Below are 144,179 nucleotides of genomic sequence, written 5' to 3' on the forward strand. Positions count from 1 at the left end.
GACTTGTACTGGTTTTCAACTGGTAAGCAGTGCAACTTCAACTGGTACAAACTGGTACCAGTATGATTAAACTGGTATCAACTGGTACCAGTACATCTTCAACTGGTATCAACTGGTTTCAGTAAGAATTGCTTATTTTGTTACTGGAAATTTGGAGTTACCTTCTGATTTCAACTGGTACCAGTTGAAACCAGTTAAGACCAGTTAAAACCAGTAAAGACCAGTTAAAAATGCTTACTGGTTTCTACTGGTTTCTACTGGTTTTTCGACCTGGGAGACCATCGCTGGGCCTCCTCCACCTTGGGTTGTCTCGTAGACACAGTCATCTCGAAGGCTTTCCCCAGCTAACCGACGAACTCGCTGTCTTCCATCTCTACGGTCAAGGATGAAATGGCTCTCGTCCATGAGGATAACGTTTTGGCAATGTCCCAGTTGAAGCGTCCTGTGCTGCCTGTCCCAAAGGAGACGAGCTACCCTGTGACGAACCGTCAGGCGTGGACAGCTAACCAATCATCGTGCTCGGTAGCCATGATGTATCAGTCTAAGATTGACTGCTGATCTTCAGACGTTGACTCCATGTGTCCTCCACAGGAGTTGAAGACGACTTGCGGGTAACTTCCGGTTTCTGAGGCTAAGATTCAACAGTTGGCGATCATCTCTACTCGTTATCAGTCGTGGCAGTACATTTCCTCTCTAACGATAACGCTTAAGGATTTTAGAGACTGCACCCTGTGAAATCTCTAGATTTCTCCTATACGAGTCTGCTTGTAACCCTCATGCCTAAGCGCTATCACTCTCTCGCGCATTGCCGTCAGCAGTGGACCAGGTATAGTCTAGGGGGATTCTGTATCGACTTTTAATGCAAACAGTACAGGGAAATTGGAGAAAATAAAGAAGCAATATTTCAACTGCACAGGGCTTTATAGTCTGCACAAGGTAACTTCGTTACGTAATAACACATTCCTCATATTCAAATTTCACCTGAATAATGGGGTAACATTACGTAATCAATAACATACGAGCTTGTCTTCAGACAGCCTTTTAAATGCGAACAAATCGGTTGACTTTTATTCAAAACAAAATTATTCCACCTTTTTGTCCAACAGTGTATCTATATATATATATATATATATATATATATATATATATATATTAATCAGTAGTGTATATAATATATATATATATATATTAATCAGTAGTGTATATAATATATATATATATATATATATATATTAATCAGTGTTGTTGTTGTTGTTGTTGTTGTTGTTTTAAAGAACGAAAGGAGAGAGAGAGAAAATGGGGCCCTATTAAAATAATTTGCCCCAGACAGCACTTAACATAAAACAAACATTATAAATCTTATAGAGATATAAACAAGAATATCAAATATATACCAAGTCTCCACGAGGGAGCTCATATTGTCTCCACGAGGGAGCTCATATTATCTCCACAAAGGAGCTCATTAAGTCTCCACGAGGGAGCTCATATTGTCTCCATAAAGGAGCTTATTACGTCTCCACGAGGGAGCTCATATGATATTGATGAATACGTCATATTCTTCAAACAAACTCAAATAACTACACAATACACGCGCGCGTGTACCGCACACTAACTCATCCACGTGCACACACGTGGATGAGTATATCAGAAGTGTATATATATATATATGTATATATATATATATATATATATTAATCAGTAGTGTTTGTATTTTGTACAGACACACACACAAATTATTGTATATATAGATACATACATACTTACGTTATATCAATTCTAAAACATTTTGCTCCTGTCAGTGCTGATTCAATTTCATTAAAAACAAACATATAGAGCCATACAAACTTCAAGTGCACTCAAAACACGCAATCGTTCAAGACAAAAATGCAGCCTGTATTTCTCTGGGTTGATCCACTTATTTCAAAGCAGAGCAAAAAAGGATGCCAGTTTTGATAGCAGAATCTCTTTTTAATCGGAGTCATTTGTAAACAGCGATGAAGAAAAATATGTAAAAGCGCTCAAAAGCAAGACAGCACACATCAGTCTGTTATATTTAAAGGACTTCAGTGAGTGTAAAAAGAAATTAGCACCATTTTCCTGGAGATGAAAGTTTAGCCAAGTGACACATACTTTTGAAGCAAAAAAAAAAAAAAAATAAAAAAAATATGCCGCTTTAGAACAACCATGCACAGACTTAAGTCATGAAAGTAAAAGTACAAACATTTGGAATCACAATGCCACACAATGAGTGATATTGTGATAAATAAAGTCGAGATAAACTTTTTCAACAAAGACAAAAACAAGAACATGCAAATTATTCGATGGATTATGTCCCAGAAAATATCGTACTCTGATGATGATATAACTGATTCAAATAAAGATACAGTCCATCACATTATCCTTTAGCCACTGTCGTTTATAGCCAGAATAAATTCATATCTAAGTGAAGTAGCAAGTTATGTTCCTTTGAGTAATCATTTGAAATGATTCTTATTTCAAATTTCTTTTTGATTTCGAAATGAGCTTTTAGGAGAAAAATAACGCAAAACAAGAGGCAGGGTATTCATTGCAAAACAGATCTGTAACTGGTAAGAAATTATTGTCATAATATTCAGGGGGTTACACTACAAATTCATCTCTCCTACTTTCTATTCCTTTAATGAAATTCACACTCATTCGCATTTCACACCACTTTCTACCTAAGCTACGGTCACAAAGGTTCATACGAACGATGCGTTCGTACGAATGTCACTGTTCGTACGAATTTTGGAGTTCGTAGAGATTCGTAGATGGGGCACAGATTCTTATACGACCTTCTTAAGAATTTCGCACGAACGCTGTTTAATTCGCAAGAACAACTTAAGACCTTTTAAACGAAATGATTTATGGCCCTAGAATTCGTACGTTTTTCGTAAGAATGCCTCGAGTTACTCTTTCGTCAGACCTACGGCCATCTTACGATTTCTTTTTGTCGTAAGATGGTAGTACGTGCAACTCACGATACTCTCAAGTCATTTGTAGGAAGATTTACGATTTTTTGTATATTTTGTCGGGTTGTTAAAAAGACGCTGTCGTGTCTTGTCGAAAATTGTGTAACAGTTGAAAGTTTTATACTTCAAGATGGCAGTAGTGCCAAGGAGTCTACAACTGCAGCTGCATCTACAAGAAGAGGAAGAGGAGGTTGTTGCTCCAACTCTCCCCCTCTCGCTCCTTCCTCCTCATCTCCCTCTTTTCTTTTCTTCCCCTTCCCTCTTTTCCATTTGATTGCCTTCCCTTTTGGTCCCATATTTAACAAAAATGCTTTCTGGTCGAACATCTAGAACAAAGTGAGGATTTGAACTTCGCACGGTTAGCTTTATACCCCTAAAACTCAACAGTTGCACAAATTGTGTACCTACGCCTTACGAGTCCCTCACGAACGCCTTACAAACCTGAAGAGTTGTTCATAAGAACGCCGTACGAATCTCCGTTCGTAAGGCATTCTTACGAAAGACGTAAGAGCCCTCTATGAACGACTTTAGGCGTTCTTACAATCATCGTAAGAATTTAAGGCTTCTAGAATTGTCTCTCGACCCTGCAAAATCTTGCGTAGTTCTTACGATGTTCGCACGACGTTCGTACATCCGCCTTGCGAAGAGAGGGTTTCGTACGAAGTTAAAAAAAAAAATCTTGGACAAGACCATCGACCAGGCTACGAAACTTATGAACGGTCTTCGAACGGTCTACGAACACTGGTTTCGTACGGCCTTCCTAAGAAGATCTTACGAAGTTCGTACGGCGTTCGTAGCAGTTCGTAAATGCATATGTGACCGAGCCTTAACTCTGCATAATTAAGCAACCAAAAACAAACTGAGTAACATAAGTTGCCATAAAATCGGACGTAAATTCGATTTGACTCCGATAAATCTCTCATTGACCTGTCTCCCCTCAAATATATATATATATATATTATTTATTTATCAGAATGAAATCGAAAGGAGGAAACAGTTGGATATAAATAAAATAATGAAAGGTCATATGAAGAACCAGGATGTAGATGCTCAATTATGAAAGAAAAAAGTGATTTCCTTAACATATTATTCATATACAAATCAATGGGATAATCATTACGCCATGACCATGATGACTTTCCATGGTTGCCAGGCATATAACAAATTCATGAAAACAAGAGAGTCCTTACATTTTCATTACTTAGTTATTCCATATCGTATTGTAATGAAGCCACATTTTGCTTTTTGATTTCATTCGATGAAGAGTCAGCTACCACGCTTGGTTGGTGGCATTTCAGAGATATATTGTAACAGAATTCTGTTCATTGGAGGAAAAAGCGCTGGCATTCAATGTTTAAAATTCCTCCTTTTATTCGTAGAAATCTATCTGTGCTACACCCACACTGAATCCAACATTGCTTATATATGACACATTTCGATTATAGATCTATGGGTTCGGCTTAACACTCGATACTTCAAGCGAAAAGAGAAGTGCAGAAAGATGCGGGAAACAAAAAAAAAAATGGACTGTCGCTGTAGCCTGATTAAAGCCCACCTACTCCTCTCCATGTAAGGCAACGCCAACCCGACGATATCCAAGCGACTCAGGTCTAGCGCTCCTGCGCTTCGTTACCACGAGACCAAGAACAACGATCAAGGCGATAAAGATACCGACAGAACCGATAGTCGCGATCACCAGGTAATTAAACGATGAAGCCGATGTGTCTGTTAGGAAGGAAGAATGACGTAAGCAATCTAACGCGTTTTTGAAATCCACCTATACTTGTACAGAACAAGGTATCGTCATAAAAGACGGGGTAACACGTGCCACCATGTCATCAGGAAACGGATGTTTCAAACTGGAAATGGAGACAACACCTTTTATCCTGACCACATGATTATTTACAAATCCTAAAGCGTAATTCATACACCTTTCCTTTATTGGGCCACTAACATCAAAACGAGTCAACTTCGTTTTTTTTTTTTCTATTTGTTTTTTCAACAGGACAGCTCATATCCAAGAGAAAATCAATAAGATAGTTGTTGTAGACAAATATCATGAGTTACACCACGATACCAAACTATAGCTATCATGGTAAAGAGCAATGGCTTCGATTAATTACAAACACATACACATATTTATTTATTATCATCTTAACTATTTCAATTTTCTTTCAGCAGGGCAGCTCTTTTAGTTTGTTAACTGATCTTCCCAGGGGCCTGGTTGTACAGGTCATGAACAGCAATATAAAATTTACAATGAATATGAAACGAATCACCTTGAAGTACTCAAAGACCAAATATACAAAGAAACTACAAAAAAAGTCATTGTAATTACAACTTGGTAAGGCAATCATATATAGGCAAGTATTGCCATTCCACATGCACCCCCATTATAATTAATAATATCATTCAATACCCTCGGACTTCACCATCAATCCTTCGTTATCAACTTTAGTGCAAAAATCAGAGAACAGACTACACCTCGATTACGTCAAGGTGGGAGTGTGTGGCTTTTTAAATACAAACTTATTCTTTGTACCGAAAAAGTAAGGTGCTGGAAGCGTCGCTTGTTTATTGAACTATTACAGGTAAGTTAGAAGTTTCAATGTGGACTTTTCAATTTGAATATTTCAAATCTCACACTTCTTTCCATTTTTAAGATAATTCTCATATTCTTTTGGTTTGTTTGTTTGTTTGTTTGTTTTTTTGCCAGATTTGTGGTTCTCGATTTCCCATTGTATGGACATACCCGATTTCTCGCCCTCCATGTTAGCTACTGAGAGTGGTCCGAGCGAGACGGTGTGCGGGTTGGACTGGGAGCCTGTGGACTGGACGTCTCGTTTGGCCCTCGACACACATCCCTGGGAGCAGCGTGAGTTCCATTCACCATTGTCACACACGAGTATGTCGCAGTGAACATACACCTTGCGGAGAAGAAAAAGAACCTCACTATCAACACCAGCATAATCCTTGGATACTGTTTAAGATGTAGTAAAAGGAATGCACAGTCAATTATGTGCTTGTCATAGGCCTATGCCATATTTTAGTTATACATAAACTAATTTGGTCTAAAGCTATTGCTTTGGGAACCGGGTTCGAGTGAGGAGCAGTAGAACAATGTCGACTGCCGGACGCAACAGGTTAACAATGCTGCACTATTCATTTCACTTCAAGAATGGACGCGCGCACTCATAGCATAAACGTATACAATTTCCTTCGACAGGATACTATAGTGGTTAATCATTATTACTTGGACCTTAATCAGTGTATTTCGAGGCTACTATCCCTTCGAGCACTTGCTTTTGATAGTCTCGCCTTTTGCATTTAAACCTTAAATTGTATTTGTCTTATGAAGCAAGGTTTCATACTGAATACATCCATGAACATTTTATCATTTTGCTTATCATCTTATTACTTTGTCATTTACACCACAGTACTGTTCTTAGCGTCTAATTGTGATTAAAAAATGCAGAAAAGTATCTGTCAAACAAGCCAACAAAACAAAAATAATGATGACACATTTGTACTAAGCTAATGCCAGCTAAAGTGATCTCGGAAACTACACGCAGGGCACAGGGTGACGTACATAAAGAACAGAAGAAAATTCCGCGTAGTTGTTCCGAAATGAATTGTGCTGATATGCAAAAGTGTTAGAACCTTCAAAAAGATAGGCAAAGTTCAAAAAAATATTGTAGATCACGAAAGTGGAAAGGGAACTTACGTCGTGCTACGTTTCACCGATTAACAGTCAGCTTCTTCTGGCGTCCTTCCAGTGGAAGAATGGTCCTCATAATCATATGGCACCGGGCGATCCGAAAGATTCAGAGCCGTCGTTCATTCACTGAAAGCGCATCAGTGCTTGTAATTCCTGTACGACTCCACACATATATGGACCATTCTTCTACTGGAAGAACGTCAGAAGAAGCTGATTGTTAATCGGCGAAGCGTCGCATGATGTAAGTTCCCTTTCCGGTTTCGTGATTTTTACTAATTTTGAAGTTACACATCGACTGGATGAATGATGATCTAAGTTGTTACAAACCTGTTCGTAATCTCCGATAAATGCGAATGCATCAACCGTGAAACCTTTGAACAGCTGACCCAAGTTACGGAAGGTCACCGTCGTGTCTTCGGCACACCTAGAAAAAAAAAATGGGATAAAAATGGGATACAAATGACTCCAACGGCTTTCAATCTCTGCACGCTGCTTTCATGGTAAATTTGTCATGTGCTTAAGTGACAAGCTATGGCTTTGTTTATTTTTACTTATCAAAATACGTTACAATCCATGTTTCTCCCCTGTTTTCTCTTCTTTGCTTTCTTTTTCTGCATGTGCACAATGAATTATCAATGAGCAAAATTCAATGATCAAAATGGATGTGGCCGTAACATTAATGCATTTCGCTCCTCTCATATATGAACGAAAGAGCAATGCAAATGACTCATAGACAATGTCTTGACACAGACGAGAATAAAGTCGAGAGGTGGATTTTAACGAACTTTTAAAGAACTTTTTAACTTTCAAATTATTCTCCTCTGTCTCTGATACATGCTACTTTTTTCAGCTTTTCAGTAAGACTTCCGATGAGACTTACATACGAGCTTAATAAAAATATAAATTCATAATCATTCCTCATCCGTTTATCATAAATTTATTCTATAACGGCATCACATTGTTTCTCTAATATTTCCATGTTAACTTGTAAACTGTAAACTGCCTATATGAGCCCAAAAAGTACGGAACGCCATGCGTTTGCTCCATGGTGTCATTCGTTTCTAAACTGCAATATACACACCACGCACCAATCGTGGAAGTGATAAGCTTTGTATCTACAAGTGGCTTTCCCTATTAAAAATATGAACATAAACGAATTCATTAATGAATGACTTCGTTAAAGAGCCTTGAGTTTGTAAACTCCTACCCATTGTCGATGAGGGAGTATCTTATGGCGTCCAGTGGGTTCGGGGTTCGAGTAGCCCAGCAGGATTCTATGAAGAGTGTCAGATCGCTGTAGGCTACCAGCTTCACGCCGAAGTAGAGCTCTTGGCCTAACTCTACCAGGGCCGAATCAGCTGCCTCCCAGTTGAACGTCCAATTGGTGTAACGCTCCAAAGTGATGGTGAACTCACCGTATCCAAGCTGAAACCAATTACCATGGTGATAAGGAATTGTGATCAGGATGGTGAGGCGGGGTTTGAGGTTGAGTTAGAAGTACATGTAATCACTGTACTAGTACCAGCAGTGATATATCAAGAATTGAATTAGGCAACAGCAATTTTACGTGTATATTTATCTGTATCGTGTTCATCTTGTTTTACAAATGCTGCATTATCGACGAATATTGATGTTAATGTAACTAGCAATATTGATCCCCATAACAGTTCATGTAGTGATTTGTCATTATGATAATAGTCAAAACAATCAAATATGATATAACAAAGATAAAGATGATTGGATTTTTTTTGTCCTTTGTGGCTGACGTATTACCTGCTTTATTATGACGTAATCATCATGTGACTATAAAGATCTCAGATCATTTGCTAATATACATCTACATATATGCTCTGCATATTCACTCAAATGAATTATCCTCATAACAAAATTCGTCATAAAAAAACAGATAGTTTGAAAACACTGTTGGTGAAATGTTCGAAAGTTTGTGATACTCTGATGTCTGAATGAGATGAGGGGGAGTGGTTACACAAGTTCATTTTCATAACAAACGCTCTAATTGGTTACCTCTGATGCTGTAACGGAGTCTCTGATTGGATAGAAGATCTCGCTCAACGTCTCCTCACGCTCCAATTTGCATGTGACGTTGATTTGCAAAATATGTTCACGTGTAATGATCTGATTGGTTCCACTACGATCGCGGGGCGTGTAGTACGTAACTTTGTTGTAGAACTTGATGTAGTCTGCTTCTTGCTGCAAGCAAAATGATACAATTTGTCCACTAACTTTAATCAAGATATGTGGATTTAAACTCTGATTTGAGTTAAAGTAAATATCAAATCCCAGAAACTTTACCCTAAATTACTGGTACAGTAAGGGAGAGAAATCATCCAAATGTTGAGAAAGTAGACCCCACTGTCTTTCAAGTGACAGTCAATCATTTCGCGCAAACATGATCCACAAAGATCGTATTTTTGCGATGATTAATTGGATACATGCATTTGTTTCCATTTAGGACTGTGCATACTAGAAACCCACCAATATCGCTTGGGTCCATTTTCAGTATGTAGTAGACCTTAAAACACACTTCCGTTTAACAGTGGTAATTGGGATGGTGACAGCATGTTCTGCCGAAATTACCATTTACATTTTTTTAATCTTGACTCAAATTCCTATCCAGCTACTTTTTGTTGGTTTTGGGATATCAGGGTCACATTGTTACCCCCGTTATACCCACCTCCTGGATCGTTCCACATCGATCGTATCGAGTGGTGATGGCAACGTGATCGTAGTCGTGGTAGTAGCCAACGCAGTTGTCGTCAATGAAGTGGATGTCGCTGGGGCCGTCCTGACTATCAAGAAGCGATCTGTCAACATACAGCGTCATTGATGTGCTGCCACAGACGATATCATTGCCTAAGAAATAAAAGGTGGGAAATGCAGCAACATAAAATGCATCGATATCGATACTTGGTTGTTTGAATTACTCCATGTGATGATGACGATAAGGTGACATCATATCTACCCAGGGAAGCGATCATTAAATTTTCGTCAATTTTTAAAGCAAGCGAAGAAAATAGATGAATATATGTCTGAAAAATATTGAGAGTGTTTATAGCTGCTTATCAAATTGCATTATTTGTTTTTATTTATCAAATGTGACATTAATTTTGTACCTGAATGTTAAGTGAAAAAAAATTCTTTGTGTAAAAAAAAATCTGTCCAGCTAGGGAGCCATTTCGCTGATAGCTCTGCTTTCCTACAAAGCGTTGGTATCATTATCCATTTATTTTGCCTGTCACAATGGCCACCTTTATCCCCACCTGGGAAAAGAGGGAAGTGGTGTAATATAGGCAAAATACCCGGTACAAGACTGTCAACATAGAGAAAGATTCGACCCTAGGATATATTGTTAAAGATATCAAGGCCCCATCCACTAAACGACATCAGTGCCCCCCAATCGTGATGCCTTTTTATTTAGCAAAAATAATCTGTGCACAAGTGTAAAAAACTATATTGTCACTATGGCGCAGATTAACCTCAAAATACTATACTGTATTTGATCGTTTAGAATAAACAACATCCAATCGAAATAAACAAATAAATTAACATATATATATATATATATATATATATATATATGTATATATATTATATATATACACATATATATATATATGTATTATATATATATATATATATATATATATATATATATATATATATATATTATTGAATGAATGATTGAATATATAGAAAGATAAATAAACAAATATGGAAATCGCGTGCACTAATGGTTTTTAAGAACTCTGCCCTAGTTGTGTAGTGATTAGGATTAGATGTCATATGACTACACCTCACCTGGGGATCCAGTCACAGTGGTGATGGGGTCCACTTCTTGTGGAGTTGTGTCTGGAATTTTTAAAACAAAACATCATATACAACTAATCCCTTCCATGCTATTAAATGTAAGGAGAAAAAAAAAAGAATAAAATCTCATATAAAACAAACTAAAATTTCGCTTACATATTTCCACTAAGAGAACCAACCGATGTAAAATTGGTTTCTCCCTTCTTTCACGTATTACCATCGAAAGTGTTTGGAGAAATATGGTTTAGTTATCTCTTTCTTGATTATTTTCTATCTATATACAATTCATCCCCACCCCCCCCCCCCCATAAAGAAAAAAATATATATATAATGTAGGAGATAGCATACGTTGATATTTAAATGATGAAATCAACACATCTTGAGCAACATTTCAGTATTAGGATATCCTTTGTAGGAGATATAAAGGTACTGACACATACTTCATTTCTTGTCACAAGCGTTAAACCATGTGAGACGATAAAATGAGCAACATTTCTAAACATCGAAATGACATACAGTATGTACTTAAACATTCCTCATGATAAGAATAAACTGTGGGAGGAGAGGGGTAAAATAGCTATCTATATCACAATGACGTAGGCAAGTATAAACTCCTCAGCACAGAAACAAACTGTCGGAGCTGGTAAAATGGCCAAGATTTATATGCATCAAAATGACGTGTTATCCTATATTAAAGTAATTCCTCACCATCATAAGAATAACATCGTACTCCGGCATCTTCACCGTGCCAGCAGTTATGGTTTCCTATGCCATTGTGACGGCAGTCAAAGATACTGTCTTCATATCCATAACAAGCGACGTTATCGAGATAGATTGGACCAGTTCCCCCGCCAAACATGTGGATGGCTTCCGAGGCTCCGTCAAAGCCAAGACTGCGGCAGACAACCAGGGCGTCGTTATAGCCCCATCCATCATCGCAGACAGTGCCCCAAACTCCAGCATAGTAGACCTCCACTCGCCCGTGGCGAGAACTTGAACCGTTCACCAGCCTCACAGTGGCTCCTGGAAACATTATGTAGCACTCATTTTGATAACTTTAGAGTCGATTTTTTTTTCTCCCATTCCAACAGAAAGGAAGACAATTATCAATACAACTCGATTCAAATTCATTTTCAGAACGTAACAACATACTGTATACTTCACCACTTCTTTAAAACAAATAAAAATATACTCGATATATTGTGAAAGATGCATAGTCTATAACAATAGCAGGGCATTATAAAGCATCACTGCTATAACGAAACGTTGTAATTAATCACCAAGAACAATATAAGATGACTGAAATATAGAGGGACGCACTGAAAATACAATGCTTGTTACATTGTATATATGGGCCCCTCTGAAGAAGAAAATCACCACAAATGAGTTTTAAAGATGAAGAGACAAGACTGACGTGGAAACAAGAAAAAGGAAGAGGCAAATAAATACAACTTTTCTGTAGTGAGATATATCATACCTCTATGTAATCCGTCAATTGCCTGTGCTGCTTTCTAAACGTTTTAAGTTTTTTTTTTTTTTTTTTTTTTTTTTTGGTGTATCACCTTAACATACATATAGGCCTACATGATCTTGTGGTATAACCTGCCGAATTTCAGGTGGCGCCTTCATTTAAACGCTGCGACACATTAAGTGATAGCTTGCTCAGTTGAGCAGTTATTTGCCAATTTCGACTATAGACCCCCATGATGTTCCGCGATTGAACGTCGTACTCTGTCTATATTCAGTCCGCAAAATACACAGAAACGAAATTTCAAACCGAAAAACAACGTTAATTTATTTCTTTTAAACAAAAATAATTTCAAGAAAAGTGACTTTTTAGACAGAAATTTTTCGAAAGGGTACATAAGAAGAGAGAGTTTCAGATATTTTTCCTTGCTGTCCGTCTTCCTGTTTTGATCCAGACAAGAGGCACTGCCTATGCAGAACAATTGGAGCATTTCAGTGTCTGCATGCCTCTGCATGTCAAGCTATTATGATTGTCATCTTGACCATTATATACAGATTCCTATACTGTGCACATTATTCCTTGCTATCATTAAACATGTACAATCATAAATAATCCACAGTCAACATTAAACACAACACTGATAATAAGATTTCAAGGGAAATTGCAAAATTCTGAATACAAATTACCTTCAAAATAGACTTAAAAATAGCTATTTCGATTAGACATACATTTTCATTCATATTTTTTTTTGTTAAACTCATTGTTGATTTTGTTTTATTAACTTCAGCAGATTAAATACCTGGGTCTCCAATAGTGATAATGTCAGGGGTTGTGGGAAGCCTCTCCGTTGTAACTGGCATGCATGCAGGAACAATAAACGCAGGAACGATTTTAATCAAAACTTACTCATGATTGTGTTAGAATCCACTTGATATGAAGATGTTTTAACGAAGTATAATTCTCCGCATCAGATAACTGCACATTACATGTTCCTCCAGTACGCGGAAAACATCTTTGTTAGCGTAAGCCTTTTCATAAGTTGATTTCTTTTTTAAACTAGAGTAGTACAGCTTGTGTGTCTGGATAATCATTTGTAATTTCGTTCTGGTTCACTATACTAATCTCAGTCTATGCATAGGAATAAAAGCGATTTTAGTCTTGACTGCAAGTACAATCAAAGTAATAAGATCCTTTCGAGCAAGTGTTGCTGAATGACAACAGTGGAAGTTTTTTTTTTTTTATAAGCAGAATAATATCTCATATTTATAATGATATTCATAATTCTATGTGACCTCTCTACTTCAGAAACAGATATCTTCGCATACATTAAAATCACACCTTGTTCATTCAATATAGCAACAGAACATTAACAAAGAAAACGTTATTTCAGAAGTTCAAAATGTTGAGGAGCTGTTTAAACCCAGTGGATAAGACCCGGGACATTAAATTCCTTGTCCCATGTTTGAGGGTCCCCGGCTGCAGTGGTTTGTGGCCCAGGGTAAGAGACTATAAATATTATCTTCATTGTCTGGTCATGCGGTCCAGTGGTTTGGTTGCTTCCAAGTATTCATCGGCCATGTCATAAACTGTCATAATTCAACTCAAACAAGAATAAATCCAAGAATATACAGTCAAAAGACATAAACAAGTAACAGGAAAAATCTGTTAGTTTATGACAGAACTTTAAGGCAGAGATTCTTAGGTTTAACTCGCAAAATTTGGAAATCTTGACCAGATTTTAAGGGCAATTGATACAGAGACAAAGGGCTGAGCTGTGTATAAGGTTGATAGGCAATCAACTTGTGAGGCAACCTTGAGTATTAAGATGTAGCGTCAAAATGGAGACTAGTCAATATTTGATGAGGAAACACAATCATCGTAATTGCATAAAAACGATCATTAAGCATGCACAGGTACTCATGTCTGATGCATATTTAAAATCGTCTTTGTTTATTTGCGTCATCGATTTCATCTGCAACGATGTGGTTCATTTCAAAAGTCTCAATTGTCAATTTTGACTATCAGTTACTACGTATCTACTTCACTTCGAGATGAGAAAGAATGAGGAGGGTTATACATGTATTACATTTGAGCACTATGAGATAGTGTTATATACTTGTTCAAAAATTATTTCAAGTCTTACCGAACATGTTTGCATTAGCAGTCAGTTAGTCTACATATTGCTGTCAATAAATTAAACAAAACAATGGAGAAATCAGTCTTTAAGCTTTTCATGAGGGTAAGAAAGCTAGTGAGGTGAGGATAAGCATTAAAACGTGAAAGCAGAGTAACGTCGAAATAAAGAAGACTTAAAGATGATAGAAGTCTTATTTGTTTTGTATAATAGAAATATAAGAAAATAATAGGGAAAGAAGAATTACGAATGAATAATGATACCTTCCTCAGTTACGACAACCGTTGACATATCTTTTTTGATGAGAAAGCGAAGCCAGGAAGACCAGCACAAACAATGGAATAAACAGAAATATACGTCATCAGACATGTCGAAATGACAATCTCACCGATACTTGTCCGCTTAGGTTGGTAAATCCTGAGACTGATGATAAAAAAATCATTAAAAAAAAGTTTTCCACGAGCAACGTATATTGGGTTGAGGATTAGTTCCCATGCTTGAGAACGTCAAAACATGCAATGATGATACTGTACGGTTTTTTTTTTTATAACTGTCAGTTGCACGCCAATTACTGTTTTCAGATGATATATATATATATATATATATATATATATATATATATATATATTATATATATATATATATATATATATATATATATTTATATATATATCTTTCTCTATATGTATTACATGAATTCTAGAGAGCAAAAACAAATAAATAAATAAAAGACAGTAATAAGTTTCGAGCATCAAGAACATACAAACAGTTTTAAAAAGTACTGTTCACAGGCTGTAGATGTTTGCCTATTCGTTAATTTGAACTTCTTCATGGTCATGAGGGCCGTCCTGTTCGAATTTGAATTAATTTTGCATGTATGAATGTTGATCATTCAAATTCACTCGAAATTGAATGAACACAACCTTTTTTTAATCAAGGGCTTTTCTTAGAATATTGGGAGGGAAAGCCTATTATTTGAAAAGTTTGGAGACTCAATTCTAAGTTTGAATTGAATCTTTATTCAACATTACGATACTTCCCATCTTTGATAAGAAAGTTTTAATTGTTTGAAATACTACTCGAATAGGCAATCTTCTTTGGGATTTATTCTCATTTATTCAAATTCGTTATTCGTGTGAGAGACATTTCAAGGAGTCAAGCAAATTTAGATGAGGAGCATTATACTATTGAGGTTTGAACATTCCAATTCATTTATTCTCATTCAAGTTTCCTATTCTTTCGCAAAACATTTCTAGATGACTAACCAGAAGTTAAAAGAAAAAAAAAAACATTTTAAGGAAAGAACTTTCAAATTCACTTTGCGTAATTCGAATTTGTGTTCCGCGCAAGAAATTTTACAGTGTCATCGAAACTTAGACTAAAAGCAAACAATTTTAAATGAAACAATTTTCCCTCGTTCGAATTTATCATTCGTGGAAAAGAAAATTCAAACCATTCAACTTTAGCAAATGAGCATTCAAATTCAAATGCCCACTGCCATGGGCTCTCTTCTGTCATTTAAATTGTGAAAGGTCAATCATATGTAAAAAATTAATATATTAGATTTATTTAAAGTGCATCTCACCACAGTCACAGATAATACTAGTTTATAGGCCTTTACCACTCATTTTGCATCAGGCATCCTTCATTTTTTATATATTATATAATCAAGAGCACTGCACTAAACGTTGAACATGGCAGATCATCACACCGTGTGTCACCATGTATAATTTGCAAAGAAGATATCATAAGTTTAATTGAATTTCGTTCAGCCACTCCTGTGACAGACTATTACTTGGTGATTTGCTATGTTTCAAAGATTATAACTATGCGAAGATGATACGTTGAAAATGGTTAACACTGAGAATCATATAATTTGTTCAGTTTCACCAACCTTCTTGCACTGTAGAAACGGCATAATCACACACATCGTGATAGTCAGGACAGCAGTCCCCAAGTTCTACACAAACCCGGTCACAGAAGCAGTAGTATACATAGCAAGACCGGCTGGAATTCACACAGCAGCTCTCTTCACATGAACCCATCGCATTTGTGGCTAAAAGAATGGAAGACGCAATAGAGAAGTATCTAATCTCACTACTGACAAAGAAAAACAGACAAGATGGTATATACATACTGTTCATGTAAAATACTTATTCTATTGATTGTTATGCTATAATTATGATGTAATATAATACAATAATATCTACATGATATAATATGCCATTATATGCTATAAGATGATATAATATAATACATTATAATATAGGCCTACTATGATAGATCATATCTATCAGATCATACCATATTATATATCATGTCATAATCATCATCATAATCATAATCATCATCATCTTATAAATAAAACATATGTTTAAATACAAATTGCATCTTCCTACCTTGCCCCAAGCATTTCTGCGCTGCTAAGATCATGTTCAACTTGTTTATGTTTTGTCACCTTGAATAATGTCTTCAAATAATGACATCTTAAAGGTAGGGAATCCCATTTGCATGCCTTAAATGAAGAGTTGTATAAATACAAAGGTATGTTGAAGAGAGTATCATTTTAGAAACTCCCATACAGTATTGAAAGTGGAAGGAAACATTTAGTACATTTTTATTGACCGTTAGATTTTGAATTGAATTTTTTTTCGGGGCTCACCGTAAATTCCAGTACATTACTAGACTACCTTTGCAGACCCATGCACTGCATGTGTGTCCATCATGTATATTTTTATATTTTATGAAGAAAGTTCATCAAAACTTACAAACATTTCTATATACATTCTTGCCACACACTCTCTATATTATTACATCAGCTCTTATACTTTTAGATTTGTGTTTATGGATAAAAAAAAATACAGAAGACTGCAACAAAAAGGCTTAAGTGTGGCTGACACACAGAACTACTGAGTAGTTGAGTTTCGTGCATTATTCAAATTGAAGATGACTGTTGACTTCCAAATTTCTCAGCAGTGGACTAAACAAGTCCCCTGAGGTTCATATTTAATATTTTGCTGCATTTTGGGAGGTCTGTAAAAGGTATCCCCTACCTTTAAAAGAAAAACTACAAAATTACAAATTCCAACAAAGGATCGGAGATGGAAAAATTCTAACAGTAAAAATAGATTATTTTCGTTATGATAGTTGTAGTAGGATGAAAAATGATACAAAAAATGAATGAAATTACAAAAATAAAAAATAACAATATCAAGGAAAAGTATTTGTTCCTCCTCTATAACATTCTAAGATGTGATAACAATGAAAAATCAGTGACAATGACAAAAACAATGAAAAATGAATGATGGCGGATAAAAGCACAAAATTTGGAGAGATGATCCGTCAAGACCCACTCATTGATATAAGAATAGTGGCCCTCTGGATTTTTTTTTTTTTTTATTTCCATGGTCTGATATTAATGAGTAGGTGCTGAAGGATCATCTCTCCAAATTTGGTGGCTGGAGAATTTTTTATCCGCCCTGTAACTGTAATCCCAGAATCTAACGTAAAGCGACCTGACTATAAAGGGGACATACACACGACAAATATAACATACCTCCGAAAAATGGCGTTGTTGGTTCACTGGTCACTTCCGGCGTGGAATCTAGTGGCAATGACAAGTTGTTCTCAAATCATGATCTATTCCAAACATGAATAAACATTGCAGAATCTCATCACCCTTGCATGGCTGGAGAAATGAGAGAAAAATTGTCTTGAAGGCTACAATACAGAAGTATGATGAAATTACAATTACAAAAAAAAAACAACAACAACAACACAACCACATTATTATACCTACTATGGTATTTCAATGATATGAAAGTTGTGTCAATAGGGATAAAATGTAGAAGAGAAATGGGAAACGATTACCTAGCTTCACTATTGTTAAAGATGGAGAAACGTGCAGACTGCAGATATCTTAAAAAGAAAACTACTATAATGCCAATCCCTAAGATGGTCGGTGATGAAAAAAAAAAAAAAATCTAAAAGTAAAAGAAAATTACTCTGATTTGATCATTAAGAAGTAGGATGAAACACAAACTGAAAATATTTTGAGATACGGTATTATAATATTTCATGCATTACAGAAAAGTGCTTGTTCTTCCCCTATCGAGTAAACACTCATAAACACTGCAGTAATAACTTACTTGAAGTATTAGCGTAACTATGATACTTTTAGACAACAAAACATAAAAGAGACATAGATGTTTTCTTATTCTATCTTCCTGAATAAAAGCATGTAACTAATTGTGTTTACACGGGTACTTATGTTAAAGTCATTACGCTAGAAAATTCATACATTTTGGATCATTCCATTTGATAGATACCTTCGAAAGATGTTGTGGGTTCACTAGTCCATCCCACTGTGGTAAACAGATCAGTGAGTTCAATATTAGATGAGATAATGACAGAAACTTCTCAAACCATTTACTTTATCAAACATTACTGAATCTCCTCAACCTTGCATATAGACTTTAGAAATGAGAGAAAATTGGTCTTTAAGACTACAATAAAGATGTAATGCTGAAATTGCAATCATAATGTATGCTACTATGGCATTGCAATGATACGACAGATTTCTAGTCTCGAAGGCATTGTATATTTTGCAACTTTATTGTCCATGAATTCAGACGCTCGTCATTCGTTCATACCACTTAACCGTTACCCAGTAGGTTATATACTAACAACTTTTAAGCTAGTTAAAGGACCCGTCACACTACAGCGAATGCCCAACGAATGCCAAGCGAATGCCCAACGAATTCGAAAATGTGAAGACAGTTTGCATCCGTTGCTAATGCTAGAATACTTCGTAAAATGTTTGACGTTCTTGTATTCATTAGCTATTCGTAGGGATTCGCTGACTCATACGCTGGAGATTTTGGACATGTTTAAAAAAAAAAAAAATCGGCTCCAGCGTATCTCTGCGAATCCCTACGAATAGCTAATGAATACAAAGAACGCCAAGCATGTTACGAACTATTCTAGTATTACCAACGGATGTGAACATATCTTCAAATTTTCAGATTTGTTTGACATTCGTTGGGCATTCGTTGGGCATTCGCTGTAGTGTGACGGGGCCTTTAAGGTGGTAAAATGTTACCTCCTTAGTCTACTTCATAAGCTCAATTTCATTGCAAGCCATTGCCAACAGACTTCTTCTTTTCAAGACCAGGGAGGTACTACTAGCACCTTCGTGATGAGGCACAACGTGCCTGGTTGATACCGTTTGCTGACTATTTGTAGTCGCCTTAGCCGAACCGCGATGGGTCGGCAGTATTCGCAAGTTTTTGTTTTCTTTCGTCTTATTTTTTTTTAGTGTAAGCATGGGGGCGGGGGGTAGGGGGAGTGCTCTTTGGGATGAATGAATGAAAAGGTATATATTTTACTTGCATCAGTCATGACTCCCTCATACCAAGGAGATGGTCACCTCCATGCTCACACACATTACTTCCATTTAAATGTTGTTGTTTTTTTTTATTTTACTACAGGGGCGGCATGATTACATACAATAATTTTCAGCTAGACTCAGTGGGAATCGAAGCCGAGTCTGTTGACTGCGAGACAGACGCCCTACTATCCACTATGCCACATTGCTGCCCTATTGCCAAATGCGAACTGGCTTTGAGAAGGTAATGACGTCATCAGCTGTAATTTGCATAAGTGGTTGCGAAGTAGATCACTATCTCGTCAAAACACATCATGAAGCTCTGAAACTCCGTGACTTGAAAATATAGGTCAGACTTGGATGAAAACTTTATCAGCTTGTTCGTCTGAATTTATTCTATTCGTAAAAAGCCAATAGAACTTGAACATGGCGTTGAATTGTGCTTATGTTCTGGTAAGCTTTACGTTTTTCCACTAAACACACATACACACAAACAAACACAGAAGAGATAATGACAAATATTATTGCTTACTTCTTGCGTTAGAAATACAAATCCTATACATGATACAAACAACAAAGAATAACTTCATTCATAGTTAACCCGTTGAGGATGAGCCCCAAGTATACTCGAGCAAGTGTCTATAGGAAATGCGTGCTGTAGCAAAAGCAGCCCGTCCTCAACGGGTTAATATGCAAGCAGTTATTGTGACAGAGGACAGAAGAATATTTGGTAAAGCTTTGTGAAATGAAAGGATATGGGATTTTTGTTTCAACTCTCTTCTCAGACTCATTAATTAGATAGATCTTTTCCTCAAATTGAAATGATTCCAGAGATTAAAATAATGCTGTGAGTATGGACTCACTTGGAACGCACGAGAGCATGTCGGCTTCGGTAGGGTACCAGTAATAAGTTGACGAGGAGTAACAATAGCTGTAGGTCTGACCACCGTCTGATGTGTAACCAGGTGCACAGGAGAGTGAGACCATGGTCCATGCAGGATACGTCTGATTGTCAGGACTCAATATCACGTGATCACCGACAGAGGGACGAGAGCAGCCTGGTGGTTTTCAATTCAAATTTATTCAATTCAATTCAATTCAATTCAATTCAATTCAATTCAATTCAATTCAATTCTATTCTATTCTATTCTATTCCATTCCATTCCATTCAATTCCATTCCATTCAATTCCATCCCATTCCATTCTATTCTATTCAATTCATTTAAATTCAATCCAATTCAATTCAATTCTATTCTATTCTATTCTATTCTATTCTATTCTATTCTATTCTATTCTATTCATTTCAATTCGATTCAATTTACATATTACAATTTACATTTATTTCCATTTTGGCAACAAATAAAGTTGAAAATACGAAGTAAGTATTACAATAGAAAAAATGTCTTCCTAACATTTTTTCTAAACTTAGGAAGAAACTTAGGAACATTTGCAAACGAGGATGAGATATGCAAAATACAAAGCATACATTACACAAATTATTATTGTATCATTTTTTAAGAAAATCATTATGATAGGGTCATATGATAACATGTATTATGCAATTACGTAGAATAACACAGAATAGCAATGCACACTTTGCAATGTTGACAAAAGAGTAAGTATAACAGTGGAAACAATGGTCCACTAAAAAGCAAAGCTTGTAAAATGTGGATCACTTAACACGTAATATGTAACTAAATATCATCCATAATTAATTCATGTAAAATAGGTAGTAAAGACATCATCATTATAAACAGCTACCAGTGGTGACTATTCTAAAGTACAAGAAAATACAAATTAAGACAAAGCTAATAGTGGTACACACTACAGACACTAGGAATTGAGGGGTGTGTGGGAGGGCGAAAGAACGATGTTCATTAGGTGAGAAGAGATACCCCTCTGGTATCGCATGGTGTGCATACCAGTGAACTCTGTCTAATGCTAAATCAATCATTAAAAACAGATTTTGAAATTCTGCCTGATGTCATTTAACGTACTCTGCCACTCCCTCAGTCTTCAAATTGACTTTCACAAAGAGATTGGAGCAGTAAAAAACAGTACACTGGAGGTTGCAAGAGCATTTGGCATTGAAATTCCGAAGCTTCGTGTGTGACTACAAAACAATGATATCGCGATTTTGATTAGGTGATGGTGAACAAACTTAATGTTTCTTCTAAGGGAGGTCATATAAAAGGCAAGTTCTTGACACATTAAAAAAATCACATTACTTCCATTTCAAAATTCATGATTCTCAGGTTCTTACGCTGCGAGAGCTAATTGTCAAGGAAACTTGGTCAGTTTCCTTTATTTGCTTTCGAAAGACGGAAAATAATCGGAGGAAGATCCATAAGCACGTTTCTTGAAAGATTTAGAAAGAGGTGGAAAAATTCTTTTTTTTTTTCCCCTCTCTCGTTTCAATGTATGTGGCTGCAATAAAACGTCACTTTTTCTGAACACAGTCTTAGATTGTGAAATCCTGTTCCAAAACTCCATCCTCCAAATCTCTAATCTCAAATTTCAAGTATGCCCCTAAAATTTTGATGCAACTAATATACTGACAATCAGTTTCAATGGAAACAACTAGACGCAAGAATTTCATCAATTTGAATAGCATTTTGAGGTTGATCTTACTTTATTTATGAAAACACGAAGAAAGAAGATCTAGGTCATAAGTAGAAGGTTGGAAGAACTACCTACACGAAAACACCACAGGGCTAGGTATAAAAGTGTTAATGAAGATTCCACAATAGTGGCTAAAGGACTTAGGTGCTCACCTGTAGACGCCGCGGCCCCGATAAGTGCAAAGAGACATATCGAAAATGCCAGAAAGTCGTTCATGCTGGCAAGGCGAGACAGTCTTTCTTCCTTCAACGAAATGATGCCTTCCCTGCAGAAAGCAATATCTCAGCTTCTGCAGGTGGAAGTGACAGAATTATCATGAACAAAACCAAACTCATGTTCTATTTTAATGTACATTCGGACTGGAATAGGCCCTACTGATTGATTGATTGATTGATTGATTGATTGATTGATTGATTGATTGATTGATTGATTGATTGATTGATTGGTTGATTGGCAGGTTGACTGATTAATTGATCGATCGATCGATTGATTGATTGAATGATTGACTGATACACACAGAGAAAGAAAGAAGAAGCTTGAAGATAGAAAAGTAGGAGAGGAGAGAAAGAAGGAAGAAATGAGAGGAGGGAGACAAGAAGAGAAGAGATAGAGTGAGAGAAAGAAAAGGATAGAGAGAGACTGGAATGAAATATATGAATCATTTGAATGCAAGAACAGATAAATGCCATTTTAATTTTCTTCTAGGCTATGTCATTGTCAAAACAATAGAAAAATAATAACATCTTTTCACTGATACTGCATGGATTCGCTACATAACAGGAAACATTTTAAAGCCATCATACATATAAATTATCACAAAGATACTGTCAGCTATTTTCTCTGTTCTTCAGCGGATTGAATCTCAAATATAATAATTATGTATATTATCTTGATGAAAATGAAATCGGTCTTCGGTTGTTGTTGTTGTTTTTTCTTACATTTTAAACTCTTCTATGTAGAAGCCAGTCAATTTGCATCGGCCTTGCAAAGAAAATACAATGAGAATACCAACTGCCGAGCATTGCTGAGAGTAAGTCGAAGTCAGCGCAATGTTTTGGGCCATGAATAATTTAGTCGATATTGATAGATGAATTGCAAGTGTCTGTAATTACCAACAGCTTTCATTTCTGAACTACGCGTATGTTTGATAATGGTACAATACAAATAAGAAACCAAAAGAGAAGATTAAGAGAAGGGCTTGGAATGACAGACAGAGAATACCTTCGGTTTGATTGAGACGAGTGAAGTTTTTGTTCCTTCCTCCAAAGAATCCTCCTCTTGAATGCGACTTGGAAATGTTACCATTATCATTACCTTTCGGTCAAATCATCGATGCAGTACCTCGATTCGTTAAACATTAAAGTAGATAAGAACCATGGAACGTTTCACATTATTTTCCTAGAGAGGTACGACAATGAACTCACCATGATAATTATCGTCCCTCGACAGAAAAATGGCAGATGCAGCACAAGTTTGCCTTCTCACGTTTTATCATTATCACTTTGTTTACATAGTATTAGGGACAATAACCGGACACACGGTATCCGTGCTTTAGCAGACACACAAAACACCTCACCACGCAGTAAGAGATATATTATACATAGAACCATATGCCATGCTATAGATGAATGAATGGTTTGATAGCAAAGGAATCATTTTTAGTCTTCGGGGAATCTGTATAATGCCCAATAACAGCCAAGAATTTAATCCAATTGAAACCGAATTCTACACACACTATGGACATAAATTTTTTCTTGCCCACAAGTGTCAGCTCTAATCTCAATAATGTGTTATCAAACCGCAGATGTGACATGTAATGTGTATTCTACATACAACATTGTTAAGATTGTACCTGTCTTGACCTCATAATGAAATCGCTTTACACGTTTAGCAAGACAATGAGGATCCGCCGGAAACTTTCTTGGGGAATGATATATTGATTAGCTAGCTAGTACAGGACTAAAGTCACCTAGACAAAAATAAAGGTTGGTTGAAAATATAATATCGGTGATCAGGAGGTCGTAGGTTCGAATCCTGCTCGAGTATGTACGCCCATGATTTTTTATCATGGCTACTACTAAAACACTGATCAATTCAGTGCTTATTTACGTCGATGTAAGGCAATTTGTCAATCAGTTGCAATGAAAACATCTCGACGGAAGAATTTCATGAATTTGAATAATTACGCAGTGCCCGCTGCATGCTATAAGGATTAGAACCAACACTTGCTGTCGGGCGAAAGCTCGGTGGTCTCGTGGAGATGACGCCTGTCCGGTGATCAGGAGGTCGCACGTTCGAATCCTGCTCGAGTATGTACGCCCATGATTTTTTTATCATGGCTACTACTAAAACACTGATCAATTCAGTGCTTATTAATTACGTCGATATAGGGCAATTTGTCAATCAGTTGCAATATAATATCTGTTGTTACATCATTAGGTTGGTTGTGAATTGATGTTTTATTATAATTTTACAATAGTTAATAGTCCTGGTGAAAAGGAAAATATACCCTATAATAGACAATAACCCTCACAAATCTATATATTCATAGCATGCATACCATTGTGGAAATCGTAAATAATTTAAAAGCAAGCATATCATCAGTGATCACCTATATCATCACTCGCCATCGGCATGGTTTACTCATCCGTCAATTGCTAGTTCAGTTCAACAGATCTTCAAATATCAAGGTAAAATAAGTTTAATGTCCCTCTGTATTTTAGTTGAATGGTATCAACTATTCATCAGTGGACTGAATTGAACCACACTTAAATCTCATAAGTTCTTTTAAACCTAAGAGATCAGAGGTGTTGTCTAAAACTTAACTATTGATTTTACCTCTTATTTTCTTTTTAGAAAGGCAGAATATAGATTATGACCGTTAAATGTCGAAGCGCATTCCTTATACAAAGCGACTGAAACTCAAAATATGTCCGAGGCAAAGGCCAATTTCAGGTTTGTTTGCTAACAGGTCTATTTGGATACAGCACTGGGCATTTCTCCCCTCCCCCTCCCCCTCCCCCATGCCGAACAAGATAAGGATTAATAGGCAATTATGAGATTGATATTTGCATTTGTAATCATATGCAAATGATATGCAATCAAAGTAGAGAATCGCTCTAAGAAGATGGCCTAGATGATGTTTTTCTTGTTAGTTTTTCACATGCCTGAATAAACATTCATCATTATTATGCATCAAACTAGCTATTAAGTAGTCAAACTCCAAAAAGTTCCAGGAGATTTGTTAGAACTTGATATGAACTTCATGTTTTATTTCAAAAGCTCCAAAAGTCAAAACACTTTTCTTGCAAAAGGGCCTTTGTTCACACCTTATCTATTCTGTATCCTGATTGGTTTAGGGGAAGCCAGTATTACTCTTACTGACCAATCAGAAATCAGCCGTGTCATAGGCGATAGAGATGATGGTAGTGATGATGGTGGTGGTGATGATGATGATGATGGTAGTGATGATGGTGGTGGTGATGATGATGATGATGGTAGTGATGATGGTGATGATGATGATGATGATGATGGTAGTGATGATGGTGGTGATGATGATGATGATGATGGTAGTGATGATGAAGATAATTTCAAAGAATACAGATGATGGTATGATGGAAAAGGGAAACCGTATTTAGTATGTACTTGTTCAATACATGGTACTAGGTGTTACAAAAAACATTTCCCACTTTTGATCCTTAATAGATCAAAAACTATATATCAGACAACACTGGCATTGATATGAGCAACATGACCACCCCGGATCACGGCATGTCTTTGTGAATGGGGCTGGGGCTAAACTATCCCGGAACTTCCCGGATCATCGTGTAGATCCTTGAGGATCCGTGTTATATGTGACTGGGGCTGGAATGAATGGCTACTGAGGCTCAATTTTGATTGATTTTCCGCTGTTGCTATAACAGGTAAGGCTTCCAGTAACCACCTAAACAATTTGAGCAGATCAACTAACGAAGTGCCATGTGAGGTGGTTTTCGTGTTCATGATAAACCTTTTTAAAAACATGAATAGATATTACCCGTCAAGACTTTTCTTGTAAGAGGTCCTAAGAATAATTCATAAAAAACAACTATATTTACAAAAATGCAAGGCATCTAAAGGATTTTTTAAATTGTCATTTTTGTTACCTATAGGATGACTCTCAAACATATGCAGTAGAAGAACTTCCTTAAATTGAAACAGGGGAAAAGGTGAGATTTATAACTCGGATACCAGCCTTTTGCAAGAAACAAAACAATATTACTGATTCCGATCCTAAGCTTTGGAATGATTTGCAATTTGATGTTAAATCTGTCCCAATTTATCTGTATTCAAGCAGAAACTTATAATACACCTCCTTGCATACTATATTGATTAATGATAAGTGAGTTTAATTAATGGTCAATAAGTGTATTTTTATTGACAAATACAGTTACTACGTCAGTAGCTATATAATCCTATTTCACAACTCCCTCCATTTTTCTCCCTTCCCCACCTCTCACTTGTTTTGGTTTCTCATCTCAATCTTTCCTCCTGCAATATCATTTTCACTCACCTGCATGATATTTGTCTGTAATTTTGGGAGCTTGTTTGTTCTTTTCAAGGTCTCACGCAACATTTTATGTACACATAAATAACCTGCTTCAATTGTGTAATTAATATACATTGCAATACCACGAACATGTTCCCACGGCGTGTGTATGTAAATGCTGATTCATATATGTGAATGTTTGTGAAATAAATCGAAATTGAATTTGAATATGAAATATCGCATTGAAAATATTTTGCCATAAGGTAGTAAGAAAATATGAATCTTATATCATTTCATATACATTATACACTCATCTACCTTTGAACTTTAAATCTGTTAAGTCCCGTATTTCATCGTAATCCTAAATTCACAAATACGACAGATAGAGTGTATGTTTTAATCAAAGAATTTCACCATTATAGGACATAAACAGCTTAGCATTGATTGCTCAAAGGGTAGGCCTTAATTACAGCTAATCTTCAGTCTTAATTGGTGTAAGAACTAAATGAAACACAGTAGGCGAAATTTACTGCTGTTTTACATGTTTGCTCTTTATTCGATGTATTTTTACTTTCACACATTACATAATATAAATAGTTTTTGCATATCGATTAAATGTGCCTTTTACAAAGGACTATAATGATATGTACAGCATTGGTTCTCACACAGAGAACAGTTATTCACAATAACCTCATTCCAGGCTAAACATTATTCGATCCTCCTTTCTTTGTGACCTTAAGTTTCGTCACTTCTCTTGTTCTTAAAACATGTAATGCTTAATGTATTCACTTTTCTAATGACTCTCCCCACAATTTAAAATGCGTATTGTCATGAACACCTTGACTAATATAAACACGTGTCCTTAGGAATGCTTTCCACGTTCTTAAAACATGTTTTGGCGAGAGAGAAGAAAGTTACCATATTGGTCATTACATGAACAGGGAGTAAGAAAAGTTCGAATACAAATAAATGGCTCTCGCAGCCTGGTATTTAGACTATGAAAATTACTTGGCTTTGATATTTCATGTCGATAATCTCGGGTATAGAATTATAAAAAAAACTGACAATTTTCCAGGATGTAAGTATGTAGTGTAACCTGACCAGTATGAATAGACATTTACTAATATTTCGAAGTTTCTGCACGTATTCATTGCAAGAACACATAAGACTGTTTCTGACTTTCGTTACAAGTGATGCATTCACTTTAGTGTAATCTGCAATAGCTAGGTCAGGGTAAATCTAACAGCTCGTTTCACATTGCTGAAGAAGAAGCCATCTGTAAATTCACAACAGAGATAAATCATCCTCCCGTGAAACAATGTATTGTAATGATGGACTCTTGTGTAGAAATAACCAATGGCAACATGTTAATTATCATTTTGAGAAGTGGAAGGTTATTCCATGAAGTGGACCACAAACACAGCACGAATACCATGACCATGATGACAAAGAATTGGTGTCCATAAAGCTAACTTCCAAATCATCATCTTATGATTCTCTGCACGGAAAATTTAAAGAATAACTGAGAGATTTGAGTAGGCACTGATCGACTTTCATTCGTCTGTTTTGTTTTGCTTTTTTATTGAGTCAGTAGTAAATTGGCATAATTTGATGATTCGGGCTCCATTGAGCAACACAAAGTGTCTCAATTTCCCTGTACCATCCATCACCTCTCCTAACGGTGAGAGTTCTTTCACCTGTCGCACGGCGCAAACAATAAAACAGAATCTTCTCGCGATGATATGGCCGAGTTATCTTTCCCTTGGCACACATCCGCTATAGTCTGCTAGTTGGAAATCAAGCAGGGAAAAACCCAGTAAGATAATGAGTAAGAAGACATCCTGTTGTAATGGTAGTTGCATAACATTGTGACAGCACCACCTGTTGCAGAAGTCTGTTTGATAACTGACGTCATGTCTTGCTCGCATCATCGAGTTCAGGTTTACAAGTCACTACGTGCTATGCCACAAACAGCCAATAACATTGGCCAGTTTTCAAGCGTATTCAAATTTATTCCAGTGATATCCCCAGGACCTAGTAATGAGGTCTTCAAGTCGCATCTTCATATCAGATTCATTTCCAAATTTTGGAGCCTAGGTTGCATGCAATAATTGTTGCTATGTCGGGCAAATATCTGGCAAGCTATTAGTTGTCATGAGTAATATACACTTTATAAAGTCATTACTAGATTTGAGTATATTAGTCGTTAGTAATCCGGTCTGTACTGCTATTCCACTGAGAAGACGTGCAGAGTGACACGTACAAGAGATTTTACCTTTTGGTTTATTGAGGGAGGGACTAGGCGGGGAATGGAAGTGGGAGGTCTTCTGACTTCGTCAGAGAGTCGTTTGTTCTGCCTCTCCTTCTCTCCCTCCCTTTCCCCTCCTCTCTCTCTCTCTCTCTCTCTCTCTCTCTTTCTCTCTCTCTTTCTCTCTCTCTTCTGGCTGAAGAAATGGCAGTTCAAATGATTCTACTACCAACTTTACGATTCATTATCTTTAACCTTTTCCATTAACAATTTAATTGAATAATCGTTAAAAAAAATTATAAAGCATCTGAGATATATGAAGAAACAGTGGTGGTGATAACAACACAAATTGATTCTGTTGATAGGAATAATGGCAGTAATGGCACGATTGCGATGACGTGAATGGGGGGGGGGGGGGGGGCATCCGGAGCATGGTGAAGAAGATGTTACTCCTTTTAAATGATGGACATTTGTCACCATGAGCTAGGCTGACAGCGGCCCTCTAAAGTTTCCCTGGTCTTTGTCAGTCCCCTTCGTCAAGTCTTTCCCTGAAACTGTCATCGTGCATATCTATATAACACATTACAGCAAGCTTTAGATTTGCGACACGAACGCTTAGACGACGCAGTCTTTCCGGTTGGACAATGGAAACAGCTGTCTCGCGCAAATGCAAAACACCGCTTAACGCATAAATAGCGTCGTCTTTGCATTCCCGTTGCATATATAAAGCTCGTTATTATGTCGTTAAAACAAACCTAGAAATAATGCAGAAATTGACAAATTTAGGATGGATGTGAATAACATAGTAATCACTTTTCACACAATTAGAGTAGGAAAAAGACTAAACGTCATCAATCAAATAAACAGCGCTGTGGAAGATGAGTGCTTATTGATCGAGGGAAATATCTATGGCAATACTGATTGCATCGTTCTCCACCTGCAGTTTGATTCAAACATTAGTCTTTAACCTTAGTTCGTCCCTACCGTAAACGGTATCTAAAAGTATCAAATCTGACTTATAACATATATATATTCCTTTGTCGGCAGTTTTGGTACAAGGTAAGAGTCTCCATAAGATATGCATAGAAAAGTGTGTCTGTAGCATGTGTAAAACTCTTTCATATTCGAAAGGTAACGATAGGAAACGCGCTTATAGCCATCAAAATAGTGTCGATAGATAAACTATTTCATGGATTAAAAATTCACATAAATAGCAGTATGCAAGGTGTGTCAAGTCTCGTGCAGTGTGTGCCGTGTGCATGAATGTTTACTCGTAATGGATCCAGATAATTCCAGTTTGGAGCCAGCGATAACACATGCACATCACTTTGGCCGACAACATCGGCTGAGCTGTCTATCAAGAGAGCCAGGTTCAATCAACAAAGGTGTACGTGGCGGAGAAACCGACCGAGGAATAAACCGAGTCACTGAAGAAGGATATCCGTAACCGGTTTCCAAATGATACATAACCGAAGGGAGCATGTTGCCCACAGTATATGCTGCTGTAGTAACGTTGATCCATGTCCTTGACCTTGGTCGGATAACACAATGAGAGAAAAGGTTACTATTGGTAAGCATTTATGCATAAGCCTGTGTTCAATGAAAGAAAGTTTGGCAAACTGATTCAGTACTGGAAAACTCAGTCAGGAGAGTGTGAAGATACCAAAATAATGACTATGAAACTCTTAAAATTCAAGATTTACATGATTTCCAATAGGGAGACTCATGCGCAATTTAAGTTCCAATGACCTTCCAATAGCATTATCAAAAATGTTTGCTTAATACAATTTGTTGATAATTACGCAACGAGACAGTCTAATTCACTGCATTTACCTTTACAAAGTATGTTGTCTGCCTACAATCTTTTCACATTCACCGGGTCTAGACTCTAGAATTGATTAGACCCAAGTTTAAAAGAGTTATGTGGTCTGAATAGTTTTAAGAGACTATTCAGGAAAAATACAAACATTATGTTTGAAATTGTCAGTTCTCAAGCTCGGTCTCCTCTCCTCTCTCCATCTCTTCTTTCCCCTCAAATCCAACTTGTCTTGTCTACTCCCTTCATTAATGTTCATATCTTACTCTCTTTCTTCCGTTTTCTTCCTTGTCAGCAAAGCTTCAGCATCTGTTTTATCTAAACATTAGGTATATGCTTTTTATGTGTCAAATTTTTGGGGCCTAGTACTACAGTACTACTGCTACAGGTAATGCTTTTAATATCCTCTCCCCCACTTTTGTTCTTATTACAAATTTGTATTACAATTTGATGCTTAATTAATCGTTCTATTTTTTACGTCATGAAAAAACAACAACATTGTATTGTAATAATCATTATAATTATAGTTTGTTTATTTATTTTCCTGAACATAAAGTGGAAATACATTCAGTTCACATGTAATCAAACCAAAATAAGAAAATCAATGTGCAACATGTTCAAGTACTTATCCTGGATATTGTTCTGGGACATTGTACGTATAAATTGATAAATACATTATGTACATATACATACATACATACATACATACATACATACATACATTGTATGTTTGTTTCTATGTTCGTGTAAGTTGGCAACTGCATGACGTCTTAGAGAATTATTAACAAAAGAAATGAAGAAAAAAAAAACTAATTAAACTAATATGAGAGGGAAATGATTCGCACCCACCTGCACATGATCTCGCACGGTCGAACACGATATTGCATCATCCACGTGTAAATCGAATTCATCGAAATAGAGGTTTATCCTGTATAGGGGCGGGGCGATGATGTACCACACACACTCTTGGTTGGGTGGGTAATATGACGGGTAGTTTGGGCTTGTTACTACCCCTGATGGCTGTAGGAGTAACCGGTCACAACCTTGTGGGAAAAAAAATGGACACAGATTTTGCTCTTCTTTAAATATAACAACAATAATTATGTGAAAATCTAATCACGATGATCATTACAATCGAATCGCTGACAACAGAACTGAAATCACAAGGATGGTGACATTCATTGCGATAGAAGGAAAAGCAAAAAAGATTCCCCCCCCCCAAAAAAAGAACTTCTACTTCTCCAACTACTTCACAAGGATGGTGACATTCATTGCGATAGAAGGTCACTACTACTAATACTACTCCTATTACTACCGCTTCTACTGCTGCTGCTACGACTACGACTGTTACTACTACTACTATTATTTCTACTTCTACTACTTCTTTTTTTTTTTGTCTTTTTCTTGTTCTTCCGCTTCTGCTGCTGCTGTTACTACTACAAACTGATAATGATATTCATAAATCTAACAATTACTTCTATTTCTATCATGTATTACTGTAGATACTACTGACCGGAATAAGGCACCACGGACTGGATGAATTGATAGGACAGCGAGTAGCCCCTGTCCTCCCCGTTGGTCAGCAGGTCAAACTGGACAATGTTACTCGATGAGGTCCAGTTGAAGTTGGTAAAGAAGCTACATGCGCTGTACACGTTCTCGCCATCTTTAACACGGAATGAATCTCCTGCGTAGAGAACACAGCCATGCAATATCCAAAATCAGTGGATTGGTAGACCGGTTTTGAATAAATCTGATGTGCTCCAATACTATAAATCTTGCTCTAAATGTGGTATTCGGCATTACAGCAAATATTTTTATTTTTTTTTTTGTCAAATGGTGAACGCGACTTTCTTTTGACTTTGCGATTACACTAGGAAATATGTTTTGAGGACTTAATGAAATTAAACAGAAGCATTTCATTAAACTAAAGGATAAAGAAATTATATTTCTAACATAATTGTAATATCAAATTGGATTAGAAAACTCCCCACTGCACTTCCCATATCTATCATCAGTCGAAACAATAGTTTTACATTCTATAAATCTAATTCATTTGTAACGTCAATGACGTAATTAGGACCCACTTCATTCTTAAGCGGATATGGAGCGCATTGTCAAGCACACTGACCGTCAATATCTGGACACTGTGTTTATCTATTTGTATACTAGGTTATTATTTTCTGGAGTCACTCCACTGATTTCTCATCAGTAGTTAAACGGATCTCATTTGCGTCCCAGAATGTTTCTACTCTTCCTGTAGTTATGTGTGCTTGCTGCCCCCAAAAAGAACTTTTATCATCTTCAAAATGATGTTGTTTTCTTTTACAAAGACAATCAGCTAGGGTGTCAATATCTGACAAATTTGCTGCCAATGAGCACTTACCCAAGGGACAAATGACCTTAACGACTTTGAAAGTGACAGAAATCACGTGACCAAGCGGAGCCACAATGACGATGCTGGTTAGAGCGCCCCCTGTAGAGCCGACCCTGTCTATCGTACCTTCTGCCTCCGTCGTCAGGAAGTTACCATCTGCATTAGATACACAGAGTACACAGTGGTGGTGTGTGGGTAAGTGGGTTACAAAGTGGTGAAATGGACAGAGATTCGTGTAATATACGTATACACGTCTCATCGTCTCTGCCAGTGTACAAATACCAAGATTTTTTTTGTTGTTGCTTACACTAATCATATGTGTCATGCTTCTGCTCTGCACATTTTTATGACTTTTCCTCCTAATGTGGAACAATGTGAAATGTAGTGATTACTAAAATGTCGACAGCACTGGAACTATCATTAATACAATGCAGTACTAAAGAAGTGATTCGGTTGTGTTAACAACCAAATATTGGTTGGCTCTTTCAATTATGGATGACTCACAGCCGTGAATGTACAATAGCATATAATATAGCATTTACCTTTTCTTTCATCGATTTCATTGCTTTTTGAAAATTTAATTTCATTTATTATTTCTGCTGGTACAAACTAACAAATCACTTCGTAAAGACATGCGAATATCGTGAAAGATCAGATGTGAATGAATAGGCATGGTCATTGCTCAGTTAAATGAATATCATCAATAAAACCTTACTACAGCAGTGTAAAGTGTACTATGATTTTTAGTAAGGTAGCCATACCTGGAGCAAGAGTAGGACTCGCTTCAGATGACGGGGCATCCCCGCCAGTGAAGGGCGTGGTCGTCGGACCCGTAATTAGATGTGTGACGGCTGTTGTCGTGGCAACGCATTCGCACTCCTCCCAGGTGGCGGGCTTGGGTTCGGGGCACTGGGAGTCGTCCAGCTCGGTAAGGAAATCTTTCCCTGTGCGACATAGAACCAGGCGGGTTCGATTCATGCAGGGCTTACACTGCCGTGAGGGTGATTCAGGGGCAGGCAGATGGACAGAACAAAATGAGAATAATTATGAATGATAGATAGAAAGATAGATAGGTAGATAGATAGATATATAGATAGATATATAGATAGATAGATAGATAGATAGATAGATAGATAGATTGACAGATAGATAGATTGATAGTTAGATGGATAGATAGATAGATAGATGGATAGACAGATAAATAGATAGATGGATAGCTAGATAGCTAGATAGCCGGATAGATAAATAGATAGATAGATGGAGAGATAGATAGATAGATAGATGGATAGATAGATAAATAGATAGATGGATAGATAGATAGATGGATAGATAGATAGATGGATAAATGGATAGATAGATAGATAGATAGATGGATAGATAGATAAATGGATAGATAGACAGATAGATTAATTGCTTGATAGATAGATAAAGAGAGAGAAGAGGGAAAGAGGAGGGAATGAAGGAGGGAACATTGTAGATGTAATAAAGAATTATTTTCTTATAATTCTTATAATTTTTTATTCACTCAAAATTAATGAAACAAATGTGTTCCTTTTTGTTTCATCTTGCTGTGTTCCTCTCTTTCCCGCTCGCCTTTACAAGTCACTGTTTATCAGTAAATCCAAAGAGTGACTTATGTACACATTGCATCTTATTCTTCATTACACCTCGATTTCACTTCTTGTAATTGTTCAGTTTCATTCTCTCTTTCCCTCCTCTTTCTTCTTTCATTTTTCTTTCGCTCCTCAAGTTCTCTTTATAATGCTATTTCTTGTCTTCTTTTACTCTTCATCGCTTTCATCCTCCGTTTCAAGAACGTGATATTTTATAAAATAAAGGTTTGGCATTGCACTCTTACAGGAGACCATGCACTCAGCACCCATGTTCCAGGACATTCCGGTAGGCCTGTGCATGGTTCGGCAGCACTCGGCTTATCGTCGTCATTGCAGAAAACATCGCTGACCACCCGAACCCCGTCGATACCGAACTGCAGACACACAACGACACGTGTTCGCACTCCTTCGCCGCAGGTGGCGCTGCACGTACTATTCAAGTCGGCTAAAAACCACCTGTGAATCAAAAATAGCGTGCACTCCATGTAATATTCAAGATTTTAATGTTGTCAGGATGAGGCTCATAATCATAACTACTCAGGTCACTCCTTTAAAAAGCATTAATGCAAGATGTCAAGTTCACTAACGAAAATGTCATCAGACAGCCAGCATTTCTATGCCAAAAGTCCGTGAAATACCACTCAAGCAATACAACATCGTTAAATGTTCCTTTGCATGCGGTAACAAAACAACTGACCAACGGAACTGAATCCAAAACAACAGAAACATAATGGGTAAAAAGAGTACCGGTAATTATTCGTACATCTTGTTACTTATTAAACAAGGAATGTAAGATATTGGACATCACAAAATGTATGAAGAAAAATGGGGATAGGTTCAATCATTATTGGTTTTTATTCGTATTTTTACATTGATTATCATTATCACCGTCCCTATCATGATCATTACGGTTGTTGTTGTTGTTTACCTTGGAGGACAATTATCTAGTTCACAGCTCTCCACAAGAGGAACAGGACGACTCGCCAAATCACAAAGGCTGTCGTCAACGAACAGGACACTGATCACGTCTACGCATCGCACCACTTCCATTCGAGTCCCTGGTTAAGGACGAAGACAATGATTTCAAACAGCTTATCACATCCAAAATCATCCAACAAAGACTTCTGACCACTTCTTCTGTCATTGTACACAGTGATAAATGATATGACACGCGAATCACTGCATATTTATTTTGTTGCTGTGCAGTTCTGTATCATGCATGCCGTCATCATGAATACCATTATCAGAAATAAAAATCCAGGGAATGATTAAGTGATAATGATAGGGGAAATTAAATTGTTCGGTTCGTGAGTAGTATGATGCTGGTGGCACCAGTGCACACGAAGGAATTTTCAAACTTAAGAATAGAAATGCATGAAATATCAGCTTTGTCAAAATGACATATCGTACAGTGACCCACTACGGGAAAAATTCGTGTGAGTTATCATGGTTACGACGACGTGTGTCTTCGCATCGAGCTGTCCGAAGAATATGCGGAATAAATTGATTGTGTAAATGATATAGGGGCCTAGATTTTGAGTTTGTCAGACAGTTGCGCTGAAGCTTAATCAACGTCCGATTTGATATAGATTAGGTAAGACAGTCCTGTTTCAAAAATATACATGTACAACTGGATAGGGTATAAGTTTAATAACTTCAAAGAAAGACACTTTGATGATGCCTAACCTGAAGTACCTGACAATTTCTTCTCTTAATTTCTCACATCATATCACGTCATGTCACACTACAAATTAAATCAAATCTAAATCAAGAAGAAACCTAACCAAATCGGATCAAATCACAGCCATCACTTACCAGCGCCACACGTCACGCTGCATTCTCCCTCCGACTTGGCCCAGATGTAGAGGTCCGTCTCGGTCGGGGTCGGTGTCGGGGTGGACGACGTAAGCTTGGAGTCGACCTGCACGTAGTACTCGTAGTGAATACTGGAGAAGACGTTGCCTGTTCCTTGTGCGAATACCTTGAATTCGATATCATACTCAGTGGGTCCTCTTACTCTATCAGTCAATAAAATGAAACGAAATGAGAAGCAAACTTACAACATAGTAGATATAGACTGATAAATGAATATCCCTCAAAACTTGCATCAAAGTCCATTGCAATTCTTTTCTTTGTCTAGTATTCACAAAGACGCTGCACACTCGTTTCTGGAGCTCTCAATATTGCACCATACCAGCCCTACATCGACGTATAAAACACCGATTATTCCGTGTTTAAAGAAAAGACATGATGAAAATCATGGACATACATACTCCGGTTGGACTCGAACCAACAACCTGCTAATTGCTAGACAGGTCTCATATCCGCCAGACTATATCGCGCTTCCGCCCGATAGCCTGTGATGGTTCGAATCCAACTGGAATATTTATGCCCATGATTTTTATCATGGTTGCTACTAAGACACTGAATAATCGGTGTTTATTTATGTCGATGAAGGGCAAGTTATCAATCAACTGCAATAAAAAACAACAACTCCACGCACGAATAATTGCTTTCATTCAAGCCGTATCAATATCTCACACTGTTAATTCATTAAGAGTCGAAGCTTTCTACATAATCGTTATAATCCAAACACGCGTTTTATTCGATCTATGTGAACAAATTTTGAAGGAGTGAGCTGCGTTATTGCTTAGCGCTAAAGACGACAGTGAAATAGCGTTCTTGCTTCTTTGTTGTCATGACTTACTCTATCTTCTCTAGTCCAGTTGACGTGGTGTAGTAGACAGTGGTATTCTGGTCCCGGTACTCTCCATCCAGTGACCAGGTCTGGCTCTCACCTCCTACCACCAGCTGACCGTTGATAGTCACCCCTTTGTGTGAGTGTGGGAGATGTGCAAAGAGAGATTCATATACATCATAATTATGATGTAATCTGGGCAATATGTGAACAAAGAATGTGATATATGTGTATGTTTATATATATATATGTATATGATTATATATATATATATATACATATATATATATGTCATGTATATGTCATGTATATGTATATATATATATACATATATACATATATATATGTTATGTATATGTATATATATATATATATATATATATATATATATATGCGTTTAAGCGTGCATCCTTGGCAACGCGGTTATAACATATATGACTTGTTTAATTGTTTTCGCAGAATCAATAACACTTGATGAGGACGAGTCGCCCAAAATGTTGTGTGTCAAAATAAACTGTTAGTATTGACAGTATGAACGTATGAGCTCTGTTCTAGTGATATATATATCTATGATAAATAAATATACATTTATATAGATGTGTGTGTGGGTGTGGTGCATATGCGATGTATATGTATATGCGATGTGGATAAACGCAATGTCAAGTTTAGGATGAATGCTTCTTAGTCTTTGGATGCGGGTTTCAGGGGCGGATCCAGGAATTCCGTAAAGGGGGGGGGGGGGAGGCGTACACAATATTTCTGGTGCTACTTCCGGGTTTCATGTCATTTTTTCTTTTTATTTCTTTTGTTTTAACAACGGTGAGTTGGCTCAGTCGGTAGCGCGTCTGCCTCACGATCACGCGGCCCGGGTTCGAACCGGAGTCTGGACTGAGCAATGTTGTGTGTATACATACCGTCCCCTCTAGCAAGAGGCAAAACACTCTGTCCCTCGGATAGGACATAAAATGGAGGTCCCGTGTATGAGAGAGTCACAGCTCATGCACGTAACAGATCCCGCTTCATTCATTCATCGCAAAGAGCAGGGTGTCTAACCCGGTGAAGTGGTCCCACCCCACATCCAACTGGACCCCATGGAAGACCAGCTTAGTGTAGCTTAATATGGGCTATCCAGCCATCTTCACATATGAAAAATGAACAACAACAAATAAAGAGGGGCTCGAGCCCGGTACGCCTCCTTGTGACTATATTCATCACATGTTTCACTTTTCGCTAGCATGAACACAGTTTTCCGATGTGATGTCATTACTCAGATGCAGTATTAAAATGTGGAGAGGGATAGATAGATAGATAGATAGATAGATAGATAGATAGATAGATAGATAGATAGATAGATAGATAGATAGATAGATAGACAGATAGATAGATAGATAGATAGATAGATAGATAGATAGATAGATAGACAGATAGATAGAGGGAGGGAGGGAGAGAGAGAGAGAGAGAGAGAGAGAGTACCTACACATAAACGTTGCGTTGTTCGAGTTGACTACCGTGATGGACGTCACACCAGCTGGGATCGTAAGAAAAGGAGAAAATTCTGGGAGAGAAGAAAAAGAAAAGTTTGAACACAAAAATATGATAAAGTTAGAGAACAACGCATGACATCGTTACATAGGGAGGATAAACATACAACACAGATAGACATTATTTTTGAATTTGCGTAATCTCTTAAGTTCATTTACACGAAATATGAGACTACATCACTACAGTTACCGCGTTTAGCCATCAACTAAAAGCTCAGAACGACGTTCGCTGGTTTTGTTTCTTTGGCCCCTATGGATGCATCCTTGTGGGGGGGGGGGGGGGGGTGGGGGGTTTCATCATATTGCGCAAATGTGATCGGCTGGTACAAGTCTGTCTGCGAGTCTATTCTGCATCGTTGTACTGGTCTGTGAGGGGTTACGAGTCGAGAATATAATGAGTTATGATGTAATCAACCTTTAACACGACGTTGCTACCTTAAATTGTGATGTGCAACTCAACGAACATTTCCGTCGACATGATTTTTTTGGTCGTTTTACCCTATCGAATCCCCTCCTTCTAATAAAACGAAAGGCAAATTAATCAAGTCGCCTTTCCTCCCCATTGTTAAAAAAAATATATATATATTAAAATTTTTAATTTCATAGCTTACGTTGGTCAGCCAGATTGATGTGAAGAGAAGCTGACACCAAGCGGCACGTAGACGAGTCTCCCCCACACACACCGCACAGATCGAGCGCCACGCCCGAATACTGGTAGCCGTCACAACCGAACGCCCTGCAGGTGCCCTGTACGCACACCCGCGTCTCCCTGTAGTCAACGGAGCAGCGCGTACCGTCAACGAACTTGTCCCCCCGGCGTTCAACAATGCGTAGACTTTGGTCGACGTCGGCAACGAATTCCGCCTGACACCACATCTCGCACAGCTGATCACCTGTCGGTGTTTCATTGTGTATGTTGTTGTTTGGTAGTTGGAGTAATATGTGAGGGGAAATTCCATTGACAGTTCAAATGTCCACAGGCAGCACAATGCATAGTTGTTAATAGTAAATAACAATAACAATATCTAAAATAAACAAACAAATAGGCAAAGATCTGCACTACATGTATTTCAATTTACGATGTTGCTCCCTTTCATCTTATACATCAATATTAGCACTCCTTGCCTAGCTTCGAGACATATCTTAAGATAAACGTTTGGTACAATCAGCTCCCGCAATGGATGGGTTAAAGGAAAACGAGAAGTCATATTGCTCGAACAGACTGGCCTGTAGGGTATTTGAGACCGAACCGTTTCTAGGCTATTCGGCATAAGAAAAAAAAAAGTACACACACAATTTATAGGATAAGAAGCCATTCCTAAATTATATCTTTATCGTTCCGACCTTCAAACTTTGATGTGGATGTATCCGTACCTTCAGAGTTCTCGTTGTAAGCTTTCCATTCCAGGTTCCCCCCGGTAGAGGGCTCACTACTCGTCATGCCGCACTGTTCGTCTCTAAAGGCACTCTGAGTCGATTCGCACTCCTGCAAAATTAATGTATTTAAAAAGCAAACAAACAAAAAACAACAAACACACAAAAGAAATGATGATGATGATGATGTCCTTGAAATTGATGCTAAATAGTTCACTATCAATACGGAGAACATGTGATCATCTCATTTTTATACTCGGTCTACTTTTCTTCAATTAGTTTCATTGTTACACGAAACTTAAAATTCAATTTAAATCAATTTAATTCAAATGAAATTTTATTTCAAATAACAAGTTTGTTGTCATAAAAATTCAATAAAAACAAAACGTACAATGTATTACAACAAAAAATGCATATATTATAGAACTAGTTCAAAATAATTGCGTTAATGGAAAAGAGGGACCCACGTAAAAGACAAACTTGTAGGAATGTGGGCCACTCAATACACTGAACTAACAGTAGAATAAGATACAGAAACACACACACACACACACACACACACACACACACACACACACACACAGAGGCACACACACAGGCACAAGACGCTTACAGTAAACAAGAACGTATACAGGGCAAACAATGAGACAAGACTGTTAGAACTACGATGTTACTCCTGCAGGTAGTATACACTATAATCACTACAACCAACAACCACCGTTACTACCGTTGCCACTACTGTTACTATAACTACCATTTTGAGTACATTCTCTTCTTTTTTTTACCACTCTTCTTCTTCTACTACTGCTACTATTTCTATTGCTATTACTTCTACTGCTAAAAATAATTTAACTACCACTCTCGCTTCCACTACTTCTATGCAAGGTTTTTGATAGCCATGGCTACATTTCGCCGTATGCAGATTGTACTTTCGTCCTTTAGTAAGTAGAATTTCATAAAAGCGTTGTTATTTCGTATGAATATTCGATGAAAACAAATGTCGTCCCTACACAGATAGGTCAAAATCAGATTAAATCTCGCAAAGAGTGGTACGCACAAGAAGCAACCTCACTTATACGGTTTTACATCGTGTGCCCTACCTGTTTGTTACACATTTCTGCCACAATGCTGTCCCCTTCACAACCAGCGCCGCCATTTTGTGGTCTAGGTTAAAAAAATAAGCAAACAAACAAATAATTTATGAACATATGAAGTAGCATTCCATTCCATTTCACTCCATTGGGTTTAGCGCATTTTCCACTTGGCTCGTTTGCTATTACGTGACAGTCACATGACTGCCTTCCGAAAGTTTACATGCTTTTTTTTTTTCTCATTTTGATAGTATGAGTTGTACATACCATTGTTTGTTTAAACAGCAAGTCCAGATGAATTGATTTAATTTTGTACCTTTATTGAACGTTACCTGGATGAATCAGAAGTTACACCATTTGATACCATTGTCTTATTTACATCTTAGGGGATAAGGAACATTAATTTGTACCAAAATATGTAAATATTGGTACTTAACAGATCCTATAGAGAGTTTGTCCAACTTTGATATTCTACAGTGTACTCGCTCTTCTTCTGACGCTGATGATACTTTAATGTAATTATGATTCTGTTTGCTTCATTTCATTCTTATAAAGGTCGACTTAAACCTGCCCTTTCTAAGCGCTTACAGTGGGTTTGTGCAGTAGCGGTGTCTGAGGCGAACACCTCCCCCGCAGGTCCGGGAGCAAGCCCCCCACGAGCCATCCCACGCCGACCAGCCCCCGTCTATTACCATGGCTGGCTTTTCCACACACGCCCCTTCGATGCACCACTGAGGAAGTGTGGAAGGAAATATAGATAATGACCACAAAATAGGGTTGCTCCTGGTATCACAGAAGAAACCAATATGCCTACGGAGAAATTGGGCTAAGTTTACGTGCGTCATCTGTTTTATAAATATCTTTTATATTCCTACATCCCTTGTGTAGATATATATTAACAAAGATATATTTTATTTCAGTGTGTTACATTTGCAACATCTACTGAAGATGGTTTCATATCAATCTGAGGACACTTCCCGATATACGTCATACAAAGACAACACAATGACGTTAAGCATTTTTTTTTTCATGTAGATTTATTTCAGCTCTTATTTCGGAAATCAGCATTATGAAGAATTAGAAACGACAAAAAATGCACCCGCAAAACATCATAACTCAGAACATGACATAAATATAAAATGGAAAGAGATAATATATAAAATGTGTTCCGACATGCAGGGTGCATAATTTACCCTGCATGTCGGAAACACTATTACTTCATTTATACTATATAGAAGGCTCTGAAAATTGAAACTAACCCTATACGTTTTTACCTGATTGAATCTCATTTTCCGTACTTTATCTGTTTACACCCGAGCTGAAAGGCTGCTCGAGGCTGCCTAAAGAGGCTTCAGAACCCACCGTTTGCTCAGTGTGAGTGGAATGTACATTTTACTTCTGAATCACGATAATAATGGGATCCTACCTTTCCCGCGCCACAGTTAGTACCATCAGCAGAAGCAACACCCGTCCGCGAGCAAAGCCCGTTTGGAAAGCGGCAGTACATCTGCGGACATCTGTCCTGTGTTGTATCAAATGAAGCAAAGTAATACTATGGGGTTTTGTTGAGCCACTCCCCGGGAACTTGGAATTGACCTGAAGTGAATTGAGTTGCTTTATAACTCCTTGCAAAGCATCCATTGCCTTGTATTAAAGCAAGCAACCACAGAACCAACGACCATAGTCATCCTCCGAGTGACTAGGCAAATTATGAAAAGGTCCCTTGTCTGTTAGCAATGAAAGGACTCGAACTAATGACCTCAGAATTTAAAGTCAGTGATATAATCCTATAGACCACAATATCTTCTTGTAATAGAGAAGCAGATTTTGCAACAATGAATTTTTGTAACATGTTCCTTCACATATTGATAGTGATTGAATAGATAGCGGGAAAATAAATCATACACTGTGTCATACATTTTATGTAACCATGGTAACTGAGGATAAATACGGAAAAACATGTATAAATTACGAACAGCATGGCACTCATTTATCTCCTTATGTCTATTTGAGTTTAATCAAGTCGTCGGTAATTTGTTGTTTTATCAGTATGCTTTCATTTAATGCTATTCACCTGGGACATACTATGTTAGTTAATGATTCCTTTCAATGTTATGGCAGTGCAATAAGCGTATAGAAAATTACTTTTTCCTAAAACATTTTCTTAGTGTTTACTTCAAATTAGCTACATCGGCTTCGAATAGGGTGAATTTCTCCATACTGTTAGTTTTGTGCCGTATTAGGGATGAATATTCGTTATTTTGAAATACTTGCTTGAACGCCATAAATGTGAAGCGCCACGTCCGTACACATACCGCTGAAGTGCGTGGAGAACATCAGACACTGCTGATCGGCGTCGTAAATTTGACCCGGAAGTGGATTGCCGTCGATGATGACAAGCTCTTCCGGGATGTCATCGAGGCAATCAATACTCGGCTCACTGTTTGGTTGGAATCAATAAAGATGAACATATGTATATTTTTTGATGATATTATGCAACACAAAGTTACTGCTAAGCTCATAATTCAATTTCGTTATTGTGTTTTCCCTACCACAAGCAAGAGCACCATTTATAAAGTATGATAATTACACTTAGCAAGAAGGCTTTGCCAGCGAGAAACAACCTGATGACGAACATTCGTGGCAACTATTTTGTGAAAGATTATAAATAATGAATCAAACTGAAGATACAAAGACATTAAATATGACGTTTTGAATATCTTATCATCCCACTACATTAAGCGAGTTCTGGTATACCCTTCATAGCTCTACTACTTTTCACACGAGTGAAAATAGACTGCACAGGGGCAGTTCATCCTGCGTTTTGTCAGATTTTTTTTTTTTCTGACAAACTACATTAAGGTGCTGAAACCCATGCATGTGATTGGTTAAGAGCAAATTTGTCGGGGAAAAAATCCCCTGCTCGCCCAAAGTTACAGTGTTAATTAAAATAGACTGCACAGGGGGCAGTTCATCCTGCGTTTTGTCAGATTTTTTTTTTTCTGACAAACCACATTAAGGTGCTGAAACCCATGCATCTGAATGGTTAAGAGCAAATTTTGTTTGTCGGGGGTAAAAAAAATTACATAGCCCTACGGTTAGATGAAATCCCCTGCTCGCCCAAAGTTACATTGTTAATTAAAATAGACTACACAAGGGGCAGTTCATCCTGTCTTTTGTCGAGGTTTTTTTTTTCTGACAAACTACATTAAGGTGCTGAAACCCATGCATCTGATTGGTTAAGAGCAAATTTGTTGGGGGAAAAAATTACATAGCCCTACGGTTAGATGAAATCTCCTGCTCGCCCAAAGTTACAGTGTTAATTAAGGCACTAGGAGGAAAGAAATCAAAGTACGAGTAAGTCACATGAAAACTTCGTGGATATACATACTTGAGAAAAATCTCGAGCTGATCTTTGCTACACTCTGACCAAACGAAACCTCCAGTCCCACCTATTCGGTTTGCTGACATGATGTTTGTACCTAGCGGACAGCCAACGTCCTTATCGTGCAACATCCCGAGTCTGCAAATGCCAGGAAACGTGTCTCTGTTACCACTTATGCTTATGACATCTATATGGTAACCACATTTTCTGTGTGTAAAGTGCACTTAACTTCAAACTTTATCTTCTTAAAATTACAACGCTGAAATTATCTGAAAAGAAACACAATTATCAGAATTCCATTCACACAAGGCCTCATACACCATGCCTAAATTGAGTAAAGTTCTGACATTCAGAAAACTGAATGCATTTTAAGTTGCAACACATAAATGTCATAAGCGATTATTATCAAAAAATTAGCATGCATACATTTTACACAAAATTTGTACTTTCCCTGTATCATACACCAATTGTTTTATCCACAAATCTAACCATGCCATACATGAATGTGAAGCTCAATATTGATGTAGTCTTGAACTTGCTCCACATGAATCTCGCAGACGTTTTGTAGTTTTCTTTCTTGGAGGACTGGGCTATAAATCAAAATATTGTACTTAAGTAGTGCAGGGCTGCGGAGTAAAACAAAATAGAGCAACTATCTACCATGTAGCTTAAAGGGATTCCCACTCTAAGCTGACGTCGATGAAACGGAAGGTTCTGCTCGTTAGTGTGTTTTCGTGTATTAAAACATGGATTTCCTTCCTACACACAGGATAACACGACTCTGTAGTGATGCCAAAAAGTATTTGAACCAGACCTTAATTTTGCTATATTAATATAATATGGACTGGCCTTGAGGGGATACGGCATTTATTGCCCGAACTAGAATTGTATCGCCCCAGTCGAAGACGAGGGCAATACTATTCTAGTGGGGGCAATAAATGTCGTATCCCCCGAAAGGACAGTCCATATTATTATTATTTATCTTGCTTGCCGGTGGATTCTCCCCGAAACTTGTTGAGCTCTTTTCGTACTTCAGTTTTAATTTCTTCAAGTTTAGTTTCAAGTTGTTTATTTCATTTCCAACAAAATAAATACAATGAAACGTTTGAATACACATAATGATACGAAATCAGTACAACAACGTAATCAAAGACAAGGAAATGTGAACTGGGATACAAATATATGTTGTAAGTTTTATGACAAATTTTGAAACAAAGTTATTGGAAATAAAAGGGACGGCTAAAAAGCAGGGTTTGTATTGTGCAGTACCCTCATTAAAAAAAAAATATCAAATTTTCTGCAAAAGTAATAGACACTTATATATAGATACATGTCCTTGTATTACCGATTATGTGCAATTACACCAAAACGCAATAAGAAATGCTAAAAGAATAGTGGCAATCACGACAGATTGTAACATGAAGGGAAAAGAAAGAAATAACGATACAACAAGAGACAGCACTCTTCAGGTAAAAATTCATATTTAGGTTAACCTTCATCAGTCCACATATTTATCGCTTGATGTAAAGGAGATGGAAGTATAGAACTCACGTGTGGCCAATTTCATGCGCAATGATCAGTCCGGTGGATAACCCGTTATCCTCGTTGAGAGAACACTGATGAGTCAACGAACAGGTGCCTCTGACATTGGCAATGCCAAGCAAATATTTATTCTGCTCTAATTCAATGTCGTATCTGTGGAGATAGAGAGAGAGAGAGAGAGAGAGAGAGAGAGGGGCGGGCAGGGATAAAGCAAGAAGGGGGAGGTGAGAGAACAGGGTCCGATTTTTTTTTTTAAAAGTGATATAACAGCACCTCTTGCTGGATAGGCCCAAATGACATGGTTATAGCGGCAAGACTCCTGCTTCGTGATTGGTTGTTGCTTCAACAAGTTATAATATTCTAGAGAAATATTGTCATCATAACATTTTTCATGAAATAGTGACCAGGAAAATGTGGTATAAAAAAGATGAAATCAAACATTAATCAAGAGGCATTTTGGCTCTGCGCAACTCTGCGCAATGGACCATTGGGCTTATGAATATTGTATGTAAGCCTATGTTTCGTACATATTTTAAAACACATTCCCCACAAGCGAAATCAATGGTTTTTCACTATAGTAAAACACAAATGTTACACGCTCACACGCAATTGGGAAGCACACACACACACACACACACACACACACACAACACAAGTATTAACCCTATTTTAACTGGGCTATTTGAGACCAAGTTTTACTGGGGGGGGGGAGGGTCAATTTGACCCCCCCCCCTCCTTCAGATCTCGGCCGCCGATCGCACGATCGCCGCAAAATTTTGCCTGAACATAGAGCCGGATGTCAACTACAAGATTACATGGTCATACAATAGAAAAACGTTGATTTTATATTTTTTTATAAATTAATTATGCAAATTTATGCATGAAATCATATTTTCACCCATAACTCCATCAAAAAGAATTAAGGATTGCTAAATTTTTGTGTCAGAGTTCCTCCAGACACATCAAACAATTTTCTTGTAAAAAGATAGCACAATCAAAATCAGTTTCTTTTGTTTTTTATTGTTTTGTTAATTTCTTATGTATTTTATTGTTTTTTCGATCTTTTGTTTTCTATTGTTTTTTGCCAAAATGATGATGTTGAGTTATACAAACCTTGTAATCATGATCGCATTGTCCCAGTGATCTTTATGGCTATCGTCCAGTTTGTTTGTATAGTACTGAAACCAGCAAAAACTAGACAGCGTCATCTCACCATCCAGTACCACGTCTAGAGTTACGCCCTCTGGGGCCACGACCTGGACAGGAGAAAAATAAAAGTCAGCTCTTAGTTCCATTAGCAGACAAAGGGTATTTAAGATTACATGCATGTTTGTTTTCAAATTTACTGAAATAAAACATCTGTTATATTATGATAAGTCATGTAATTGGTACAAATCGAGCTTGCCAGCACATCAACCTGACAGAAGGTCTAGTATTTAGCAATATTCATGGAAAAGGTTTGCTACTGAATCCAATGCAATGCAATGAAATGGGTGCTTTAGCAAGTGTAGACTGACCGGCGATTCTCGCCGACTATTACGCAGGTTCATTCTTTGTTTGAATATGAATTTCATAAATTGTTACATCAGGAAAAGTTATGCATCCTGTCGCTTTGGCAATGAGTGAATTGCCTAACCAACTGAGAAAAAAAGAGGAAAATTTTGTCCGAATGTGCACACAAGCTAATTATGAACTGGTTTATTGAGTTCTTGAGCCCACTGATTGAGCCCAATAGAATTCGGTGAGCCAAATAGATTTGATATGCACGAATTACGAATCAATAGGCCCTACATCAAATAATGGGTGCGGAGAGAAGTACAAATACGGATATTTCGTTCTTTTTTCCAGCATAAGCAAGTGCTTCTGATATGAGATAAATAAAAAACGAACATTGGACCTGTCAGCAGTAAAAATCGATATGAAAACTTGAAAAAAAAGGAAGTCTGTTTGGTCAACATGACATCTCTCACTTCTCTAACAGTGAATTCCAAATGGAGATGACATAGGAGGTTTGAATTACAGAGGATAGATGCAAATCAGATACATCCATTTTCATCAAGTTAAGACATTTGAGATAGAAACTGTTGGAGAAAAAGGAAATGGATGTATGTTACAATTCTAATATATCATAAATTCATTTAATATATCATAATATATGATAAATCATGTATATAGGAATATATATAATTTATATATTTATCATAATATATGATAAATTCAATCTATTTTTAGTTATTTATTATTGAAAAGATTCATTTTTTCACTATTTGATGATGACCTTACTTTAAAAAGAATGAAAACAAAGTCCATCTGATTTTGTAATGAAACATTTGAATTTCACGTCACTAAAGTGATATATATATTCGAAAATCAATCGTTAAACCATTCTGTGCCAGGTACTTTGGGCAGTGTGTATAACACTATGCGGTTTTCTGTGCCAATCAGCACTCAGAGCACATGGTTAATTGAATATCATCTGGCAAGTCATCTATTATGATATACTCACCGAATCGGAGGTAAGGACAAGTAGCCTGACGATGTGAAAATGAATGACTCGCCCCAAACTCTCATGCCGGAATCTCCCTGCTGCCTTTAACGGGAGAAAGTAAATTTACAAATTAATACCACACAAAACACTCATAAATCGTCCATTTAAGATCAGTTTATCATCGCCCTAAAAAAAAAAAAAAAGAGAGAACATTAAGTGTTTCCTCATAGATCATATGAATGTAAATTGACAAACTAATGCGTAGACAGCATAAATGAAGAATCTTTTTTTTTTCCTTTTTGTATCTAATTTCATCAGTTTATCAGCAAGCAGTCGACCTGCTTAACTCAGAATCACACATCATGGCCAATAGATTTATATAATCCTTGTGGCTAAATGAGTTGAATCAGAGTAAAATCATTGCAGTCAGAAGAAAAAAAAATCTATGAACAAATGCAACTTCGAGATCCAATGCACTGTTATAAGACCCCCCCCCCCCCCACACAACAACAAAGCATGGATATGTTTTATATCACAGTATATCCAGAACGTTTATATCTTTACAACCATTCCATGTCGTTCGAAGTTCCTGATTTGTCATCTGGGCCCTGTTGCATAAAACCCTTACCGCTGGACTTACGCTCCTTTCTAGCGGTAAGTCTTCAAATTAGCGGTAAATTTTATAATCCTTGATGCTGATTGGCTGTAACGCCTAATTTTGACGGTAGTTACCATTGAAATTCAATGGTAATTTTTATGCAACGGGCCCCTGGTTTACTAACATATCTGACATGATATTGTCCCATACTCACGATGTTAATGAGAGTCAGAGTGTAAGGAACGACATCGGTTCCATAGTATAGTCGCATCTGATTGTCTGCGACCACGAGTAGTTCCATAGCCTTTGCCTCTTTGTCGGATTCCCGCCTTTTCCTGGTCGGATTGTCAGTCTGTCTGGACTGAAGCGGCATTGTGTGATTGAAGATCGTGTGGAAGAAACCTATGGACAGGGAGTAGGGACAAAAGAAAATCTTGAGTCCTTCATCAGAGAAATGGTCATAACACGTCACTCCGTTGTTGGTTTATTAATCTATTTTTATTCATTCCATATTTTTTTTTCACAGGATAGAGCTTTTAGTTAAAGACCTGATTGACAGAGGGGGCCCTGTGTAAGGACCACATAAATAACTGACAAAGTTACGTACGAAAATACCTTACAATGATAATAGCACATAATTACGGACTGAATATGAAGTTATAATAACAAACAACAACAAACAGATTATAGGGGCCCTGAAATCCAAATGCATATTGGTTTGTGTTGATTTATGACACCCTCAACATCACTTTTGTGGTGAAACGAATATCTAGAAACATTCCATATATTTCAACGATTTTTTTCTTCTATTTTTCTTCGGATTACTGCAAAAGTGATGTTGAGGGTATTATAAATCAACACAAATTAAATGCATCTGGATTTCAGGGTCCCTTTAAAGGTGAGACATAGTTCTCAGAAGGGCTCCGAAACGATCTTCCACATATCGGAACCTGCTATCATATGATATCGTGTCAATCATTGGTAGGTGAACTGTTTCTTATAAAAAATAAACAATAAAAACGTGCTTCTGTATTAGAAAGAGGACTGGACGCACCCGCAAAATTCGTAGAATGCATGATGTTCGTGACGTCATCACAATTCGGGAAGCGCTACAGACTGTCAATCGTGACCATGACGATTTCTATCCCATTTTATTAGATTGCGGTTGGACGCTCCTGACTTGGGCAGTGGACCGTCTTAACATAGGACTTAAACTGTCATTGACCGTACGGGCGTTTTCCTTGTTCATTTTTTTCCTTGATCAAGTTGTCATGTTCAAGTACTAAATAATAGTAATAATACCTAAAGCTCTATAGCGCATTATACCACAATCGTTATTGTTATCCTTATAATGGTCTCTTGTAAATTCAGAAAAAATGGAAAGAGTACGCCCTTTCGTCAAACACTTACTAGTGTCCAACCCACAAAAGTGTTCTTCCTCCTCATCGAAGCCAACTTCGACATTGATACCATCGTCGTCGAGATCGTCGGGCTCGGGTTCATCGCTGCTGCCGAAGTCGTCCTCCACGATCGAGCTCCCACCGGCTTCCCAGTCGAAGTCTGTTTGGGATTCTCTCTTGATGATGATGTGAGGCTGATATCGACCCGTGTCCGACCTCAAGAGACCAACGTCTCGCCATGGCTGCCCGCGGTCTGAGTGGTATCGCGTGGCGTGTTCTCTCTTCAGCGGCCGAACCACCAGGTCAAACTCTGGAGTACTTATTATTCCAGTCTGACCAAGAAACGAGACCATGTGAACAAAATCATCAAGTTTAGATATGACCGTTAAACATATAACTTTCATTCTGATGGAATAAAATTGACTTAAATGATTGTCACAGATCAAGGTCTTCTTAAAGGTAGGGAATCCCATTTGCATGCCTTAAATGAAGAGTTGTGTTAACACAGTGGTATGTTGAAGAGAGTATCATTTTAGAAACTCCCATAAAGTATTGAAAGTGGAAGGTAACATTTAGTACATTTTTATTGACCGTTAGATTTTGAATTGAATTTTTTTTTTTTTTCGGGGCTCACCGTAAATTCCAGTACATTACTAGGCTACCTTTGCAGACCCATGCACTGCATGTGTGTCCATCATGTATATTTTGTGAATAAAGTTCATCAAAACTTACAAACAATTCTATATACATTCTTGCCACACACTCTATATGTTATTACATCAGCTCTTATACTTTTAGATGTGTGTTTATAGATAAAAAAATACAGAAGACTGCAACAAAAAGGCTTAAGTGTGGCTGACACACAGAACTACTGAGTAGTTGAGTTTTGTGCATTATTCAAATTGTAGATAACTGTTGACTTCCAAATTTCTAAGCAGTGGCCTAAACAAGTCCCCTGAGGTTCATATTTAATGTTATGCTGCATTTTGGGAGTTCTGTAAAAGGTATCACCTACCTTTAAGTTAAGATACAGTGTATATATATATATATATATATATTATATATGTATATATACATATATACAGTATATATATATACATATATATATGTATATATATATGTATATATATATATATATATATATATATATATGTTTACATATATTTCACATGAATGTTATGTATTTTATATTTGAAATGGTGCTTCGAATACGACTCGAAAATGCAGCATTTCTTTCCGCAGTGTACAGGGATGACAAGCAAGAACATATTTTTGTTGGAGCCACACTTCTCCTTTGTACGCCTAGGCCCCGAAGATAGCAACCAGAAGAAGAAGAAGTGAAGGAACGAAAAGGAAGAAGAGATAAGAAGAAAGAAAGACAGACGGACAGAAAAGAGAAAGCAGTTAAGAAAAGGAAGAAAGAGACGAATATGTTCCGTGCAAAGTCATTGTGGAAGAAGAATAAACAAGAGGAAGAGAGGGAGGAAAAAGTGGGAAAAAGTAGAAGGAAGAGGAGGAGAAGGAGGAACAGAAGACAGAGCATAGGATAGAGCTTCGGTTATAGTGCACTGGTTATAACATATTGGTATGTGGTAAGATGAATTTTGTGGGACTGTCATTCATGATTAAACGACTGCTTGAACTAAGGTTCACCCGTAATAGGACAACTCACCACACCGCTGCACAAGCTGATCGCCACAGTAGAATTCCGGTCACTCCATCGTTCCGGTGAAATCAGCTGCCCGTGATAGAAACATTCAGCATCGATGGCTTTGCGGTCCACTACCCGACCGTCCGGACCCAGAAATTCGGCCTCCAGACCTTGCCTGATTAACCCTGAGGCCCCGTGGAGGACCATTTGATAGGCGGCGTCGAAAGCTTTGAATTCGATTTGACGTAAATTATTGGCCGACTGAGCTTGCCTCCGCTTTCTCGAGACTCTGTCGGCGCTGTCAGAGTTATGGTAAAGTCCATCCCTACTTGAAGACGTACCGACTTCCGTGGGCTCTACTATATGGAAATCTATTGAAAAATCGCCACCGATTTCGTTTCGTTTTCAAATACAAATCTGTGCAGTATGGGACACTGAACGCTAAACCAACAAGGTATCTTAATATATCATAACATATGATAAAACGTCTGTCTTACACATATTAGCCCATCAACATTACTATTATCATTACTCACTAAGATAGGCTTAAAGGAATCTATGTATACGCGTTTGTATAAACTAAACAAAATACAATAAAATCATTGGATTCATTACAGAAATTGCAATTTCAATTCGAAAAAAGAAAGTTGGTCTCTTTTTTTTTTAAAGTGCACAATGAGGTCCCCGCTCTTTGAAAACGAAAGTTATTTTGCCATAAGCACTCTCATTCCTATAGGAATAGAATTCTAAGACACCAAGGATCTTCGAGTCCTTCCCGCTCTGTTGCGCCGATGTGCTCCAATGAATTTTCAGAAAACTGTCCATGACGGTAGAGTACGCTATATCTAAGTCCCATTACGGCCATTGACAAGATTCTATTCAGCTGAATCCTTTATGGAGTTTGGCCAACACCAGACGATGTCGTTGTGCCACCCTCCATTACAAGATAATTGAGCAATTTATTGAACTAGAGCACCCGACCCCCTTCTACACTTCAACGTTAACAGCAATGAGGATCAGTTCACCCGCCTTTCTTGGGAACGCCGCTAAGAAATATTATATCAATGAAGTAAACTGGATGAATTGGGAAGGTTACCCAAATCCCTCGCCTTATTTGGTTAGAATACAGATCATCTAGAATAAGTTGGGAGAACGCAGTGGTTTCCTACACAAGATTAAGGTTTTAACAACAAGGATAATCTCCACTTGTGACCAGGACACCTTAGTGTCCTATCTAGGGGGAAAAGGGGGCAGATAATCTTCTTGAAGAGAAAGAAGACCGAAACCTCTTGGACGCGTAAACAACATCAATTCGCGCAACACAACACGTCAAAAACGTCAACAGTATACTGGACCGAGACTAATATTAGATGCTGACATATCTTACAACGTGTGGCAGTTTTATCTTTTTGGCTTTTCTCTCTCTTCCTTTGTTTTCCTTTGTTTTATCCCTTCTCTGTCGTTTCGCCACAAAAATAGCCTATATGTGGTCAGTTGTTGTCTACAAAAAGTGTGTAATTCAAAAGGTAAAATTTTAAGATCATTTACCCAAATCTCTTTGATGAATTTCTGCAGTGCGGTATTCTAAAGTTGTGCATATGCTATCACAATTTTACCAAAAAAAAAAAAGTCTGAGCTGCATGTGCGCGCAGTCCATAGTTCATATTGATATGCGAAAGAAATGAGGTGTAAGACGGACGTTACTCTAAAAGTTTTGCTCCTTTATTCAAGCTTTCGGTCTACGACCTTCAGCAGGATCTGGGGGTATAGATTCGGTGTGGTCTGTGTCACCTTGTGTCACAGCAATGTGATGGTATATTCAATACACACTTAGGATCTATAACACTAATCTATGATCTATCCTCGGCTTACTATTTGTGTAGTCTAAAGATTGTTCGTTTCGTTACAAATCTGGACTTGCAAGGAAACACAGTAGTATTTATAAACGAAACATAACTTGATATATCAGGTCTATGATATATTAAGTTTGTGCGTGTGTGTTGTTGAAATGTGTTTGTGCAGTTATAGAAAAAAGTCACTTACCCAGCAAGCCCCTTTCATTACCAATATAATGCTCTAATTCGTCATCAGTAAAAAACACATCCTGTGAGAAAGAGACGGAGAACAAATGTAAAGTATTAAGTATATATGTTAAATATTAAATATATGAAATATATTTAAAAAATATATATATACACATTTGTTAAGTATTCCATTTGAAATGTACATATGAAAAGTATTTCCAATTTATAATAAAACATCGGTGATGTACGCCAATCACACTGATGCCGCGACATCGAAACAAATGGCAGAAATATAATTCATATGGAGATGAAGATATTATGGAAGAGTTCGGAATGAAGATTTGACTTGGAAGGAAATAGTCATCTATATCTTATCTTATTTATTCATCTAGTCATTTATTCATCTATTCATTTTATCTATTTAGCTTTAGCAAAAAAAAAAATAAAAAAAAACTAACAGGGTAATCACGTTCAGAAGGTAGGGGCCTGCTTTTCAAGTCATCGGTTTTAGCAATATCAGATACTGGAAGTAAGCGGTAAATTCTCATTGTGCATAAGACAAGCATATAAAAGGCATCAAAATGCGATATGATAAGCAAGATCACATACGAAAATATGCGAAATATTGATATTGACATTTACAATCAAAATCAGATAATCGAAATAGGCAACATTGTATACATGTGCATGTACTCTAAACCCCTTAGTCATGAACAAAATGATTATCTGGCCAGACTTTGGAATTAATGAAAAAAAGTGAATAATCAATCGAGAACAACTTGCGCACACAGCGGCCTTAAACAAAACAATGATATTCAAACGATTCACCCCTCCCCTCAAAAACTCTCCGAAATGTCAGGCGTTGCGCCACTAACGTTTGGCTTATCACAGATAAGTACAAATATAGAATCATTGAGGCTTTATATAGGTAGGGTATAAAGATAGAATCATTGTAGAATCATTGAGGTGTCACAGAAAAGGAGCAGAGAAGCAGTCTAGGTGGGACGTGTGTATGCATTCCTCTTTCACAGAACAATATTATTGGACAAGCTAAATTGCTAAATGGACACTGCGTCCCTAACCAAACACCGAAGCAGGAAGAATTACATGGCGCTCGATGTGCTCCGTCAGTAGACCATTTAGATGACTTCTTCGTCAAGTTTTTAACATCGAGGTTTCTTTGAACAAACGGTCTTACCTACGCTGTGAAACAATGACGGGCGACTATTGGTCTCTTGTGGATAACAATGGTGTTTGCATTACAATTGATCTGAGCTAAATGGTCCGAGACTGTTAGGTAACGAAGTGAGAAATCCGAACTTTGAGTCTTGTTTGTTGTGAATAGCAGGAGAGATCGCCAGTTTATTCTAAGCCGAGAACCAATTTTCGCTATCGTCTCAGTTTTCCAGGCTTCATCCAACACTGTCTATAGGCAATTTGACTGTTTTAATTGCCCAACCAGATCGCAAAGTAATACAAATTCAGTTTTTTGTTAATCGAACCACACTTCACTGCAGGACTTCTACTTCAACAATTTCATTAATTATCACGACGTATGAGGAAATGATTGTTCCCTGGTCGGTTATACACCGCGTCTCATTTTGTATGATTTATATCTCTTACATGTCATCATGATCAAATTGTTATCTTCATCTACACCATTGGCCAAATTCGTTATTCGCTTAAAAGCGATACAACTATCTGAGGGAGTTTAAAACATTGATATTTTTATTGCAGAGAGTTAATACATCCGACTTATGTGTTTAATTACAAAGTACGTAACATTTTGACAGCTTTTATAAGATCTCACCAACTTCAGTGAAGGTAAGCACTTATCCCGCCACAGTTCAAATACAATGCTCTCTAAGATCGTGTAACTATCGTTACTTTGGATCACAGAAAATGAGTGATTTGAGAATACACATTGTGGTGTGAAATTTCAAGACGTCCTCTCATAAAAGTTGTCCCAAAATCTTACCAGTCGGTTTGTTTATACCACTAAATACAATCAACATATTTTCTGACATTCTAATGAATTATTCTCCTTCGCAAACGTTGACAGCTGAAATTTTAAGTCACTCTTGTGCCCTCTAACTTCATTACATTATTAATTGCAACGAAGTAAAAACCAGTCCCACCACACTCCACATGTGTACTGATTAAGTCCGATAGGAAAATATCAAGTAATTTTATCATATGTCATAGACGACAAATTATTCAAATTTTGACTTGACCTTTGACCTACGACGACAACACTGCAGGATAGAAGAGAATGAGGCAGTCTTTGTTGTGTGAAGGCTTCATAAAAAGTGAACACTTTCAGATAGTCTTCAGGAATTCCAGTTTTTGCTTTTGTTTTTGTTTTACTATTCATACAAAACGGAAGCTTCGAAATGATACCAGGTACTTCGTAATCCGGAGCGTAAAATACAAAATGACTGGCTGGTGGTTTGCATGATGGGAAATCAGTTAGTCATCGCTCTTTGGTCATCGTGCCTCTGACTCGTTTTCTGACGTCATCCGTTTTCATTCTCTCTGTCGTTGCATCTAACCTACGACCATTTGCATCAAAATATTCCCAAACAGAGCCCTGTGTGACAAGTATTTAAACAAGATTGAGTCACCAGCTAAATACAGGCAGAGATACTTGTGAATATTTGAGCACAGTATTGTCCCTAAATTCGCAAGTAAATAGGATACCGGGCACTGCATTTGTCAGTTTATCCACCCTTGTTACAGACACACACTCTCTCACGGTAACCGAGTGACATAATCGCATATTGGACACCAGATTCTTGTTAGCGTACGGAATGTACCTGTTGTTGCTTTTGTTTACAAAAAAAAAAATAAACGAAATACACAAATGGGGCTTTATTGAAAAACAAATTGCCCCAGAAAATACTGAGATCAAATCAGGCGATAACATAAAGAGCTCAAACACTTTTATCATTACGTGTAAAATATAAATATTATGTTTTAATAAAATGTTCCAAAGGGATAGCTCATAATAGTATGTCCCTGAGGTATTCATGAAAGTGGGTACATGTATTTTATATCTTATGGAGGTAGGACTTTAAGCTAACATTTTGTTAGTGCTCACTTTTCTGTTGTTGGTTATATGGAGAGTTTGGTTATACGGATGCTCTTTGGCATGATATTCAAATCCCGTTTGTATTCAATGATAATGCAAAAAGAAAAAAAAGACAGAGATATTGACGTCCTTCCCAAGAGCCTTTTTCTCTCACTCTCTTTGTGTCTTTCTGCTTGAAATTTATCAGGTGTAGTTCATTATTAAAGAACTGCATGTTATAGTCCTATTTCAAAATCTTGTTTTCTCCCTTTGTATCTCCATCTATCCGTGATGGAACGTGGTCATACAAAACAACGCATTTACTTGTATTTTATCAAACAAATAATGGACGTCATCGTTACGTCGTAGATGATGGTGTCAATGATCACTATAGTTACTGACTTTCTGTAGTCTAACCCATTATGTTATGATGACCTACAGACGGTGATTTGGCTCAGTCGGTAGCGCGTCTGCCTCACGATCCTATCGCTAAGGACAAGGACCCCGGTTCGATACCCCGGTGCCACTGAGCAATGTTGTGTGTAATCATACCGTCCCCTCTAGTAAGAGGCAAAACACTCTGTTCCTCGGATAGGACATACTTTAAAATGGAGGTCCCGTGTGTGAGAGAGTCACAACTCATGCAAAGAGTAGGGTGTTTAACCCAGTGAAGTGGTGCCGACTTACATCCAACTGGACGCCATGGACGACCACCTATTGAAGCTGAATATGGGCTATCCAGCCATCTTCTTAGATGGAAAATGAAACAAACAAACAAACAAAGACTATTCTAAGGCAGAAAGTTTCGTCCCACGAAGACCCTCACTGTATGGTGGTAATATAAGAGACATTCCTCTTTTGTTTTGAGGTATTCATTTTACGCTGCGATACTTCTAGACAGCTGCGTATTTCAGTCATCACCATGATATGAAAGAGAATAAAGCGACAGTGCAGACGGTGCATTGCCGTACCACCAATTCCATTTTGCACACTGGCTAATATTGTGGCGCCGCAAACACGCCTCAATAAAGTGAGGGTACTTCAATTGAGGAATTAAACTTATCTCGTATTCACCCTCTTTTAGTATTCGTCGGGACTTTTCCTTGGGCGTTGCTGTTGCATTGTTACTTTGTTGTCTGAAGGTCGTTCGTTCCTGAAGCTCTTTGCTTTTGCAAACCCAGCCACTATATCCGTGACTATTCTCCCAACATATCTCATCGGCATTGAGTGTTGTTAACCTATGCCTGATCTTCTCCTGTGTTAGCCGTGAAAGGGGATCTAGTTTGCCAAAAAAAAAAAACAAACAAACAAACAAACAAACAAACAAACAAAAACAAAACAAAAACAAAATTCAAAAAGAAAAAAATCCTCCATAATTCACCTCGAAAAAAAGACGTAGTTCTGTTTCGATTCTCCGGGATAAAATTCCGACATGTACACATCTTGAATTTTCCCTCCCGACTTTTAGATTGTAGTCATTTCTATTTGTCGTATGCGAGTGATCAAGTCGTTTTTGGTTTGCTGGAAACAAAGCTGCAGCAACCTTAACGCTTGAACTTAAGTCCTTTAAAATCATTTACAAACACACACGATAATTATGACAACTTAAACTTCCTTTTCTCTCGCAACCTTTGATGTACAGCATATTTTGCACGTGGATCGGGTTCTACAAAGGTCTTAAGGACATTGCAAAGAAAATACAAATGATTGTGTTGAAGAAAGATACAGTGGAAGTCGCCTGTAAAGTGTCGATCGCTTTACCGCGAAGAGCAATGGCCTGCTACGTGACCGTACATCGCTCAGGGCATGACTCCGAGCGATACGCACGAGCACACAACCATGCATGTGCGCAATGTACACGTGCGTTCTTCCCTAGGACGTACCTCATTGTTGATGGACCAGCAGACAATAGGAGTAGGGGGGTTACCAGCCCCCTTTTTTTTACAAGGTCGATCGGATAACGTTAGTCTTTGGAAAGATCAATGGACGGTGGGCTTCTTATGACATGTAGAGCAATCTTGGGCCTTGTAATAGAGACAAGACATGATCAACTATTGACGAAAAAGTTAAATTGCCAGGTGCGCGATCGTAACAACCTTCAGCCAAATAAGGACAAGGAGACCCAGTAATAAAGCAGCGGACCACATCAATTATATCTGTAAGTTGATACATGTTAGTCTCAAACAGTCATCGACGTAGATTGCTCTCTATGTCTTGAGGAAACATTCGTGCCTTTGTTTAAACACGCCTACTCACATAGATAGATTTTAACAAAGATGTCAAATGAAGGAAAATGAGTGAAGACATCATTGGAGAAAAGGGGAAAATGTAAGACGATAAGGGGAATTGGAAGGCGGAAGCAAAAAGGGTGGAAGCATTGCTATGATCAGACAGCTGGAATGAAGCATACATTTTTTGACAAAATTTTATTCTATCAAAATAGCGCTGGATGGATGACTGAACAGCGTTTATGAACGATAACGAGCATTTAGGCTACATGGAAAACAATTCACGACTGTGATCAGAAGGACACTAGGTGGTCAATTTGCACGATTTGAGTGAGCTTTCAGGGCTCAGAATGAGAACAGAAGATGACTAAAAATGCTGGCAGGACAAAACATTGAGTTACAATTATAGTGTGGATTTTCCGGTTGATCGCAACTCTTTCACAACATGGCATGGAGGTCGGGCATGCGTCGTGAAGTTTTGCGAGACCGTCAAAAGATCCACACGGACAACATTACAGTTCAATTCGCTTTTACTTCCATAGGGAATAACACAAACACGCACACAAGCGAGCGCGCGCACATACACACACAACACACACACGCAAGCAGGCATCGCATTGTCAACGCAGAGAAACAAGAACGAAACCACATGCATGCGAGTGTAATCCTCTGCGATGTTTTGGTTGATAAGTATGACTCAAGGGTTGTGATCACTCATTGCAATGGAAGCCGAAAATCGATCTACCATGCTTGTCGTTTTCACGTTGACTACAGATAATTAAAAAAAGAACATCGTTATCATGTCATCATTAATGATTCATTCAAACTCGTCTGTATTCTTTTCCTCCCTTCATTTCAACGCTGTCAAGTCAGATCTTTTCGACCCGTGACTATGTGCAGACGACTCGGCATCAAGTTGACAAATCCGACTTTCTTTAATTCGTTTGCTATTCCACTTCCTAGATTTAATCAGGGACGTCTCCTTCAATTACCTGGCTTGCCTGTTGCTTATCAGACACCACTCGAGCCTTTCTAGATCATGGACCCACGTTTTATGATCGTTGCTATTTTGTAATCAAGGTGTCCGTCTGTTTGTGCCAATTTCACAGAGCCGTTGACCACAGGCTTTATTTTTCGAGGTTCTTGATCAATTTCTTGCCAATCTCATATCTTTGTTGTGCAGGTGCAAATGCCATGTTCTCTCTTCAAAGATTGTGCTGTAGAATAATCGCTGCTCTTTACAGATTCAAAATCATAACTGCTTTTGATAGTAATTAAAAATGATATGATATTAGAGACAATCTCAAAAGTTAATCCAGGTACGCAATACATTTCGAATTGCTTGTAGAAGAAATTCAGCACATGGTGTACTTCAAGGGGAAAAAGATACGTATAGCTGCAAACTGTGCAGATGTAATACGACAGGTATAAATTCAGTACTTGATAAAGCACATGGCATGTGCATGGTATGGACGTAGAAGAGCATGACTTGCCCGACATAACAAGAATAAAAAACAATGAGAGACAAAATGTGTCCTGCTTTGTATTTCTTTCTCTTGTTCTTTGCTATATATAACTGCTCACGAGACGTAAGATCAGTCTTTTACTCTGTATTCTAAGAAAATTTAATCTTCCGTTTACGTTCATTGGTGAACCTTATCCATTAAGCACTTTGTTTATCTCCACGTGGCGTCACTTGGCCATGAATCTTAAACCTGCTGATGCGTTCTTAGGGTAACGTTCCATGAAGAGACGTCCTTGCCCTTACATCCCTAATATTTGCACACGTGACTGACTTCGAGCACCATCCCACACTGAGTCATTCACTCCTTGGAGTCATCCTCATCGTACAAGAGACTTACATCGAACAGAATGGCCGAGACAATACTGACAACGAATACAACAACATTACCTCTAAACAAGATTGGGCGACTAATGGAGATTTTGAAGTGAAAAAAAAAAGTTGAAGAAGGTATAGAAGAATAACAGAAAAGTAGGAACCTTATAATTGTGGTTTTTCAGTCACGATTTAAGGACAAAAAGTTGTTACACGATTTTGTGGATTAATTGAAGCACGATTAACATGATTAATGTTGAATATCAGCCTACACGACATGCTATAGATTCATCTGTTCTATGACACATTGGAATCTGAACACGCAAAAAGTCTCAAAGCACCACTTCGTATGGTTTCCTGGAAGTACGCAAGCTCGAAGGCGCGCGAAACATGTCAATGGGGGCAGAAGGAAGTGCTGTCGTTTGGTAGGTTGGCCTCGACCAGGTAGGTGAGTGATTCCATGCCTCGACTGAGACATTCCTAGTCCTGGTGTCCAGCTCTGCGGACACCAAGGTTTTCGAGCTGCCGTCCGGATGACTACACCGGTGGCTGTCGGGATGAGGCTGGGAACCCTGGCGGAATGATGAGCTTGTATTCACTCATGGAAGTATACATGGAAATGCTACATGACGCTGATATCATAAAATCAACGATGTGATAACATAGAATTCACTGAAGACCCCACGGGTTGTATCCAGGAGGTGCCTTGGGAGAAGCGGTACATTTTGCGGGATATGTCGAGATCCCCCAAACTTCATGTTCCTTTCATTAATGTGTAGAGCTTACTGCCCAGAGGCAAAAAGTCTCGCACATGTTTCTTTGTTTAATCGGTGCTCTCGGCCTACGTTTGCCGATGTACTTTAATTTGAGGGGATGGGGATTCGAGAGCGAAGCGTGTAAGTGACGGTTACTGTGCAAACGTAAAATTGTGAAGAAACTTCTTTTGTGTGCTTGCGTCAACACACAATTGGTCACACACCCTTCTACAGTATCCATGTGAACGCGGTTAAGCTGACAGCTCCCTAAACCGTCGTATGCTAGTATCTAGGTGAGCCTGCAGCCATACGAAATCGATTAACTATGCCACAAAAACAGCACACATACGCACAAGCATACACAACCACGAGCTTAGCTGTGCACATTGATTATGAGAAACGAAGAGTTTTAGAAATTTTACAACCAGTTCAATCAGAACTGTAGATTTGAGGTATGTAACGTTTAATGACTAACAACTAATGAAAGAACGCAGGATGGGAATATTGAAGTCATAATTTCCTGAAAAAACAACAACAATGATTCAAGAAAGTCAGTTGCTGCTACCAACATTTACAGGATGAAATATCGCCCTTCCCTCCCTCCAAATGTGGTAATCTTTATCAAATGAAAAAAAAAAGAAGAAGAAGAAAAGAATATGAAAGCCGTACCTGACATTCAGGTTTCTACTCGAATGTAACAATACACACAGGCTGAGTCATCATTGATTAAAACATCTATTATCTCTTCCAGTCCCCCCCCCCCCCTACACACTTACACACTCATACGTACACGCATGATAGTAGTGTATACATTGAGAATGTATCACACCTGAGCCACGCACACACACACACACGCACACATACACTGGCACGAAATATGTTCGCACCTGTCCCTATACCAGCAAAGATAAAAGGAGTTACAAGGACGACAGTGTAGAGAACAAAATGGGTCATTCTCCTTCTTGCCATCTTACAAGCGAATCGATCGATCGACTTACATACCACATTAGCGGCCAGTGGGAGTAAACAAGTGTGCTTTCACTTTCTCGATCAGACTCTCGCTGTCTCGATTACTCTCAACTTCAGTGCACATCAGGGCAAGTCACAATAACCGCATTAACTATTTCGTTATTACTGAACGTAATATTGATGAATCTGAATGAATGCATTTGTTCGTTGAATGATCCCCGTTTTACTAGTTCATTGTCATAGTCATTTCTTTTCTGTCAACCCCGCAAAGTATGTTTTGCTCTTCTTACCGTTCAATAAATGTGTACATATATATTTTGTAATGTACTTTACGATTCACTTTGTCTTTTTACAAACGTACTTTTTACAAATTGTTCAAACTACATGATTTATGAGAAATGTACGTTTTGTATCCATATGTTTTAGACTATTTTTGGATTGAAATAAACTATACAGGGCCCAACTGAATGGAAGTAAAATGAACTGAATCAGGAATAGGACATTTACATTTTTTCTTGGATACTTATCAATAATATCTAGCTCAGTTACAACTGACAAAATGTTGCGATTATCAAAACTCCTGATCGGTCATCAGTTCAAGGTAAAGAACACATATGAGTGTACACTTAATTTCATTTTTCAGTAGTATAACGAAAAAGAAGAAAATTATGCTGTATGTAAACAGTACGAGCATCAAATGTTGATACTGATCAGTAATGAAGATGATCAGGTCACTGTGATGGGTGCATGCCTGGTACGAAGCCCATCTTTTTATTCTAGCCATACGTCTCTATTCTGCAGAATCTATTCTCTCCTATAGTCCGCGCATCTATTGTTAGTAACACCTGCTGGACCCCCTTAGTAAACAGACAGCCACTTACCCCAGCATGAGACGACGCAACAAAACAAATGCCGATCGAGAGGACACCGACAAACATTTTCCAAAACAACATCGTTCACAAAAGGACAAGGAAGGGGGAATGGAGTTGTCCTCAGCCCTCTCCGTGATCCGATGATTATAGTACAGACACAAAATCGATCGTCAGATGATTGCGTGCACCCATGAGATAGAAGATCCACCGGGAGGAGAGTTCCTAAGAGCGCAGGTTATTTCTTCAGCCAGCGAGCAAGTGCTGGCATCCTCTGGAACCAGTGGCGATCCCTGACCCGGACTCGGAGGAAAACAAAACAAGCTAGCAGACGATACTTGCCTGGCCTCCTGACTGGACGAGCGATCAGTGATGGACTGATGATCATCCTTCGTCCTTTGTGTGATTTGATGGACAGAAACTGAACACACGACCGGTCCCGTTGTTTCCTTCCCACTGGTCACTGAGGTCTTCTCAGTGTTGACGCGAGCCTGCTGGACCGGAAAGTTTGGCACAGGACCACGGGAGTGGTTGCTCAAACAGACCCTCTTGAGAGTATAGTTTCTCGAAGAAAAGGGGACTCTCCTGAGCTGGCTCGCTGCCTTCAGACCTCGGCTCGTCTTATCCACAGGTCAAACCCCTAACGTCCTGTCCTTTCTTACTTACCCTAGTCAACCAATGATGTACTAGGTGAGCTTAGTACCTCCTTCAACTACAACTAAAACTATTTAATTTTCCCAATCTCACAATTTAAGACCTTAGTTGCTGCAAAGAGTTTCCAATTTTATCTGCAAGTACCATTATCGCTTTAACGCTTTCAGGACCACTCCTTGGTATTAGGGCCTATATAAGTTAACAGATACACTTCTGAGTATGGCAGGGAGATTGAAGACTAGAGTGCTAGTGATAACTGATAACATAACTGAGATATACTCAGTTACCCAATGTATATTGTCACTAAGGACAGACAGTTCCATGTACAATTCCGGAGTGCCTTCCAAACTTGTTAGTCCTATCAGGTCTGTATAGGGGACTATCGATTCAGAGGACCCAGTTCCCGCCACGTAAATGCAATTATAGCCACAAACTAATTAAGTGTGTCAGCTAACCTGCAGTATAACCCATCAAACAACAGTTTTAAACGTAGTGTATGCCATACATTCATACAAATAGTAGGCCTATACACCTAAGTACCCGTTTTGTCATGTTGACCAGGATCTACACTCTTTGTTAAAAATACTAAAGCTTTGTCCACTTCTTTGTTTGCTAAAAATGATAACGTCACTCAAATACTATGCTCTCAATAACCCCAAATTTGTTCTGTGTGTACTACAGTATTGGCTGTTCACCCAAATTGAAAACACCAGAGGATCTATATTGGTGTGCTTGTTGATGGTCTTTAAGCAATCGACGTAGCAACTCAGGTCTGAGATAGTAGACTATAGTCTTCTCCGAATCACTTGATCACCTAATTTCCATAACAAAAGTACCTCTCCGCTGTCGATTCATTCCCCTGTATCACAACACTCGAATTCGAAAACTCGAAAAAGAACGTCATTCTACTAAAATGTTGTGACTCTCCCGTCTGCATCATTTGGAACGTTGTGAAGACAAGCTCACGCAAGCCCCAACACGTTTCGTGTGGAATAAGAAAGTTTTGATGTTGCACAGACCTGATACAATGTACGTGGAATGCCGCTCTACACGTACTCATTGACTTTAGTAGCCATGTAAAATAGACAAGTAGAAAAGCCAAATAAAAAATGAGAAAGCTATAAAGGATTTTTAGGTAGAATCGTCATAGCCTTACAAATCTCTCAAGGGGGGGGGGGGGGGGGTCTGTGGTGTAGTGTAAAATACTATTGACTTTGAAACGGATGTCCCGAGGTTGAGTCCTGCAGAATAAATGCGTGTTGACATATAAATGATGTGATGTCCCATTTCACGCTAGCGTAAAAAGTTACCTGCTTGGGCCTTAATGGCAGCTAGGCCCTCTGGTAGAACAGCATCAACACTAAATAGGCTACTCAGGGCAAATAAGAGTCCATGGAAGACCATTTCGAGTAAACTTAAAAAAACTTCATATCTTTTTAATTTGTTCAATAATGTTATATTTAACTGTGATGGGAAGGCAACATTGTATATACAAATTAGAACATATATTATTATGACAATTAATATTTACATTAATTGTGGAGAGGCCATTTTGTGTGATGGACTTGGGTCATTCTTTGAATCATATGGACTTAGGTCGTTCTTTGATTCATATACATGATATTCTGCTAAAGAGATGAGAGAAGGATGATAGAGGGCGCTATAATATGAATGTAAGAATGACCCAAGCCCTTCATTCTTACATTAATATAAGATTTAACTCATTCATTTCAGGCACTTCCGGGGGTAATTAGGATTTATCATTTATGCACAAGATGAGGCCATGCATAAGCTACAATTTCCCATGTCAAACTGAATTTGGCCAAAAATTGGACTTGGGTCGTTTTTATATTCAGGTCTATAAATATATATATTGTAACAAAATGATTTTTATTTTGTGGAGTGTGTAGTGCATTTCATCTGGAATTTGTGCTAATCCATAACAGAGCGAAATTTGTTTATAAAAATACAGTAACACAATGTAGTCGTGGTTACTTTGTGGTGATTTATACATGTAACAAGCTATGCATTCTAAAAGAGTGTTTGAATTGTTCCTTTAAGTCGGTCTTCTGTATTGATGATTATTTGTCAATTAGTGGTTTTTGTGGAGATTCAGAAAGTGATAAAAAATATGGATGATAAGTGCAGCGATAATTCCTACAGTTAGTTCAAAGTTGTGTTACAGAGGTTTGACACATACATTTAGCATTGCGTGTGTATACAGGTTAGCCATATGACACATTTTAGACAATTAACGTTGATTGATTAGTAAACACGATCAGTTATGGGACTAAATATGGTGTTGATATTTGATTTAAATGATTTCAATCAAACTGTGAAGAGTTTAAAGGGATAGCTTAACTCTGTGTAAAATAAAGAAAGAATAAAGGACATTTTTAGGAGAAATTGATAACCATGCTTATAATAATTCAGCACAGGTACTATCAGATACCTCCTTCTTATAACACTTTCGTGCTTGAAATAAACACACACGCTACAATGCCCATATTTCCAGTGCTAAGCAGTTGAGAAGGTGTACTGATCTCCGGGATAATATTGTCTTTCTGTCTTGTGCACGGTACGAGTTCTGAACGTGAGTATGTACACACTACACCTAAGGGCTTTTTACACTTGTGTTTCTTAACCCCGGACTTTCTCTGACCCAGGACTATCGTTAGTCCCGTACCAATTTTTTCAGCTTTTTACACTCGCCAATTAGTCCCGTACTATCTCTTGTCCGGGGCTAAGGAGAAAACTGACCTTTTTACACTCGTCTTTCTTAGCCCCGGACTTTCCAAACCACATGAATATTCATAATTACGCTGTGTACTGTACACGTACACGCACGCACCGGCAGCACTTGATTACCTCGTTTCTGATTGGTCAGTGAGGGTCGCACTTCGTCTCCGTCGCTTAGCCCAGGATTATTTTTTCGTTCTGTTTACACTCACTTGCTTGGCACCGCAATTGCGGTGCTAGCACCGCAATTGCGGTGCTAACCCCTGCTATTTTGCAGGGCCAGATAGTACCGTACTATCGGTGGGGCTAGCCCACTTTGGCAAAAACGAGTGTAAACAGAAAGTGGGCTAAGGATAGTCCCGTACTATCGGTGGGGCTAAGGCCCCCCCTTAGCCCCACCGATAGTCCGGGGCTAAGCAAAAATTTACAAGTGTAAAAAGCCCTCTATACAGTCAGTCCGCAGCACCCGATAATTCGCTCGTATTTATTCAACTCGTATGCAAGCCCGCTCTAGGCTTGCATACGTAATGAGCTGCGTAAGGGGATTTTGTCCTTGGGATTTCGGCAACAAAAAATGCACCTTATGTTCACAAATTTGGTATCAAATTCAAGGAAAATATGTAAACTATCGTCACATGTTACTCAAATTATTGTAAATGAAAAAAATCATAGCGTAATTTGAGCTTGAAAAATGATGAAAAAAGTAATTCGTGCAGTACACGTTCAAGACGTCAAAAAAATATCAAATTCACCTTGCGTCTCAATGAAAATGCTTTATTTGGTAGTCCATCTCCTAATCTTTGTATCCATGTAAATATCTTGACAATTTATTGCTTAATCCGGTCAGGAACCAGTAAAGTATACATCGATGTCAGTGCTGATCAGCTTGAAACCGTGTAATCTCAAGAGTAAGCTCTCTCATTGGACAGCGCTTGCATTCAGCGCTTGCATTACGTCATTACGCTGCTACATAACGGTTTCATGCCACTTGCGGTTTCTTGGCACGCGTGTAGTTCAAGTGCTGAATGCAAGCACTGTCCAATGAGAGAGCTCTTTCGCGCCACTGTACACTTTGTGCGGAGCATACTTCCGGCTTAGGAGTGAATTTTACAGACATTTCAAAACGGAAAAACTAGTATAAATCATGCTTGCGTCTCCTTGACTCCAACATATGATGAGCATCTAAGTTTCCTCTCTACGAAAAAGCCAAAATTAGAAACAACAGTTTCTTAATCCGGTCAGGAACCAAAACAGAACTTTAGACGACAAAATCTTCCGTGAAAAGCAGGTAAAATTTACGCAAATTCAACTGATTATATAGTCATGATAAGATCCGATGTTATACGCAAATTTAGTATCAAAATAAAGATCAAAGTCTGGAGAACAATTTACCGTGACTTGTAGCCATGACAAATGTATGTACAAGTTGCGACACTATGAAAACCATAGCCCTATCAAAGTCTCGTAAAATCTCGCACGACGAGACACCTTTCGAACGAAAAGATCGTCAACGAGAGTGCTGAATAAATCTTGCCGGATCGGCTCATTAGCATACGTGCTGTGGACTGACTGTATAAATAAACAAGTTGGTGTTCCGGTACATTGCCTCTGAAGTTGTGGTGCATTCGTGTTCAATATAAGATAAGTATTGGTTTGAAGGAATGCTGGTGAGACTAGGATGGCATCCGGTGGTTCTGCTGCAGAAGACAACTCGTCCAGCAGCCTTTGCGAGCATTCTCGAGCGGGCTTTGCTGCACCGTGGGATAACTGAATATCTGGACGGACGTCGGAGAACGAAGTTCAGTACTTTGGAAGGGACAAGTACGTCCGACGTACTTCCAGAACGGACGTCGGAGAACGAAGTTCAGTACTTTGGAAAGGACAAGTACGTCCGACGTACTTCCAGAACTGACGTCGGAGAACGAAGTACAGTACTTTGGAAATGAAAAGTACAAACGACGTATTTCCAGGGCGAACGTCGGAGAACAACGTACTTCTGGACTAAGGTGCAGAACGACGAAGTACAAAGGCGGACGTCGGGAAACGATGTACTTTCTAAATGATGTCAAAGAACGACGCACTCTAGAAACGACGTCGGGAGTGAGAGTGAAAATTCACTTGTCAGTGTGTTGGGTGAATTAGATATGAGAGAGAGAATGTGCCGTTGAATCAGATGGTGTGAATTGCAAGGTGTAGACTGGTGACGTACAAGTGGTGGGAAACTTAAGGTTTTATCCTCTTCACAGAGTGATCGTATATCGTATATCAAACGGACGGTCGGCTCGGTCTGCATAAGTGCCAAGGCCCCTTTGTTCGCTACATATATATATATATATATATATATATATATATATATATATATATATATACATATAATACCCGGGTTCGATTCCCGGCGATTCCCGGCGGAGAACAATTTTTCAGTAAGAAGAATAATAGTTCCAAGCTACGCACCCTCTTCTCCTTCTTTTCTTCTGGGTTAGAAGGGCATCCTGAGATGAGGTTATTCGCTTAGGAAGAGACAACGCAAGATAACAAGAAATATTCTTCGTTTTTGTTGTTTACGATGAGTGTTGGTTAGTTTGCAGTTAGGTGTTGACTATTGGCGATTTGAGTCATACTTTTTTTTATATAGCATGCACTTATACGGCCGCTTCAGAGATTTCGGAATGGAAGTAATGATCCAGCCAGCTACTTAACACCTCTCTTCTCTAGCCCTATTCAAAATGTAACCTCGGTCGGGACACAAGAAGAGAGAGAGAAAAAAAAGGAAGAAAGTGTCGTAAACCTCTTCGCGCACGGTGATTCATGAGTCTGTGAGTGTGTTTTACCTGGTGAACTTTCGTCAGGTTTTGCAACAATCTTGCTTGCACGAATGCTATAATTTATTATTATACCCTAGCAAAGGCAGTTGTATTTGAAGAGAATTTTAAGGTGCCTACATGTGGACTAACAGAATACAGAAATATTGATAAAATACATCCTTTAGGTGAAAAATGTTTCCCCTTGCCCAATGGAGGATCAGAGGAAGGTAAAGATAGTATTCTATTATCATGATTATTATGCCAAGAAAGCAATATGCAGAATTCTTTTCATAATTTCCTTTTATCGTGTCACTGTTGCATTGATAATTTCGATGGGGATTGTGCTCATTTTTTTTTCTAGTGAAGATGTCTGTCAATATGACACCACCATCTACGAAATGTATTACATTGATAACTATGCACATAAAAGTACTTGTATGTTGGATAATCAGTATGGTTTGTATTTGTATGTTTTCGAAAGTGATTTATTCATTAATAAAAAGTACCACGCAGAAACAATAAATATAAAAAATGAAATGAAATGAAATGTGGTTCCACCTGCTGATCAGTTATGGGGACATATGATGATGGGTAATGGCGACGGTACCTTTTAGCCCGTATCTGGAGAATGCTGCATGTTATCCCCGCCACAAGACAGCCACAAGACATCCAGGCAACTCAAACGTCTGCTTAGCAGGGATTAAAGCTGAGGAAGACCACGGTCGAAAGCTTCACAACTCTGCCAGTTTCATGCGACATCTTCTGTTATCTACATTGTCTCAACTATAATTTCACTTAAGATGACAGAGGTGTGCGGTAGGAATATCAGCATCATCACACTATATATATATATATATATATATATATATATATATATATATATATATATATATATAATATATGAAGAGTTTGCTTGCAAAAACCGATAAGTCCATATTTGCCAAATGGAGATATTTGCGATTAAAGGTTAAGAAAAATAAAGAGAATAATAAGTAATAAGAAATGTTTTGCTTCTTTTGACCATAACTTCAAAAATATACCTTTATGTTGTGACCAATATATCATTTAAAAGGTATTATTTTGTACTTTATGACAGAGATCGTACTTCAAAATCTTCAAAAATGGACTTATCGGTTTTTGCAAACAAACCCTTCATATATATATATATATATATATGTATATATATATATATATATATATATATATATATATATATAAATTATATATATGCATATACCTATCATGTGCTAACTGATATGCGTCCACCTCTGATATTCGTCTAGATATAGATTGGAATTCATAGATGTGGCTTATATTTCCAAATATATGATAATAGGAGATGTTAATGTTAATGTATACATTTTCATACATTTGTGTTTGGGCAACATCATTATAAAATGTTTTTGTTCATCTTCAACTGAGGTGTAATTTAAATTTGTGCAGTCTGCTCGGCAGTCCTTGATGACGTCATGGTAACCGACGGCTCGTATTAGATACGGACGGCTGCACAGTACATGAAGTGCTAGGCATTACCAGCCGCGAATCAAAAGGGTATCACTTGTATAGATAGTGGAGCGGCATAGCCGAACAATTGTGCATTTTGTGATAAAAGCACCAAATTTCGTACACAGGTTGACAATCACGTTCAGATTAAATTTAGATATTGGGCCATCGTAAATAGCGCCCTCAACGTCCATGGCAGCCATTTTTCAAAATGGCTGCCATAAATGCTATGTTTTCGTAAAATTTGCTAATTTTAGAAGAGAAAAGTAAACAAGATTTTGGTTACAAATGGGAAATTACATTCGAAATAAATCTAGATAGCGAGCCATCGGAAATAGCGCCCTCAACGCCCATGGCAGCCATTTTTCAAAATGGCCGCCATAAATGTCATTTTTTCAAAACATTTGCTAACTTCAGAAGGGAAAGCCAGTAAGATTTTGCAAACAAGTGGGAAATTACATTCAAAATTAATTTAGATATTTTGCCATTGTTAACTGCGCCCTCAACGTCCATGACAGCCATTTTTTAAAATGGCTGTCTAATGTGCCACTTCTTCGATGATTTTGCAAATTTCAGAAGGGAAAAGTTAATAAGATTTTGCCCATAAATGTTAATTACATTCAAAATAAATCTAGATATTGGGCCATCGGAAATTGCGCCCTCAACGGCCATGGTAGCCATTTTTTCAAAATGGCCGCCATAAATGCCATTTTTTGTTAAAAAATGCAAATTTCAGAAGGGAAAGCCATTTTTTTTTCTCTTTTGTGCAAACAAGCGGGAAATTGCATCCAAAATAAATCCAGATATTTGGCAATTGAAAATTGCGCCCCCAATGGCTATGGCAGCCTTTTTTTTTTTTTAATGGTCACCATAAGTGCCACTTTTTCATTAAAAAAAATGCTAATTTCAAAAGGAAAAGTCTGGTTATAAATGGGAAATGACATTTAAAATAAATCTCGATATTGGGCCATCAGAAATTGCGCCCTCAACGGTCATGACAGCCATTTTTCAAAATGGCCGCCAGAAATTCTATATTTTCGAAAAGATTTACTAAAATCAGGAGGGAAAGCCAACGAGATTTTGCAATCAGGTGGGAAATTACATTCAAAAGTAAACTTATTGGGCCATTGCAAATTGCCCCCTCAATGGCCATTCCAGCCATTTTTCAAAATGGCCACCATGAATGTCTTTTTTTCGTAAAGTGTTGCAGACGTCAATCAGAATTTCCACAAAGGTGGAAAATTACATTCAAACTGAATTTGATAATAGGCCATCCAAAAGTGCACCCTCAACAGCTATAGCAGCCACTAAGTTTCAAACAGCTGCCATGGATGCCCCCCCCCCCCACCATTTTTTTTTCCAAAAATTTGCTGATGTCAGAAGGAAAAGTCAATAAGACTTTGCAAACAAGTTGAAAATTCTGCTCAAAAATAAATTTAAGTATAAGGTCTTCTTAGAAGGCGCCCTCAAGGGCCATGCTGACCGCCATGGATGTCTGCTTCTTTTTTATTTTCTTTTTTTTTTTTGGAAAGATTTGCTAATTTCAGAGAGAAAATCAATGAAATTTGTACATATGTTGAAAATCATATTCAAAAGAAAATAATATATGAGGCCATTACAAATGGCACCATCAACGACCATGGCAGCCATTTTCCAAATGGCCACTTTAAATGCTATTCATTTTTTGAAAATATGATAATGCCAGAAGACAATACAATTTCTTGTGGAAATTGACAAAAGACATTCAAATAAATTCAAGTTTGAATTTAAATTTGAATTTGAAATGAAGATATTGAGCCACCATTTAAACATCGTCCCCAACGGCTATGGCAGCTCTTTGTCAAAATGGCTTCCACACACTCCTTTTTTTATTTGCCTATTCCAGAAGGAGAAAGCAATAGAATACTGCTAAAGAGCAATTATATCTAATGCAATCTGGTGTTCAAAGAAATTTAAATTAAAAAAAGGTTTCATTGATGGGTTAGTTCTAAATTCATGTTTTCAGTTTAGTTCTAATTGCAGTATTTCGCGTGTGACGGCTAACAGTATGGATATCAAATGTATATGTTTTTATGGAAGCATAGCATAAAGTGAATTAACTTTTGTCGTAAAATGAAAGGCAATTAAGAATGTCTTAAGAATGTTTAGGAAGTTACATTTTAGAATAGATACACGTCATATAGTCCCATATATTCAATGATATGGTGTTACTGTCAAAGTTGATACATGGCGCCATTATCCCTGGATATTCATATTACTCTTTTTCGGAAATTTTTCATGTTTGCCACCTAAAATATGCATTCATCATTGGTGAGATATAATCGCTAAGCATTTGCCTTGTTTATTTTAGTTGTTCCACGAATGATTTCTTTAACACCATATTTCAGATTACACAATGTCTCTGTGAGTATTCTACTGTCTTCTCCTTCTAAAGTTAAGCAAATTTTCAAAAAAAGAAAGAAAAAGAAGAGTGTATTGTAGCCATTTTGACAAATAGCTGAAATAGCCATTAAGAACACAGCTTATGAGGGCTCAATGTTTAAACTTCTTTGTATGTAATTGTCAACTTTCGAAAAAAAAAATGTTTATTGTCTTCTTCCGGCATTAGGACATCTTCATAAAAGAAAAATGGCATCTATGACAGCCATTTTGGAAAATGGCTGCAATTACCGTTATTAGCATTTTTTTCTTCTTGAAAATTTGCGAAGGAACAATTTCTAGAGTTAGTGCAACCTGGATGTATTGTTTGATTTTAAACATGATTTTCAATTTATGTACACATTTGTTAACTTTTCTTTCTGAAATTACCATTTTTTAAAACAAAATGATTATGACAATTGCAGCCATTCTGGAATATGGCGGCAATGGCCGTTGAGGGCAGCATTATAATAATCTAATACAAATATTTATTACAATAATCTAATACAAATATTTTTTTCAAACATGATTTTCAAATTGTGTGCAAAATCTTATTGACTTTTCCTTTTGTGAAATCAGGAAATAAAAAATAATGGAATCCATGGTGGCCATTTTGAAAAATGGCTGCAATGGCCATTGAGGGCGCTATTTACAATAATGTAATACATAGGCGCAAGATATATTTCAAACGAAATTTTTGAATTGAGTGCAAGATCATATTGACTTTTCTTGTGGAATTAATAAATTCAGAGAAAAAATTGCATTTATGGCGACCATTTTGAAAAAAATGGCTGCCATGACCATTGGGGGCACAATTTGCGATGGCCCAATATCTAAATTTATTTTTAATGTTATATTCCACTCGTTTGCAAAATCTTATTGATTTTCCCTTCTGAAATTTGTAAAATCTTACGGAAACTGGCATTTATGGCGGCCATTTTGAAAAAAATGGTTGCCATGGCCGTTGAGGGCATAATTTGCGGTGGCCCAATATCTAAATTTATTTTGAATGTTATTTCCCACTCGTTTGCAAAATCTTATTGATTTTCCCTTCTGAAATTTTTAAAATTTTACGAAAACTGGCATTTATGGCGGCCATTTAAAAAATCCCTGTCATCGCCGTTGAGGGCGCAATTTGCGATGGCCCAATATCTGAATTTATTTTGAATGCTATTTCCGACACATTTGCAAAATCTTATTGATTTTCCCTTCTGAAATTTGTAAATTTTTACGAAAAAAGGCATTTATGGTGGCCATTTTGAAAAAAAATGGCTGTTATGGCAGTTGAGGGCGCTATTTATGATGGCCCAATATCTGACCTTATTTTGAATGTTATTTCCCACTCGTTTGCAAAATCTTACTGGTTTTCCCTTCTGATTTTTTTAATTTTTTTGCGAAAAATGGCATTTATGGCGGCCATTTTGAAAAAAATGGCTGCTATGGCCGTTGAGGGCACTATTTACGATGGCCCAATATCTGAACTTATTTTGAATGTTATTTCTCACTCGTTTGCAAAATCTTACTGGTTTTCCCTTCTGAAATTTTTATTTTTTTTTTTTGCGAAAAATGGCATTTATGGCGGCTATTTTGAAAATGGCTGCCATTTCCGTTAAGGGCGCAATTTGCTGTGGCCCAATATTTAAATCTATTTCAAATGTTATTTCCCACTCGTTTGCCAAACCTTATTGATTTTTCCCCCTGAAATTTGTAATTTTTTACGAAAAATGGCATTTATGGCGGCCATTTTGAAAAATGGCTGCCATGGCCGCTGAGGGCGCTATTTACGATGGCCCAATATCTGAATTTATTTCAAATGTCATTGTCAACATGTGTGCGAAATTTGGTGCTTTTATCATAAAATGCACAATTCCTCTAATTTTTCAAGCTATGCCGCTCCACTAAGAGAGGAATGGAGGGGTGTGACTTTCAGTAAACAAATTCACACATTCACTGTTTTGAAGGGGGAAGAAAAAGGATGTACATCTGTCGTTTAGGAACAAACATGTGATGACGGGAGGGCATTTTGGAATTTATCCATTGATTCTTTCCAACGCCATATTTGGTCTTGTTGCTGTTGGTGCTGGTGATGGCGTTGATGTTGGTGTTATTGTTGTTGTTGTTGTTGTTGTTGTAAAGTGGGCCTGCTGACTAACTGTCCAATTTAAGACTGTTGTGCTACTAGTATTGAAAAGCTTGTTTATGCACTGCTTTCATTGATGACTCATAAAACCCGGTCGTGGAAGCGTACATTATCACATACATTAATAACTCCCTTTTTCATGCTGTGATTACTAATATTTGATTTTCCCACATAATATTGCAGTAAAAGATAATTATGCAACAGTGTTTATGAATCATTATTATCTTAAGAAGGTATTCATTAGCAAATAATGATAAAACTATATAGCACCCAGCACACTCTAATAAAGGTTCTACATTGCACCTTTACTAGTACACGTGTCACGATGGGAGCATCTTTACGGGTGCAACTTTGAGCCTTTCAAGACTAGTCAGGTGCAAAGTTGCACCTTTAAATGTGGTCACTTGTCTGAAAGGTGCAAAGTTGCACCCGTAAAGATGCTCTCAGTGCGACAATGCCGGCTAAGGTACAAAGATGAACGTATTTTTCGTAGAGTGATTATCACGGGAAACTTAATCTTGACGGATTCATCGCAAATGATATTGCCATCTCTTCAAATTAGTTTGTCAGCATTCCGAAAATTTTATTTTTCTTTAGTTACTACTTGTCCACCGTCTACGTTTACCATGGTACAGTACTATCTATCACATGATTCTCCTGTTTAGGAAATACAAAAGAAAAAAAAAATCTTCTTTACCCATGCAGACATTGATTATCCTCTTCTTCTTATGTTTTTTTTCCCCTTCCAAATTTTAATCCAAATTTCCTCTTGTTGATGCATGTGGTGATAAAACTGCATGTACAGTGAAATTACAACTCAAACTGGCCACTTCCACTCATCACAGATGCAGTATGAAGTACTATGATGTGTAAGAGCTCTTGGGAATGTTCGTCGCCAGCTCCCAACGTTGAGCTCAATATCATTTTTCTCTATACCCCCCCCCCCCCTTATTATGTTCTGATGTATACGTGAAGGTGGTGCATGGTATAAATGCGGATGTGAGAAGGCCGTGTTTATGCTTCCCCTTTTCGGCCCAGAATCAGCGTTTTGATACGCGTTTAGTTCAAAACGCGGTTGCGTCCTTGCTCATTTGGGTGTGTTTATGCTCAATTTGCGAAGGCAGAATCAGCGTTTTGAAACGCTGATTCAAAACGCTCGAGGGATCAGCACCTGCAAATTGTGTTGCGCAACTGCACAGTAATCGAAAGGTCGGCTGGCCTGGCGCGCTCATTTTCAAGTGAACCGGAAAGGCGATGGAGACGATGGTCATTTAAACGCGTATGTGATGTGAGTTGCGTTTATGCTTCCCCGTCAAACGTGATTAGTCAGAAACGGCAATCATAAACGCACTTTTTTTGTGTGCGTTTTGAAACGACGTTTTTAAATGGCCTTTATATCAAAATGAGCAAGGACGCAAACGCGTTTTGAACTAAACGCGTATCAAAACGCTGATTCTGACCCGAAAAGGGGAAGCATAAACACGGCCTCTTCTGATATAAACGCCGTTTCAAAACGTCGTTTCAAAACGCACAGAATATACGATCGGCGTTTCTGACTAATCACGTTTGACGGGGAAGCAAACGCAACTCACATCACAAACGCGTTTAAATTACGTCATCTCCATCGCCTTTTCGGTTCACTTGAAATTCGCGCGCCAGGCCAGCCGACCTTGTACTGTTCTGCAAGTGGTGATCCCTCGAGCTCCCTTTTGGTACACTAATGTACATGGTGACAGACATATTAATGCATGAAGAGCTCACTATTATATCATACATTCTGATTTTGTCAACAATTTGTAGATTAAATAAATACTCGTATTTCCTATCATTATCTACAGTTCATGTACGTGTGTATTAGTAAAGCAATCGAAATCTTATTAGACATGCTACGGAACATTAACAATACACACACTCGGGCCAGAACTTAAAAAAAAAAAAAAAAAAAAAAAAAAAAAAAGAAGCGCGCCCCCCAATTTGACCTGCCTCTGCTGAGGTCAGCGAAGCAATCGCAAACGCTCTTTCCAAGAATCGAAGAAAGTGAGCATAAACAGTGCTCCCGTGAATGGCGTTTTTAATCAGCGTTTTGAATCAGCGTTTCAAAACGCTGATTCTGCCTTCGCAAATTGAGCATAAACCGAAGTCACACGTAGGGTTAAATGCACTTCTGTGATGCTTGCAGTCAATCTACCTCTCTTCATTAGCATGATTTCATTTGTTAGGAATGTGAAGACGACTCTGTCACTGTCCTTTGACACGGTGTAGCTCTAAAGGAAGCGTGAGACTTGAAATTCATTCGCCCATTACTCTGAATCGCCCCATTATTACATCATTTCCTGCCATCATTTATCTGTCAAAAAATAGTTACCAAAAGAGATAGATATCATTTACGTAATTCACGCAATATTATCACACTTCCAAAACCTAGAACAAATTTCATGAAATTTGGATGCATTTATTCCAGTGTTAAGATATTCAATAACCTCCCCAAAGATGTAAGAATAATAAGTAATTTGAAAGCTTCTGAAAGAATGTTAGAGTATGTGTTATAGTGTGGATTTCATAACTATGTTTGAGCTAATTTGTCTGAATTTACGTGAACCAATTTGTGTCACCCTCTTTTGTAGCATTTGTGTTTAGTGGTTACGTCTATATTCCCTTTCTTCTTTTTTTTTTCTTGGCATCTATTTTCTGTTATGTTGTGATGTATTTCATTTTGTAATGCTTGATTTTGGGGGGTTTTATTGTTAATTTGCTTTGATTGCTTTGTTAACTGTTGTGTTGTTTTTGTTGTTGCTGTAACACTGTATTCACTGCCTCTCTGAAAAAACAGCCTCACCTGGCTGATCGAGGGCATTTCATCCCGTGATTAAATAAAATAAAACAAACAAAAACAAACAAACAACCCCCCATGTTTGCTCTGAAACCACCGTAAAAAAAAAGAAAAAAACACTAACTCTTTATTATTTTAGCGAACAGACGAAATTTTCCGACCTACAAACGCACACAAGCATGTGTAAGCGTACAGGCGTCACAGTCATACAAACAAACAAAAAATCACGCACACACACACACACACTCACGCACCCACACACACAGGCGCGCACACAACCACACACGTAAGCAAAATATACATATATCATTACCATTACAATAGTCAGATGTAGATATGCACACCTGGTACATGGTAAAGTTTCGACTCAAACAAAAGAGGAAAAATCCAACTTTTTTTTTACTCATGAAATCTAATACATTTATTGTTGCTCTGATTTTAGACACTGTACAAATAACTTATTTCTGTTAGGCTCGCTCAATAATCATTTGACATTGTAGAGAGCTTAGTACATTGCTGGCTCATGATTCATGAGAATAACAGAGGCTGAAAATGGGATGCGGAATAGGGATCATCCTGTACTCTTCCATCTACTAGTACTCCAATTTGGAACAAGGGTGGGACAAAGGACAAAGTTGAGCGTGTTGGGTAGAATTCTTCCTGACGAACGTCAGTAAACATGCAGGCATAGCTGGGGATAAATAGATAAAGAGATTTTGCTACTTGACACGGCCCAAAGTAGAAGTCTTTTCTATAGGGTAATTTTGCTCCACACAAAGCGCTGTACGAGAGCTACACAACCTCAACACAAAAAATGCTTGTCCAGCTACACAATTATGCGGTGACTATAGAGTCTTTTCGGAAGGGGAGGGGAGGGGAGGGGGACTGAATGAAATATAAAGGAATGCAGCATTTCGTTGCATCTTTGTACTTTGTGCTAGTAGTTTGATGTCCCCCCTAACGTGTACCTTCTTGCTTTGTTCACTTTATTACTGGTATGTTTAATGAGCTTAGTATGTTGTCTTGGCTGGCAAAAATCTAACATTCATGAAAACCACAGAGAGACATCAGTATGCAAGCTTTCGAGCAAGAGAAGGAGGCCATGTTGAATACTAACACTTCGGCTAGAGGGTAGACGCCCTCTCCCGTCTGACGGGAGAGAGCTCTGCTGAAAATAGAGTGCCCCCTACTTGATAGACCATGTCACAGGTCCATGCTAGGCGAGTAATAGATCGATTCTCAAGGGGAAAGATACTTGTCTGACTGCTTGGATATTTATGAAAGATTAACATGTCGTTTACCCTGGAAAATGTGAAATTAAAATGGAAACAACGTCGGGTAATGAATAATTTTCAACAGGATTGGTCCCTGATGGATGATCGTGTAAAAAAATCATGTAGTTTCCAAAACTTCACAGCATAATATTTCCAAGAGATTAGCATTGTTCCAACGAATAAACGAGCGAACAGTAAAAGAATCTAGAAGAAAGTCTCAGAAGGATGTACTCCGAACAGCAAGCCTGGATGTGTTTGCTTTTCATGAAGAGCACTCGTGTAGAACTAGCATTCTTAGTGCCCTCCTTAGATTATTCAAGGAGTATGCTAGAATTGGCTCAAAGCGTTATGTACAATGCGCTAATAAAAAAGCAGTAGAGATGAATTTAAGCCTATGTAATATACATCAGACATCTACATCATACGTGATTTAAAGGGATCGGACAGAGCAAGGACTAGGGAGTGACGTCACTATATGTTGCAAATTTTAGCACCCAGCATACCCCTCCAAAATGAATGATATCCATAGCAAAGTCTAAACAGGCTCATCAATTTCGCGCCAGGATTTCTGCTATTTATTCATTTTTCAACGAGTTCTATCTTGATTACAGGCATTGGCTATGTACAGGTTTCAGGATAACGGACTCCAGTAAAAAAAAAAAATGAATAAATAAAAAATCTGGAAATAGGGAAAAGTTACAGAATGCTGCAAGTGTTTGAACGACGACAAAGAGTTCATTTTGTTTTCTATTGTACTGTGCAAGTTAAAACGCATGGTTTGCAAATGTTTAAAGAGGAATCCCATCAGTTTTCGTCGTCCACCGCACGTTGAGGAAGCACCCTGAATCCTCGCTTCCAGCCGGCTAAACATGAAGCTCCGCTGCAGCCTCCGTTGCTGAACTGGGACGTGGCCCAGGCCGGAGCTCCCCGGGAGTTTATCCTCGGCACGGCTGACTCGAATCCCCGCTTCCAGGCGTACCTACACCTGTCACCACTTTGTGACAGAAAATGAAATTACGGACAAAAAGAAAGACAAAGCAAAGTGGTGTTAAAGTCTTATTATTCAATTCTCAGCGATCACAATACTATTCCTTTCAGTTTGTTTCAAGCAGTTATTTTTCTTCATACACTGTGATGTTGAAACATGTGGACGCACTTCACGCGTTTCTCACACAAAAAGAGAACATGGACTGAATTTTATGGACTAGTTGTACGTCATTTTTTCCTTCACACACACACACACACACACACACACACACACACACACACACACACAGAATCTTGGTTTCTTTCTTTCTTGTCTTTCTATCTCATTGTCTATCTCTGTATACAAAAATTGCAACTGTGGTAAATTTAATATTGTATAATATGTTTTGTAAAATTTATGTGTTTTTTTTTTTTGTCAACAACCAATAGACAACGTGAAATTTGAAAGTTGAGTTTAGAGAGTTAGAACGATAACAACAACAAAAATATCAAATCGGACAATCAAATGACTTTCAAAAATACAATACAAGATATCGGAGATCAACATCGTTGCTTGGCGGGCTCCTTATTTCCATGACATTTGAAATTCAAATATCCACAGTGACTCTATATGTACGTCAGTTAATGCAATGTACTTCCATACCAAAGTGACGAGACGAATTCAGAGAACTGAGTTGTATCTGTCCGACAGAGTGCGTATTACTTACACACACGAGGTCTGGCTTTTGATTGGGCTCCAGGCACGAACTTCACGGTTGTCGAGGAAGTTTTGCAGAAGATATCGGAGATCAACATCGTTGCTTGGCGGGCTCCTTATTTCCATGACATCCATTGGCTACCATGGTAACAGAAAAAGAAAACAAGATTACGGGTAAGCAGACATACTCCTAGAAATGTACTATTCGATCAGAATGCCAGACAAACCAGGCACAAATGCAGTAATAAACACACGGAGCAACTGAAATAGAACATATCAGCAACAATACATCAAATTTGTATTTTTACATTGTCTGGGAACTTGTGTGCTGCAAATTGTGTGCAGAAGAATGATGAGGATAGAAATACGGCAAAGCAAAACAAGCAAACAAACAAACAAACAAACGAACATAAATATAAACCTTCTTTAAATTCATGAAGTGTTAATTTCTTTAAATTATTCAAGGAGAATGCACACTTATGAGTATCATTGGATCCGATTTGATTGGTAATTGAACAAATTTATTCGTTTGTTTGACCATAAGTTGGAGATGCTCCCCTTGTAGCTCGAACACGGTGTCATGTTTGTACATTCTGTCATTTCAGATTGTGCCTTGCTTCACGATGGGGTAAGTCAAGTTGTTATGTTTTGAACAAAGTTGTCAAGGGCAACATAAATATATCCATTTTTTTATCTTGTCGAGAGAATTCTAAGCAAGAATAGAAACAAAATACATAGGTGTTTTTTTTTCCGTAATGTATTTTAGACTGTTTCCTATTCCACAGTTTTCAAAACAGCAATTTTCCGCATTTTTCGGGAAAAAATCGAAAAAATGAAGACATTTGTATATACATATATAAGACAGATTTCGTTACCTTATTTTTTTTTTTGCTAGATAGTGTTTATCATGTCAATGTATAGAATCTAGTGTGTATTCTTAACATAATAAGTTATGATAGTGAGTGTTGAATCAATAAATCATTCGATTAATCGAATTTTTCATCTGTTCACTCTTTCTATCAAATTAATCGAACATATAGAATACAATTTACTCTATTTTTTAATTCATAATCCACAACAACTAATTATAGAAAGTAAACGTCATATGTAGTACTAAAGAGGAATAGAAGAACACAGTTCTCGATTCACTCGTGCGTTTATGCGTGCATGGTATATAAATGTATATATAATATATAACACAGAAAGTTAAAGCTGAGCTTCAAATTTTTTAGACATTTGGGATTCAATAGCAGGAATTCACAAAGATACTTTGATTTAGGCTATGGATTAAGTAAATTTTTGAGCACGTAACTGAGCGTGATACTACTGGTGTAAAATAAATTGATATATCGGTGCGGTGGCAAGATACGCCTATCTCGCGTTTTACGAAACGTAAGTTGGACCTCCTTAGATTCAGGGCAATATGCCTGACGTCATATTCACGTCACGGACACATGTTGGTTACCTGGTCATCATCCGCCAGATCGACCCTGTCATCAGCAAGCATGCCCGGGAAGATAGCCAGACCAACCAGCATCACTGCCACTGACAGGGGAAACAGCACGGCGTTTGTGTACATGGTGACTGAAAAAAAAAATGCAATGAATATTATTATATAATATGTTGTCATTGTACTCAAAGAAGGAATACAACTTCACACAGTAGGCATACACTGTTCAACACCTTACAGTAAGCACACTATCAGGTCTCGTATTCAAGGATTTAATCTCTGTCATTTACATTTTTCTTCTTCTTCTTTTTTGGCAGTTGTGTACCGCTTTTGTATGCTACATACAGAAATTAAGGAGAAATCACTCCAGGAGTAAAAGAATGAGACTCGTATCAGATATCGATGTACAAACTACCTCAAAATGTATTCTAAGATTCGAAATGTATATTCAAGCATGAGCGCTGAATCATATATAGTTTAGACTGGATATTGTCAAGATCTGTGATATTCACTTTCTCATCAATATATCGTCCTTGATACAAGAATAAACACTTGCAAATGTTCTTTTTTTCTAAATGTGTTCAGTTTATAAATCTACATTTTCAGACAGAAAAGCAGCAGAGATACTCAAATAAAGCAATCACTGCAGTGTCGTACAAACCGTGCACACACAGACACAGACACACAAACACACACACACACCACATACACATTATTGACTATAAATATTACCGAAAGAGCAATAGCATGAGAAAGAGAAAAAAAATTTAGTACTCAAAGTAATCCTTTTACTATCCCAAATTGACCTATTCTAGCGTGATTCTCAACTGTGTATATCTTGCTTAGATGTGTACGTAGACGCTCACATTTCAGCTTTATAGAATTGATGAAACCTACAGCCGTGAGATTTTCTATCATAAACAGTAATTAATCATGACCTATATAGCCTTTATTAGAATAAATGGCATAGGGATTAGATGACGTCATAACAGAAGACAGATTTTAGGATGATATTGATTTTGTAAAACATCTTCACGACTGATCCTCATGTCAGTAACCCCTTCTAAATGAACACCTCATGTGAGTGTTTATATATTTGATATTGCTATAGTGGCATCTCCGACGTATAACTTATTGCTCTACGGTATATGCATCGCAAGTATTGCGAGACATTTTTCTGTCGTTTTTGTTCTTTCATTTTCACTCATTTTAAACGAATGCTTTTCCTAAGTTTAAAGGAGAGTTACTGTATTTAAGTATTTGCACAGTTTTCGAATAGCACGACGGAATAAATACTAGGAAATATATTAATATATATAACCCATTTTTTTAAGAGTATACGATGTGCATTCATAATTAGTAAATGATATAGCAATTGTGGCTTGTTAGTACTGCTTTCTCCAAGAAGAGATGAATATAGGCTTGTATGTTTAGATGTCATAAAGCTCACACCAGAATAGATAATATTGGTTAAATCATTCTCAGTCAATTCATTTATTTAATTCTTTTGATCGAAAATCACAATTTAGTTTGATATCATTTGGTATTAGAATAAAAACAAATAAAAGGGGACTGAGTATCTTAATCCCTGTTTTAACAGACCTTAGACTGCCGGAGATATTAAAAACCAAATTATAACCGTTTGTTCTTGCAAGATATGTCACTCATTGTGAGATTGGCACACGACAAATCTCATAATGACTTGAAAGATGTACATGTGCACGCCTATGAGACAGATGATATCGCAAATTGGATCTTGAGAATGACTCTTAATCAAATCACGTGCTTCATGTTGCAATCTTGGTGACAGCTCGGGCAGGAAAAGTTCTGAATGTATATTTGATTTTGTCCAAAATTTAGTCTTTTCACATGAAAATGGGCGATACGATTCATTAGTGTGATGATCAAATTAGAGAAATCCGTCTTTATCACGCCTTTTCTGTTATCTGGTCTTAATCAGGTGCATCTATAAGACCTTGTGGAAGAGAGCAAGTGCCGGTGAATTTTTTATTAGTTTCATCAACAAGGCATAAAAAATATATAAACACGAGAAATTGAAGCAAAGAATCTGTATCTAACTCACGTACTAATGAACTTCTCTAAAGATTTAACAGAGAAACAGACCAACTAACAAACAGACAGTCAGATAGAAAGAGAATACGAAATCACCCCAAGGTTTGGTTCAAATACTGTACTACCACTCCATTTCATTCCATTAAACAGAAACCAAAACGATTAAATATACCGCAGGAGAGAATAAGTGGACAAGTATAGAAAACATCTGATAATGAAATTCGTATTTCGCAATAACAAAACGAAGTAAGGGTGTTGGAGTACTAAAATGCACAAGAAAATAAAGCTTAATGCGTGTACTTTGACGAACAAATAACCGGGTAGAAGAGGAACAAATGGAGAGATAGATAGAAAGATAGTCAAATAGCCAGATAGGAAGAAAGATAGATTTGTGGGGAGAATGGTAACCGCAGTAGTCCAAAGTTTTAATCTCAAGACTTGCTGTCCATGGGAACATTTGATATTCCGCCTGGCCGTGTACGCTGCCCGCTGGCTCGTGAAACCGCCTCAGCGAGGCAGCTAAATGAAATCTGTGTGTCCACTGAAGCTGCTACTACCACACCTTACTCACACTGTATCGCCTCTGACAACACTCATGATGTGGTTCACAGGATCTCTCGAACTCGCACCGCAAGGCCTGCATGCCCCTCAATACGTCCTCCCTTTTTCTCTTCATTGGTAGTGGGTTAGATTTTTTTTTTTTTTTTGGTCTTCCGGAAAGGGGGAAAAGGGACTACTGCTGATTATATTTCTGTTTCAACCATGCATTTAGCAACACAGGATGTCTTACTCAATTCTCGAAAAATTGTCCCCTGTAATTATATGTTTACACTTTAGAAAGAACGAACGCAATCTGTGCAGCCCTTACTTTGCGAAGACCGATGTGGTGCCTTCCTCTTCGCAGAAGGGAAAGAAATCTCAATTTTAGTACATCAATATTCACACTCTATTCCGGGGAAAATGAGAGAGAGAGAGAAGAGAAAGTATTCTCTTCACCTCAACACTCGTTTTTTTTTTTAAACTCTACCCCACCCCCACAAAAACTCAACTCAGAACATCGATACAGTCATGAAATTTTGCGCTCTTCTAGATTTCCGAGTATACCAATATTTTTAGAGGGGAAATTTGTGACTCAGGATTTATTTTCATCGGGTGTATAAGAGACACAGCAACCTTGTACAGCGACGAATCACCGCTCACATCCAATCGCCACGAGGGCAACATCTTCAACGAACTCTGAAATCAAATCTTACAAACGTATTGGTGGTTCGGATCGTTTCTTCTCTGAATACGGGATTCCTGTACTTTTCCGACTTAATACACTCGTCTTGTTGCACCCGAACAGCTCCTATAGTCCACATTGTGAGGGATCTGACCTACTGGTGTGGTGTCAAAGTTCAATCAAGCGTTACTACGTTTTAAGCAATAACCAATCTCACATTTCTGCGTGGCCACACAACCAGCTAGGCTCCGCGCAGCCGGCGATGAAGGGGTATATACCTGACCCTATCAGCCGCCCGTTGCGTGAAATGTCCACGGAAGTTAAGACATTCTGAATGAGTTATTCAATGTGCGGACGTTGTAAAGGCATGTACACATAATTATGTTTACCCGTGCAGACCTTATCATTCTCGCGTATCATTCTCTATATGTATGGTACGTTTTATATGATGCTATGAAATTCACGATGAAAAAAAAATATATACGTTGATTGTCAATATTTTTTCTCCACACGTTATAGATCTTTGACTGACGTAATTGGTCGAATTTTCCATTTCTGTGACTCTACGTGTAAGTCTGACCTCAGATGATATATTCATTAAAGCGATATACCCCAATGGCATTAGCGCGTCACAAGTCTTTACACAATAACAGCACTAGCATGTAATAAAAGAGAGAAGAAAATAAAATCCAGTGGTAAATCTCGGTCAGAATATGCACGGCGTGGATGACAACAACTATCAGCATTTAGATTGGTTTGGAGCTTATAATATGCGAAATAGGAAACTCTATCGCATAAAATTTTAAAGTCATGTCTGCCCAAATGCATACAAACTATCATACCCTGCTATAATTGCAACCCTTTTTGGAAAAAAAAAAAGGACCATAAACTTTAATCTATTTCAGATTTGACAGGCCAGTAGCTTGGACGCCTTAAAAGCACTGAAATAGCCCGTATTCTGAAATTACATTTTCCGACCATCTCTTAAACCTTAACTGGTTTCGTCCTATCCGTTATCCATTACTTTGCTGAAAATGACGCCTAGTGTTAACTATTACAAGAGAAAAGCACCGTCCAGTCATTTATTCGAATAAAGAAAAATAGTAACATCGGCAATGAGACCAGATTGGATATGAGGAAAATGCGTCCTAGATGCTCTGTATAAGACTGCCAAGAAACACATTACGATGCTTTTCTTTCACGCAAAGAGTACGAAAGAGCACGAAATAAAACAATAAAACATTGACAAAACGGTGAAAGATATTTCCCCCAAGATTAATGGGCATTATTTCGGAGGGTTGGTTAAAATGGGCACTTACAGTATACATGTCTTGCCAAATAGCAAACATTCCTTCCCTAATGGAAAAGAAATCGTGTTTGGTTGGTTTCTTGTCATCTGAGGGAGGCAATCTGGCTTTATTCTGAGTCAAGGAGCACCAGAAAAGTTCATCAGTCCTTACATCATCCTCCCGTGGCGTACTGTTACCATGATTCACATTGCCCTTTCCAGTACCCAACACTAGAATCCGTGAAGGCACAAATGGACAAAGTTAAAATTCTCCCATTAGAATAATTGGACATGTCTATTCGTACAAGGCATTGCACTTGATATATCAAAACGGTTTAAAAAAAAAGAGAAGATAAGAAAAATACCTAAATATTTCAATAAGAAGTTCTCCTTTTCAGCTAAATCATCCTAGTTTATAGTTTTCTCGATTAAAATTCATCACTTCTTGAATGGGGATCCATGTATTGATTACATATACGGTGATTATTAACGAAACTCTGAACACCCTCAATTCTTGTCTTATCGAAATTTTTCTATAACCTCTTATATCCTATTTTCTATTTCCAATATGTTCTTGTAGAATGCTGAAAAGTGTAACATAATCTTTGTCAAGCTTTACACTTCCTCGTGATGGACATTTCAGTGCAATTTTGGGGAAGATTGACTTCCAATCGGAGTTGCGAATCCCGTCAAGTCCCTACATCCTTGGACAAGATGTTTTTGCCCACCGTGCCCCTCTCGACCCAGATGTATACATTAGAACCTGGCAATGCTAGGGTGATAATGGCACGGCCCTCTAGTGTAGAGCTGTGTTAACACTGAAGAGGCTACTCTGCTTAAAGAATACATTTCTACATCATTATTATCATCTGGGGAGAAAAGTGTTTGCAATCCCATGGGATATGAACGCGGTACAGCCCATGACGGGTAATTAAACTTCATTTCTGGTTTAAGAGTTGAAATATTTTCCCCTCCTCACCTTCATAGCTAGATGTTAAACCTGTACCAGTTATCAACGGCATGACCTGAATTTACGTGAACAGCTTGACTGATAAGTGTGCCGTATGTCCCCAAACACCCTCCTGCCCCTTCACTTGCTTTCCTTAATATCGCTATCTTGTTGGTTCTTCTTTTTCATAAAGACGTAAAGAGTCACTACAAATGAGGGTATTGATGGTGAGATTTTTTATTTATTTATTTGAAATACAGGCTTGACGAAAGAGAAAAGGCTTAGGAGGTAATGTTAAAACAAGAGTTTGATGTGCCTGCCGCTCCCAGTATACGACAAACAAACAAACAAACAAACATACATACAAACAAACAAACAAACAAACAAACAAACAAAAACAACCAAGCAAAGCCGACCAGCATTCATAGCGAACTAACAAGAATAACATCAAAACCAATAAAATACTTGTAAGACAAATTGAAAATATAGAGGATAATAAGAAGAAATAGACAGAAATGGAAAGAATGTGGCAGTGGGGAATAAAAGAAAGAGCAAGAATATAAGAAGAGGTGAGGTTTCCTAGTTTTGAAAATGATTAATGAAATATTCAAATGATCAAGACCGCCCACGTCGCAAAGTAAGAATGAAATGAAGACATTTTACAGCACTCCCCACAAAATATACTCCCTCCCATTAACTCACATGCAAACACACTATACGTCTCTCTCACTATGTATGTGTGTATGTATGTATGCGTGTATGTGTGTGTATGTATGTGTGCGTGTGTGTATATGTGAGTGTCTGCATGTATGCATATATCATTGTATCTGTATCTCCTCTGTCTGTCCCACTTCATCCATTATCTATGTATACATCTATTTTTCTTACCACTATCGTTATCATATTTTTTTTTAATCTACAGACTTCTGTCTTCTGTTTCATTCAACTATATATAAGTAATATGAATGATGATGGTTTCTCTAGTTTATTTATATGGTTTAACCAGTAGCAGAATCACTGACGAACACCCCTTTTCATTCCGCTTCCCTTTGGTCTGATAGTCACCCCTCCATCCCCCCCCCCCATATCACACTCTCACATGTAAAAGAATATAACCCACAAACAAGCGACCCTTCTAGGGAGTGGCCAATCTGTCCATACAATATTATGCTCTGTGTGTCATGGAAAGAATTTGATAGGTCCAGTCACAAATTGACAATATTTCGTAATGACCGCTTTTCGCTCTGAAATTTGCTCGCCTTCGATCAATTTAGACTTGAACTTTACCTATTGAAAGCGGCCCTTTTCTGGCAATTTAGAGATTGCATTCTTATAGTGTTTTGTCTTACTATATCTGCGCGATTCAGTTTGTATATGCTATTGCACACTGAGATTGATATGGGTAGGAAGACTGGAAGAGAGGGTGATTCATATAAAAGAGTAGAGGAATTTTTTTAATAGGCTGATACAAAAGCTCGGTCTACTCAGAGCGAAATTGATGCCATACTATATTTCGAAATATTAAATGCATATCAATAACTTGTTAACATTGTCTTCAAGCGATTGTGCGGGGTTGCGGTTAATTTTTGTTAAAGGAGGGAGCGGGGGGAATGAATGATGACCACTCCGCCTCTTCGAGCTTGTCTGTAGACTCAGTGAAAGAAACTCTGCCCTCAATTTTTGATTGCTCAGAAAAAAGATCCCCAATTCTTCCGATTTCAGTTTGACCACACGCAGTGGGTTAAAGATTCTATCTTCCTCTTGTCTCTCCATCTGTCTGTCTGTCTGTCTGTCTGGCTGTCTGTCTGTCTGGCTGTCTGTTCGTCTGTTTCTTGTGGCTGAATATCTCTTATTGCAGCAGGTGGTAAGATCTTGCTCGTTCGCTTTTATACGGTTCGAAATTAACAGCATAATATTGACAGACATTTAGCCAATATAATCCGATGAATGTCAACCATGGACACAGCCGAAATTAAAAAAATAGCTCTATTCCTAAGTTACCCTCTCTCTTTTTCCATCATATATCTCTCTCTTCATCTTTTCCTCTCTTTCTCTCTCTCTCTCCCTCTCCTCTCACCATCCATGATAATGCTCTTTTATTGCAGACAGAAAGTCGTTATTAAGACAAACGTTATGAGAGTGACAAATCCCTCGACATTTACCCAAGAAAAAATGAGAAATGTGGAACTCTTGCTTTTATTTCAATCCCTAAGGAGATGCTTCAAACGAGCTTTATATAAAGAAGGATAGAAATCTCTGAAAGCACATTTTTACTTTTTCTATAAGGGTAGTTTTGACATCGATATTGCGAATTCTCTTCGAACATTTTTGCGCCTGCTGACAACGTTGAGTTAAACTAAGCTATTGTGAACGAACAATAGCCTACAAAATGATGTGGTGTTTGGTCAGTAAATCAGGAAATTGTGACGAGATGCGAGATCCGATGCAGTGACGGATCGGAGGGGGGGGGGGGCGGCACCGGGCGCGCGACCCCTTAATTTTATGTTTTAATGAAAATAAAAGGAATAAAAATAAAAAAAAATGAAAGGAGCGCGGGCGCCATCAGGTGATTTTCGATTGTTGTGCCACCAGAAAATTGCGCTGAATTCCTTTTTCTTTGTTTTGTTTTGTTTTTGCTTGAAAGCTGAATAAACCTGGAAGTGACACCAGAAATATTTTTGCGCCACCCCCCCCCCCCCCCTTTACAGAATTCCAGAATCCTCCCCTGAGATGGGAAAAAGAAGAAGACGGACGACCTCCCCGGTGATACACTGGCCATATTGATCTATCAAAAACGTAGAATAACTTTACGATCATGAGCCTTTGTTACTTGAACGTGCTACCCATAAAAGTCAGAGGTAAAACAACATATTTTACCCACCTTGATTAAAAAGAAATTGTGGGTAATTTCATTAAGTCATGTATGCGAAGAAGGTACATATTTTTGTTCTCTTTGAACCCTGGTGCTTCTATCGTTTATGTTTCTTCCGTACGAAAATGTAGGGTTTTGTCATTTTGTTCTTGAAAAACGAAGAGACTGTTAGCACAATACTGCATAATAGAATCAAACTTATTTTCCAAACGAAAATCAAATTTAAGAAAAGCAGAATTGGAGTTGTGTTGTTGTGTGAGTTGTGTTGCTGTAGTGGGTATCGTTGTCTTTCATGTGACGATTAATAGTCACGGAACGAAAATAACTTGGAAATAAAGTAATGAAGAATTGGTTGATTGTGCTGGAGCTTGATTCAAGGCAATTCCGATGTTAGAGCTCTGTGATCACCCGGCTGTTAAATTATTATGTTTCTTTTCAGAATCCTCTCTCGTAATTTGTGATCATTTCCAGTGGATTATTTTCAACAATTTACAATTCGTAAATTCCCAATAGATATATATATATATATATATATATATATATATATATATATATATATATATACATGTATATATATAAAAGAATGTCACATTTTGCAGGTAAATTAAAGGCTGAAAATGAAAAGGAATGACACTGGTTCCTTCACCTTGTGTCAAAATAGCTTGGGAGCAAAATATTTGCTTTCTGACTTATTCGATGTTGTTTTTTTAATGTAAACATTTATTTAATTTGTTGGACCTAGTTTTCACTCACATTTTGGGAAATTATGGATAGCTTAGTATGTGCGTTTTTCATGCCTAGGGAAAATATTACGTCACACAGTGAATTCACAGCTGAAAATTGCTCAGTGTAACTTGGCCTATCTGAAGTCATTTCTGAAAGTGATGATTCACACTATACGTTTTAGCGAAGAGAAACGTCGTAATTTATGAAATTTTGTTCGCTGAGGGATTGCATTACTGCAAGTTTCGTCGTATCGTATCACCCATACTTATCGTCAATCTGGTAGCAAACATTGGCTGTAACATTTTGAAGTAGTCGGTTAGAGAAGGGTTAAGGCCAGTAATGTTTCATCTTTCGTCGGATCTGGCACGATGACACCTTCTTGCTGACATTGCACTGGCGGGCAAACTCTTTCACCAAATTTAATCAATAAAAATCAAGCGGATAATTTCTGCAATAAAGTTCCAAACGTTGTTGTGTTTTGAAACTTGCCAGTAGAGAAAGCCTCCTCCTTTTCACTGTGCATTGCTAAGGCCACCGATTACTATACGACTTTCGGTCGCACGACTGACCGACTTTGGATTTGAAATAAGCAAGCGTGTTTATTGTGAGGTTATTGCGATTTATTTCGGATCCAAAGTCGGTCAGTCGTGCGACCCAAAGTCGTAAAGTGTGCGGCGTCCTTTTAGACATAGAGTGCTTCTCATATAGGGTAGCGATTAGGAATCATTCAATACAAGCATATTGGGTTTGTGAGTAACATAAGGAAAAGTCTAGGTTCTATCAAGTTGTGTGTGTGGTTTTTTTTTTTGTTTTGTTTTGTTTTGTAGGAGACTGGCAATTGTCACAGTTAAATTCTTGTCATAATGAAGCATCAATATTCCCACAATATATATTTCTTTGTTTTTTGTATTTTGTTGTTGTTGTGGAAAAGATCGACTCCATCACATGTTTGTGCAAAAGTCATTAAAGATGATAGTTTTGCACCGAGAATTACGAGAGAAGATAGCTTTCGATAGTGAGTCTGTGGTAATGTATACAAAACCCATTGAGCGTACTACTATTTCATCAGCCTTCATCGTTAGTGGTTAAATGGTCTAAAATTGCATTGTAAAACGCGGAAACTTGAAACTGACCAACTGCCCATGAAATGTGATCTGTGATGCAATCCTAACAAGCATTCGGTTACCATGGTTACAGAAAACGCATCTCTCTGACTCTCTTTGTTATTGATGCGCTCCCCTACCCCCCCCCCCCTCTCTCTCTCTCTCTCTCCTTCTCTTTCACTATCTATATTTATCTAGCTAGCTAGCTATCTCTGCCTCTTTGATGGTGTAAATTCAGCGAGAAAGATCTTTATAAGTTAACAATCTCGCTTCTCAGAATACATCATTATTCATATATAAAATGAGATCAACAGTTAACTGTTTGATGGGCTGACTAAATTGATCATTTTCAAAATTTGTCGACCTCATTTGTCAGAAGGGTCTATACTAACGTGCAAATATGCATAATGCGTTTTAACATGATATATGTACATAATATATGTACATAAATATGGATTATATAATATTTGTTCTATTTCACAGGGTTGCTCTTTCAGCTAATTGAAATAAACAAAAGACAAAAAAGCATATATATATATATATATATATATATATATGCTCTACCAACTGAGGATCCCTGCATAATACCAAATGCAAATGCATGCACTCAAAATCACGAAAATACGGTTAAAACAAAGTCACAAATATATACCAAATAACAAACATAACAAGATTATGTTTTATGAAAATATACCAAAAATGAGTACAAAATACGAAAAATGTATACAAAACCAACAACGAACTTATAAAATGGCACTAATGTAACTAATACCATAGAAATAAATGAACTGAACAAAGTATTGTATCAAAAACTGAATTGTAAAATGTAGAGCTTTAAAATTGAATAGACTCGATTGGATGTAAAACATACAGTAATTCATGTAAAAAAAAAGTTAATTGGCCACATTCTACTCTGCTTTCTGAATTTTAAAACTTAGACATCCTATGAGGTAGATTTTTACGCAAGTTTGATCCTACATAGCATAATGATCTCTTGTAATATTCTGCAATGGGTGTTTTGATTTTGTATGCACTGGGTGTATTGACAGTTTTATACATTTAATCATATGAATAGAAAGAGAAAAAATAGACAGATAAGCCAACAGAGACAATTGCATACCATTCCACACAAAGCTAACACTATATGCTGAGCATTTAAAAAGAGAAATCGCTTATTTCCCTGCGGTGGATTTGACCGTCACATAATACGTAATCTCGGAATCATAATCTTGCCTCCTTTTATATGTGAGAGCCATAGAATGATTTTGTTTCTGATAGATAAGACTTATTTTCAGAATGGTTCTTACTCTGGGAGATATAAGCGGCATTCATACAGAATGCAATCGATATGTACAGGCATACCCCAATGATTCGATTATATATGTTTTTCATATTCTCCACGTTTGTCGGGCGTAAACAAAACAAAACAAATCCAATAACGTAAACGGAAGTATTTGGTTCAATATATTGTATTACGTTATTCATATAACTCTCGTGGCCATATATGTAATACAGAAAAAAGAAAAATAGAGGAAGAGAAAGAGAGACAGCAAGATGCTTTCTTGCTATCTAGCTTATAGTTAGAAACACAAGTAAACGCAATATAAAAGATATCTCAGTAGCATTAAATTTGCAAATATATTAATTGTTCCGATTTAAAACTAGTGATAACTTTCTCCTAAACCCTGAACTGAAGTACGTCTGTAGGATATCATTATGGTACGTGTCATTCTGATGTTGAAGATTGTATGTAAATGTAAAGTAAAACTGTTACCAATAAATCCCTTCAAGTCTGATATAAAATCCTCGACTTTTAACTTTTGTCAACACATTTCTTTCATGTTACTTAATGCTGACTTTTTCCCTCCAGTTTGATAATTATACAAACAGTATTTACGACTGCATTTTGGCTTCCTTTAGACAAAAACAGTCATTTGTATAAGAGTCGGCTTTAAGTGCGACACTGATGAGATGTGAAAAGGTGAGAATAATCATCGTATATCAAAATTGATGTAAAACGCTCTTTCTTAATTTCCCTGCTGAATGTTTTGACGGCGGACGATTTGTGCCCAGTCTTTATTGAGACGGCTTTCTCGCACATCATCGATCTGTGGCAAACCGTACTCTTCTCATCGCCGCGGCTGTCCCACCGGACTACCCTGAATTAGACGGTATTAGCTTTCCACCTCCTCTCAAGGTATTATGACGACACATGAGTGAAAATGTAGCCAGTGTTTTACAGCAAATAAAGGAAACAAGTCCTGCCAAAAGCCACTTTCCTGTTGTTGATATTTTCCCCAAGAATTCTGCTACAGCAAGTCAAAACGAAGAATGATGAATATGTATACATCAGCGAGGCGTGTAAAAGTGAATGATTTACGGACATTAAATTTCACTGAAAGCGGGTAATATATTTTATCATTAATGATTCAACCTAACAGTTCTTCGTTGTATTATGACAACTATCTTGATATTCTCCTTTTCATGTATCGATATTTGACGTAAAGTATTTTCAACTGATGGGATACCTGTTTGCATCAGATAAAACTTTCTCAACAAATTGAATTATCACGTTTGCTATCATGTTAGTGCAGTCGTGTTTTCACATCATTATTGTTTTGAAAATTTAATATCAAACAAAATATCTCTCTCTGCTTCCTCTTCGTCTTCTTCTTCTTCTTCTTCTTCTTCTTCTTCTTCTTCTTCTTCTTGTATGTCTCTAATCCCCTTTTCTTTTTAATGGTATTGCAAGTCTTTCCATACCTCCCATGTCTCTGCTGAACTCCAAACAAATGACAAGTGCTCAGCGTCTGCAAGAAGGAAACTTCTCCATCACCATAAGACAAATCTCAACAAACATCCTTTCTTTTTCACGATGTCACCACTCATCAATCTAGAAAACGCTTGCTAATTTCATCTGTCCGTCTTCTCTCTACGTTTTTGCATTTCGTCATCGTTCATGTGTTTGTTTTTCTTCCTCTTTTTTAAAAAAAATTGAAACCTGAAGATCAATAAGGCAGCTAAACTTTTTTGTTTGTCTCGTTCCCCGCTTTCTTTAATTGAATTCTTTCACGTCCTTAAAACCAACTTCCTGTAAGTTGGTCTCATGCTGGAGGACGCAAATCATTAATTCTCTCCGGTAAGACTAATTTCTACTAAATTCTTAGAAAGCAAAATCATCCTGCCATATAATTTGCAGCTTCTCTCGACATTATAAAGGTAATTCTGCTTTAAGTACTAGAACCATGATTTCTAGAATGATGAAAGCTTGCTAATTAGTAATAAAATGAATTTATCGTAATCCCCTTCATCATCTTTTTTCTCCCACATCTTTGATGGTCTTTGTTACCATGGTTGCTTAATCATTTTCTCTCAAAATATTAAATTCATTAACTTCCATGAACCCCGTTGGAATGGCAGTTATGTTACTGATGAGGTATGCCTTTGGTAAATGTGACCATGCTCTTATTGGTAACAGTAATATAACAGTAAAATTACACTATTATCATTTATATATTTATCTATAATGATAATAATGATAATGATAATAATAATGATGATGATGATAATAATTATTATAATAATTATTGTCATTATTATCCTTATCATTATTATTGTTATTAATATTATTATTGTTATTATTATTATCATTATTATCATCATCACTCGTTAATATATTTCACTATCATAATACAATTATTGCTATTACGAAAATTATTTTCAATATCTCATTCCTATTATCATCATTATTTCTCTACCCTATACGAAGTATCTGTCGCTCAGAGCGGTGCTAAAGACGACACTTTCCTTTGCTCGAGCTTCTTTCATGTCAGCATTTCTCAATGACGTGCACGTTTGAAACTTTCTTTGGTGTCATCCTTACTGTGTTGAGAAAACCAGTTTAACTTCCGCTCTTCCCAAGCATTATTTTTTTTTTATTATTGAACGACTCCTTTGTGGTACAATGAACGTGTGTTTGCAATCTTTCTCCGATGTTTTTTAATTCCCGGTTGTTTCGATAAAAGGAAGAATTACTAAGGCTTTGGAGGGCAGAAAACAAGTGAGAATTACGGGAGTTTCTCTTGTGAGAAGCTCTGGTGAGAAAAAGTGGGCCTATACCCGCAGCCATGTCATCTCAATTGAGGGTTGGAGTGCCCGGCACACCACGAGAGACTCCGCTGTACTTAAAACAGAAATCCAGCAGATCATTACCTTGGCTTGGCCAGCCTCGAGATACGCAGGCTCCTGCCGTGGATTTCTTGTGACAATGTTTGCGCTGTTATTGTTGTTTGTTATTATGTAGGTGTCTGTATGGAATACAATTTGTGTATCTGTCCCTGCTCCACCCACACAACGGGATGTTTTTTTATCGCGATAGTCTCAGCTTTGTATGAACAAAATACTGATTAACTATGTGCACAGTTATTGAGCTGTTTAGAAATATTTTCTATTTGAAAAATAAAAGTGATAAATAAAGCAATGATAAAAAAACAGCAACACTAATAATAGTGACAACAATGACAATAATAACAACGGCAACAATAATAATAATGATCATGATAATGATGATAATGATGATAATAATAATAATAATAATAATAATAATAATAATAATAATAATAATAATAATAATAATAATAGTACATATACATTTACATAAGAGGGTATATGAATGCCTCGCGATGAGAATAGCTAACATAATGCCAAAACAGCGACAGTTTCCGGCTTCGGTCGGTTGTACTATGACTTATAATGGCGAGGGTACCTGTACAATTCTGTTCACCTGATTATTCCACGTTATGTCAAGCGTCGAGATGCTATTAACGATCACGTGTGCAAGGGGTTTTTCTTTGTCTGTCTGTATGTATGTATGTATGTATGCATGTATTTATGTGTGTGTGTGTGTGTGTGTGTGTGTATGTGTGTGTGTGTTTGTGTTAGTGTGTGTATGTGTTGATGTTTGTATATCCTGTCCCTTCTTGTTACAACTTTGAACTTTTTTTTTTTATTTCACACAGGAAATGATAAGAACCTTTGTAAAATGCCTTAGACATTGCGGTCTTGCTGGCACTATGACATTTGATTTGTTGGAGTATTAGCCTGTAGCAAGTCAAAATCCGAAGGAATCCCTCTTCTTTTGCTTTTGATCATAATCTTCATGTCAACGTAGGGAGCTGTGGTATTAAACTTATGAACGTTTGTTCACCTGCTACGTAAACTGAAACTAGACAAGAGACAAAGGAATAGAAGGAAGGGGGAAGCATGCAGAAAGACAAGTAAATAAAGAGACAGAAAAATGTAAATAAAGTCACTACATTATATTCGTAATTAATACTTAGTTAAATGCAGATTTTTCAAGCCTTGTTTAGTGTCAGTACGTATTGCAACAACGTTTAATTTAACGTGCTAAGCTGCCCTGAATAAGAAGGACAGCATGTGGCTACAATCAAAATTTCTCGCATACGACATCCAGCGTTTGATCACGCATGTGTCTGATCTTAAAATGTCAGCGTTTGCAGAAAAGAATTATGAGAGATGTCTACGGATTTGCATGCTGAGTCTTTTGTCCCTTCTCATTTCAATGTAATTCAATTTTCGTCTTCTGGCATCCTGCCGGTGAAATCAGTCAATCTTTGCTTGGCTAAGGTCAATGTATATTTACTGCTCCAAGGACGATTCGATAAAAAGCACACTTGAACGACTCTCTTGGGTTCTTTTTTCTTTCCTTCTCTCATTTACGTATTATTTTAGTTAGTTTTTATACAATGGCTTCCATTATTCTACATCATAAATACGATTGTGCACATAAGAACAAGCCTTTTGTAAATATGACTAGATGTTAAAATAACTAAACGTTTGATTTTACCAACGAATAAAATTACGAGGCATTTGTGAAATTCTGTGATTTCAACACACACACACAAAAAAAAAACACATACGCACACACATACACACATAAACTAACATCAATCCCTTTCCTATGAAATGGTAACTAAGAAAAAAATAAGATATTTCTTTGCTTGTTTGCTTCGATAACATCTACAATTCCTACATAAACATCTGTTCCAATTTACGTCTTTACATGTGATTCAGTTAGAGCATTACAGGGCGCCTCCCCAAAGTCAAGATATAGCATGCTAGCAATAAAGGTTCTAAAGATCATTCACCCCACTTTAATCATTGGTCGACTTTCGGTCAAGCTGTAATGGCTAGAGAGATCGTTTCTCTCTTTTCCCCCATTTCTTATCGAAAAATAATTTCGGACTTTACTCTTGACCGCTGCAAATGTCTCCATGCCTTCCCTTGTCCGGCCTCAGGCCTGGATACTAATGGAATTTGTAGCAGAAGGATGCAACTGTTTTTGTTTCAGCCCAGGGTTCTTTCCGTGACCTTTCGAAGGCATTAACGGAAGCTGTTTGCTAAGGTAAAACTGTTGTGCTTACCTTGTATTCTGTCATTGTCTCGATATGAAATACGTACACATGTATCTCTTTGATATGTATTATTTCGTGTGGTGTGTGTGTGTGTGTGTGTGTGTGAGTGTGCATGTCTTAATGCAAGGTGGGACGAAAAATATTAGCTATTGTAAGCCAAAAGCAGCTACAAATTCCTGCAGATTTCAGTTCACCATGAATAGAACCACTCACCTTGTGAGAAAGGTATTGTAATGACATTGCAGTAAGCAAACTGCGCCTGTAATGCTCACCCAACCTAATGACGGCAATACAGTAAGACCAAGTTGTACTATGACAAAGTATTTTCACTGAAACTCTTCAAAGACTACTTATATTGCACCTTCTTCCGTATCATTCTATCTAATATATAGATGAAATGTGTTGAATTTGAATTTTACAATTTTCCCCTTTTCTTCCTTCTGTCGCCTTCCCTTAAAAATGGATTCAGTTACTGAACAATACGGAGACACGCGATCAGGGGTAGATGTAAACACACTATGCTTTAACTTGTGTTTATGACATACACACGCCAAGCATTGTGTAATGTGTGATTAGCATTGAGGTTTACGTGATTCACTGTTGGAAATTTTGATCTTCTTTTATTTCCACCCCCACCCTTTTATGATGCATGGGGGGGGGGGGAGATAAGTGAATTCATATGAGTTCGTACTAAATGTTACATCGCTCTCATGCGTATTGAGCCGCTTAAAACCAATGATTAATGCTCTTAACTTGCCTTTCTTAGCTAATTCCAGATCCTCGGAGTGCAAACATTACTCCTGAGACCTCATAGTGGACGATACCCCTCCAAAAAGATAAGTCTATATCTCAATCCCTTAATCTGTTTAAGAGCAAAGTGATTGCAGATAGCCCCTTCAGAATATCACACACACAAAATAATATAAATAATGGTAACATCTGTCGTAAAAAAGAAAGAAAGAAATTAAATCACTGTTGGTTTCTCAGGAAGAAAGTTGATACCAAATTGAGACCGTCTTGAAGAATAAGCCATTACGTCATAATCAGAAAGAGAACAAGATAAGAGATGTTCTTTTGCACATTGAAACAAAGACTTCGCTTTCCCTGTGAAGATTTTCTGTTAAACTTAAAGTGGCTCAATACTTAATTCAGGAGAGGAGGCGAGATGTAGACATATCACGGAATATCGCATACCAATCCAGACACCTGTCGCTGTTATACTGCCCATTCTATCACTTGACCTTCAACAGTACCCATCTATTTACCGACCCATTTACCAGGCATTAACTAAACATACTGCTCGTACACTCCAGAATGATTTATAGAAAAAAAAAAATAAGATAACGTAAAAACAAACTATTTTCTTTCCCGTTTACAGTTTGCAAATACAAGGGGGGAAACCAAACATTCCTACGAGCTTCCGCTGCTTTCCAAACCCAATATAAATGTGCCCCACTTCATAACCCACGTTATATCAATTGCAACCTTAAATAACGACGTTACTATGGCAACAACTCAGCAACAGGCAATCAACTGAGAACTTTTAGTTGTTGCTCTTTTAATTGCAATTATTGTAAGCAAATTGCCTGCGAACATTTTGAAACAAGGCCAGGGTCAGATTTGATACTTTTTGGCAGTCATCGAATCATTCCAGTATACTTTTTAACAGCCGCATCAAAGATGATTTCAATCGATCTTAATTTCAATGTAGATTACCATTTCATACAGATTTGTAGATTGTGGAAACTTATCAAGTCCTCAAGTATAGTTCATAGTTGAACATCTCAGTAGAATCATTTTGCGAAAAGATTATAGTGGCATAGTATTGCTACTGTGTTATATCAGTGTGTACAATCACTATGAGGCTAGCTGACCACTTGAGCAGGTTTTTTAAAGACGAAGAGAACACGTCTCTCGAATGCACTTATTTTCTTTGTTTAATCATCACGTTTCAAAGTACACGGCAGTGTGATATTTATAGAGAACAAGGTACTGAGAGAGAGGGGAAAAAGAGAGAAAACTTGAGATACAGAGAGAGACCCTTGGGTCCGGCTTAGATAATTGAATGATTTCTCTGAGGAAGCAAGTAATATCACAAGTAAGTAAGCGGCAGAGAGTATGAATGAACATATGAAATTATGGTGACAGGGGAAATGAATTGGAGACATGAAGCAAAGAGGAGCAAGAAAGGATGACGTCCACGGAGAGACAGAAAAAGGTTGGGAGACTTGGTCTGGTAAAAATTTGTCAAAAATCGAATGATGACTAACATTTGCTATTGTGAAATCTGAAGCACTTTTCAGGTACTTTTTGGCTTAGGTGAGTTAAAATGTTTGACTTTTTTTCAGTCCACTTTTGGATATGTTTATCAATTTGTTTCCCGGCAGATTGAAAAAGGAATTATGGACTGGAAGAGAGGTAGGTCATTCCAATTCTTCGCGTTCGTCAAATAATTTGCCTTCAACGTGAGCTGAGCATGACTGATGTGTAAATAAGCAGCTTTTCTCCACTATATGCTTGCATACATAGTAAATGATATTCTATCAAACTATGTATGTACGCCTCATGATATAACGTGTGTACATTTCTGCTTCTGTATGCTGAATTACACTTGCGTAATTCACGTTTTTACTCGAAAATCGGATTAAAATATTGAAAGGGTGTGCGGTAAACTAATTATGACATTTAAAATTAATGAAAACTGCGGACGTGCACACGACAATTTGAAACATGATTCAACGAATTTAAACTCTGACTGTCGTCATCGGGGCGGGGTGGAAAAAATGTCATTTTGAAAGTGGTACTGTTTCATTGAAAAAAAAAAAGAATATATGAATTGGTATACAATTTCAATATCAAGGTGACACATCGACATGAGCTTCAAAAACATATATGTTTGATATGTATACTGTCCAAGGACAAAAATTACGTTCAACTGTTCATTATATTTAGAAGGGAAAAAAAAAACAACCCAAAGTACTTCAACAAACATACTCCCTCATGAGCAAAATTAGATTCTAGTCGAATATGCGCACCTGTCAACTTAAATCGAATACATCGGGAATGCCCATGCAGAATTGATCGTAAGTGAGTATGAGGTCAAAAGGTAACGGCGTACTAGATTGATACTCAGCAACAACTCTGAATAATTATGGAGTTTTTCTGGATCACTGTACACAGGGGCTGACTACCTTATGTGGGCTAGAATTATATAGTTGGGCGCAATATTGCAAACTTCTACCACCAGCAAGAATAGAGGCAAAAAGTACTGCCTCTCTTTTTCCTTTTTTTTTTTCGCTTTGCACAAATCATTATAACCCAGAAGGATTTACTACAAAATTAATGTGTCAGTGCCAAATGTGTGTAAACAGATATCGTGCAGATAAAACTTGCCTCGCCTGTTCACGTTGTTTTTAGGCCACACTTTATCTCTTATCCCCATCGTCCACATTCAAAGCACTCACATAGTAGTACATAGAGCACATATTGATAGATATAGGAAAGAGTGATGAATAGAGATTTGGAAGAACATGTTTAAAGAAGGAGGAGAGAGAGAGAGAGAGAGAGAGAGATAGGGGAAACACTATCTCCCGAGATATATCTCGGCAGTAGAATGCCTCCTTTATTGGAGTAATGGCAAACAAAAGTCTTGGCGGACCTTGAGCCATCAACTTTCTTGGGTTAATCGCCGACAAAAACTCCCGCTGCAAGATGACCGTCGTAAACCGGAAAAAGGGGGACAAGCCGTTTAACTGGCGGTAAATGTAAACATTTGTGTCGAGATGGTAGCAGCATCTAGCGCTCAAACACAAGTCGAGATGGGAGCGTGTCTCCTTGGTGATACGGCGGATGGTGGAGGATGATGAGAAGGCGAAAGTTGATCCTTTCTGCACAGAGCGGGAATGTCAAGTGCGTGGTCGAGCTCGATCGGGAGAGCTTTATCCCTTGTGTGTACGGTGGGTAAACATCATTACATCATTAAATGATGATGTTTCAATCTCGGGCTCCCCCGAGCAGTCAGCCAATATAAGAATCTGCTGCGAGTACACACTGTATCCAGAGACCAGGATGCTGCATGGGCACAATCTGTTTCTATCTGGTGGTTTGTGTGTGCGTGTATTCAGAACTCCGGGCGATCAGTCACACTTTAGCAGTTACTTTGATTGGCCTGAACCAAATGCATCACGATACATATCAATTTCTGCTGACGTGGGGTCCTATTTTAGCCATGTTTGCTATAAAAAAAAAAAAATGATTGCAAAGTTGCTTAAGTTCATTGATTACGTTTTCTGACGCTCAAGATTTTAGAGTGACCTACTTGCCATATTAAAGCATTTAAACAGAGAGAACAAAAAGCAGGCATCAAACACTCCCATTTTCAAACAAGCAGACATATATGATTATATATATATATATATATATATATATATGTATATATATATATATATATATATATATAATATACATATATGCATATATACCCCCTCAGCAATAAAAAAAGAGAAATGAAAAAAAAAAGATGCTAAATTCCAGTTCTGTGCATGAATCATACAATGTGTAGATGTAAATGTGACATTGCCATTGAATTTGGAAAAGAATTGCTTGAAAGCAAATTGCCAGCAATTTGCTACGCGAGTCTCCTTTCATTCATTATAGACAAGATATTTTTCCTCATTGTAATAGAAGAATTTGATCAGTTATTATGGTCTCCTGCTGTTTCTATCACTTAACCAAATGCTCCATCAATAATATCCAGTCCATAATGATGATTAAAAAAGACATTTTCATTTTCATTTCCTGTTCTCGCTTTCATTTTTAGTTGTTGTAATTTTCAAGAATATTATTTTCTGATACTATATTTCCTGATTGTGAAAAGTGTTAGACCGAAGATAAATTTTTCATAATGAACATTGATGAAGAAGCAAATATTACCACCAAATTTCAATTGCATACCGTGTACTGTCTGATGTTGGACTTTTAATTTTACTGGCTTGATCTGCTTTGGGTCTTGCCTCCAATCCCTCTTTTTTTTATCAACACATCTTTCTAAAGCTTATATTTTTACATTTATGAACTATACAGACACCGGGAAATTATCATATAGACCTATTTACATTTTGCCTGATCTTCGTACAATTTTGTGTGCTTTGGCTGTTTTGATAATCATATATTTGCCCACACACACAAACTCACACACACACACACACACACACACATATATATGTATATATATATATATATATATATATATATATATATATACATATATATATATATATATATATATACATATGTCTATCAGTGCCACGCCCTGTGTTTTATTTCATTACGAAGAAAAGATTGATCTGTGATTCTTTCCGTTGCCTTCTATAGTCCTCACTTTTCCTCCCTTTTTCGCTACTCCCTTGTTTCCCATATTAATCAACGTCTGTGATGTTATTGAAAGAAGAACTTCCAACTCCCTCTTGCCTCCAAAATTAATGTGCTTCCTTGCCATTCTTCCTGTTGCACGACGCCCCCTATTGTCTATAAGAAAGAATTATGTGGGTCAGCAATGTCCAGTTTCATTTCACCGAATTCAATTTCCTGTCCTACCCTTACACAGTCCATCAGTTTGAAGCTTTCTTGTTAATTAGGTTATTTCACATAGACTGACACGTGCTTCAATCAGATCTCGGAGGCCTTCCTGTCATTAAGGGTAACAGCAGATATTGGAAAATGAGGGGAGAGAAAGAGAGCTGCTAACGTTTCTCGGTAAAGGTCTATAAAAGATCGATCTTGGTATTCGGACTGTTTACTATTAAAAACAAAACAAAAGAGAACAAAAACCGGCGGGTGAGCGCAAATTGATGACCATACTCTAGTTACGATTTGATTCAATACAAAACAGTGTCTTCCTCACTATATCTTTTCTTCTTTGCTTCTCTTTTTTTTTTTGACTTTATCTATATCTCTGAGCAATTATCTAGTGCTACGCAGCGTTTATAGTAAACACAGCTTAGCAGACAGAAGCGGTAAGATGCAATCTGCCATTTATCCACCTGATTGCCCGGAGGCAGATACCGTCTTTCACAAATTACGCCGAGCTCGGTTGACTAACGAGCACACGTGTCTTTCAGATTTAATTTCTGTCAATATCCATGAAAAATGTGTTTTTTCCTTAAAAACATTAATGAAGAGCGCAAGGAATTTATCGGAGTAAATATAATTTTGAAAACTGTGCTGTGAAAAACAAAAACAATATCAGTCTTCGCCATCACCTTGTGCGCAGAGGGAGATATATATAATTTGTCATTAACTTTATCTTAGCAGATTACAGACTGAACAGCACTAATTTGTCGTTCTATTTTCCATAAATTGTACCAATGAGTGATCTGCCAGCAGAAGAGGAGCTTAGGAAACATGCAATGCGACTATACAGTTAATTAAAACATAATGATTATACACAGAGAGTCAAAACATTTTTGTTTCGGAGTCTGAAATGAAGAAAATATGAAACCATATGGAAAGAAGATCTCGAATATCACAATATCAATCCTTGAATATTTTAGATATTTGTATGTTTTTATATCAAATCCTTTTATTTATTAAATAGGTTGGTAGGAGAAAAGTCTTTGTTTGCAGCCCTCCAGAAATTTAAACAGCGTTTGTTTGAAAGCAGCAGACAGGAGGAAAAAAAGTATCAGTTTTCAGGTTTCGCCATATGCAAATCAGAACAGGGACAACTAGTAATGATGACTTCGTCTCCACAGATCAATCATGTGCAAAATATTATTTACATTGACTTACAATATTATCTTCATTTAAAGTCTGGGATGAAAGTTTCATGGTAAGAATGAGGTAATATCTAGACAAAAGAAAATAAGATTGATATGAAGAGTCACAATTCCTTTAAGATTTTGGCAAAACAAAAGCAAATGGCGACCATCATTTTAAAAAAAAAATGCTTAAAAATCTCAAAGCAATATACTGAAAATGCTATAGTCAGCAAAAAGCCATGCAGACGCAGTAAAACACTGTCTTTCAAAAGATGGAGAATTAACGACTCGTGACATAAGTCCCCCTCCCCTTCCTGCGAATCCATAAAAAAGAAGAATAACCATTTATCTCTCACCCCACAGCCCAACAAAAATAAGTAAAAATGTTTCGCATGACAACGTAGATCGTAGCTAGTTAGGTTTTTCAAACATATATTATCTTTTCTTTCCATTTGTCTGCATGTTGCAAGATTTATTAACATGGCTTTATTAATTATCATTGTCTTTTGAATCTTCTTTATCCTCTTCTAACTTGCCAAAATGAAGAATGGCGAGCAGAAATATATCACTTTGCACCTGTTTCGGATGGCCAAAGGGCAAAGTTGCACTCTGATTAACAGGGATCAGAGAATCACCGAATCTGTCTTGAGTAGGATTAATTTATGTTTGCATCAGCGCGGCGCGTTTTGGATTGACGAGAGCCTTGGCCGTTAAATTACTGGCAGACATCTTCAGGACGAGTCGTGCGAGAAATTATCACAGTGCCGTCTTAAGGACGTTTGCCGGAATGGTTCAAGTACAAAATAAATACAAACTTTATGGCCCGGATAAATTCGAGTCAGCGCTGTTTAATACCCCGGGACTCGTGTTCCTTTTAAAAGAAACAGTGGTGATTCTACGGCTTGGTCGGTCGGTTGGTTGGTTGGTTGGTTGGTAGTGATTTATTAAAGATAGTGGAGGAAGTGGTGATTTATCAAAGATAGTAAAAAGGCAGTTGTGATTTTCATATCTTCTACGTGGTTAGATATGAGTGGCGGGGAGGCGGAAGAACAGGGAGGTAGATATCTCTAACACCTGTTTCCGTGACACACCCACAAACATACAAAAACACATGCAAGCATACAAACATACACATACACCCACAAATATACAAAAACACATGCACTTACACAGACACGCACACACACAGACACACACATACACCCACACTCATACAAAAAATACGTGCCCGCACACGGGCGCACACGGACACACACAACACACATACATTCATACATAATTGAAGAGCTTGCAACCAAAAGGGGCTAAATCCATTGAAAATGATGGATTTAGCGCTTTTTAGAAGCAAGCTCTTCAAATATACAAACTGAAAATCGCTTTATACGGTCACTGCTCAATTCGTTTGTCTTTCTGTCTCTGTAATCATCTGCCCATTCTCCTTCTATCTTGAAAAATATCATAAATCAATAATTTTCCATGCACCATATTATGATCAAGTGTGTGAAAATAAGCAAACTGAACATAGATAAGTAAAAAAGAAAAAAAGAAAAAAAAAAGAAAAAAAGCTTTTCCACTAAAATCGAATTTCTGAACGGCTGGTTTTAGAAAATGTCGGCATTGTTCCTTGTTCAGCGCTTCAAACAAAACCATGTGTGTACTGACATGCAGCTGAATCGGACATAAGAAAGAATACTTCGAATAGATTTCAGGAAGGGCGGAAATCATGGCAAAGTTCTTTTTTCTGGGAGGGGGAGGGACAGACTTTGGCGCGACGTTGATTTCCTGAGGTCATGAAAGAACGGCTTGGCATTTCTTTCAAATCCGGATGTTGTGCAGTTGAGCGGTTCTCGGGAGTGTCAAATCCGAAACCTTTCTTTATTGAAAATTGAAAATAAATGTTTCAAAATGGCTACGGTTATAAAGGTTTTCATTCATTTAGTTTCATTCTTATCGCAGTCAAAGACAGGCCTACTGACACGCTGCGTAACATCGTATGTAAATAAACGGAGTACTTTGTGTAAATGAACAATGGTTAGCGCAACACTTTTGCAAACAGCAGCCGGACATAGCAGAATCTTGATTTATTTATGCGTGTATTTTACTTTTGCGTGTACACAAATAAGTGTACGTGATAACGTATGGATATTCATTTAATCTTTCCTCAAATCTTTGCAAACATAGAGTTAAACTGTTTGATAAACGCAAGCACATAAAAATATCAAAGCAAACATTCAACAAAGGAAAACAAAACATTCACCCTGCAGTATATGCACGTAAACATCAGGGCCTGAATCTCAGCAATGTTGCATGCGTTTATTAGAAGAAACATGAAGACATACAACACATACATTAGAACTCTGAATATATAAAGCTGCAAAATTAAAATTCGATGGATATACGTCAGTTTAGTGTTAATGATATCTTCTTCTTCCGTTTAATAATGTGTTGGTGTGTGCTTGTTTGTGCGAGGGAGAAATGTAGCTGTGTATGTGAACAAGAAATGACGAAAATGTCCGGAAAGCGAAGCGCTTATATAACCATGTACGACCTTTAATATCGTGTCCGCCATTTGTCTTCTAAATTTCGGCATTTTTCGGTGGAAACATTAATAATGATGTTCTGTTATCGTAGTTATCATACCCTCGTCCGCATGCAATAGATATGGTATGGAATGGTTCTTGTCGTGACCGCTTGCAATGTACCCATAATTTTGTCTTCCATGGCTAGTCCGATATACACAAACCAGTTGCTTGCATCCAGACACAGTCTGACGTCAGCTGCTTGTATCTAATTCACGACGCACACCCCCGTTTGTTCGTCCTCAATTCTCTAATTGTCTTTAAATGATGACTGACAGTCGTGCGTTGTGAATCATAACACCGTGCCAGAGAAAATGTGAGATGGTTAGTGAAGGTGGAAATTCACCGTCTGGTTCTTGTTGGCACCGCTGTAACTAGTTTACTACCACGTTTACGAACGCCACACCAATTTACTTTCTGTCTTGTAACATCGTGCAAAACACTTTACACGAAAAATGTGGGGTAGTGATTATTGGAAGTTCTCCCGCAGCAATCAATACGGTTTTGTTTTGTTTTTTCTCTCTCCTTCCTGGCGCCGACACCTTTTATCTTAATTACTGTTGGAGCTTCATATCGCGTTGACTACTGGAGTGAATTAACAATAACTCTGTGTACAGACTAGTCTGTGGGCCAACGAGACTCCAAATACATTATCAAAGACACAGACGTGATGAAACAATGAGTGCAAGGCCTTCACTATAGTTTATTATCTGCAGGAAATGCGCAGCATGAAAGTAACCTTTTCCCTATAAATTCAGATACAATCTTGAAATAATAGCAATATATGTACGGTAACAATGCGGCGTCACCTTTCTAGTACATTTTATTTTGTTTAATGCAAGCCTATCAAACAAAGACGAAACCCGTTAAGAATTAATCTATTTTCAAAGTCATCTCATGCATCTGGTCTTGGAAGATTCAAGCATTCTATTTTGCCTTTGTCTTAAAACACGGCCATCCCTTGTCAACATTTCGTTCCTCTAGTTTACAGAAAATGAACATGTCTGTTGGGGGGTTTTTTTTTGACCTAGAATTTGCGCCAGTTAGATATGATACTGCCACAAAGAATCTTTTTCCTTTTGGTCATCCGATATCCAAGACAAATTTCATCATCAGCTCTCCTGGAACTTAATGTTTGTATTCAAAACATTATTTGTATGGTAACTTCTAAGTGTACAGATGAAACTGACACTTCTTTAATGATCGCTAGTATTTCATGTCTTCTGTTTTTTTTTTTTATCTCTGTACAAAATGATAATTCAGTTTACTTCCATTATACATATATCAAATCATTGATAGTATAGTTTATACACATGTATGTGTTTTGTTTAAATCTAAACGGAGCCTACGGGAGTCAATCATCATTCCGGTGAACAGAAATAGGCAAATGAATAAAACAATGAATAAATAAAATCAGGGATTCAGAATTAAGCTCATGGCCTTGTTACATAAAAGTTGAGATAAATCAGAAAATCAAATAAAAGTATACTCGACTCTGATTGGTTGAACAGAAAATCAAATAAAAGTATATGAATACTCGACTCTGATTGGTTGAACAGAAAATCAAATAAAAGTATATGAATACTCGACTCTGATTGGTTGAACAGAAAATCAAATAAAAGTATATGAATACTCGACTCCGATTGGTTGAACAGAAAATCAAATAAAAGTATATGACTACTCAACTCCGATTGGTTGAATCAAATAAAAGTATATATGAATACTCGACTCTGATTGGTTGATATCTCGCTTATGTTTGATTTTCTCATTTTTGTTTGATTGCATCTTTTTATGCAACAGGGCCCTGTTTAATTCTATGATAATAGCAAATGCTGAATTCATTCCCACATTTACATTCCTTTTGTGTGTGTGGTTCGGTACTGTTGAGACTCTCATATATAGCTATTTCTCCCTCTACTCTGCGATTTACAGAGTCATGATTTTTAGAATTATTTGATGCAGAGAAATCTTACTTAACAAAGAGAGGGAAAAAATGATTTCCTAAGTATATGGGTTAACGTGCGAACGATAGAGTGAAAACCGATATCGATGTTAAGTGCACCGGATCGACAAGTACTTTAAAATACATTTATTTTCTCCATTCTGACGGTTCTGTTTTAGCTGCACAGTTGTACATTTACTTTATTAGCATGGCGACAACCCAGTTTTGTTTTGTTTCTGCTTGGTTTTGTCAGTTTGAAAAGAAAAACCTACAGAGGAGCTGCAAAAGCAGGCATGAAATCTAACCAAGATATGAACGTATCGACTGTCAGTAGATCTATACTAATGGTATTAGTAAAGAAGCTCGATCTTCGCGGGACTTCTACCCGAACGTGTCATACAACGAAACACGTTCTTGTATGTTGCCGTGCCAGCAAACAGGCGCTAGATGTATGCAGTAATTGTATTTCACAGACGGTTCTGCCCAATTAGAGTTCGGGAGCCGACACTGCGAACGCCCGTGGGCTACTGTTCTTGTCTTGTCAAATAATCATTAAAAAAAAGGCCCAGCAGCCTAGCAATCAACTCTCTCCACACCTCATGGCAATCATCATTTATGTAACCACGAGCAGAATAAATATTTATTCGTAAAATATACAAACCAAGGAGCAATAAATGCGAAAATAATGAAGAGAAAAGCAATTCACGACCGCATTAGCAAATTTCTACTATTAATGTTTGTGACAGGTACAAGATTTCATGCAGATAAGTCCAAAACGAGAATGGTGACTATCGGAAAGAATATTCGGTTTTCTTTACCCTTAAAAAAGATTACATCTTCCTGTCATTACAATCGAAATATAACAAAAATGATGTCAACTTAATAATAAGAACAGCAACAACAAAAAGAAACTCTGCCCTGTTCATAGAATCTTGACATGCAATTAGTAAGAACATGCAGTCTAAACAACTTTGCTGATCACAAGACAATTAATGCAGGAAAAGCAACTTCTTGCTTAATTGCTGATGTGTAACCTCATGCACATAACACATTACTGAAATTCAAACAGAACGATAGCCAACACATGAGTATTTAAACAAACACCTACACCGTCTGCACTGGTCGGTGTTACAGCAAAATAAAGTTCTCAGAAGGATTCAAACTTCATCTTCCTCCAAGGGCATTCCCTTGTCTGTCTGACGCGATTTGTCAGGATAACGAGTTGTTTTGGTGTATTTTGAGATCAGATGTGTACAATAATTGAGATTGGAGTACCCGATTTTTATTCCCGAAGAGCACTCCCCTTGCAGAAGTGGGTAGGCTACGTGATGATTGATCATGCCATAGCATTTGTATTCTCCATTGCATGCAATTCACGTTTATCCCTCTTAGAGTAAAAATTGGCATATGAGAGCTATGTTTTTCCTTAGAAGTCAGTCTCTTCGTGGTGTAGAGCAGAGTAAAGGCAAACAAATTAGTTTGTCTTAAACATCACACATTATATAAACTATAGAGCAAAAAACATGAGACTGGTAATTGAGCCGTTACGAAACACAAAACACACACACACACAAACACACATTCAGATGATAAAATCGTTTGACAATTTTCCTGGACAGTGATACTTTCAAGGATGTAAGTATTGGGAGAACTTTGATCACGATTTTTTTTTTTCAATTCTGCAATTTCACTGAGTTATTGAGTTTATTTTCATGCCTCTACATACTGAAGAGGACATTTTAATATATCTCCTTCTTTCGACGATGGCGGTCTAACGAAACAAGTGAGCAAAAAAAAAAAATGTGCATGAATAGTTGGAAGAATGGCCGAAAACATGTCTGAATCATGAGCTCCTCTCTAACTAGGTGATTCGCTACCAGTCTCCATGAGGCTGCGACAGCTGCTTGTGGCACGTAGGAATATCACAGCTCTCTCGAACAATTCATTGGGGACCTAGATTTTTTTTTAGACTTGATTTCTTGTAGTCAAAAAGAGACAAACCAAAGCTGGACTGGCTAATTACATCATTCCTTAGAAGTGCCTCAGTTCTAAATGTCACTAGCAAGAAGTGTGAAAGTAATATGGAGAAAGGACATTTCTTGAATGCACGATGTGTTCCCACGCTCTCAATGACATAATCAGAGTTTAAAGGTGAGACTGATCACTGCAAGTGGCTGAAAACGTCACAACATTGTAACGATGTAACGTAATCCTCATGGTTTTGCCCATCTTTGTTTTTATCCAGCAAAGAAACGCCCTGAGCATTCAACAGGAGTTTGATTTTCAGTTCAAGGCAATCGGCACAGATCATCAGAAAAACAGCCTGTGGAGAGAGAAGTTCTCCTTTTGAAATCAAAATTATAAAATTATAAAGACGAATGAATGCGTCAAACGACCATATTATTTTCTTATATTATTTTCCCATCGCCGCATACAATGTAACAAGGATGACTTATAATGGCGAATACCGGGCTGTTTTGAAAAAAAAAAAGAGAACAAATGCAGGGAGAGCTATACTCCCATAAAAAGAGAACACCCTTTTACAATGCTTTTTTTATTCTTTCTTAATCTCACTTAGTATTACGTTGATACGTGACCGTTCTCGTGTTACATGGCTGAGTATGGCGACAAGATTAAGAGGGGGTTTCCGACAGTCCGTGTCCTGTGTGCAGATATCCACTCCAAGAAATACACTGTGTGTGTGTGATAGTGTGGAAAAACGTGCTGAAATCTGGGTTGAAAGAGCATATTCCAATATTACCTTCCCTGTTTCTGATGTAACATAATCGTGTGATGAGTAACTGCCCCTGTTGTCTTAGTACCCGGAATTGTAAAACAGTATATAGACGTGTTTTATTTTGTCAAAATTTGTTACTATCATAAGTATCATGGCTGCGCGTTTTTGTGATAAACATGCCGAGTGTTTGTGAATGTATGTTTATGTGTGTGTTTGTCTTTTTGTCTGTTTGTGTTTGTGAGAGCCCAATTATTTTCCTTGGGTGAAACATTCGATGTGCATTAGTGTAATTACAACATTTCCCAAATATCTTTTGTTCCATTATTGCTACCACCCTTAGCTTTATATTCTTCTTGTAACACTTCTCCTAAAAAAAAAAAAAAAAAAAAAATATGCAAGAAACAGAACAATGATTATAATACCCCTTTACTTATTACTTACAGTGGAATAACACAATTTATTCATTAGAAATGCATATCAAATCAATTGATGATGTCATGGTTAGCGTGTCTTTGATTTGCCCACGCAAAAATCTTTTAATAGATTTCAAAAGACCAAGCAACGATGACTTTTAAAGTGACAGAAAAAAGAGATATCTTGTAGCCGCTAATTTTCCTGCAAAACGCATAATTTGATTTATGTGCAAAAGTTAACAAGGGATAGGTGCTTTGATGGCATAATCCATCACGTAATTTGCATATGTGCTGCGGGCGATGTATTTATTTCGTAAAGTCGTGTTAATCTCTAACATTCTGTAAAGTGCTGTCATAAAAATTTGGTTCGATTTAAGTTTTACTGCACTATGTGCGTCTGAATTTACCATGTTTATTCAAGTGAACTTGAACATGGAGTGAAATTGTACATCTAAAGAGCCTCCAGCATTTTGCACCAATCACCCTTCTTCTACCAATGGTATAACATTGCACATTATCATCACCATAGCAACCAGTCGTTTCCCGTATCCTACTTTCACTGTTGTCCGACACGATTCTCCTCTTGCTCCTGTCTCCACTGTTTGTCATATTATTGGTCTACCTTTTTCTTCTGTCACAGGATTTCAAATTTAATCCTCACGATCTTTGTTGCTTTCATCATAAAAATGGTTGACCTATTTCTTGATAGAATAAGATTAAGTCCCTAAAAAATCCAAAACGACAACGACTTTTAATGCTTTCGAGATTTCCTGAAGAGCATGCTATGAATAATTCGAGTATGTGGAATGTGTCTGACCATGTAGTAGCAATTGGCGAGCTCTAGTGATGCGTGTCGTTGAGGTTGGGATGTCGTTTGTAAGATATATGTTTCTAATAATCGAAAGAAATATTCATGAAAGAGAGAAGGCAGGAAAAGATATGTAGATCTGGGTTTTTAGCTTCTATAACGGTCTGTCTGATCGTTCCGGAGAAAATGCACCAAGTAAGTCCTCCTTGCCATGTCGTAATGTTCAATCGATCAAATCTTGAGATGCAGCGGTCTGGGAGTTCGCAAACACATGTGTAGTCACGATTCTGAGAAACGTACCCTTTTTGCAAGCTAATGCGATAATTCAATAGCAAACACAGCTCAGTTGCTCGTTACTTCAACTCGAGGTGCTCTCGGAAGCAGAAGGGATGTAATGAAAATGTAAGGAACGCCCGCAATTGTACCTTCACGACTTCCCGACAGAATAGCCGCACATTTGCATATCACACGACATCCCCTTTTTATTACTTCATTCAGTTGTCGGTCAAGAAACCTTCCAAATATATTACAGGTATGTGTAAGTGAAGCATAACAGAAGCTTTATAAACAAACAGCCATACACACTTCAGAACGAAAAGCAGAAAAAAAGAGGACAAGTTTGTATATGTCTGTGTACATGATTGTACTTATTATGTGTGTGCGCGCGAGTATGCTTTTGCCTTGATGTATTCTGTGTATGACCCAATGGTCATGAACCTGCCTTGAGCAAAATGCATTTATTGCCTACCTACACGTTTCCAAATGTTGTAACCCTTATTACTGTGTAACTGTAAATTTTATTTTTCGTACAAAAAAAAAAATCATTGAATCGGTAAAACATATAATTTAATGTATTATTACAGTACGGATATACTATGGCAATTAATGATCATAATATGTTTTTATGTCTTCATTTCAATATTTTCATTTTTTTTTTAATTCCAAGACTATGAAAGGCGCCTCATGAAAATAGGCTCTTATCATTATTAGCAGAATTAATTCTCTCCGTGTCGCTATATAATTGGGAGTAAATCTTTATTTTTTTTTTTTTTTTGTAATTGGCAAAACACATCATGTCAATAGCCCTATATACCTATACCTCAGCAGGATACCAAATGAAAAGTGGATGGTATGGCTCAGTTCTATATTCATACATGCTTGGTGTCAACTTCCTATCAAAAGAAACATCTGGACTGGAGGCTATGACACGTGCTCAGTGAAATCCTTTCACTAGGAGTCAAAACAAATCACTAAGACATTGAGCTGATGAGGAAATGGTCACTGTCTGTATACAGAACACAGGTCAGAGAAGGTTGTCGGAGAAATGCTTTGAAGTGCGTAACTCTGAGTGATTTCACTATTGTCTTGATTACACAATCTCTGAGTCAGCCCATCATGTGCACACTGCCAGGTATGAATATTTAACATGAATTAAAAACGGGAAATAATTGCTTATGTTTATTAATGGTTATAATCTTCATTTGTGTTCAGTTTGTCATCAATTATTATCGTAATTTCATTGTATCCTAAATAAGTAAATAAATCCGAATGAATGAATAAATGATGAAGAGAATGGAAAAAGTGAAGAAGTTACTTCTCTTATGTATATTCGTGTGCTTCAACATACTAGTGTTTCAAAATCCTTCCAACCTTGGCCGAAATTTCACCTATTTTTAATAACATTTACATTACAAATAAAAGAGTACAGTCAGGTGGAGTAAGAAACATATGTCAGGTAGCCTATCATAGCCGGCGTAAAGAATAGTTCTATGAATATCATTTCATTTAGCTTCAGTTTAAGAAGCATATAATGGTCGTTCTAGGTAAGTTACGTCACAGAGTTAGAGGAAATATACTCAGGCTTTCCCTTGCTTTTGAATTACAAATAAAAACAAACAAGGAAATGAATATCCTACATCCTGCTCATCCACAATATGTACTTTTTTTTCGGGTGAATCATTTTGTATAACAATGTATGAAAACAAAGTTAGATTTCGTTGTTGAAGTTGATGCAACGTTGTTGTTTTTCCTTTTGCTTTTCATTACTCGATATCTTTAACAAATTGCGATAATTTGATATAATTGTGCTGTTTTCATACCTCATTGAAACTCTGTTCAGCATTTAGTATCAGATCAAGGTCATGAGAATGCAGTAAAATCAAGAAATACATAGCAATATTCATGTACAATATGTTAACCTACAATTGAACTGAAACGGTTTTACGAGTACCGACATTCCCCATCATTTCACCCAGCCCGTTTTTCCCCTTTGGAACTGTGTTCGTGTTCCACTTGTTCCTTCCGTATTTGAACCAGAGTGATGTCGAGAGAAGTTTGTTTTTTGATTTGATTTGACTTGATTTTTTTTTTCCTGTATAAACCTTCATGTACGTGACGGACGCCACTCAGACAAGGAATAATGTCTGGATATTATACTAATTTCAAGATAGAGACCCTGCGTTACTGGTAAGGTTAATTAGACCTGCTGGCGTACTCCCTCGCTGTAACGTCAGCTGAGTTCTTCCACCACAACTTAACACACACACACGCACACCACACACACACACACACACACACACCAACAATAACAAAAAAGAAGGAATACTCCAGGCTTCTTACGTAGTGGTGTCGCTTTTCTCATCTTGAGTGCGATCATCGTTGGACCCTGGCGAAAATGAATGCCCCCAGATAATGATTAAAGATATTTTCCACCACCGATCTAGTTGCCATGGTGACAGATAAAATCATTGGAAATTAGCCTACTTTTTAATCTAGATGGAAGAGAAATGGCTTGAATATAAATAGCTGGGCAGCGGGTGATCACAGAAGTGAGTAAGAGTCGCCGATAATCTGAAATGGAACTCTTAATCATAAATATGAACCAGTTCATAAAAGCCACGACTGATACAAACATTCATCCATTACCTTGCAGCCACGCCATCAGAAGTGATATATGACTTTATTATTTTTTTCTTGCGCAGAAAAAGAATCCCACTTTCGTTAGAATTGGAAAAATGTTTATAAATACCTCAGCTATGTCATGCATATTACAAAATTGATCTCACAGATTGCGATGAGGGTGTTTTTTTTTTTCTTCATATATTTAACAGGCACCTGACAGGTCTATTATAAACAAACAAAACAACAGAGCAGATCGGAAATATTGCACAAAAAGAAAGTTTTTAATTTTGTAAGTAAAAAACAATTGCTAACGTATATGACACCTTCAAACGGTAAATGATGATAATCGCACGATTAGAGTTAAAATTTCCTGAATATGCTGAAGTGCAGTGCAATTCAGAGGTCATCATCAGAACTGAGCTGGAATGATTAAGTTAGCATCAAACTATTGGTCCTGCCTGTTAAATCTCTTTCATCTCTTGGGAGACACATATTCTATGTTTCCTGTCATAATTATCCTTGGTGATGTTCGCTAGTAGTATCTGATTTCTAAATCAATACACCATTTCACATGAAAGCTCGTGCTATTTAAGACGAATCTTCGCATAACGTTAGCAATTTCACTATGTGCGTCTATTCAATTCATGACCTAAATGCTCCTACATTTCTTCGTGCTACTGTGTTTACTATGTTCCCTCTTTTTACGCTGCTAAGCTGCTTTCTAGTGCTATGACAACATGAGAATTATCAGGGAGGAATTGAAACACAGTGTCTTCTGTTAATCATATTAGTAACATGGAAAGAGGGAAATTCTGCTAGGTCTAGGGAAAGATATATTCCAACGTCTTCTGTTAATCATATTAGTACTTTGGCAATGATTGACAGATGATGTCGCTGGCAGAACCTTGGTTTGGAAGGTTGCTTTTTTGTATGATTATCCGAGTAATCTGCAGAAATAAAAAAAAATTGTGAAGTAGATGCTACGCATTTCGATATCTATTTGGCCACATAAGTGATGCTGAGGGTATTATAAATCAACACAAGTCAATATGCATTTGTTATGTAGCTTCGTTAATGTAAGCAATGAACGCTAAGATCTGTATCGTCAGGTTTCGACCTATTACATTAGATTTGCTCTAAAATTAACATGATAATCCTCTGTCACGAAGTAGAAATGCCAGTTCATGTGACTCTGATTATTATCATAATGGTCTTGTATGCGTCAATCTCTGGAAAGAATACACATAAATTAAACATCTTTAAAGCTTTAAAGCATTCCCCGAGTTCTGGATGTTTTCAAAAGAATTGCATCCATTCTTTTCCAAGTATGAAATCACAAAGAATCAAGTCAGAGTTAGAGATATATCAGTGACATTATTATATTCATATAATTACCAAATGATTTGATGATGAAAATTTGGCCTAAGGCTTATAGAACAAAATAGTTTTCACAATTACTGCAGATATAATCACCAGCATCGTGTTTTTATCACCCTTAGATTTCCAAAGGATATCACTGTCAAAAATCCATTTAAAACTTGCGTTTAAGTCTGGACAGCTTGTAGTGTTTTGCTTTATAGTTTTATCACTCCTGAAATGCAACAAATGCACTTCCTGTCTCAGCTGCGGTTTCTCACGCCGACTAATTTTGAAGTAAATCGCGGAGGATATTCAGCGGATGTATAATTCGTTGGCCTTGCAACATTTTAAGGAAGGATGGACACTCGAAACTTGCTGACAAAATCAAATTGATTCCGTATGTGTGTGTGTGTGGGTGTATGGGTGTGTGGGTGTGTCTGTTCGTTTTAGGAGAAGCACAATCATCTACTTTTGTTTGTCCCTAAGCCGGTGGAACTTCCAAACTAATCAACGCATAGTGGGAGGAAGATCACAGGGTTCTGCTCTTAACGAAGCAATTATAAAGGATCTCAATTTCAAAGTGAATAAATATAGAAGGGGAGAACATCGAGAATCCATTGAATGGTTGGGTAAGTGCAACTGAGAAAAACAACAACTTGTTGACGAACATTTGTCTTGTTTTCTTTACAGAAAAATATAGCTTTCCCTGTAAAGTTTCCCGTGTTTTATACCAAAAACAAAAGACAACGATATCTTTTCAGTACACAATGCAGCAGCAAGACATGCCCCTCCTCTAGTTATGGCCGATGGGTTGTCAAAACTCTTTTTGTTTATCTAATTTCCAAAACGAACATTAACCATGTTCACTGAACTCCGATGTTTTAATAAATGCGATAACAGAAGTTTAAGATCCTTCAGCCATCTTCTCTTATTTTAGACAAATTGTCAGACTGGACAAAACTTCAGTTATCAGTGGTCCTCTTTTTCTGATTTTACCAGGTTAATGAAAGCCAATTTAAACATGAATCTACATTTCACTTAAAGATTGCACTTTTCATTCATCGTTAGTGCCCAAAAGTGCAACTCCCCTGTCTGCTCCTTATCGCCGATATTATCGATAATCGATCGCACCACTATCTCCGATCCTGTTGCTGTCACAACCACTGATTTGGCGCCACTTAAGACTGACGAATATGCAGTAAGGCGTCGATTGCCTGGTTGGCTGGCTTGCTAAGTGCCTAATCCATTTCTAGTTTCGGACTCAATCTCTGTGAGGAATATGATGGAAATCGAGTAGCGAGAAAGTATGCCCAGGATTGGCTCAGTAGACTTTCGGTGACGTTAGAAGTATATAAATCCACTCGCAGCTACTTCTAGCGTATAGAAACGGTGTTACCAGCGTTGATTAACAAAATACCTTGATATAGGCCATACAGATTGTTCTAGTTCTAAGTCTGACAATAGAACACTAGATACAGGAAATAGACATTCAGATCTCTAAATCTGCCAAAATTATACAACGAAATAGAATCCCCCATGCCCCTCCCATTTGCGCTCGTGTGCGTGTGTTTGTTTTGCTGTTGCCTTTGTTGGATAAACAGCGCGGTCTCTTTACTCTCGGAGCGATTAGGGTCCACTTTAACAGCCAACATGGACCGCTTGAATGTCGGTCGAGATAATTGTGGGATGATCCCGGCAGGGCAGCTGCCACACTAATGACCTGGACGAGCTGGCGGCAACGTTAAATTACTGTAAAGGGCGCCCACCTTGGTCGGTCGTGTGAATGTGGTAAAGGTTTCTCAGGAACAATGGAGTACTGGAGTACACAGTAAGAGAGTAGATGTGTAACGTCACAATAAAAAGTCTATTTCATATGCAATGACCATGACTTTTCAAATGGATGGGTGTATCATCTATTAATAGATAAATAAGATGAATTCTGCCTGAACACTCGTCAAATTACAAAAGAAGATGAACAAAAAACAACAAAACGAAAAAAGAACATAACAAAACATAACTTAACAAAGCAACACAAAAGACAAACAGCATAGTAAACGTTCGGTAATACATCGTGTATGTTACACAAAATAGACTTCTCTGTGACGTAATATTACGTCTTCTTCACGACTACTACTCAAGTGCTTTGCCCCCCCCCCCCCTTCCAAAAAAAAAAAAAAAAGAAATGCCGTAAAACGATGAAGAAAAAAAAATCTGTATTTCATATTCATTACATTATAGTTATGAAACACACGTGAAAATGCATTTTCTTTTGCGTGGTTTGAACGAAGAAAGGAGGAAGGGAATGAAAGGGAATGGAGAGTGAGGTGGTAACGAGGGAAACTTGAACGAGGTGTCTAATTGACGATGTCTCAGAGACAGTACGTCAGTTGGCTAGAATATCATCCAAACGGCCATCTATAGTTGTAATGATATATGTATATAGATCACTTTGAGAATCTGTGGCTGAAAGGGTAATCCTTCCAGGGAGCGGAGAACTGATAAATAAAGAATAGGTGAAAAATACTTCAAGTAGCTGACATGTGTTTAAGCGGGCTCTCCAATGTGTTTTAATGCTGAAGTCTGTATAGAAATGTCAAGGAATGACAGTTTTTAGTTTCTATAGTAGAAATCTCAAGATTTCAGCTCAATTTTATGGACATTCGACAAGCATTATGTGAAAGAAAAATTGCAATAAGCATTTTTAATCAGCGCAACTTGACTCCGGAAGAATATATAAAGTGGTATGGGAATCTGTGTCTTATTTGCATTAAATATTTGATCATCCGTGGGAGCTACACGGTGGAAACACAGACTTGTCCAGGAAGAAATAAAAAGAAGCTATTAATGAGTTTGATACCATTTCGGAAGAGAAAAAAAAATGTAGAGGGATACTATTCCTGAAAATTACCGACACAAATACAGATTACTGAATCACTAGTGATTACTGACAACAGTATCGTTATATATATATATATATATATATATATATATATATATATATATATATATGTATATATATATATATATACATATATATATATATATATATATATATATATATATATATATATATATATATATATATAATGAATAGAATGAAAAAATATCCCGAGAAAACTAAGCGACGGGAGACAAGAAACCGAAAATAAAAGAAAGGTTTCAACGCGGATTTGAGGTAAATCGACGCGATTGAGGAGGAAATTTCATCTTCCTCTTCTTCCTGGCTGACACAAAATTTGTGGATTATTTATAAAAGTGTCTAGTAACGGATTGATTCATCTCCTGCTGATTCGATCATTTCACAAGAATGGTATCATACTTCAAACCCCGTGCGTCATCTCTTCTTCACCAAATCGAGCCTTTTTTTTTCTTGTTCAATATGTCCTTTGTCTGCACTTTGTAGATTAAGAGAGGTGCTCCCTCTTTCTCGTTTTGATGTTCTTAACTATTACAAAAATACATTTATATTGGCGTGTTACTTGAAAGATTTTGTAGACATCCTTGGTACTATATAAGGTCATCTCCGCCTTCATGTGTGATAACAAGTAATCAACGTTCTTGAGGGGAAAAAGCATCGTGTTAATCATTCAAAATGCCCTTTAATTATAAAGTGTTGACAATTCCTGAAAAAGCTATTTCAAAAAGTATTTCTAAGCTCATATAAATTCTACTATGATAACGCCTTCTTAATGAAATTAATCAGCCTACTCCTCGCGGTTGAAAAAAAAAAAAGGATATGTCATTGAACTACCAAACACTATTATGCTCGTCATTACCACTATGCTGGACAGGTGAATTAGCAAATTGTCCCGAGGGATGTATACAGCGTTAGTGGGATAAATTTCTTATGATGTCATAAGTTATAACAACCACATTCAATTATCTTTAATGCGAAAGGAAACTGTATCATTTTTTTATTGATTAAGATATGATAGATAGAAAGCGATGGTAAAATAGTAATTGCTGTTTTATAAAACAAAGAAAAATGGCGAGATATTAGACTGTGAGTCATCCTGAGGACTTTCCAAAATCTCTTAACTCTTTGAGTACCACGTTTATTTCCTGTCCTGAGGTTCTTGTGTAGAATTTGTGCACATTTGCCTCACTGACACAGAGAGGGTTAATGGAATTCTAATGCTTGGCCAATCGTTCCTAATGTTTCTCGTATTTCAACCCATATGTGTAACCGGACAGAAAGAAACACATTAATGGAAATTCCAGAACCTTCACGCATGATAACGATAGCACATAATTTCGCGGTAGTAGCGAGAAAAATTCAAACTATTCGGAGAAGCTATACCCTAGCCCACACTAATTTCTGGCGACCTCCGAAAGAGATCGGTTTGTCTATACACCGATAGTGTTAAAAACGATTTTGGATTCGAGTGAACATGAAGTAGGCGTCGCGACAGAATCAGCTCTAATAACATGATACAAACAACAAACCACGTCTCGATGTCAAACATCGGCTAAATAACTTGCACGGAGTAAAGTGTCACGGTTAATTCCCAGAATCTGGGTAGAACCATTGGCCACTCCACTTTTTCCCTTCCCCCCCCACCCCTCCCTCCCCCCCCCCCCCCACATCTCTCTCTCTCTTTCTCTCTGTTTGGATTCCTCCTCTTTTATATTTATAAAAGAAACGCACAGTCCACAATCCATTTGCCTTACCTAGTTACTATGTGGAAGTTTAAACAAGACCTCCGATTTCTCATGATGAGTTTAAAGCAGAGATCATGATGGCTGACTATGGAAAGAAAATGAGCAGTACATTCAAGATATTGCTTTCTCAACACCAGACATAATAAAGAAAATGCTGTAAAGGTATGCATATCCACTCAGTGATTCGATTTGCATAGAAATGATCGCGTAGAAGCTGTAACATCAATGTATAGTTGCTTTACTAGCATGCATGACTTTAAAATTGAGCTATAATGCAATCATCGAATCAGACATGAAGATCCCCCTTTGCCTGAAAGAACACATTGTCCCACTGTGTGAGAAACACAGTGTGAAACACAATGTGAAATCTCTTCACACTGTTAAATTCGGCCGTTTTAACAGTGTGAACATATTGTGAATCATCAGTTTAGTGTGAAACAAATCATTACCATGTGAACACTCTGTGAAAACCAAACCACAGTGTGAAATCACCTCCACAATGTTAAACTCGAGCGTTTTCACATAATCGGCTATGTGAACACACTGTGGAACACTGTGTTCTTTCCAGTAGAGCCTCTCTCTCTCTCTCTCTCTCCCTCTCTCTCTCACTCACTCACTCACACACACACACACACCCACACACACACACACACACAAAGGACTCTTGATATTCCCTGATATGGTCAGGGAAGATTTGGTGTCGTAGATTTTATCAGAATCTATTGATATTATCTTTTTATCCCATAACAATATTATATTACATTATTTTTACCACAATGCCGTGCAAACAAGACTATAAGCATTATAATGTCTAGTCTATAAGAGTGACGTATAAAGGCGATCATGAAATACGCGTGGACGTACATTGTCACTGATGCTGCTGTCAGTCGAAGAGTTACATCACATTGCAAACAATTTTCCTAGTCATAGATAGATTTGAAAGTCTGTTTACCAAAACATGTCAATTGTACGAGGAAAATATCGCAAGGATTGTCAAACCCAAAACTAACGCCTGATGGATGTGTACTGCCGCCGGGTTCAAACGTGAAAATGGCCAAGGCGGTATTTTCATCGGTCAACAGATGAAAGCGACTTCATTTTAAGTATTCGCATGGGAAGAGACGGGCTTGCACCTACTAAGAGGAAAACAAACAGATCTGCCAAGATCTGTGATAGAAATACACTTCTTCAATCAATGGCGATATCAGCATGAAGTAATACTCTGCCATAAAACGTCATCCTATGGGGTACATAAGTCATCTTAGTTGGAATGTCTACGCACAAGGCTATAAAGAAAGAGAGAAAGGGAGGGCCCCCGTATAGATTGTCTACCAGTAATTAGGCTTTTAACAATGGATACCTTCTTGTCCAATTACTAAGTAAAGTCTACTCTTCTTTCTTCTTATGTCCTTAAAAGTTCGTGGTAGTTGTTCTAGACAATGGTTTCGAGGCTTAAGGAGAGTTATACATTAATATATGTATATATATTTATATATTTATATAAGCCCCACCGGGGCTCGACATTAGCGGTGGCCCAGTGACCCGAGGCCACTAAATATGGGTGTCTCGGCCACCAAATATGTCTTTTGGTGGCCCGATCGGGTAACTATAATTCAAAAAGAACTGTTATTTTTGTTTTTATTCCGGGTCACAACATATCATTTTTGGGCCACTAAAATTTGGATTTGAAGATTTTAGGGGCCCAAACGGGCCACCAGTCCAAATAAAAAAAAATAAAAAAAAATAAAAAATAGTGTCGAACCCTATACATATACCACAGAAGTATTCTAAAACTCTCCGAATCGTTACTCGTGTACCCCTGACAGACAAAGATCACATCAGGTTGAAAGTACAGTGGTCGATGCTTCTCACGGCGTCGTAGGAGGTTGCTATTATATTGTACAAACGTAATGTAGGAGTTTGCTAAAACTATTGTCATCTCTACACCACACGAGGCACTATCCACGTTTTTTCCTCTGTTGCTTTTCCGCGTATAAGGGGGAGGGAATATCTGAGATACTGACTGTAGCGAAACAATTTATTGCAAGTAGAGGTAGAGAGAAGTATTACCGTCTTTCTAGCTGCCCATGTCCACAATCTGTACTGTGAATAAACAAACGCGACTCCGGAACGAGTGCTTCTGCGCATTCCTGCAATATCCCTTTTCCTCCTTTTTTACTGACGTAATTTGCCCCAAATGCTGAAGCTCAGTAACGTGAATCGTTCTATTTACACGAGGCGTACGAGCCCAAAGCGATTTGACACTCGTGCAACAGCGACCGAAACAGATGTTAGAAAAGGAGAAGAAAAAATAAAACGGAATCCATTGTTACCATTGATGCTGTAAAAGTTTCCCCGCAAGAATGTCGCCCGTTGCCGTAACTGATCCGTCACCCCGATATACTGTGCTGGTAAAGGGACTCAGGGGAAACACACTAAGTAAAGAAATCGTATCATGCTATATAGTACTTTCAAAAGATTATTTACGAGATTTGTTGAAAGTCTCCGTTCTTAATCAGACATCATGAACTATTTTTGATGACTTCCTGTGCTTCCAAAATAAGTTGAGAAAGAAAAATGCCATGATTGATTACAGACCACTCGGTTTCTGCGTCAATCAGCTTCGAGCAATTTTATTATTCTCCCTAGAATTTATAAGTTTTCTGTCTATACTCTGCACTGTTCATTTTCTTTTTCATATCTGGTGGTATTTCTGCAGCTCGCTATCGCCAATAAATTGGACAAAAATACGTGACAAAACCTCGGATGCACATTTGCCTTGAAGTATTAGAGTTATCAGGACGATTTAGGGTGTCAGACTTTTGCGAAAGAGCAAAATATAGGTCATGGGATCAGAAAAAAATCTCTTAATAGACATAAATGATTTTGGATGACAACAGGTGTGAAGTGAGGCGTAATCTGTCTGTTTACTTGTTGATTTTAGCTTGTACAAATTAAATCCAGGACAGAAGAAACAAATCAGCTTGAAATAGAACCTTTTTAAGAACAAAAATCCACGTTGCTACTGACGACTTAAGGTGCAACGCAATTATCAAAAACTGGAGAATAGAAATGTATGAATTATTTGCATGTTAGAAGCTATATCAACTGTTGGAAATGATGACTATAATGTGAGCAAGCTATATATAGTAAAGATGAATACGCAAACAAATAAAAGATAAAAGAAACAAGAGAAAGAAGGAGACGGGAAAGAACAAGAAAGAGAAAAACATTGTAAGGAATGAGGGGAGAGGTAAACATCACTATAATCTCTACCCTTTATCTAATAAATAAATAAATAAATATAAAATCATCGCCATATACGGAGTCTAGTGAATAGCATTCGTGTATTTCTCTGTCCAACGTGTCCAAAGAAACAAAATTTTCACAGCAGGTTTCAACATAATGCCTATATACCCGGCACGCGTTCAGAGCAGAAAGAAGCGGTATTTGATATTCCACATTTACTTTGAAAATCGAAATTTATTACATCAGATCTTGGCGGCGGAGCTCTCTCCACACGTATTCAATATTTTTATTCAATAACTGACCGGAACAAACAAGTTTGACTAGATGACCATTGCCGAAGTGTCCCTGAGATTCTAAATTTCTTGCAATTCTGTATCTTTGCTCCACATTCGCATAAACGTACAGGCACACACATACACACGCACACACACAAAAAAAAAATCACGCACACAAACAAATACACACATATATAGATAAATAAATACATAAGTAAATATATATATATATATATATATATATGGGCCGTGACGCGAGAAAAGGGCCCTTAGCACCGCTGCGCGCAAACGCCAGAAAACGGCGCGGAAGTTTAACAAAGCAATACGCGCAATAAAAGATCAACTAGCTAACTACGCGCACGTGCATAGACACATCAAAAAGTGACAGGATTTGGACAAAACATGCTGTTTTGAATGTCGTAATTGGGGCATTTAGGAGTGGAATTTCAGAAAAAGGTTTGCATATCCAAATAAGTCAGAGTTTCTTCTACAATATGGAGGTGAAAATTCATTTTCGGTATTTAATGCCCTAAGGGCCCTTTTCTCGCGTCACGGCCCATATATATATATATATATATATATATATATATATATATCATATATAAATAAAACATCATAATCATATAATACATGTAATCATCATTGATATTTATTCCTCCTCACCATTATGATAACGACGACATTAAGTTCAGAATGAAGCATTAAATTTGAAAACTACTGTCAATACTGTTGTCAAAGAAGGAAAATCAAATGTGCACGCACACAGTGGTGTTTTATTGGACCAAGGTTTCCTCTTAATATCAACACTTTTTGTCACTGCTGCGCAATTATCACTAATGCCAATAAAATTGCACTTTCGAAACTATGCGACGCCAAGAATGAATTAGGCAATAAACTGAAGTTACTGTGTGAACGACGAATTCAGGTTCCCTTGTCGCGTTCGATGAAGCTGTAAATCATATGCAATCAACTGGTTAAAGATAAAAAAGTTAGACTTATATGAATGTATCCTTGATCTTAAAAAAAAAAATAAAAAAAAAAAACCTTTGCATCCATATGGCATCGAAAAGTAATTTTGCTTTCATTTGAAGAGGCTTAGGATTTAAAAAAAAAAAGAAGATAAAAGATATCTGGAGTTAAGCAGAAATGACAAATAAAGTAACAAATGAAATAGAAATTTCATTTTTTTTTTCAGTTCATGTGTGTTAAAACAATTGTCATTGTTTCGTGGACTATTGCTAATTGGATGCAAAATTCCAAATAAAACGTTAGGATAATCTGGTTCTCAAGGTATGTGACGAGTGAATTAAACACCGTCACGACATTTCAACTGCAAGGCATGAAAGAATAAACCAAATAATATTTAAAATCTCTGGAGAAAAAAAAAAACACATCTAACTTTGTTGAAATAAAAGATTGCACCGCGATCTCAAATGTAAGGCTTTGTTTAAACGTGTTATACCAGAGTATCACTTGTCTATCGAACACTGACGGGAGGAAGGCGTGTGCTATCTATACCTCCATTCTAGGCTATAAATTCGAGTTGGAATACCTACCTTATGCAAGACGAAGCTAAGTGATGATGGAGAGCACTTTCTGCAAGGTTGGCGGAGGATGCCCTTTGAGTTGCCTCGGTGTCTAGCGACGTGGAGTTTATTCTAGCTTTCTTCTTTCAGGGTGGTAGTAATGATTCACAACCAGCGATCAAGACCAGCATGTGCCTCAAGTGTGACTGCTGTCAGATGGTGGTCTGCTCCTCAAAACTGATTGTTTTCGCGCGTTTTTCCTTGGCGTGTGTGACAGCGGCATGTCGCGAGCTTCGATGATATACACAGTCAGCTAGCTGCAGGCTCATCCATTTCTCGCGTAGGTAGGCAATCCTGTTGCACTACATTACCTACTTTCAGAGGGACAAACACTTTCGTTAAATCTATGATGGAATTATTCATTAAGATATGAAAGAGGCTTTCATCTAAGAACAAATCACGAAACACTTATATCACAACTAAATAATAAAACGATATTTCAAGCGGCGAATTTTGAAAGGAAGACAGTCAGGCCCTACATATTTTGAGGCGTATTGCATAAAACGAACAGACGGGACTTCAAATTCATACCATGGAAACCGAAGGTCTATTCTATTTCTGTTTTAGAGGGAAGCGTACTCCATGAAGGGATTTGAAATACTTCGCCAACAATCAGACTCACTATCATAATTATCATGTATTCTTCATCTTAATCTCAACCTTTACATTCATCAAAGATGTTCACGTTTTCCCCATAAATACGAATACATAATGCATTCTTTCCTTGAAAGGCCTATACGCTGTACCAACTTTAATATCTCTCATAAATTCCTCCATCATAATTTCTGAAATCTTAACACCTGCAATTTTGCCTCCAAATGTCACTTTACTTCACAGTCACGTACCACTCAAACTGTACCCACTATACATGTTTGCTCTGTAAGTGCCCCTCTTTTGCCGTATAGTACTCATTTACTATTACACATATGATGATTATGAAACTATATATATATACATATATATATATATATATATATATATATATATATATATATATATATATGTACACACACTTTTCTCCTTACACGCACGCACAACTTCAAACGCATCATCAGGATTAACACTCCATGCCCTAATAATTCTAAAACCCCCAATGTAATAAATTTGTCAAATACACCGTGGTAGCAAACCAATATTGAATGACATGAATGACGTGTGAATTCGTCATCATCCGAGGAATAGGCATGTTCAAGGACAGTATCAAATGTAGTACAAATTTGCACGATTTTGTGCACGAGGGTTGAATACATCCAAATCTGTTTCACGATAAAGTACTCGCATCTTGCCATAAAAGTGCCTAGAAATGGCCTAATCTCCTCTGGCTGCCTGGTGGAAATAGGAGCAAACATCAAATGTAAAATTAATTTTCGATTTCCGAAGAAATCATCAAGTACGAAATACTTGCGGACAGGTGGCCCGCCTTTTACTCCAAATAGTCTCCCTCAAGGGACAGGTTATTATTTTTTTTCTTCCTTTTTTTTTTGCCAGTGACTGCCCCAACCCCGATAAGTGTGAGGTTACGCTAAAGAGGATCAGTGTGGAATGACCCGATTTAGGCAAAACCAAATACATTTGTAATCAGAAGAAAAATCAAGCTTAGAATCGCTTTCGCTTTATCCCATGGTTAAGAATAAGGTCAGTTTAATGCATTTCATTGGTTTGTTTTATTTTGTTTTGTTTTGTATTCTTAATGAAACGCCCATTTGTATATAATTTCCCTTATAATGAACTAATCCAGTGATGAAGAACTCAATGAGAAGGATAGTTCATTCGGACAAGCTCTTATCTTTTATCTCTGTCAAATGTCTGTCTCTGATTTATTCATCGATCTGTCGACAGCTGTGATTTCACCCTTAGTGAAATCAGTGTCACTTGTTACTTGGCATGTTAACATCTTCATCATCTGAAAAGCATGAGGGAAGGGAGAAGGAACTTCTATCTTTACTCATCATTTTGAACGCGCTGGCGTCTTGCTTACGATTTTAAATCGTTAAGTAAATGAAACCTCTCTGTTACCCCACGATGGCTGGCGTGTCAGTTTGGTGCATTTGTTGATTGGATGGACTGTATATATGCTGACAAGGTTGACAGGGGATGTGGTACAATCACGGACAGCGTGAGTGCAGTAGATGTTAAGTCAGTTGTCTCATGATAAGACGAGACAAGTAAGTCCTAAATGACAGAAATGAAAATGATGACAATGACAGAGACGATGACGAAAGAGTTATCTTTTTGGGGGGTTTGGATACACGCCATGGAGTCATCGTAGAGTTTTCACAAGGAGAAAAGTATGCTTTAGATATGCCGACAGCGTAGGTTGATCATTATCGCACATCCACACAACGTACAAGCGAATGAGTATCTCTTCAATCAAAAATTGACGTCTAACTACCTCCGCCAGCTCGGGAGTATGACGTCTTGAATGAAATCAGTCTGTCGAGTGCAAACGAGGTCATAAGTCACCGAAGAATAAAAGAGAAATCCTATTTTATAACCTTCGAGCTTACATGCACACAATTTACTTCCATATCACTCAGAGTGAAACAGAAAAAAAAAAAACGAAAACTTTTTGATTCCTCTTTCTTGTATGTTTTCAAATCATAATGTAAAAATTGTCAACAAATTTCAAGCTTTGAACTTTATTTCGTGCGCAAAAATGGTCACGTTCAATAGAAATCCTCCACCTCTCCTGCTTCCAACGAACCACGTTGTCACTTAAATTGATATCGGCTGCTCGCTCTTTCTCCAGTTTCCCCCCTCTCTGTACCATGTCTTCCAATACATTCTCACACCTTTGTCCGTGCCCAAGATTTCTGTACGGATATTAACCTTCCGTCACTCTCCAGCACAGGTGGTCTCCTCTTTCGTCTTCACGTGGTCTTGTTTTGGCACATCGCTCAACCCAGTTGAGGATAGACCACTTTGTGATGAGGGACAGAGGGGAGGAACAGGGGAGAAATCTGGAGGGTTGGAATTCCTTATTGTCGTCTCTTTTCATCCCCAGTGCTAATGTAACGTCTGTTTCGTGTCTGAGATGCAATGTCTTTAACCTATTCATTATGAATTCGTGCGCTCGCTGTGAGACCGAGGTCCATGTCACTACTTAATTTGCCAGTCACATAATAGAAAGGAGAAGCCGTGCATGAATACTTAAAAGATTATTTGGTACGTTGTCATATGTGTCAGTAAAACACCTTCACTGTGAACGTGTCACCATAGCCCGGCCGAGGGCGATCTTTTGCGCATCTGCTATCACCATATACACCCTTAATGAGAGAAATACGGGCTGGTCAGTCGAACCTGTTTGTGCATTATTGTGTTATCTATGTATATTATATCCCTCTCTCTTCCCCTTATTTCCCTCTCCCCTTCTCTCTCTCATTATCACCTTCTCTCTCCTTATCTCTGGTCAACTTTGAGTTGACTCCCACGACACTAAAAAGACGCCGACCATGCCCCATCATCAGCATGTAAAGAGCCTGTATGAACATGTCTGTCATTATAAGAGCTACGAAAAATGGTTATCTAATATGTATTGTAATGAAGAGCACGCGTGCTTCAAGAAAGAGAGACGCTAAAATGCATATAACATATAAAGGGAAGATAATAGCATCTCCTAGACGGTCTTTTTCACCTCCAGCCCACAAGCCCAAAGATAACTACGTGCAGTGTATGGCGTGATCAAAAGAGTGCTTTCTTACCGGAGGTTGAGTCATGTGTGCTGCATGGGCAGTGATTATACAAGACCTTAGTGACAATGGCATCCTGGATTTCCACAAATTTCACAGCAACCGCTGGTTTGGAAAAACGTGTAGCAAATCTGTCAATAAACACTTTCTGAGAAAACAGTCTCAACGAGAAGTAGTTTGTCGGCTTGTTTTCCCATTGCTCTGCGCTACATGCTAGCGATCGAAACTTTCACAAACTAACGCTATTTTGTTCTATATGGAATACTGTATCGGGAAAATTCACCATTTCTTGTAACATTTATAAAGCAGATGAGTCAGAATCTGTTGAAAGCACACACTTATAGTAATACGTTGTAGTAATAGATACTTAACTTATACGGTTTTTTCCCTCATAATAACCTGTAGATTTGTTGTCATCACAAATTTTGCTGAAGTTTCCCTTGCTTATCATCGTTCATAAACGTTCTTTTCTTTTTCATTCACAGGCCATTGGTCGATCATTCCTGTATTCAAAAGAAGCTTTGAGTGGACGTACCACGCTATTTCATCATCCTTCCGCTTCAAACAAATACAATTTGATAATTGTTGATGACTGTACTTTTTTTTTACACATGTCATGAGCACAAAAATTACAAGAGATTGGTAAGTTTTATGAGCTACATGTGAACTGTGGTGAATATTTTTGTTTACAATTTCATTCGATCCAGTTTGTCTTTATGTAAATTAATGATTCTTGGATCGATTTTTTTGTTATTGTAATAACTGATTGACAAATTGCCCTTCATCAGCCCTGTCCTGCACGTCCATGAAAGGCAATTTTGTAAATCAGTCGCGACAACAACGACAACAAAACATCTCGACCAAAGAATCATTCATTTGGGTAAATATGCGAGATCCTGCTTTGAAGGATTAGAACCATGACTGGCTGTCATGCAAAGGCTCGATAGTCTACTGGTTATGTTGCCTGTCTAGCAATTAGGTCATGGTTTCGAATCCCATGTGTATGCTCATTATTTTCTATCACGACTATCGCTCAGGCACTGAATAATCGATGTTTCTCTATGTCGATGAAGGCAATTTGTCAATCAGTTGCAATAAAAAAGAATGTCTTTCCTCACGGATTCCTGAAAAAAAAAATTATAATGCTCCTTTCTGTTTATACCCGACGCACTTCGTATATACTTAAAAAAAAAAAAAAACAACCAGAGATTCTCATACCATATACTGTAATAATGACACCAACACACATCAAATCAATAATTCATGACTCATGGAAATTAGGCATTATCCCATAAGCATGTAGCTGGTACTCCATTTGCAATTTCAAAGACAGAGACTCACAGAAATTCAAGACGGCAGCCGAAACGCTTATTTCTTTTTTCATGTTTATGATAAATTTTGCCCAAAGTACAGGTCACCAAATCTGTGTTTGGTTTTCTTGTACCTTTCCCAATCACTGGTCATAGTTAACTCTCGGGATTCCTCAACCCTGATTTAAAGGGTAAACTAGACAATTTGGTACTCTCTTCCTTCGTTTACCTTTGTCCGTTTTTATCCGATACAAATAGCATAAAATACGGTTTCATTCGGGCCGTGCTTCAACGTCATACTGGCCAATGACGCGGCGTTAGTAAGCGTCGCAATTGTCGTATGTTCGAATGACGTATATGGTCTGTTGTCTACGATAGTTTCATTACTACTACCTCCTCTGCCCCGAGGAACCGAGAAATGATTGGACAACAATGGACGAGTACAGCAAATCAGTAGAAAAGGTGACTAGACTTTACAAAATGAATAATTCATCAAGGTTTGATTTCAGGAAGAGAGAATTTGGAGAGTGATGGTCCGCTGCTGTTTTTGGAATGAGCCAATGCATTTATTGCACTCATTTGTAGACCCTTCCTTTTGATTGTTTCCCCACGGATGACATTGAGCTAATTGTTTTACATGACAAGAAGACTTATCAATAATGAATCCATTTATTTTGCTTTTGCGGCAAACTTTTGCTATTAAAAGTATATTTTCATTTGTCCAGACAAAATACGATGAATACTTTTCATTGTCATGAATATTGGAGAAAGAAGAATAAAGCATGAATCTTAATCTAATCAGATTACGTTCCTACAAGCGATGAAATGATCATATACTACTGTGTATCAAGGCTACCGCCAATTATGAACTCGTTTTGTCTATCATGACAGATACAATAGTCATAAACAGATTTTACTTTTTTCTGAAAACATTCCTGCTGATTCAACAAAAGGACAATCCTATTTTTGTACAATCTTTTGCCGGGTTGACGCTCTGTAACGATACATCCCTACCTCGATACAACCATGCAATGTAGATCGATACATCGCTGGTGCATGCATGCACCCACTGGTACCCAGCGGCAACATTAAAACTGCCACAATTAATCAGCCATCAACAAAATAAATAAGTCAAATGGTCTGCCAAATAGTACACCTGTCTTAATCAATGTTTACGCATGATAATCTAGATTAAAGACTGGCAAGACAAACTAGGTTAAAAATGGCTAAAAAGCTTATTTTCACAACGCTTTGCCTATAGATGATGTTGATGAGGTGTGACGGTGGGTTGTACGAGCACAGTCGCTAAACTCAGCATCTGACATAGCGCTTCCGTCTTGAAAGCGCCTTTGATAGTATCGATTCACTGGACCCGATAGATTACAAGTGATAACCACTGGACGCACGCGTATCATGAAAACGTTCACACAGAGACGAAAGTCACCCGCGGAACTTACATACTCGATGAATTACGTAAAGTCATCAATTGATTCATTATCTTGGCTTTTTCTCTCTCTTCATAGCAATCACAGCCGTGGTTAGATATTTCATCCATCATGTCGGTACGTGTTTTAAAGCAAAACCAAATAAACAAATCTTTGTTAGCCTCGAGATCCTGTCAAACAAAATTAGCATTCCTGTCTCTTCTTCTTTGTCTCCTCTTCCTTGTTACCTCTTCATCAGAATTCCTCCTCTTTCCCATTTCATTACCTTCTTCAATCTTTCCTATTATCTTCCTCCTTGAAATGCTTGCTTCATTTTTTGTCTTTGAATGTCTTCTCTTTCTTCTACCTGACCCTCTCCTTCTTTTAGTTCTTTTCAAATACTTTTTCTTTCTATTTCATTTCATTGTCTTTTCTGTTTTTCTCTTTACAATCGTCTTCCTGGCTTTTTTTTTTTTTTTTTTTTGCCGTCTCCACGTTATTGCTGTCCCCCTTTCCACCTCTCTTTCCTTTCCAATACCATCCCTCTTTCCTGGCCCTATTTTAAATCCTTAATATCATGTTTCAGTCAGATTTTTTTCAGCTATGTTCTTACCAACCAATGAAGAAATGTTTGTTTGGCTAATTGAATCTCTCTTCAAAATAACTCCTCTGTTTACAAAGCATGCTCTGGAGACGAGACGATGAAAAGTTTCAAAAAGCAGCTTACGTCTCTAAAACCTTCCTCTTCCCTAAAAAAAAAAAAAAAAAAAAAATGGTGATGAAGTCGACTGCATATTCGAGTCATGTTTCCCTTTGTCTTCAGAGCAGTGTGAATCATAATGACCACAACAAAATGTGTCATAGGATTATAGTGAAAGTCCCAGGATGTTTTCTAGCTTTAGTGATTCGTAGACAAAAAGAACCGCGGGATATCAATATCGGTGCTATGGCAAATTCTGAAACCAACACATTATTGCAAACGTGTCATGCTTCATATATACGGGTGGGGATTCTCGTTCATAGAAAGCAATGCATGATATATATCGAGACATGAATGTAATATTTCTCTTGTTTTTTATCACGAGGATCAAACGAATCTCTTCCCAGCCTACCGGAAACCTGGATTAATTTTTGGCCCAGGTGAGAAAGAGAGAGCTACAGAAGCATTCGAATTGCCCTAGTCAACATTTCATATCCTCCAGAGAACAATGAGAGGTAGTCTGTTGAGCTCAAACGTGTCTGCGGGGTAAATTTCAGCACGGGAGTCTCGATTTACTGTTCGCATGGGAGGGGAGAAGTAATTGGGGGAGGAAAAAAACTTTATTACATATACAATGCAGAATGCAGATTTTTTTATTTTACTTGAATATCTTCTTGGAAAGTCGATGTGGAAGGATTCCATTTGCGAAGACCTCCCTGTCTTTGCTAGCACATTGTTTGAAGGTAGGTTACTTGCCAAACAAGATTGATAGATTTATTATCGCACGAGTTTTTCCATTTGCATTTTGACTCCTCTTCATGATATTGCTCCTTGATATTATTACATCCCCCCCCCCCTCCCTGCCCTGTCTTTATGATGCCGATACTAGACAACGTCTGTTCAGTTCCTTTGAGCTCGCTAGGATTTACAGACTGCACAGACGATGGATCATATCTGTAACAAGTTACCATGACTCTGTATGGTACATAGAGAGATGTAATCACCCAAAAAGATCAATGTTAAAGCCCCACAACCTTTAGTTTTCTCCCACAAAATATTAATGCATTTTACATATTTATATTCAATAGAAAAGTAGAGGCACTTGTAAGTATAATAATGTCAATTCTGTGGCAGATTCCATCTATATACTTCTGAAATTGTTTCTTTTGTTTGAAACCGGATTGCGTGTATAACCATATGCACTGAATATCTCTGTTTTGTTCCAAATTTAATGGTGGACATTTTGTGTCATGTTATTTGTAATCTGGAAATAAATGTGGTTGACATAAAATGATGTGTTGGGTCACTCGCATTAACAGCATGTCTATTAGTATTATGCCTACCAGGATGGTAATCACCGTTTGATCATACAGCGACATCGATAGCTCCATGGTTTGACATTGTAGCCCCATTTCAATGTACGTACGTGCTTGTGATTTTACACACACATGCGCACACAAACACACACATAGACACACACACACACGCAATATATATATATATATATATATATATATATATATATATATATATATGTCATATGTTTTGTGCCGTGTGTAATTATAGAACTAGGATGTCTGTCACTGTCAGCGTTGATGTGAAGCCCATATTCCAAACGAATTTGACATTCAAAGAATGTAATCTCCTGCAGCTCTAGATGCGTGTGTGTGTCCGTGTGTGTGCGTGTATCCTGTGCATGTGTGTGTGTGTGTGAGTGTGTGAGAGAGAGAGAGAGAGAGAGTGTGTGTGTGTTTAAATGTGGATGTGTAAAATAAGCCCTTTATTTTCTTTAGTGACTATCGGATACCTAGTAGCACAAATATCTCTCCATGCCAATCACCGAGGCTGGGCATGATTGTGACGTAACCGCACTGAGTATAAATCCTGACAACTTGACCTACACCGTTTGTCTGTCACATATTATAGTTCGCCCTCCTAAAACCCTCCAGAGCGCGCCCATTACAGGTGCACGTCTATACCCGTCTTCCAGTCCCATCATAATTAACCCTTTCTGTACCAGGGAACTTGCCAGGGACAGTGCTCCAGGGTTGTCTGTGTCCATCGTCACTCAAAGCACACAAACATGACAAAGGGTTAAAGTTTCCTTGGGGACTCCGAAGTTACCCGCTATCATGGCAAAAAATGGTGAATGGTGAATATCTGAGTGACGAGGCTTTTATTTCTCTCTCATGGAAGGCAGTTAACCCCCCCCCCCCCCTTGTTTCTTTGTCCACATCCCTACACACCTTTGCGTGTTTTTACCACAAGGATTGGTTGGCATCCATTCGTCTCAGATAACGATGGCGTAGCTGTTTATATGTTTATAAACCATACTCGTAATGTTTTTTTACACAGAGCACGGCGTCATACAGTATGTCATGCAAAAAAAAAAAAAAAAAATATATATATATATATATAGAAGACGATGAAGACAAACTTGTTTGTCTTCATCGTCTTCATGCTCTTATTCCAACACGCGGATAATAATACCATAATACCATTATATATACATAAATATATATATATATATATATATATATATATATATATATATATATATATATATATATATATACATATAATCATATATATGGTATTTTGTATACTCCTTGATTCCGCAGTAACATCAGCACCACAATTATTTCACTGTCAGATGTCCTCCTTTAATCCTAATGGATTGGTCTCTCGAATTCGTTGTTCTTGTTGAAAGGTTTTCTGTTCTAAGGATCACTGTATGAAAAAAAAAAATCGTTTCTTATCAAGGTAGTTAGGGCACAGTAGTTCCGTGTCTGTTTACCTCCTTGCATCTTCTTATTTTGTTTTGTTTTTACTTGTTTTCTGTCATCTGAGTTGCAAAGAGTCGTTTCCTCTCTGTCTAGGCCAATTAAATCTACTGACATATCACTTCCAAGCATTCTTTTTCTGACATTTATGGTATTTCTCTCATGCACATCTAAGGCAGGCAATGTGTAAATGATACGGAACAGCTTTTATTAATTCGGAGGGACCGCACTGGTGGTATCAATTTCAGATCCGAGCCGGGCAACGTTCATAAATGATTTCTTAATTCGAATTGAAATTGATCAACATTGTAACCTATCTCCTCTTTCTCTCACTTTTCTTTCTTTGTATGTTTCTTTCTTCTTTTCTTTCTATCTATCGTTGTCTTTCCCTTTCTATCTGTCTATCTATCTACCTATATGTATAATGTTTGTCTATCTTTCTTTACCCTGCAAGATCAGTTTACAACATCATTTTCACGCAGGTGTCGGGTGCTCTTTGACTTTTTCTCTCTTCAACAAATTAGTGTTCTTCAAGATCCGGTTGCCTCCCTGGACAGTCATCTCTTCTGATTCAAAAGGGAGGTATATAAAAATATATTTCTGTAAATTTTGAGAATAGGAGCACCGATGCACATTTCCATATCTCTGTCAGAGAAACCTCGGGGGCTAGCCTCTGAATAATCAAAACTTGCAGTGATATCACGCCGTGTGTAATATTGAACTTGGTATTCAAGTGAAAATGTCATTTTTCGCCGACTCCGTTTGACATGAGTCGGTCAAGATATTCATGCCAAGAAGGGTTGGAAGACTATAGAGCCGTGGACTGTGGACTGCGGGTAGAGGCACTGTACCAAATAGAAGGAAAGATGTTTTGCCCGGTAGGTGTTGACCATCAAAATATGCAGCAGAGTTCTGGATGTTCAACTGAGTAATTGACATCATTTTCCTCCTTATATTAGAGTTTTTCCCTCTTTTTGTCTCTTTCAAAGGTGTCTTTTTTCACTGTTGTGTACATGAAGTCAAGACGGAGAGCTTGAAGCGCTAAAAATTTGAAAGCACCTGGTATTTTCACCTATACATCATGAAGATTTCAATAACAAATATTCATGCAATCTCTGTTAATGTTTTGTTACTTTTATGTAAACTATATGACTGTAACCTGTTTTGTGGTTGGTATTATAAGAAATTTGTGGTTGTTTTATTTGTATTTTCCTTACTTATGCTTGAATAATGGTAAGCTTAATGGACTTGCAGTAGTATCAAAACTGAAAACAAAAACTGAAAACAAAAATTTCAATAACAAATATTCATGCAATCTCTGTTAATATTTTGTTACTTTTATATAAACTATATGACTGTAACCTGTTTTGTGGTTGGTATTATAAGAAATTTGTGGTTGCTTTATTTGTATTTTCCTTACTTATGCTTGAATAATGGTAAGCTTAATGGACTTGCAGTAGTATCAAAACTGAGAGCTACATTTTGATAAAAAAGTAGGAAATAAAAAACATTCAAAATTTCGCTTTGTTTTTAATGTGACATTATAACGCATTATGAATCATGTGTTCCTTCTTGTAAGCAATTGCACTGTATTCATTTTCCAGAGCTACATTTCACCGTTTTATCGTCATTGGACCATTTATATGAGATAAACAGCTTTTGTATGCCAACATCTTCTTGGCAAACTGTTATTCCTACTTCTAGCAATCAATCGCAGGACACATCGTCATATTTGAAATTGTAACTGTTTTAGAAACAGAAAAAAGTACTGAAACCTTATTTTATACCAATCTTTCTTTCTTCTTAGATAAGGAGTATCAATAGCATCATCACATTTTTTCTTTCTTTTTCACATTTTGATCTGGTAAATATCTATCAAAGTATAATGGAGTTTGAGTAGATCTGGTTTATTTTTACGGGAAATTTCGAGAAAAAAAAATGTTTGTAGGAGGGAAATGTAAAGTAACACACAGACATGGCAGACAGACAGACAGACAGACACACGCACACACATACACACACACACACACTCACATAAACAATTATAAAATGAAATACCGTGGGCGCACATCAAAATGATTCACTCTTTCCCTTAGGTTGTGGTTGGGAGAGGAATAAATTCAAACTGCTTGTGGTGGTCAGAGGACTTTGATCAAAACATCACCGATTTGATGTTCTCTCGAAAACAATGTAAACGTCATAGCGAATCCTATCCACCTGGCTTCATCTCATATTTTCTTGTTGGTATTAGATGTCAGAATACTTTCAGGATTGTACAGTTTGCGAGTGTGTGTGCGTATGTTTGGTCATGATTTTGGTGTGGTGTGGGCATTATTTGCGTATTGTGGCTTGTCACCACCACAGTTTGATCAAAGAAACAGAACGCAAACTTTCTACCTTTGTGGGGTTTTTTCCCCCACATTTCTTCAGACTGCACAATTTTTGAGAATTTGTCCCGCCGTGCTTCCAAAACGCCCACAGCAGGAACAGGAAACAAGGACGGGAAACGATGCCCAATTAAATAGCATAGTCTGTAAATATAGGCTTTGAAATTAAGGTACAATCAAGCTTATAATGATAACAATAATATTGAAATCACGCTTAGGACAAATATGTTTCGAAGCGCTTTACAATTAACAGAAGCGAGCAAACATATACATAGATCAACTAAGAGTATCAATAATTCACAATCACATAATCGTCAGTTTTGTTTTTGAAGTAGATGGGTTTTGAGTTTTTTCTTGAAAACGTCAATGGAGGACTGAATAAGAGTAGGGAAGTTGTTCCAAAGAAGGGGGGGGGCACAAACGGAGAAAGCGCGATCACCATATTGGTTGTGGGTGCGAGGATCAAGTTTGAGCTGAGCTGTGATGGATTGTGATCTGAGCCAGTTTGAGTTTCGATGAGATCAGGTCAGTTAAGTATAAGGGTAAACGTTTAAGGATGATGTTGTAGGTGATGAGAAGGATCTTGAACTTAATTTGTCGTGGGCTTAACAGCCAGCCTAGATTGCGGATGACAGGTCGGAGTGATGCGATCACACTTTCTGTAAACTCTGCATTCAGATACAAAAGATCAACTCAAAACACTGAAGTTTTTTTTAAGCATTTTAAAACTCTCCAATTCTGATAACGCAGACAGGTTAAATATCACAACTATGAGTTTTGAAGGATGTAAAATTTCTTACACGTAATCTAAATCACCTCAGTTTGCATTCCTCTTGATTTCCACTTCAGCGACTTTATCAGAATTGCGTAATGAATGTTTATTAATATTTTTGGCTATCTATAGAGGATACTATGGAATAGGACCCCTCCCCCCCCCCCCCCGCGGCTTTGCAGTTGTCATTAGAATTCTAACATCTTTGTGTTTCCAAAAACTGTCCGAGGGTAAAAGGCACAAAGAAAAGTTCACTGTCCTTTGAAGTGCAGCTACTTAGTATGCATAGATTTACAACGAGTTTCTGATTCCTGATGTTCCTTCTATTTGTACATGACTGCTGCTTATTTCTTTTTCATCATCATTTCCTTCTGTGTCTTCCTTTTTTGCATCTGTTTGGGAGTTAAGCGACGAGTTATACTGAAATATGACGTGTCCAGACTTTATTCTCAAGCTCGTTCAATTGAATATTTTTAGCACATAGTACGTAAATTGCAACGTAGAAGAGTAGAAAATCATCCGTCGAACTGACGTGTTCAGAGTGAGCTATTGCAGCTACATTACGGATTCCTTCACTCAAAGTGGTAAGGTGTAAAAACCTTTGCTTCTCTCATAGAAGGCGGGAGCTCTGCCAGAAAGACCCAAGGCTCTGTGGGTACCATCACCTGGAAGTTACGCGGCTGCAGGCGGTTGACTCAGCTGAAAATCGCAGAGCAGTTGACTCTATGTCTCTGTCAATATTGAGGCAGATAATTTGGCACTTTGGGAAGATCAGCGGCGCATCTGTCAAGACAACCGGAAAAGAAGTCGGATAGAGGAAATGTTCAAGATATGATAGTCGCAAGGTGCTCTTGTGACAAATGCTTTTCTCCCTTCTTTCTCCTTCAGTAGTATCTTATGTCCTTAAAGGCGTAGCAACAACAAATTAAAAACTACCTATTTCACTTCTCATTGGTTTCATCTGATGATATTCAAATTAAAGTGATGCAGAACCTATCGTCCTCTCAGATAGATAGGTAAAAAGGATACATTAATCTTGGAGCAATTTCTAATTTTGCACCACGACCGTACAGTCTTTCATATAGGAAAAAAAAGATTCAACTTTGCACCTTTACGTGTACATAATTGTAGCACCTTTACGGGAGTAACTTTGCACCTTTCAGACAGTGAGAACTTTTTTAGAGGTGCTCACCGGTCCGAATGGTGCAGAGTTGAACCTATCTTTCTTAGAGTGTGCGAAACGGAGGCACTGTGTATAGCCCAAAGTGATTGTGACATTTAGTTTTGTGTCCAATTAAAAACATGAGTTCTTGGGTGCAAATGTGAAATGTTTTTTACCTCCACGCGGTTATTTCATCAGTTTCAGCAAAATATGCACAATATTTGCTCTATAACGTGTTAACATTTATCGTGGGAAATTTAAGTAAATACATG

General features: G+C 37.5%; 3 protein-coding genes across 3 annotated transcripts; all 3 read right to left on the bottom strand.

Annotated features, from left to right (window-relative positions):
* Positions 1 to 4,545: 4,545 nt before the first annotated feature.
* Positions 4,546 to 9,553, bottom strand: LOC140240662 (CUB and zona pellucida-like domain-containing protein 1). Its single transcript, XM_072320416.1, has 6 exons — positions 9,404 to 9,553; positions 8,734 to 8,919; positions 7,916 to 8,133; positions 7,036 to 7,132; positions 5,743 to 5,917; positions 4,546 to 4,715 (listed from the first exon to the last, which is right to left on the bottom strand). Exons 1-6 carry the CDS (start codon positions 9,551 to 9,553, stop codon positions 4,546 to 4,548), a joined length of 996 nt encoding a protein of 331 aa, XP_072176517.1.
* Positions 9,554 to 30,294: 20,741 nt separating this feature from the next.
* Positions 30,295 to 66,306, bottom strand: LOC140240663 (A disintegrin and metalloproteinase with thrombospondin motifs 18-like). The gene is made up of 24 exons (XM_072320417.1): positions 66,213 to 66,306; positions 52,518 to 52,867; positions 50,856 to 51,177; positions 49,660 to 49,847; positions 48,866 to 48,949; positions 47,473 to 47,615; positions 46,369 to 46,512; positions 44,820 to 44,955; positions 43,707 to 43,868; positions 42,859 to 42,954; positions 42,021 to 42,163; positions 41,442 to 41,505; positions 40,342 to 40,453; positions 39,579 to 39,860; positions 38,904 to 38,981; positions 37,436 to 37,559; positions 36,544 to 36,746; positions 35,657 to 35,786; positions 34,974 to 35,184; positions 33,877 to 34,105; positions 33,125 to 33,271; positions 32,252 to 32,425; positions 31,588 to 31,781; positions 30,295 to 30,453 (listed from the first exon to the last, which is right to left on the bottom strand). Exons 1-24 carry the CDS (start codon positions 66,304 to 66,306, stop codon positions 30,295 to 30,297), a joined length of 3,969 nt encoding a protein of 1,322 aa, XP_072176518.1.
* Positions 66,307 to 81,414: 15,108 nt separating this feature from the next.
* LOC140240367 (uncharacterized) lies at positions 81,415 to 129,863 on the bottom strand. Its single transcript, XM_072320137.1, has 4 exons — positions 129,651 to 129,863; positions 83,760 to 83,878; positions 82,305 to 82,432; positions 81,415 to 81,604 (listed from the first exon to the last, which is right to left on the bottom strand). Exons 2-4 carry the CDS (start codon positions 83,871 to 83,873, stop codon positions 81,415 to 81,417), a joined length of 432 nt encoding a protein of 143 aa, XP_072176238.1. The 5' UTR covers positions 83,874 to 83,878; positions 129,651 to 129,863.
* Between the last annotated feature and the right edge of the window lie 14,316 nt (positions 129,864 to 144,179).

The sequence above is a fragment of the Diadema setosum genome, chromosome 17 (genome assembly GCF_964275005.1).
Source record: "Diadema setosum chromosome 17, eeDiaSeto1, whole genome shotgun sequence".
Classification (NCBI taxonomy): Eukaryota; Metazoa; Echinodermata; class Echinoidea; order Diadematoida; family Diadematidae; genus Diadema; species Diadema setosum.

Coding starts and splice junctions, on each gene's coding strand:
- LOC140240367 (XM_072320137.1), bottom strand. CDS start 83,873: ATGTACACAAACGCCGTGCTGTTTCCCCTGTCAGTGGCAGTGATGCTG. Junction 82,433..83,759: donor ATCTGGCGGATGATGACCAG/GTAACCAACATG, acceptor TTACCATGGTAG/CCAATGGATGTCATGGAAAT. Junction 81,605..82,304: donor AAAAGCCAGACCTCGTGTGT/GTAAGTAATACG, acceptor TCTGTCACAAAG/TGGTGACAGGTGTAGGTACG.
- LOC140240662 (XM_072320416.1), bottom strand. CDS start 9,553: ATGACGCTGTATGTTGACAGATCGCTTCTTGATAGTCAGGACGGCCCC. Junction 8,134..8,733: donor ACTCCGTTACAGCATCAGAG/GTAACCAATTAG, acceptor AATTGGTTTCAG/CTTGGATACGGTGAGTTCAC. Junction 4,716..5,742: donor CATGGAGGGCGAGAAATCGG/GTATGTCCATAC, acceptor CCTTCCTAACAG/ACACATCGGCTTCATCGTTT.
- LOC140240663 (XM_072320417.1), bottom strand. CDS start 66,306: ATGGTCTTCCATGGACTCTTATTTGCCCTGAGTAGCCTATTTAGTGTT. Junction 47,616..48,865: donor TTGTCCTTACCTCCGATTCG/GTGAGTATATCA, acceptor TCTCCTGTCCAG/GTCGTGGCCCCAGAGGGCGT. Junction 35,787..36,543: donor CAGCGTGACGTGTGGCGCTG/GTAAGTGATGGC, acceptor GTCCTTAACCAG/GGACTCGAATGGAAGTGGTG.